This window comes from Chelmon rostratus, chromosome 5 (genome assembly GCF_017976325.1).
Source record: "Chelmon rostratus isolate fCheRos1 chromosome 5, fCheRos1.pri, whole genome shotgun sequence".
In the NCBI taxonomy this organism is placed as follows: domain Eukaryota; kingdom Metazoa; phylum Chordata; class Actinopteri; order Chaetodontiformes; family Chaetodontidae; genus Chelmon; species Chelmon rostratus.
In genome coordinates this window covers 12,704,533-12,847,616 of record NC_055662.1, presented here as the reverse complement: position 1 = coordinate 12,847,616, position 143,084 = coordinate 12,704,533, and the positions used below count along the sequence as shown (strand labels likewise).

Sequence of the window (143,084 nt, the reverse complement as noted above, 5' to 3'; positions counted from 1 at the left end):
ATGTGACAGGAAATGCTGTGAAGGAAGTTGAGCTCAATCTCTGTCATCTTCAACTCTTTCCTCAAATGGTTGCATTAACAAGATGTTCTCATTGATATGTAAAGCCTCAAAGCAAGTATTTGTCAAATAAAGCCCACTGCTCTGTGTTTTATCACATACACGACTGTCTGCTCAGAGGTACCTCAAATATCAAAGATCTGTGGGAGGGTCTCCCATGCAGACGACAGTAAGAGTGAAATATACAACATGGCGCATATTAATAACCAATAACCAACCACCAGTGATAATATTCTCAGCTACTTCTCAGAAGCATGCAAAGTCTTATTCCTGTTTGCTGAGAATTAAGATGCTCAGTGTTGATCATTGAGCGAAAAAGAGGACTCTCACAGTTCATTAAAATGACGTTGCCGTAACTGTTTTGTCTGTGTTGCAGATAGGTGGAGGCCAAAACTCTCATGAAATAGTGCTCAAAGTGGCAGAAATGGTCATCCGAGAGTCTCGAGCAACGCGTGTGCAGCCCTTTAATGAATACAGGAAGAAGTTCAACCTAAAACCATACACGTCTTTTTATGAATTTACTGGTAAGCAGAAATGATGCTGTGCCTATATCTTGCTTTTAAAATCCAAAATTAACGGCAGTCCATCCAGTATTTATTGCAACATTTCATTCTCAACCAAAGTGATTTATTGACTGACACTGCCATATAGAGCTCTGCTGCTAGTATGGATCGCCAAAGCCATGGTGACACATACAGTCTGTGGTGTAACATGGTGAGTTAGTAGCCTTTTAAGTTAATTAACAGCTGTTTTCTCTTTCCCGAACAGACGACTTAGAAATGGCCAGAGGTTTGGAAGAGCTCTACGGCGACATAGATGCTTTGGAGTTTTACCCCGGCATCGTGCTGGAGAAAACACGTGCTAACGGCATATTTGGGGAGAGCATGGTGGAGATGGGCGCTCCCTTCTCCCTGAAAGGCCTGCTAGGAAACCCCATCTGCTCCCCTGAGTACTGGAAGCCCAGCACCTTTGGGGGAGAGACAGGCTTCAGTATTGTCAAAACTGCTACTTTGAAGAAACTGGTATGTCTCAACACCAAGTGGTGTCCATACGTGGACTTCCATGTTCCACGAAATGAGGAGGAAGCAAAACCAAGGAAACCATCTACTGAACTTTAATCAGTGTTCACCTAATGACCTGTGGTCATCAGTTTATTACGATGCTGCCTGTAGGATATGACATACTATGGTTGTCAATGTCTTATAAGTTTTTGTTTTAATCCCGTTCAGATTGGATTTATTGCTCTGATTTTAATACTATATGTGCCTGTGAAGATTCTCATTCATCAAGGTCATTGTAAGCTATATGTGCTAATTCTGTGATTTTATCCTGCCTGCAGCAAATGACATGCTGCACACTGAAGCAGGTCTATGTTACACCACTCAAGCAACGACAGCATTAATAGTGTAGAAAAAGTGTTAATTTATCGCTTCAACATCAAGACTCTGCTAAATTTTCATGTATTAGCACAGCAGCAACGAGTCCGACTCTGTACTGAACACTTGAACTTCTCATGCCTTGCCTGTAGTACCATACCCTAAAACTGGTTTCTCTGCCACCTAGTGGTGAGTGTGGTACATGGAGCTTAATTGTTAACCAGAAATAAACATAATGTTGAACCAGTAGTCTCAGGCATAACTTGCAAAATAATATTATCCTTACAGGTGCCACATATACAGCTTCTCAGATCCACTGATTATGTCTCACTGGTCAGTCCTAATTCCAGGCTGAGGGCTTAAGTTCACGCCTTTAAATATCCCAGGAGATGTGACTGGATAATCACTTCTGAAAACCCATTTGTACAGCATGGCTCTTAACTAATCTTTTCTCATGTGTTTTTGGCACCATGTGGAAATTGTTCTAAAATGTCAAATGAAATTGTTTCCTTTAAGATCATCACAGATATCTCACTTATTTTTATTTCCTGTCCAGTAGTCATGATTAATCAAGTTTTTATTTTTATTTGTTTTTAGTAATGAAAGGTGCTGCATGAAAAAATAATGGTTTTAATTCAACATTATGGGGACTTGTGTTTTGTCCCCATAAGGAAGGTGAGTCCCCACAATTTGACTGTGTAAACTCAATGTCCCCACAACATGAGTTATACAAATGCACGCACGCACACACACACACGCACGCACACACACAAGTTCTATTAAAACACAGTTCTATATAAGCCACCAGTGTTCTGTATTCTCTCCTGACTTTATAAGTGGAGCCAAACAGAGAGATTTCTGCATTAAACCACAAAAACTTGCCTGGTAAACACACCACTTTAACAGACAAGGACAACAGCAAAGACAATGACAACACAATTAAACCCAGCTCATCTTAACAGCATCTGAAGACTGGTAAGAACTATATGTGTCTGAGAGACGACAGACACCGTAGGAGGGTACACCTCACCATTTACTAACTGTAAACAAACAGGAAAACAGCATTTTTCACATGTTTTTTTCTGATGGGATAACACAAACATTACATCAATAAAAATGAAAAAAAGTGAGTAATATGTTGAGAATTAATCTTGATAAAGTATGTTTACACAAAATTTCAGAGCCATACATACAAAAACACAAATATTGAAAACCCCACAACAAATGATCATCTGTATTGTTTCCAGCTTTAACAAATGGACACTAAAAGCACATGTTATAATTTACAATAATAGAGCGAACAAGCATACAAACAGTGAGGAGTTGTATCAAAAATGTCATTAAATCATAATAAACTTCATATATAGGTATGGATGTAGGTATATATATATATACATATGTATATATATGTGTGTGTGTGTATATATATATATATATATATATATATATATATGTATACATATATGTGTATATATCTATATATATATATATATATATATATATATATACATATCGTACATGTCGTACGTGTGTGAAAATTGCTCTCACACTGCTGTGGTTTTGCTGATGTACCAAAAGACAGGCAGCATTACTTCAGTGTCCTAAGACTGCTGTGTCATGGGGGCAGCCCTGCTGAACACGCTTTGCTGTTCATTCACTCTGCTTCAAACAGTAGAATGCAAAAACAAGGTACACATCTAGGATAAATATACTACTGAAGTAACCACATTTTATTATTCTAGATTCTAGATTCAATTCGCATGCAAGGTTAAAGTGTTAATTGCATGTCTAACTGAAACACTGCTGTCTGTAATGGAGGAGCGGGGTTGCACTGACCCCTGTGGGTTACTTTGTGAAGATTGTTGCAGTCAACCAGTTGGTTGCTGCACTTTTGGGGTATAAACATTTTAGCTGCTAGATAGCAGCAAAAACAAGAGTTTCTAGGTGTGTTTCATTAAAGACATTTTGACATGTCGCTGCATGAAAAGCACAGGTGTGCATAAAAAGAGCATTGACGGCTGAATTCTGTTGTTTCAGTTTCACAGTCCTGGTGTTGTGCATGCTGGCTCACTGTAACACTGTCATGGCTTACTGGGACACCTGCATACAGCTGAGCTATCCTTAATGTTATCAGTGACAGAGCTTTTCCTACTATGACAAGTCAACATATCTGCTGTGAAAAGGGGCAATTACTCTTCCAAGAGATATTAAAACTATTGAATCCACATGAAATACCTACTATTTGGAATCGACGTTCAAATGATGCAGCAGTTGCCATTTGAATTACACAGACCAGGAGAACTGAGACCTGATTGTCTACCTCTTCATGCTAAACAGTGATAGCAGTCATCATCTGCTCTTGTCACAGAGCAAGGCCAGAAATTTAATCTGTCTTGCAGGAAGATGAAAGAATGTCCTAAAACATCAGACACTACAGAACTCACTACAGTCAACAAGAGTGAGCTGCCAAGAGATCTTGGACTTTCGGAACCATCATGGCGTCAGCCTCTACTTAACTCAAGTTATCCAATTTTTTTTAATCACCATTCATCAAGTTTTCCCAGCACTAACAGCACTACTGTAGAAGTAGGTTAGATTAATTTACATCTTTTTATCCATATATGCCTCATTACCAGACAGGTATCAGCATGTTGATAGGGTGATGATTTTCTTTGTGTCGACCCAACAGGAAATCAAGACATACATGTGCAGCCATCCCTGGAAGAAAAGCTAACATGTCATGTGTCAAATGGGTCTTTATGATGTTCAAAGTGGGCCTGCCTTTGTGTCAAAGTGGAACCTTGCACAGCTTTTACTGAGGCGGTCCTGAATCTGTACAACCAAATATCTGTGAGATTGTCAGGAAAACAAGCCAAAGCACAACTATGGCCCTAAAATCCTAAGTTTAGGTTTAGGTCAGAGGTGTAAAGTGTATTTTGCTGTGCAGCAGGTTCACATGGTGTCACTTATTTTCCTTTAATTTGATTAAACAGATTATTTGAGAAACATGCAGTGCAACATTAAAGTGTCAAAAAGACTAGACTGTAGCACAAGGACGTTAAGTGTATTCTGTCATGCAAAAAAATGAAATAAAAATATAGAATAGGCAGTGAAATGGAAATTACTCAAGTAATTTATGCAAGTGGGTTGTATCCAGGTCTCCAGGATGCAGGGGGGTCTATTTGAATCTGGCTTTTGGGCTCCCCTTGAGGACAGTCATGATAGCCTGTGTACTTATGCAGTCAAATTAGGCATCAATAAGATCAGTAGTGAGAATCTACATTCTTATCCTTTAAAAATGTGTAAATTTTATGATAGTACACTATTTTTCAACGTGATATTGGAAAAGCTTCGCTCTGTTGGTCTTGAAGACCTCAGTTTGGAAACATGTGCTTACCTCCTTTTATTTCCTTTCTATGAAAAAGAAAAAGCTCTAATCATATAAACGGAATTCTGCATGATGGGAGAATGAAAGAAGAACATGAAGCTATAAATAGCCATATTGGTTTAGTAGCCCAGAAACACCCTTCATTTCTTCTGAGAGGCAGATGAAATGCTGAATGAGTGATTACACTGACTCACAGAAGCTATTGGAACAGAAGCTTGACATGATGTCACATCAATTTTCTATGCAGCAGCATGAGAGATGGCCTTAAGGCACTTTTCAGGGCAAAAAAGAGTGGCTCCTGTGCATTTTCTTGGGTTAAAAAAATACTCAATCTATTTATTCTTCCAAAAACATATAGCATACGTATAAAGGATATTACTACGTGGGCCAGGGAACCCTCGTAAAACTGCTGTTGGTGAACACAGTTAGTTTGCAAATGATTGCATTCTGTCTTTATCTACTTTTACACAGCATCCCAACTTTTTTGAATCCGGGTTGAACAACTAAAAGTCTTGTATTCCAACTTGAACTTCACTCAGAAATATTAGTCAAATTTATTCAATGTATTAAAAGGAAAAGTACTCATGAGACAGAAGGTTCCCTTTCAGAGTGAGAATGCAAACATATTCTGTTGTCATTAAGTTGAATTAATGATTCTGTGCAAATTTGATTTATAAACTATCAAAATTAGTTGCTGAAATTTTTGATTCACATGTGTGACGAACACAGTTGAACACAGTTCATTACAATGAAGGTAAATTTTTCATCATTTACTATGTAATTTCATCATTCGTGACATATATCAATATTAGAAACTTTAAGATATTTTCAATTATTGGAAAATCTAACATTGATTTCAAATATCAACTGGCCCCGACTTATGCAGTAACATGTATTACAGTGAAGGTAGTTATTTTATATTGCTGTGTGCTTTCATCTGACAATGCACACACACACACACACACACACACACACATATATAAATATACACACATATTTCATTAAACGTTTCTTTTTATCTTGATTGGAATAATATACATATTTTAGAGGCAGATATGTGTTTTGTGTTCAATATCTCCCTCTGAAACATAGCGGAGTAGAAGCATAAAGTATCATATGCAAGTGAAGTACAAATACCTCAAATCTATACAGTACTCGAGCAAATATACTTAGTTACTCTCTCTCACCACTACCGAACCTACATCCTAGATTGTGTTTAGGCTGAAAAATAATGTTGGGACTACCCTTGTCAGAAGTCATAAGACTAAATATGGAGCAAAAATGAATATCTGAATTGGGACCAGGGCTGCTGCACTAGACTACATGAGACTATTGACCTAAAAGCAACCTAATTGTTGTTGCAGCGTTTCTTTCAAGGAACAAAATCGTGCAGCGTTTCTGAGGCTGCTAGGCTAATTTGAATGTGGGAAACCTGATTAAAATCGGCAATTGTAAAATTTGCACCTCCCAGTTTTGATGTTACATAACCAAATGTCAGGCTATATTATGCAGAGAGTTCTCCTGTCTCAAACACTCCAAAACTATAATCTAAACCAGAGCACACCACACGCTGAGACCCAGGTGTTTGCTGGGGGCCATGAGAAGTGAGTTGCTCTTTTTAAAATATACAGCACCTGACGGTTTCATTGACAGATAGAACATCATCCTTGTCCTTATTCAGGCTTTGGCATTGTGTCCATCTGGGTGTTTGCCCTCCTGTTGCTGCTGAGGAGTTCAACATGCGCAGGTGACTTCAGTGTGGGTGAGCAGGTTCACTTCTTTGACTTTACGAGTACTTGGACTGCAACAGGTTCACCACAGTTTGTGGTGTTTGTCAGTGGTTTTTTTTTTTATGGAAAACTTTAAATGCTGCATAGAAACACTAACTTTTCATACGTGAAATGTAGGGTTTTTGGCATTTTATTTTTGGCATGTTTTATTTTTTAACACCTCGTGAATAGGCCACCATACATTAAGTGCAACATTTTCTTTTTCGATATAAACATTCTATTGATCAGTGAATTGTTAGTGACATGGAATGTGCAGTGAAGCTGGAGGTCATTCACATGATGATGTGGTTTTATTTTGGCTGATTTCCCTATTTTCCCAACTACTGATTTCCCAACTACAGAGTGTTGTGTGTGTTGTTGATATCAGAGTTATGGCTGTTTGTCACGGCAAGGAGACAAACTTTGTATCAGAAAAAGCAAAATACAACAATACAACAAGTCAAAGGAATGACAAAAACAGGAGTTTGATAAATGGACTCTGGTTGGTTGATGATTCTCTGTCCAATCAGTGGTCTGCAGTGTCTTCACTCCACCTTTTAGCATCGGCTCAGCTGACTTGGAACCTCCACCGAGGTGATACCAAACACAACCAGGCACCAGGTACTATCCACGGCTTCTGTCAATGGAAAATCAAAAAAGAGCAAGTCAAGCCGAGCCAAGCCGAGCCAAGCTGCAGCATGCAGTGGAAACACAGCAAGAGCTGAAAGAAACTCCAAGTTGTGACATCATGTTAACTGCTACCTTACATTTGCGTTTTTTACATTCATTTCAATAGCCAGGATAATTTCGATTTGGCGGTTATTCACAACATCTTACTGTGTCGATTTTAGCGTTCCCCTCCTCTCAGATCCATTTTCTTTGTATGCTAATATTTGAACACTGTCTGTGTTCCAATTTAACCACCTAGGTTAACTTAAAGGATAACTTTCGTTTTTTACAACCTGGACTATTTGTAGCATTAAATACGACCATTTACTCACCCAGACAACTTTGGTGGCATTTGGAGTCGTTTTGAAGAAATTAGCCCCAGAAGAGCGGCGCGTATATCCGTATAATGCGAGTAATTGGGGCACCCGTGCGTAGCCTCTATAAACGCATAATCTGCGGCGAAACTCGTTCATATTCCAATATTTTGTTATGATATGCTGGCGCTATTCCCCTCTGAGCCCGTGGTGGCATGTTATCAACATCCAGTGTCTCTAGACAACTACTTCTGACGTGGATGACGTCATTTTCGAGCGCCGCGCGCTGCGAGCAACCAGCCACAACACGGCTAACTCTGCGGCGGTCGGCTAGTTTAGCTGTAGTTTGCGACTGTTATTTTTCACAAAATGGATGAATATTTTTCTGAATCTTAGGTGGTGGACGATGACTTTGTTTACGATGGACGTCCTTACCGTTTTGAGCCGGAGTACACGGACGAGGAGCTCGTTGAAAGGAGGACGAGGAGGCAGAGAGAGGAACAGCCAAACAAGAACAAACGGCTGCGCGTCCACGAGTAGACGGTAACTGGTGGTGTTCTTGTGGACAATGTTCATCGATGACAACAGAGGAGGATATGTTCATCGATGACAACAGAGGAGGAATGCCTCTGTTGCTCAGAGTGGGACTTGCGGCCAGGAGATAGGCGTCTGGATGTGTCAATAAATGTCTGTGTCACAACACTGGAGGATTTCTGCGCAATGATAAACTTCTGGCAAACAAAACCAGGCAAATAAACAATCTATACGTGTGTAAGCTACTTACTCAATCGGAAGTTGCCCACTTGGTCCTGCAGGCTTTGGCTGGGTCTTCAAGTTCACTTCAGGGACACGAAAAAACGTCTCCACCACAGCCCGGTTTATCATTACGCGGAAATCCTCCAGGGTTGTGATACAGACGTTTATTGACACATCCTCCTCTGTTGTCATCGATGAACATTGTCCACAAGAACACCACCAGTTACCGTCTACTCGTGGACGCGCAGCCGTTTGTTGTTGTTTGGCCAGCTGTTCTTTTCTCTGCCTCCTCGTCCTCCTTTCAACGAGCTCCTCGTCCGTGTACTCAGGCTCAAAACGGTAAGGACGTCCATCGTAAACAAAGTCATCGTCCACCACCTCAGATTCGGAAAAATATTCATCCATTTTGTGAAAAATAACAGTCGCAAACTACAGCTAAACTAGCCCACTGCCGCAGAGTTAGCTGTGTTGTGGCTGGTTGCTCGCAGCCCACGGCGCTTGAAAATGACATCATCCACGTCAGAAGTAGTTGTCTAGAGACACTGGATGTTGATAACATGCCACCACGGGCTCAGAGGGGAATAGCGCCAGCATATCATAACAAAATATTGGAATATGAACGAGTTTCGCCGCAGATTATACGTTTATAGAGGCTACGCACGGGTGCCCCAATCACTCGCATTATACGGATATACGCGCCGCTCTTCTGGGGCTAATTTCTTCAAAACGACTCCAAATGCCACCAAAGTTGTCTGGGTGTCTATATGGTCGTATTTAATGCTACAAATAAAGTCCAGGTTGTAAAAAACGAAAGTTATCCTTTAAAGCTCCTTATATTCAGTCTTAAGGATCACAGGATGGGGCAAAGCGGAACTTTTCATGTTAAATTTCTCCATCACCATACACCATACATTTGGGTTGGAGTTGTAATGACTAGAACTACAAGAGACTCAGGTGCAAAGATCTCAAGTCCAAAAATTCAAAAATTTAATTAACTGAAGGTGAAAAGCAGATCAGCCAGGCAATAATCAAAACTCAAACACCAGGCAGAGCTGCAAAGCAACAACAGGCCTAACAAAGGCTGGAGCTCTAGTCTGCAGGAAGACAAAGACAATCTGGCAAACAGGAAGTGGATCGCTTGGACTATAAGTACTGGGGGGGCTGATTGGATAATTTAGAACAGGTGACGACTGAAACTGGTGGGAAACTGAACAATGACAGGAAGAAAAACACACTGGACTGCATAAGGAAAGTTATTACAATATAAAACAGAGAATGCAGTTAGCAAGAGTTCATATGTGTCGTCACAGGAGGTACGTGTATGAATGGGTGTCTGAGCTGCTCCCAGCTTTGCTATTGAGGCATGTAAATATTTAACCCATTCAACCACTGAGACAGATCCTTTTAAAAAACAGTACTAGGACAGACCTGTGCAGGGCAGACCTGCAAAGCTGGGAGCGGGGCTGCAAAGAAATAACAATTCATGTTAAAATGCATTGCCTGCACCAACATTTTAACACTTAACCTTTCATTTTCTGTTTTATCTTATTTTGAACTTCAGTCAGTGAGCACCATCACAACAAATGGGAAAATAATCTAATCATGTAGAAAGGCAACTTGTAGGAGGCAGAGTTATACGAAACATTTACGACAGACTTGCTATATAATTAATTAGATAAAATCCAAAAAGAATAATCAATCACAACACAAAATTGATCATAAGGATAATGTAGCATTGCAATGAGAGCTAATTTAGCAAAGTTTTAGTTCATCTGTCCCATGTTAGGAAGAGGTTTGCTGTGTTTCATATTTTAGTTTTTATTAACATTTTACAAGATTTGGGTCCCGTTCTATTCAGTGTTTGAATCTGGCACCTTTGCTTCCCTGAAGGTGAGTCATGCTGTGAGAGGAGCTGGTCTCTGTGTGTCAAATGATAGTTTAAACAAATTAAGCATCAATGACTCCAGTGACGGGAATTTTTTTCAAACAACAAGCCTCTGTTCATACACCTGTGGTGCAGGATAAACTTCAGTCTTTATATTATGATAAATAAGATGATCTTTTTCTTTGTTCGCAGTGAATCCCTGTTGCTACTACCCTTGTCAGAACTCAGGAGTCTGTGTGAGATTTGATGCAGATCGCTATGAATGTGACTGCACAGGCACTGGCTTCCATGGTGAAAACTGCTCTGTTCGTAAGTTCATTTACTTACTAACAGCTCAACTAATTCTTTACAGCAATAACTAAATCCAGCTTGAAGGCAAGTTTGTAGCTGGCTTGGACCACTACAGAGGGCCTCAAAGACCTTTTTCTTGAAATCAAACACACAATCTTTGCCCATAGCGGAGTTCTGGACCAGAGTTGGCCTCATGCTGAAACCCAACCCGAGCGTCGTTGACTTCTTCCTCACCCACTTCAACTGGTTCTGGGACTTTGTAAACAACTCTTTCCTGAGAGACATGCTGATGGAGGTGGTGCTCAAAGGTAGGCGAACGAGGGAAATAAGCTTTAAGTAAGACCCCAGAGATGTAAGAAGACTTTTTTTTTCTTTTGTTTTGAAGTTCTGAAGTTTATGGTGTGCTTATGCAGGATGACCACACTTCATCACTTCATCCAGTCAAAACGTTGGATAAAAATTTTATTTCAGAAAATTGATTAGGTGTCATGGCTTTAGACTCATGTCATGCTAAAGGATTTATTGATTAATTAATTTTTTATAAACTTTACAGTATTTATTTATCTTATATCTGGATGGAAGCATTCATAAATTGCTGGACTGTGCTTTTATCATTCAAAAGTCGGAACAAACCTTATTCCAAGTCCTCCGACCTATAACAGCAAGTATGGATATCTGAACTGGGAGTCCTTCTACAACCTGAGTTATTACACCAGGATCCTGCCTCCTGTACCTCAAGACTGTCCTTTGCCCATGGGAACTAAAGGTAGATCTTTGATCTACACAACAACTACACACTGCATACATGCCTTTCATACTAAAGGTCAGTGATATCCACTATAGCCCAGGGGGTAGTTCTGTATTTACCTCAGGGTAAGAAGACTACATGTGGTAAAGTGAAAGGCAAGTGGTGGATTAACAAAAACGACACTATATAGAATATAAACTAAAAATAACTGAAAAGAAAAGTGAAGAAAAGCTGTTAAACTGGCTAAAAGCATTGTCAGGTTGAAATGTTAACTAAAAACACAGATAACGGATATATGGTGTTAGCTAAAACTAATGAATAAATGGTTGAGATGTAGTGAGCTAAACGTAGATGGTTGAAATGACCAAATTCTGCCACCCCAGGTGGTTCTAGTATAAATACAAACCAGCCTAAACGTGGACAAATCACTTGCATGAATTTCAGTGTGGGTGTACAAAGAAGGGTTGTAAACCACTGCTGTATACCAATATATAACATGCGGTTCAATATCTGTCCACAGGCAAAGCAGTTCTTCCTGATCCCAAAGTGTTGGCTGAGCGTTTCTTTAAGAGGACCAAATTTCGTCCAGACCCTCAGGGAGCCAATCTGATGCTTGTGTTCATGGCCCAGCACTTCACGCACCAGTTTTTCAAGACAGACCATAAAACTGGCAGCAGCTTCACCAAGGCTTTGGGACATGGGGTGAGACACACTATGATTGTTCCAGAAACAATTCATACTGTTTGAGTGTTGATTGGATACGAGTGGCAGAGGAGCTCCAACGAGTGCACCAAAGCCTCAATATGAAAAAGGCGAAACAAACATTTTAGCCTGTAGCCTTGTACAATGAAAGGCTAATAGTGCTCCTGGGGCTTTTTGAACTTATCTTGCTCTTTCTTTTAGAGACCAGTACAAGCTGCAATGAGGTGATCTTTTTTTAATGACAGCAGAAAGACCCACAGCTTTCAGAGGAAAGGGGATTAGCTCCGTGTGGACTTTTCTGTGAGTTTTTAGGGTCTTTATCTGAACCAGCAGACAGCTTACTTTCACAGTGCGCAGAAGGAAAAATAACTTGATGGGTCAGAACAAACTCATCAGCGAGCACATGCTTTCTGTTCATTCAGATTTTCTCTGGAAGACATTTTTTAACTGTCCCAACAAAACTATAACACATTGCTTGCTGTGAGCCATTTGTTAAATAAGAGTTTTCTCTCCCACAAACTCAACATATTGTAGATTTGTCTTGCAGATTATTCACATGACCTGAATTTTTGGTGATATGTCTCAGGAGCTAGTTCATATGTATGCAAAACTGTGGCTTTATTGATAATCCAGATTGTCCTAAGTGGAGGAACTGCACGCTGCCTGGGCTTTTCACAACATTTTACACTGGAAGAGCAAGCGTCACACTTCTTCTGGCCACCCTTATAGCTGCTGAGGTGGATTTTTCAAGATGAAGCGCTCTTATGAGATCAACCTCATGGGTTTTGGTTTCCAGATCCACCTCTTTAAAGAGCAAGTTTCAGATCGTCAGTGTCTACCCCAGCCTGTGTTAGACTTACTGAATCTATGCTGACAGCCTGAGGCCTTGGTTTAATAACCACCTGCATTTCCATTGATTTCATTTACAAAATAATTTCTGCTTTTAGCGCATTCAATGAGACAGACGTTAAAGAAATTTGCAATCAGAAACAAATCAGCTTTTGAACACAGTCCAACGTTTTTACGGGTGGAACATTTTGTGAACCAGTATGGCGAGCACTAAAAAAAGAGTTTTTATAATAGTTTGTATAATAATGATTAATTGGCTGAGAAAATAAAATTCCAAAAACAACAAACAAAATATTGTAGCTCCTTAAACCCCAGCTCAAACAAACAGAAAGACGTTTACTGAACTCTCAGGAACAGCAAGCGGGAGAAAACAGTGCAAATGAAAATGTCAGCTCACCCAAACTTCAGTGCTATTTACAAAATGTGGATTATTATTCTATTAACAAAGCTTTCATAAACACAGATACTGAGGATCAAACAACCAGGACTCACAGATTTTACACAAAAAACAAATACAAAAGGGTTTGGAAGCAGAGGACAGAACCAAAGTGCCTCTGTCTGGACTGCTGGAAACACAGTATTTTGAAAGGCAGGAAGCTGAGAAAGGACCCCCAGACCAGATCTAGAAAGAGACACCTACCTTTCAGAAAAGGTCAAGAAAAACTGTGACACAGGTTGGGAAAAACCGGCGAGGAGATTTCTTGTCAGAAAAAGTAAACATGGGCCATTTTATGCTTTTGAACAAACAGCTAGTGCTGTTTCATCCTGCTGATTCCAGAAAGATTCTGATATTCGGCAACTTTGGCAGTTTATAATTGATGTACATGTAAGTGACGCTGTTGCATGCTTCTGTTTTTGTGTTAGCATTGTATATTTTCACATGATTATTGGGAAAGTGAATTGATTTGACCTCTCTTTTTCTTTCAGGTAGAGTCTGGAAATATCTATGGAGACAACCTCATGCGACAGCTTCAACTCCGACTTCACAAAGATGGAAAGCTAAAATATCAGGTCTCACTTTTTCTGCATAATCTCAGCATTCAGATGACATGGGCATCCATGACAAGAGCAGTGCAAGCATCAGTGTTGGAAGAGTGTGGTCCGATTATGCAGGACAATCTCCTGCTAATCTAACATCTAAGAATCAAACACAACATCAGAGCATCTGGGGAAGTGCAGTGAATGGTTCAAGAATGTACTTTCTGCCCTAATCTATAAGCAAAACCTTTAAAATCCTTTTCCTACACGTGTCTTTCCTGTTTGTTCACAGTTAGTAAATGGTGAGATGTACCCTCCTACGGTGTCTGAGGTCCCTGTGCACATGGTGTATCCTGAAGGTATCCCTCCAGAGCAGCGTCTGGCCATTGGTCAGGAGACGTTTGGCATCCTGCCGGGTCTCACCATGTACGCCACCATATGGCTGAGAGAGCATAACAGAGTCTGTGACATCCTGAAGGCAGAACATCCCACCTGGGATGATGAGCAGCTCTTCCAGACCACCAGGCTCATCATCATCGGTGAGTCGAGTTTGACATCAGCTGAAGAGATCGGTGGCCACAACCAGATGCAAAATACAAGCTTTTCTGTTTATTTTCTAACCTTCAGGGGAGACAATCCGCATCATAATAGAAGAGTATGTGCAGCAGCTGAGTGGTTACCTGCTGAAGCTGAAGTTTGATCCTCCTATGCTCTTCAACTCGCCTTTCCAGTACAGCAACCGCATAGCTCTGGAGTTCTGCCAGCTCTACCACTGGCACCCACTGATGCCTGACAGCTTCCTGATCGACGGAGATGAAATCCAGTACTCCCAGTTTTTTTACAACACCTCCCTCATCATGCACTATGGAATGGAGAAGCTTGTGGATGCCTTCTCTCGACAGCCTGCAGGACAGGTAGTGGAGTAAAACTCACTGACAGTGTACGAGTGTTAGGGGTACAACTGAATCTACTGTCTTTTGTCTGTAGCATATTACAGCTCTTTCATACAAATGACATGACCATGACATAACCATTTATGCCTTATTTTATCTTAAGATTTCAAACCATTTTCATAGAATCAAGACTTTTATTTTTCCCATATGGATTAACTTACTTTTAGAAGGGACGCTGAAAATTTAAGATCTTTAGCAGCAACGCTTTGTTCACAGAAATACTAAAAAATAAATATAGTACTATTAAAATAACAGAAATTACAAAAAAAACAGCATGCAGGCCTTACAGTATCATGACAATTTAGAATAATATTAAAATTCTCAGATATCTTTGCAGATCATTCTATTAAAGCTCACCCAGTGCGGGACAAGACGAGCGTAAAGGCAATCGTTTGTAAGTTTGTTCTAACACAGTTTCCCTGAATCATTGGCTTATTATTCTAGACATTTTCAAACTTTGACAACAGCGTGACACCATGAACATTTTATTTGAATTAAGCGCATGCAGATTCAAGCACAATAAAAGCATACTGCAGCACATTAAAGGAGAGTTTTTGATTTGTTCACTGGTTAATTGAATAAAATAACACAAATATGTGATAATATTTCTGTAAAAGGTATTTGGTAGACAGAGTCCCTGTGCATTCTACCACATGGTAGAACAGATACCATTTTGACTTAACAGTCATCAGAGTTATTTCAAAATGGCATTAAGAATTTAAATTAGCCATTTGCTGTTAATGTTGAAACGTGGAGATGAACTCCAGAGGTAGTTTTAAAGCGAAGTACTCCACTTTGTTTGAACCTGCTCCACCACATTTTTTTCAGGTAATCAAGTCACTGACAAAATGCCCCAAGTGTCTCACACAGGTAGTTTTCAGTAATTGCAGGGCATTGGCGTAATGTTTGTCTGGCTTTCAGATAGGTGGTGGCCGCAATTCTCATGAAGGCCTCCTGATAGTCTCAGAATTGGCAATCAACGAGTCCAGAGAACAACGTTTGCAATCCTTCAATCAATACAGGAAGAAGTTTAACCTCAAGCCATACGCCTCTTTCTATGAATTCACTGGTAAGATGGAATGATATTGTAATTATCCATCTGTTACTTATTCAGAGCAAGTTTGTGTTTTTGCTGCTAATGTTTAGCAAGTATTCTCAGAAGAACATTGATTTTTTTCAGTTCACTAAAAGTATAATTAGATAGGACATTAATCTAGTGTTATTTCTCTTTTTCAACCAGATGACTTAGAAATGGCCAGAGGTCTGCAGGAGCTCTACGGCGACATAGATGCTTTGGAGTTTTACCCCGGCCTTCTTCTTGAAAAGGTACGTCCAGGCGCCATATTTGGTGAGAGCATGATGGAGATTTGGGCACCTTTCTCCCTGAAAGGCCTGCTGGGAAACCCCATCTGCTCGCCTGAGTACTGGAAGCCCAGCACCTTTGGGGGAGAGACAGGCTTCAGTATTGTCAAAACGGCTACTTTGAAGAAACTGGTGTGCCTCAACACCAAGTGGTGTCCATACGTGGACTTCCACATTCCACGAAATGAGGAGGAAGCAAAACCAAGAGAACCGTCCACTGAACTTTGAACTACTAATTAGCCAAACGAGCTCTGATTTTATTTTTCTTCTATTGCCTTTCTTTGATGGACAGCAGACATTTCAAAAGCAACCCAAATTATTGTTGTAGTTCTGTAATTCTCTTGTTGGCTCTGTCTGTACGTAGTCACTTATGTCACTTCTGGATGCTTCACCAGTGGTGGACAACTTTGCTTCCACCACTGACAACCAAATTAATTTAGTACCTGTACCTGTTTTAACAGGATACTGAAATGAAAGTTCTCTCAGCTGCCAACAGGTGTTTTTCACCGAGCAGTTACTAAACAAAATGTTCAGAAATAATAGAATCCGTGAGAAACAGTCGCCTGTTTGAGTCCTACATGAACTGATTACTGAGCAGACACTGAGTGGAGTGATGATGTTTGGAGCACGTTATAATTATTAATTTATTAAGGTGCAGCAACTTACATTTTTGACATACAGTAAAGCATAAGGTTATCAAGCATGTCTGAGTTAAATGCCAAAATATCACTGAGGACATTGGTTGTATTGTCTAAATCTGTATCCATACAGCCCCTCTTACCCTCCTTTGGTTTCAAAAAAGGTGTTAACAGTCAAGTAGCTTAATATAATGAGCAGGTTACTGAAACAGTGTGTACAATCACAAAAACAAAATGCAATATTTTGTGACAAATTAAAGAATCCTTGGCTGTTTCTCTAAAGAAGTCAATACTGTACAACACAGTGGAGTCAAACTGTACTTGAACCCATAACCAATAACACAATATAAATCAGGGTGATACATGATGCCTAAAATAAGGAATAAGAAAATTACAATAATGCTACACATGTACATTTTCTCTTTCGTGTTTCAGAAAATAATGAAATGTCAAGTAAAATAAAGTCAAAAGCAATACAAGAAGTTGTATTCAGAAGTAGCGTGTTACTGTACTACAGTCAAATTGTGCCATGACAGTAACTAATGTGCTAAAAACTGAAGTGCTGTACTAAAGTTATGGAACACACATTTACAAGATATGGATGCTAATTAGCTAATTAGCCGGGAGTTAGATCAGATGAATTCCAGTCTTATGTCTGTGTTTAGTATATAGCTGAAGCCAGGAGGCAGTTCACCCAAATGAGCATAAAGACAGAAAGCAGGTGCAGCAAGTTAGAAAATATTCTATTCAATTATTAACATAAAGTTTTCATTCATTTAAATATGCTTGCTTGCAGTATCGCAGTTTATGAGGCATCGTAATCATGTAACTATAGTGGCATAGTTACAGTTGGAAATGGTTGCTTATGAGACTTGATGCCTTAATATGTAACTACTTACTCTGATGAAATCTGGCAGCTGATTGGTCATTCTCCTGTCTGTTAAGTAATGGGCTACCGAACAGAGGTGCAGCCACCGAGGTGGAATTCGAGACTGAATTGATATGAGTGCTAGTTCCTACTGCCATTGAAGCAGTGGTTGCTGGGTAAAAATGGACATCCACTGCAACCGTAGTGACGCCCAAGGAGACATGGTGAGAAAGAAGCAGAGGAGGGTTGCCATGTGAGATGCTGAGGCTATGGTGGATGGGTGCCACACATGCCTCGGCACTTTGCAGGGTTAACGAGGAGCGCAGGCCTTCCTCACGTCTGGATGGTGGAGAGGGGGAAGGTGAATGGGAGGGTAAGGATGATGGAGGAGGCAAGACATTCTGACACGGGCTGCGGTTGTCTCCTCTGCTACTGGTCCAATCCTCAGCGCACTGCAGCTGGATGCTGGGCTGGGACAAACTGCAGCCCTTCTCCTCCTCCAGAGAGGGATCAATCTGAAATAGTAAGGAATGCACTCCTTTATGATAACGTAATAATAACATAACCAATAATGTAAATGGTAACAAAGCCTTAAGCTCTATTGAATGTCGATGGCACTATGAGGGTTTTAATGTAATGGGAAGCAGGCTAAATAGGTCAGTTGGCTCTTTGATCTAAACCCCAGATTTTTTCTGATTTACAAACTTGTAGTCTTGCTGACTCAAATTTCATTTCGAGCCATGACAGGCCTTTTATAACTCGTAGTTTTTCACATATTCAGTAATGCCTGTAATCTGACTATGATGTCGAACATCTACACAGTTCCCCTTAAAGCAAATCATCTGCTTGTTATCAACCTCACCTGTACTCATGTTTAACTGTCATGTTACCACATTTGCATAGCAACATACATATGTGACATGACTTATTGTAGCATTTCAGCATGCTATATTAGCATTAAGTTCAAAGTGCAGCTGAAACTAATGAATCTGCATTTGTTCACAAGTTATCTTACCATAAATGACAATGCTGGACAAATGAAAATTTTGATCTGCAGGATAACCAAAATCATCATCATTAATTAAATGTTTGTTGCCTGTTCAGAAATGCTTGTTATGGGACTTAAAGTAAACAAGTTCAGCCTAATTATTATTATCAGCACAGATAGCTGAGATACTGTCAGGCAATACATTTTAGATGGTATGCAAAACAAATAACACTACAAGTGCACATCATGTCAATTATGCCTCACAGAGGTTTATCATAAGAAGAACGAAAGAGAAACCACATGGTTTTGTTTTTCTCTTTAGAGGTTCAGGGTTTTTTTTTCAATTAATCTATAGCAAAGACTGCAGTGTATGTTGTATGTTTGTTATATCTATTCTGAAACTGACTCACATTCTGCTAATACAGATAAAAATAAGTTATTACAGTATTAGTGATTATTACTTACTACTCTCACATGTTTAACCTTAACAAAGAGTGGCGAAAACTGCTCCACTCTTTTTTGTGCTAATCTGACCAAAATTCTACTAAAAGTCAGGCAGAAAAACATCTCTTGACAAATGTTTCCCCATGTCATGTTCATGTGTTCCTGCGTTATCAAACCTTTGTCTCAAGAATGGGCTCAGGATAAGTCTCTACAGTGACTGAGTGGTTGTCCAGAGCAGGTGGTGTGTCCTCTTGAAGATCCTCAAATGTGGGCTCCATCTGCACCGTGACCAGGCTGGGTCCTGGAGGTCGGGCTCGGGTGTCTGATGTGTTGGGGCTCTGCTCAATCACAGCCACACAGTCATCGTCTTCAAAAGCTCTGCACAAGAAACACAACACTTTGGTTCGCTGAATCTTTTACAAAGAGGCAAAAAGATGAAATGCGAGGCTTCATCTCATTCACTTTTTTGTCCTGTATAATAGTGTGTTTACCTGTTTTCATATGTTCGTCCTGCAGATCGACGTTCAGCATGTCTTATGGGGACGCCTAGATTCCTCTGAGCTGTCAAGGATATGTAAATTGGCTCTAAAGGAATGGTTCAACATTTTGGTAAATATACTTTATTCACTTTCTGGTGACGAGCAAATTGACACCACTATCATATTTGGCTATTAAATATGAAGCCACGGCAAGAAGCTGGTTAGTGTAGCTTAGCATACAGAATGGAAACAACGGGGAAACAGGATAACACAAATTAAATGAACAAGATGTAATGTGTTAATTAGTGAGGTTTAGAGATGCTAATAGGCAGAGTTTGCTACCTTAGAGAGCTGTTTCCTCCTGTCTCCAGTCTTTGTGCTAAGTTAAGCTAAAGGCTCAAAGCGAACAATCATGTTTTACAAAATGTCAAACTATTCCTTGAAGAATAAGGATTTTCGGAAGTTTTACGTGTGGCTGAGGATCTCTAACCTGCTCGGCTTGTTGGTGCAGGTTCATTCTTCTGGACCACTGAATAGAAGGTAACAGTAATGAAGATGAAGGCCAAAGATACACCCACTCCCACCACGATGGGGATGTCATGCTTTTCTAGAACAGGCAGCCATGATGGAGACTGCTGCGTTACTCTGGAGTGTGGCACAAACACAAATGAAAGTGAAATCTTGTTGTTTTGCTGTGCTGCTTTTCTTTTTATCGACACATGGCAGGAACTACATCTACACATTATCCATCACTCCACCATCTTATTATTTACCTACCTTGGGTCATTGCTGGTCATAGGTGATTGGGAGGTGTTTCTCTTTAGCCACTCTGTAAGCTCTGAGTCATTGGCTGATTTGGCTGACTGAACTGGGTCCCCTTGCTGGCTAGTATTTAGTTGTACCGGATTGGACATGTTGACCTGGTGGGCAACAGGAGTCTCAGGGTTCAGTGTTGAAGGATCGGAGGTCTGATCAGGAGGATGGATGGTTGAGACTGAAGGCTGGGTTTTAAGAGGATTTCTGTGTTGGAATGGAAAGGTTTCTGTCTGTGGTGGAGGAGCTGGTGAGTGGAGTAGTGGATGTTGTGTTGGAGATGATTGAGGTTGGGACTGAGGAGGTGTAGATATGGTTGAAGTTGGTTTAGGCAGTGTTTGCCAAAGGAACATTTGGGATTGTTGAGTGTTTGTGACTGAAGGAGGTGAAGGTTGTGTGGAAGGCAGATAGTGCTGTATTGTCGACAGCTCAAGGTGGAACTTCAGGGAAAGACTTTGAGTAAATGATTGTTGAGGATAAGCCTGAGATATTTGTGAGAGCTTCGGTGAAGGCTGTGTTTTCTGATGACCTGGGTCCTCGAGGTTGGTTTGAGAAACCTGTCTTGAAGTTGTTTTACGGTAGAATAGGTAAAGTTGACTTTCTGTAAGCAGCTGGTGAGGTTGAGTTTGGTGCAATTCAGCTTGTGAAGCAGAAGACAGGGTGACTGGACCAGAGTGGGTCCTCTTAGTTTGGGTCACAGGACTCAGTGTTGGAGTCTGCAAATACGAATCCTCGAGAAAGCCAAAGGATGTACCCACTGGAAGCTTTGATGGCAGTGGAGGCATGGACGTCTCAGTGAAGGACTCTGTGATTTCACTGGCTAGAGAAACAGCACTGATGTTAGAGCCCTGAGAATCAGGCTCTATCAACAATTCATCACTGACTTGATGCTGAAACGGTGTACGTGATGATGTTAAAGTCCATTGGGATTTACTTGCGGTGAGGAGATACTGAACGCTTGTACCCAACCCTTCACTGGTGACCACTGATGTCTGGCTGTATGTTATTGGTGGTTTGCTATTTGAAATTAAAAGAGGTTCACTAGTCAGTGGCAGGTGGGTATGGAGATCTACTGACTGGAAGTTCTGACGTGGAGGAGGTGGTGGCATGGGAGGCACCTGCGTGACTAATGGCAGGGCTGGATTGGTTGTTGGCTCATTCGGGTGGTGCTGTAAAAGACGGCCAAGTGACCCTGGTGGCATCTTTAGCTCAGTCACGACCCCCCTTAAATTTGTAGAATATGTGGTAGCTCTGTTTGTTGTAGCATCGCAGGGTGACAAGGAGCCTAGAAATAAAAAATAACAAAGAAAAAACAGTTAATTACTTACTTCTTTGATATACCCAATACAATTTCACCAAAGGTAACGCCTCATCATCATCAAACATGAGCACTTAGTGGTTAGTAATCAGGTATCATTTTTCTTGAAATACATACAGGCCTCGTTATGTTGTGCCTGCACATGTGGATGATGTGTTGTCTTTAGGTGCTGCTCAGCCACAGGGTCACTGGATTGGGAAACTGGCAGTTCTTTGCCAGGGTTGATGCTCTAGAAAATATGAAAACAAAGACTCTTAGTTACAGTGCAGGCACAATATTTGGCACAATCAGAAGCCACAAAACAAGTAGTAAGCAGTAATAAGTAATAAGCAATAGGCCACAAAGCAGTGATTTGACCCATTGCCAGCTGAGAGTCACCACGGATGAAGTTGCAAAGAGCATGCACAATCGAGAATAATTCACAGATTTTGGATGGAGACTGTACATGAAAATCGGATACAGCGTCTGTACACTTAATTTGAAAGCAAAACTGTGCCACCACACAAGCCACAGCAGAGATTATCACAACGTCATTACTCACAGCAGACAAAACCAGTCTTGTCTGCTTGCCTCTATCAGCTGGATGATGTTCAGCTTAGGACAGCATGAAAGACAATCAGCAAGGAAAAGAAACTTGTGCATGTGGGGTCAACGAAGCATCTTGTCATTGTAGTTTATTGTGGATCATTAGTGAGAGCACCACAAGGCCTCACAAGTGGGCTATTTGCAAAACTCAAACCTCAAAGTCCATAGTATTCCCCCATGTAATTACAGCTCTCCACACACACATGAACATAAACACAAATATCCATTCTGAATGTACTGTGACAATAAGATGATGCGCATATGTGTTAATAATATGACATATTTGTCACTCTACCAATGAAGAAGAAGTTACACTGTAGTCAACACACCTGTGACAGTGAGGATGATACGTCTCTGTTGGCGTCCTGCTCGGTTCTCAGCGGTACAGTAATACTCCCCTGCATCATTATACTGCACACTGGAAATATGCAGCGCTCCGTCTTCTACATCCACCATAAGATAACAAGTCATAAATCACAGAGAACTGAAACATATTCACATCCAGTTAAGAATGTGAAATTTTCATGTGTGTTTCCTCCTCTTGTGAGGATGCTACTCGTGTTTGCTGCTGAAAACAGCTTCACATGAGAACCTGATGAAAATAAATGCAAAATCCAATCACACTTTGGACTCACCATCAATGTGTCTTTCTTTAGAGGGGCTGATGGGGGGCTGTGTCTCTGCTCTGCCCCTGGTCCAGGTATATGTGATGGGCAGAATTCCTACGGCCCTGCAGGGCAGGACCACTGAATCCCCGATCCTGCAGCTGACCTGACCAATGAAGGTCACTATGATGGGACTCACTGTCAGGGGGAAAGAAGAAAATTAAATATATTCTGCATTTTTGTGTTTCGATCTGCAGTTTCCCTTCCTTTTCTCCTATTATGCCTTTGTTCCCTTCCCCTCTGTCTCCTGTCTGTCATTTACTTGTGTCTAACTGCAGGGCGTAGCTGGCAGGTCTGGTCCGGCCTCCTCCGCTCCTGAGCCCGCCTGCCTCTAATTATGCAATCATGTCAGAGTACAGCCAGAGTACAGAAGCACCAGCTTTCCACCCAGTGTTTGTCAAATCATCTGTTCATCTCATGCTCTAACAACTGAGACCCCCAGAGATCTTCTAACAAACTTGTTGATGTTTTTGCCCTGCCTGCCTTCCTGACTCCTGTTTTTGTGCTCAGGTGCAACCTTGTGCTCCAGTCCACACCCTGTCAGTCTCAGCATTTGGGTCTGTTTACTCCTGTTTTGCATTTATATTAACCTCTGTATAACTGATACACTTCTAGTCTCTTGGTAAATACTTAAAACATATGGAGTATTGACCACTGAAGGTAAAATCTGGGATTACTGAACATCTTTCTCCCCACAGTGTGGTTTGCAGCCACTTGCGTGTAGTTTGTATTTATATACGGACTATGTTGAGCAGCAATAAGCTCTATACATGAACTGTGTCTTAAACAGAGAATAGTCCGTACTCACAAGTGTTAACTGCACGATTTAAAGTGAGAACTATTATGGTTTCTCAGCAATTTGAACCCTACCCTGGATGGCTGATTTTTCTTAACCTTTATGCCACAAAAGTCAATTTCTTCGAATGGACATAATCATTATTTGAGAAGTAGTTAGGACACTACATCACATTTAAGTTAGTATAAAATTTACCAGCAACTCGCAGCATTGCTGTGCTGCCACTTTGGCCCAGTGTGTTGGAGGCCTCGCACACATACACTCCCTCGTCATAGCTCCTGGCTGACTGGATGTGGAGAGTGGCATTTCTCAGTCTGTGTGAGAAACATGTAAATGGTCATGTACAATAAGGTAGCTGTTGTAGTGCTTCATCTTATTTGCACGACAGGAAATATCATAATCCTTCTTTCCTTTTAAATAAAGTCGCAAAACATTAACTCACCCCAAAGCAATCCTGCCCCCGGTCTGCTTGGAGTGGCCTCTCTTCACCCAGCTGATGGAGGGAGGAGGGTGACCGGACACCTGACACTCCAGCACCACCCGAGCACCCACAGGCACCGTCAACACCTGGGGCCACAGTTTCACTGATGGAGGGGCTACCAGGAAGAGGAGAGAGCAAGAATGACTTATATACACGCAGATGATGCAGCAGTTTGCAGGTCTATTTTAGCGTCATACCCAGAACAATTAGGGTCACTCTTCTAGAGGTGAGAAATCTTTGAAGGTGGATGTTGGAGGCCCTGCAGAAGTAGTTCCCGCTGTCGTACTCCTGGACGCTGCAGAGAATAACGTCAAAGCACACAAGCTTGTAGAAACAGAGCATTTCAGAACACTAATGCTATATGTACACTTTTATTAGGAGTAAGTTTTGTAGTAGGTGACCCCGGTTGTTACACTAAACATACAGAATTAACCAAAGTCTGTGTAATATAATGTAGAGGTTAAATAATGTACACTCTTATTAATAGTTAACTGTTCATTAATGCATGTTTCTCTTATATCTCCATCTCCATTAACTATTGTTAATTTGTCTGCCCACTTCGTAATGTGTTGCCAACAATATAAACACAAACTGATTCAGACCACATAAACATCCACACTGTCATGCTCTTAGCTTCAGTGCACAAAAGTACAAAAACAAACCGAACCCACACACCTGTGAAAGAAGAGGTCTCCACCGGGCAGCACAGTGCTGTGAGCTGTGGGAGGGAGAAGCTGGTTGTTTTTGAACCAGGACACCTGGGCTGCTGGCCTGCTGTATGGAGGCCTGCAGGTGACTGTAACGTTTTCTCCTCTCTTCGCCGTCAGGTTTGTGGGCTGCTGGACGAAACTCCAGTCCATCTCTGGAAACACAACATGTGCGTCACTGAAATATACGTTTCCCACCGAGCTGCACGAGTCAAGAGTCATATATTTACAACATAGGTAGATTTCTTTTAATTGTTTAAGTTGTTTCTCTCATTGGCTTCTGGCAGTTGAATTGTCAGAAGCAGAAGTCAATAGAGGAAGTTTTTACAACATGTGGCACAGGTATGTTAAAGGTGGTCTGAAATAGAAACTACTTATTACATTGTTAATAATCTTATTTCCATACTTTGAAAATGATCCCCTCACAGCATCAAAATTCAGTGAGGTGCAGATGTGCAGTGTGAGCGTCAATGTAAGTCCATCAACGAAACATATGATTGATTGATTGTAATGTTATAGTTTCAGTTTATGAACTAAGGACAATCACATGGCATATCAATGTGCTGTATATAAGGGTACCAGACACAGCTGCAGAACCACCCTAATGAAGGCAAGATAGCTGCCAAAGTTTGGTGAATAAAGCAGAGTAGAGTTGTGTTACGTTGGCATACAGTACCGGCTGGAAGAAGGAAAGCTGGCTGCGACTTGATTGACTCTTTCTGGTTGGATGCTTCACAGTGATACAAGCCCTCATCCTCCTTGGTCACATTCCTGAAAACACAGCCAGAAATAAGTCTTTAAATTCTGTCTGACAAGAGTATGAAAGCTACTACAAAGACGGTGTGGATCACAACTTGTTAATTAAACATGGGCGGATATTACAGGAGGGACAGGAAAAAACATGACCTGTGCCCCTCGACATATTGTAAACATAACTATATAATTCTAAATGATATAATAATATGCATTGAAAGCTCTACTGCTAATTATAGATGGAAAACAAAGCTGTTTGAATTCCAGCCACTGACAGAAACACTAGCAATTATGCATTACATAGCCCATCTTTGGTGTCCCCTTCAGGAACAGCTCTTGAAAAATGTTTTTGTTTCTTGTCCTGCCCAACAGTGACATCAATTATCTGAAACTGATATTAAACATATATACAAACTCAAAGCAAAACAAGCATATTTTGATAATGCATAGTGCCTGGGTCATCATTACAACTTGGAAAGAAATAAAAAACACTGAAGAATTAATGTTCCTCTTGTTGGACCTGAATGTGAGGAGCTGTCCATTGTCCTGGAGGCTGAACGAGGCTGAGCAGTTTGTCAGCAGGCAGCCGTCTTTGAACCAATGCACCATGGGAACAGGGAAGCCACGAACAACGCAGTGCACGGAGACCTCTGCTCCCATAGCAACAGTGATGTTGTCAGGGCCCTGGATGATCTGCAGCCTTCTTGGGACCCCTACAAGGTGCCAGCACTTTAAGATATTAACCCCACTGCCAGAAAATGTATGTGAATAAGTCATTTAATGTAGCACTCGTTCTTGAAAAAAGTAGAATAAAAATATCTGAATGAAACAAAAGCAGGATGTTTGTGACCATGATGTGCCTGATGCTGCCCTCTTTCAATACTGAAAAAACAGCTAAAACTGCATTGAAGCAAGAAGAACCATCACATGAAACATGACAGTTTTCATTTCACTAAAGAATAACAGTCCTATAACTAATTCCACTTGTAAAATCAACCTTTTTGCTGACATCAGTGTTTATATTTAATAAACTATGACTCCTTAGTCAGACATAAACTGACAATTTGCTGGTCTGAACTGACGAGTGAGAGAATAAGCAACATAAACTCACCCTGCACACTTAGTTTAGCTGGCTTGCTCCTCTTGCTGATATTCAGTAAGGGATTGTGTGTGACACAGATGTACATCCCATCATCCTCTAATGTTATGTTAAAAAGATGTAGAGTGCCTGAGGTCTTCTTCTGGCTACCACCTCCATACGCACCCTGAACATGAAAAACAGAAGCATACAGTACAACATATTAAATTTTCATCTTGCCCTGATTTAAAAAAAAATAAAATAAAAATCAGTCTTGTGTCAAGTTTGAATCCACTGCTCTGTTTCACAGGTTTTGAGGCTTTTTAGTCCTGAAATTAAACTGCATTTATGTGCTCTACAGGCACATGAGGTTTCATCATTTGTCTTCCAAAGAGCTGCTTGACCGCGGCCATTCCCAGCTGCCAGACAACACTCAAACACTTCATTAATTCATTTTGTAAGTAATGAAGTACCCTCATCTCATCCATCAGGTTATTTCTCTCTGGGTGGAGCTGGAGTCTGCCTCAGTGTGACATGGGTCACGGAGACAGTGGGGATGGTTTCTTACACATGAGCAGTGGTAGAAGAAACAGTAAACGTATTTATTTTGCAGGAAAATGATCCCTGTCATATTTTTTATTATTACCACCATGATTCTAAAAAAGTTTGGACGCTGTGTAAAATGTAAATAAAAACCAAATGCAACCTTTGACAACTGAATTGTCTTTGCTGACGATGGTTTTACAAAGTGTTCCTGAGCCGATATAGTAATATCCTTTATACAATCATTGTTTTGACAGAGTGGTGAATCTCTATTGGTGAAAAGTGAACTTTTCATGAGCTCAGAAAAACAGCCCTGTTTTCAGCTTTGTGACGATGCACTTTCCAGCCAATCCAAAGCTTTTTAAATAGCTTACCCGGCTTGAGAAGAAGAAGAATTTTTCAACCGATAACTGACACAACTGAATCCTTCACTTTATCAGACACATTCAAGTTCAGAATCCCAAAATGTGGAGATAGGATAGCTAGATAGGAAGAAAATCTTGTACTCTGAAAAGAAACAAGTAGCTACTGCTGTCAGACAAATGTAATTGAGTAAAAATTACAATACTTGCCTCTGAGATGTGGTGGAGTGGAAGTGTAAAAATACAGAAAATGGAAATAAGTAAAGAACAAGCTTGAAATTGTACTTAAGTACAGTACGTATAGTACTAAAGTAAATGTACTTAGTTGCATTCAACCACTGCACATTAGTCACAAACAGAGGCTCTCGGCTGAGGCTGGAACAATGACTATCACTATTAGTAGCCATGAAAGGTCCAGGCTATTAGCTGGACTTCAAAGAAGTGCTGTGAAGACCACTGAGATGCATTCGAGGGGTTCTGTTGCACTGCATTGTTGCATCTCTTGTTGGTTCCTACAAGGGAGTTTGATAGCCCCTCTAATAAGCTGTTTAACGGGTCTAAAACCGCATTGGTGCTCACCTGAATCTGTCTACCTCTCGTGACCAGTGTGCCATCTTTGAGCCAGGTGATGCTTGCAGGAGGGAAACTTTCACCTGACACACACTGGAAGAAAACTCCCTCTCCTTCTCTGACTGTCTGGTTCTGGGGACTGAAGAAGACATCCTCCAAACCTGGAACACACAATATAAATAAGAAATGAATTATGAGATCATTATGTACTTATAAAAATAATTAAGTTTGTAAATAGCCCTAAACCTTTCAGGAGACCCCTACGAAATCACCCCCAAATAAATAAATAAATAAATAAATGAACAAATAAATCTTCCACCACAGGTCATTATTACTTTATGATGATTTCATTGGAATGTATGTTGGCATTTAGTAGATTTTGGCTTGGGTGTCAGATAACTAGAGACACATTGATTGCACTGCAGTGCATGTAAATGTTTACTCAACTTCCACGAATCATTCACAATGTCAACGGGACAACGAACATCTGGTGGTTAACAATAAGACTCACCCAGTTGGGATGAGACTGCCAAGCTGGACAGGATGAGTAAGCAGAGGTGGGAAGTCATCTGTGGGAGCGCCCAGATGGAGACACAGACATGCATCCTACTGCAGAGCTTCCTGGGAGCCATGAGGAAACCACCATGCAGCGTCCTCCATGGCGTCAGCTGGGAGAGTGTGCACAAAAAAAAGACAGGAATCGGAAATGCGGTTAATATCAACCTCAGCTGTTTTTTCACTTTGCTTAATATCATGCATATTGACAGCATTATGTGTAATGTCTAATTTTATGCAGGCCATTAACAGGCTAAGGATGAGTGCAAAGTTACATGTGCAAAGCTACTGCGTATGGTTATATGTTTGGCAAGGAGGAAGAGAAGTCTCACAGAGGAGTTTCAGCATGGTGAAAGGACATGTAACATTGTTTTGATGGGTTAAGCTTGTTCATCAGCCCTGTATTGCTTTATTGGATAATGACATAAGTACTTCTATTTTTGATTTGATTATAGCACTGATGCTGTATTAACAGTGCTGGGTGGTTTTGACACAGAGCTAGTGTTATAGTAAATAACTATAATTAAAGTTATTTTGTGCATATAGCACCCACAAACTGCAAAAGATACCTGTTAGCAACGATCAGTAACAAGAAGTGACATCTAAGTTTGCACACAAACCACACTTTATAGATAGAAGTAAATCGAAATAAAAATAACACTAAAACAAACCCTTGTCCTGGGTGGTGTTGGGTTTTTTGAGTGATTCTAAGTGTGCAGCATGATGAAAAAAGATGTGAAAATATTATAGAGATATCAATCAGTGACATGATTTGACTTCAACTTTCAGCTTCGTCACAAACCCTCACCGTACCATCACTACATCCTATACAACAGCTGTCATTTTAACACAACAAACAGCACTGAACCCGCCGTTTGCGTAGATTTACTTTTTATCCATTTCTAGCAAATGTATTCAGCAGATGAATTTACCATTACCCTCTTTCTCTGTCTCGTTCTGTCTCTTGCTCTTAATGCCTTCCCCTCCCTTTTCCCTTTGCTTCATTCCTATTGTGGTTGTGAGTCTGTGGCGCCACAGTGAGCTCAGCTTTGTCCTCTTTAGTCCCTTGAATGGGCCCAGCCACTTTATAGAGCTCGCACTATGGCCCTCCACTCAATGAAAGTGACATGAAAAGAGGTTGCGGAGCTTTGTACTATGAAGATCAGTTATTGGTCCTCTGCAAGGAAGGCTCCCCGTCTGATCACATAGGCTTTCATGATCCTCAATATGGCCATGTAAGGACTGGTCCTTTATTGTCCACATGTGACACAAATTTTGCGTACGCAGTGCTGAATTTGCACGAATAAATATCAGGGGAACATGCCAGAGACATAGTTTTGATCTCAAGTGGCTCATTTATGATTAAAAGGGTTAACACTGAATGTGTAATGATGAAGGTTAAAGGGATCGTCGTGCTTTGCAAGAATGCAAGAATTTAGGCAAAGACTGTTTTATCAAAATGAGACTGGACATGTATCAGTTTTTCATCTAAATGTAGCACAAATTTTAACCAAATTTCCAAGCAATCAGCAAAAGAAAATGCTAATTAATGTGAGTTCTCATCCTTAGCCTCATGCACACAGTGCCATCAAATTTGTGCAGAAGAGGAGGGCGCAACAAAACGGCGTAATTAGAAGAACCTCAAACAATGGAAAACCATGTAGAAAATGTAATGACAATTTAGCATTTATGTTTGTTTCATGAGTTAATTTGAGGAAAGTTGTAGTTGTAGTACTTGACTAGTCCTCACAGATCTGATGTCTGTACAGGTGCTGAAAATATGCACAAAAACAGATGCATACAAACGCACTTCATGTGTGGAAATTTGAATAAGAAAATCACAGTTAATAATTAAAGTGTGTAAAAAAATGGTGGAAATAGTGAAACCAGTGATGCTTGAATCAGTGGAATAAATAAATAAATAGCTTGATGTCAAACATTAGTACATTAGTAATCACTATGGAACTAAATGCATGAATGAATTGCTTGATTGGTTCAGCGGGGCTTGTGGCTGGTTACACTCGCATAAAGCTAAGAGCCCGTGGGTGTGTATTTGCTTGACTCATGGGGCTCCCCACAGATCATTTACACTGTTTAGCATGTCATTATGATGTTTTTAGCCCACACACTCATTTGTGTCTTTCAGAACAGATTGTTAAAGGGATAATAGTCAGTGTTTTAGATTTACTTAATCGAGGATGCTGAAGCCTACTGCATCGCACTGTACCACACATGTGACAGAACTTAATGCGCATATTGTTTCATTTCTCTTAAAACAAGGCAGAAATCATGACAAATAAAACTAAATGTGTGTGTGTATATATATATATATATATATATATATATATATATATATAGAGAGAGAGAGAGAGAGAGAGAGCGAGAGAGAGGGAGAGGTGGTACTTCATACTTCTACTCGGCTACATTTCAGAGAGAAATACGGGATTTTCACTTTACTAACTTCAGTACGAAGTTATTTTACAGCTTCAAATTAATAATAACAAATATAATCAACAAACAAATGATGGTGTATGATTATGGATTGGGATAATGAGCTGTCCAGCTATTTATATAGTAAAAAGAAACCTCATCTTCAACATTAAATTCATGTATGTGTTAATGCATCAGTAACTACAATACCTTTTTCTGAACAGACCATTCTGCATTATGGGTACTATTACTTTTAAGTTAAGTTAAATTTTGAATACAGGACTTTTCCTTCCATCAGAGCATTTCTACACTGTGGTGTTGATACTTTTACTTAAAGTAAATGATCTGAATATTGAATACAACTACTGTTTTTATTTTTATCACCTCTGCACCTTTTCTGGGTTTTTTTTATTGCCACAAAGTACAAAGGAACAACATTTGACACTAGATGAGGTCTGCATGAGCATATCTATAAACAGCATGCAGTGCTGAATGATCAGTGGGCTTCAAAGGTACAAAAAAAGCCTTGTAAAACTAAATACAAGACAACATGGATGCTATTTCAACAATATGTTGATGATGCAACATCAATTCCAGTAACAGTGAAAGACCATTCAGAGTAAATATACTTACTCTGCATGCATCCAAGGATTGTTTCCGTGTTGGTTTGTGATCAGCCCATTCGTCTTCCCTGTAGCCTGTGCAGAACCTCTGTTACCCTGCTGCATTTGCTGAGCTTCCACCTGGAAGAGAACAACGAACAACATCAATGTGCTTGACACCCTCCACCCCCCTTCATACACACACACACACACACACACACACACACGCCGTGCATTCTCATTCAAAGCCAACAGCTGTAATGAAGCACAAAACCCTTAATTGTGTACCCATTATTTAGACAGTAAACACATGCAAAAATGATAACACACTACACTCTCCTCACAAAACAATAAATTAAAATGTGAAGCCAAGTGTCCACAGATTGTAGTGAGTGTGAAGTATGATATTAGAAAATGTGGACAGTGTCAAGCTTATATCATTTGATTGTAGAATTGTTTGTCCACAGAAACAGCACTATACTGAATGTTCCTATTCATATTTCCACTTTCTCTTTCTCGACAGAAAAGAGAGAGTGTATATGCTCTGTATATACACTACATGGCAAAAAGTATGTGGACACACAAAGATCACATGCATAATATGATTGTTAGTGAATGAAGAACTGCCATGTTGCCTCAGAGCGATCAACAGAGCAGCAGATTTGTCAGTTTAAGGTGTAAGTGCTTTTTAAATGTAGGCTAATGGGGCTAATAATGACTGTTGCACCATCAGTCGATCTATGTCGAGCATTTGTGGACTAGCATTTAGGAAGGTGGCTCATTAGCATAACTGTAAAGATTTCACTTTAAAAGATGTCTATCCTTACAGTTTTGACTAGTTTTTATGAAACTCATATTAAACTCTATCCAAAAGGCTGATTCCATTTGCAACATTTGCAATTTTGAGTGAAATGTCTCACCAACCATCCGATGGATTGCCTTGAAAGTTGGTTCAGACATCCATGTCCCCATCAAGATGAACTTTAATCACTTTGTGATCCTCCTTTTCATTGTCAGGTCATAAATATCATTCACAATGCTTTTTTATACCTACAAAACTAACACTATTTGGTGATCTGAGTTTGGTGCTAATAAGCAAATTTTAGCATGCTAACACACTAATTAACACAGCAAACATTGTAAACATTATACCTGCTAAACATCAGTGTGTTAGCACTGTCATTATGAGCATGTTAGCAAGCTGGCAGTGTCAGCATGACATTAGCATTTAACTCAGTGTCCCTAAGTGCAACGTCACAGAGCTGCTAGCATGGCTGTAGTCAGTCTTGTTTCAGTCATAAAGTGACTCACCTAATGTTAAAAAAGGAGGAAGGTACATAAATAAACAGAGCCGTGCATGCAGTGGATTCTGTCTCCCTTAGTTACATGCAAGGCTGCAGCTAACATACTGTAGTCTTGCTCCCACATGTCTACTGGGAACCAGATGAAGTCCTTGCAAATGTAAATTGACCATCCATTCAGCATAATCAAATGGAAATTAAAGTACAAATGCACCGATTTATAATCTATGCAGGAAGGGTCACTTTAATTAAGCGGACAAAGACTGATTTAGCAGGCGAAATGTAACAATGTTGGATTCAGGACAACATCAAACACATAAATCCACCAAAGGAGGTGAAGCGTCCCAGTTCTACCAAATAATCTGTGTGAGAGCACCGTTAGATATTAAAAGGAGCGTCTTTGTGGCAAAGACTCATTGACTTTTCTCAGTGCTGAGAAAAGCTGTTTATATACTGAGATATATTGATTACTATGTATGTTCCAGTATTATTTTATCATACCATAAGGATGGAGAATTCCATATCCTGTATATCCTTAGCCTGGTTCAGCACGCTGCCTTCTTCTCCTTAGCTTTGCATATGGCTAATAAACCTCTGAATCACTGAATCATAGTAAATACAAGAGATTTCCAGATGTTCTTTATCTGTGATTGATAGTTGTTGCGCAGCACTAAACCTCCAAAGTCCCAAATAAATATGTAAGAAAAGAAAAAGAAACATTTTAAAATGCAATTTGCAGTTATTAGTAGCAATATTTTAACACATACGGCAGTGGAAGTAACAAAGCCAAAAGACAAGAGATTTACTGCTCACTTGAATTACATACAATACCTGGTCATTTCTAAAACATAATGTAGAAGAAAACATTTGCAGAACATATACTTTAATAGACTTTTTTAAAGGACTCAGGACAAAGGACAAGATTTACCAGATATTTTTTGTTGCTCGTCATAAAACATTGTACTCTTAACCTCTGTATATAGTCCTTTTTTTTACAAAACAAATTCTGGCCATGATCCTGCTTTTGAATGACTACATATGGGACAATAATTACATTTACAAACATCTTCCAGTCCTGTAATCGTGGGGACTGTAATATCATGTCACTTTGAGCTGAAAGATGTTGGCATTTTGGAGCTGAGTCATGACAGCAGCGGGAGAGTCACAGAGATAAAAGGTGAGAGGAGGAGGAAGCCCGGAGTGATGAAGATGGGCTGGGCTGCTCCGTGGAGCTTGCTTGAACAGAGGGCCTGCTCCAACATCTGGCGAGTCTCAGCACTGACACCTGGAAAACATAAGACAACAACTTATGCGCTGAAACATGACCCGTTTCAAAATGTCATACTTCATTTGGTGACCTTACCGTGTTGGGACCATTCCCTCCAAGCATGCAGGTATTCAGTGTCGTGTTCCCCCACAGAAACTGCTGAATGTGAAACAAATGTTTGTTCAGATCCACCATTCTGAAAATGTGCTCATTTACAGTCCAATGATGAGATAGATCTGCTCTTACCTTTGGAGTGCTCAGTCAGCAGATGCTTCAAATCTCTGAGAGCCCGGGTGAGGTTCTCCAGTCGGTGCTGCAGGTGGAGGTTTTCCTCTTTCAGAGTGTGGATGGTGTCCTGGAGCTCATAGGCTGAGCTGCAGGATGAAAGCAGAGAAAGCAACCACAAAGCTATGGTGACTTCCCAGATGGAGAACATTGTAGTAGCAATTGGAGATCCAGCTCCAGAATGTTTCAAACTCAGGTGGGAGGGTTAAAGCTATTCGAGAACTGGCCTATTTCTTTGTCAGCATTGATTCAGCGATGAGCAGCTAAATGCTCTGTCCGCTGACCACTCTGAAGGATCAATTGTTCTGTTTTGGATCCCAGAGCCCAAATTGGAGAGACACAGAGTTATTTTGGAGCACACTATTCGCTTCAGCCCAATGAATGAATTGTAAATGACAGAAACGTGATGAAGTCAAGGAGGATGAAAAGCACCTGCAGAACAGTGATCGGTGCACTGGAGTAAAACATGATTCTTACACAAACAACAATATAGGGTTAAAATACAAGTGAAGAAAACAATAGAAAAGATCTAGGTTATGTTTTAACCCCAGGCATCAAATTAACTTTTGTAGATCCTTGATTTATCCTATTATTAATTATTATAATTTTCTTTTATGCTGAACCCAGGAGTCTTCCACTCATCTTAAGATATTTTCTGTCCCTAATTATTATTTATTTTCTTTATTCTTATCTGTTGTTGTTGTTAGATTTGCTTTACCATGGTACAGTGCCACCAACTGACACCATGGAAAGTTTGGAATTTATGTCAAGTATGGATGTGATCTACAGACACTGCAAAATGATGTAGCATTTATGTGACCACATAAAAGATATTGTTTGTTTGTTTTTTAATTGTTTTCCTATGTTAATATAAAATAATAAAAATTGGCAATTGGCAAAGAAGTCAAGTTACTAGAGAATTGATCGTCTTTATTAAAAAAAACATCTATATATAAGAAAATGGAACAATAATACAGTAGAACAAGTTTTGCAGTGAAATAGCACACACACAAAAAGTTTGTCTAACGAAACACAGCAGTGATTTTATCAGGCGGGGGTATGTGGGACGTGTGGGTGTGTCCGCGGCGGAAGTGCTTCAGGAAACTTCATCATCATCCGGGTTCATTTCTGGTCGCACAGGATCCAAGATGGCGACGCACATGTCGAAGTGCAGAACCTGGAGTCGTGTTCAAAGGTAGTACATGTTTAAAACAAGTGCTCTTAAATTGTCACTAGACTGGATTTAAGTAGAAAAGACAACACCACCGGGTGATTTCAGTATCTTTTGTGTTGTGTCTCTGTCTGGCATCGGCAGCGTCGTTACTTTTCTACGTCCTCATCACTCAAGATTAGCTTACTCAGTTAGCATGATGCTAACTGTTAGCTGTCAAACAAGCTCCAGTCCTGCTGTCAGGTTGGCTTGGCTAATGTTACATCATGAGTAAATACATGGAGTAGCTGCACAGTCGTTAAAATGCTAATGAGCACATTTTAGAGGTTGGTTGTAGAGATCAAGCAGTTATATTAGAGAGTAGTGGGCATTTACTTGGTATTTTCCTGTTTGTTTAGCTCTGGTTGATACGCTAAACTGTAACGTGTAATGCTCGTTGATGGTTTAACATCTAAGTTTAGCAATACTAATTATGCGTTAATTAAACATTGGCTTTACATAGTCAGCAGATTAAGTAACTTTGGTGGAGTATTTTGGAGTGTAAGAATTAACCCAGGTGTACTGCACAGCTAAAACCAATGCACACTTTATTTTTGTTCACCCCATTTATGCCAGTGAATGTAAATTAAATATTAGAAACGTCCCTCATTATAGCACAGCGTAGTTCAACAGCGCCACAAACTGCAGCCATCATAATGACTGTACACCTAGAATAATAAGAAGAATAATAGTCATTATTGCCTTCATGAAGGCAGCTTTTATTGCAGGATTGTTGGATTAATCTTGCATTAGTTTTAGTTAGGTGAACCTAATAAACTGGCAATTGAGTGTAACTGCTACACTGTTTTGTTCTTTTGACATCACATTTTTGACTGCAGTACATAGTTCTACTTAACAATGCTTAACAATGTAGAAAATATAAATGGGTGGCAGGTTTAAGGAAAACCTAATTAAATGAGTGGAAAAACATCATAGAGGCTTCCACAAGGAGTCTCTGAATGGTTTGAAAATGATGTGAATCCGACAGTATGCTATGGCCTTAACAGTCGCTGGATCTCAAACTAATTTAACACCTTTGGGAGATTTTAGAGCAATGTGTTGGACAGTGTTCCCTACCACCACCATCAAAACACTAAATGAAAGAAAATCTTTGAGATTAATGGTGTTACATCCCTCCAGTTGAGTTCAGAGACCTGAATCTAGGTTTAGCTACTTTTGCTCAAGTGTCAACTTTGATTTTTGTTCTCACAGGTTTGGGATCGCAGCTTACAGAAATTACAGCAGTGGTGGCCAATACCCGAATATTTCCCTCGCTACACCGCTGCCCGGGATCCCCAAGCCAGTGTTTGCATCTGTGGATGGTCAGGAAAAATATGAGACCAAAATCACTACTCTAGAAAATGGCCTCAAAGTCGCGTCCCAGAACAAGTTTGGTCAATTCTGCACAGTTGGAAGTAAGATGCAGCAGTGAGATGCAAATCATAATATCCACTTGCTTTTAAGATCTGGCCAAAGTGGATAAAATGTGTTTCTTTTCTTCCTATTTGTAGTTTTAGTAAATTCTGGATCCAGACATGAAACAAAATACCCGAGTGGAATAGCACACTTCATAGAGAAACTTGCCTTTTCTGTAAGTTAAACCAAATAAAGACCACAATGAAATGTCAAGGAAGCTGAGGTGTATGTAGTAATAACAGCAGTCATTTCTATGTCTAGTCCACAGCTCAGTATGGGAGTAAGGATGAAATCCTCCTCACGCTGGAAAAACATGGAGGTATCTGTGACTGCCAGACATCAAGGTATAGTGACTTTTAGCACAGTGCATGTCTGTGTGTGTTACTACCTTCCATATGTGAACCAGGCCTTTCTTCTGTTGGAGAGTATGTAAACACAGCTGTTGAATGTGTGATGCATCTTTCATTTTGCTGTGCAGAGATACCACCATGTATGCAGTTTCTGCTGAAGTGAAGGGCCTGGACACAGTGGTCAGTCTGCTCTCTGATGCTGTTCTACAGCCTCGCCTGCTCGGTAAGTCCGTCTTTATTTGAAATGACAGATCCATGGGAACTGTGCCAAATGTCTGTCTGTCTGAGATGACCTCTGTTTGTTTACATGCAGATGAAGAGATCGAGATGACCAAAATGGCGGTGCGCTTTGAGTTAGAAGATCTCAACATGAGGCCAGACCCTGAACCCTTACTCACTGAGATGATCCACGCTGTGAGTGGTATCATTTGTTTTTAGACCCTCCAACACCCCCTCTGATTCAATGACTCCATCATCTTTAAGCACCAAGGCTGTTAACATGTAGCGCTGCTGTAGAAGACCAGTTCATTCATAAGTGCTCTTTTTGTTGTTGTTGTTTAATGATTTATAGTGTAAAAAGATTTATTGATTTCATGATTAAATGAAATGTTTTTTTTCCATATTTTTCCTTTAACATTACTGAACTGTTTCCAGGCCGCATATCGAGGCAACACAGTCGGACTGCCTCGCTTTTGTCCTGTAGACAATGTGGACAAGGTTGACAAGGGAGTGCTTCACAGCTACCTGCGTAACTACTACTGTCCTGAGCGGATGGTGCTGGCTGGAGTGGGCATCGAGCATGAGCAGCTGGTTGACTGTGCCAGAAAGTACCTGCTGGATGTGAAGCCCGTGTGGGGAACGAGTTCAGTAGCCAACGTGGATCTGTCCGTCGCACAGTACACTGGTGGCATCGTCAAGGTGATCTACTGGTTTTATTGTTTGTGGGTCATCTTTTGGCCCTGAACATTTCTTCAGGTGGCAGTTGTCTGGTGGATTTTCCAGTTGTAAAATGGTTAAAAAAAAAAAAAGGTTTAAATGTTTTAGCGAGAAATATTTGTGACATTTTCTTCTGTAGGTCAGCAAAGAGGAGGAACATCTTTTTTGGGTGCTGTTAATTTGATATTTGACAAAATGGAACAAACTGCTGACTGAGGAGTGATATTAGGTCTGAAACACTGGTTTAGGAAAAATGTGTTCATTGGGAGCATTTAAATTAGTCTCAAGGTAACATCTTCTTCTATTCTGTTAGATGGAGAAGGATATGTCAGATGTGAGCCTTGGCCCCACCCCGATCCCAGAGCTCACCCACATCATGATCGGCCTGGAGAGCTGCTCCTTCCTGGTGGGTGTTGCCCTGCCCACACTGTCTCAGAGAGCCCCCCATCAGGTGCCTGTTACATGTTAGCAGCAAGCTCCCAAATGAAAGTGTTTTTCCTTTTTACAGGAGGATGACTTCATCCCTTTTGCAGTGCTCAACATGATGATGGGTGGAGGTGGCTCGTTTTCTGCAGGAGGACCTGGGAAAGGCATGTTCACCCGCCTGTACCTGAACGTTCTGAACAGGTGAGCATCTCTCAAAACTCCATTCAGCATTGTTTCAGATGATCATAAGTCACTAATGTGACACCAGTCAAAAGGCCGCTTTACTAGCAATTTTTCTTGTCTGTTGTAGACATCATTGGATGTACAATGCCACATCCTACCACCATAGCTATGAGGACAGCGGTCTGCTGTGTATCCATGCCAGTGCAGACCCCAGACAGGTTTGTACAAGCTCAGGACACATGGTTCAAATGTCTCGGTGTGACTTGGTTGCGTAGTGATGTTCTGTTTTCACAGTTTGCATATGGCTTTCTTGTATGAGCAGCATGTCTTTGTTTATACAGAGTTCTTATTACTTTTATCTCCAGGTGCGGGAAATGGTGGAGATAATAACCAGAGAGTTCATTCAGATGGCTGGCAGCGCAGGAGAGGTAACAGCTGTGTTTCACATCAGGGAAACCCAATGACAACTGTTAAAGAAGCAAAGGTACTTAGAGCATTTTTCTAAATTTGGTCCCTGTATGTTTAGATGGAGCTGGAAAGGGCCAAGACTCAGCTCAAGTCCATGCTGATGATGAACCTCGAGTCGCGGCCGGTTATTTTTGAGGATGTTGGTCGCCAGGTTCTCTCCACAGGAAAGAGAAAGCTGCCACATGAACTCTGTGATCTAATAAGTGAGTATTCAACAAAATTTAGGTTGCATCTTATGACATTTTCAAGGCCATTTTCCCACAATTTAGGATGAATCGTGAAAGGAACACCACTAAGAAGAAGCTATTAAATAGCAATAGCCTTCTTTCACCCGCTTCATTTATTTATCGTTTGACTTGTCAACAAATAATTCCCAGGCAACGTGACGGCCAGTGACATTAAGAGAGTGACCACCAAGATGCTGCGTAGTAAGCCTGCAGTCGCAGCTCTGGGGGACCTGACGGAGCTGCCCTCGTACGAACACATCCAGGCTGCCCTCACCAGCAAAGACGGACGTCTGCCCCGCATGTATCGTCTCTTCCGATAGACCCCATGGTCATTGAGCCGGTCATCACCGGCGAGCATCACTGTAAATAAACTGGACTGGAAGATGAAACTAGTGTTCCCTCCCACCACCGAACTCGACATGGCTCACTGTGGGAGTGGACTAATACCCGGGCTCTCGACTGAACCTCTGAGAGTGGGGATTTTAAAGAAAAGTTCCATTTTACTCGACAGTAACCTTAGTCTACACACCGTTGGAGTATCTGTATTTATTGTTTGTGGTCAAGAAGCCATATTTCATTATTTACTGGGATGGTTTGCAGGAGTTTGGCTTTAAAGGGATGATTCACCCACAAAGCCAATAAAGTGTTGATTTCCCATTTAAAAACTGCAATACCAACCTGTTATGTTTAAGTTTGTGAATGAATGACGTTACAATGTGAAACCATCTTCAAAGTACATAAGCACATAGGCAAGAGAAGGGAGCAGCTAACCTCAGCAGCAGGTAGTTATTTTGTATGGATCTATTATTTTTCTGAGATGTATAAAATTCACCAAGCAAGACCTCGAGCTTTCTCGGATGGATCAAAAAACTTCGAAATGTTACCATGTACAAGAGCACTTCATAATCTGCCTTCACAGGTACAGCAGACACTATACACAGCGATGGTAAACTGAATAAAGAAATGCTTGGAAATTGTGGGCTAACTGTGAGAAACTCTCAGCTGTACCCAATTTGTCCACAAGACTGAAATCATGGTTTCTGTCATCATTATGTTTTGGATGTAAGATTGAAATCTTAAGTTCCTTTTTAACATTTTTGTAGTTGTATTGATGTCCTCACAAATTAAAAATATATGAAATTTAACCAGTCAAAGGAAAGGTTTGCCTTTGGGAAATATGCGTACTGGCTTTCTGGCAGAGAGCAGAGTGATACTGCTTTATATGAAAGTGGCATCAATCTTACCATCCATAAGACATTTCATAAAGTTTCAGTGAACACCCAAATACACCAGTGGCTTCTGCAGTGAATATGTTAACATCTGTGTACCAACAGGTAAATAAATTACTTCCAAAAATAAAATTATATGTTTAAAGGTCTTGCATTGCAGCATAATGGACAAATTTAAGATTACAAACAATTGTGTTTTAAAATATTTATTATATGATGTTAGGTGACATATAAAAAGACGCAGATAAAGACAGGTCCTGAATAAACAAAAACAAGACCCACAGGCACTTTGTTTTTGGAACAGACTGCTCTTCATGCTGGGATCACAAGTTCCTTAATGTGGTACAGACAGTATATGAGGTTACACAGCAGCAAGATGAGAGGTAAGGCATAAAGTTACAGTCTGTTGCACAGGGATCGTTTGGCCTAATGAGAGGAAAAGCAGTGACAGGCAATAGAAGAATAAGCAAAAATGCTCGATCTCTTTTACAGGAAGTGAGGTCCTTCAGAAATACACTTGAGCTCCCTGATATTCAACAGTAGCACGTACAAGGCAGTAACATCCTCCTGACTGTGGTGTTCATCAATGTCATGCTCTTAAAATTGCATCCTTGACCTCAGGCTCCCTTCTTCAGTAATATTGTATCTCTCAATTTTGCTCAGAATAAAATTCCAGTTAAAATCAACCAATGGCAGACACCTAAATTATATCAAACAGTGCCATGAAAATACAATTATATTTGGTAAGCTGTTGACAGATTCACAAGGCATTTGAACACTGTAGCATTCAGAAAAACAACATTGGGTTCATAATGCAAAAAATTAGAAAATGGACGAAGTTACACAGAGCCTCAAAGGTTAGATCAGTTCACACTGGAGGATGTGACTGAAGAGTAAGCCACGATGCCCCCCCCCCCCCCCCCCCCTTTTTCTGTCTCAGTTATGCTTGAGTAGAGGGGGCTGAATAAATAAAGGCCAGCCAGACTGCTGCTGTGTCTGTCTGACCTCAAGGTCCCTGCCCTCAAGTACAGCCAGCCACTTCAACCAGGGCACACACAAGCACACACACACACACAGTTCCCATTAATGCCCAACAGAGGGCACACTCTGCTCAGTTACCACGACCAGCACTGGGCTCCGTGTGGTTAAGACAGCTCTGGTTTCCTTTTGGTCCGCCTGGTTCTACATTCCAGTTTCTGGCACATTTTGATCCAGTCCACTCCGGTCCGGATGGTTTTTTCCAAGGGTTTAGGAGATGGCGCAGATGGTGCTGCTACTTTGGTTCTTCATGGCCTCCCTCCTCTTCAGCTCTCTGGTGATCCTCCTCCTGATGCCCTCTAAGTACAAGCCTCGGTCAAACTGTCCCGCTCCCAGGGGAATGCTAAACAACACAAACAAGCAAGCAAAAGACTATAAGGGCAAAATAAAGGACAAACAAGCAGTGAGTTCAGGATTTAAATACATGGCATTACGAATCCACTGTAAAGGGGCAGAAAGTTCGATTCTTGCTACACTACAATTTGAAAATGACCACAACATATTTGAAGAAGTTGATGAGTTACGAGAAGTCATTTATAACTTAACATCAGGCTCCAGGTGTTGAGACAATTCACTTTCTAGCAGTGGTGACAAGTCATATTTAGAAAGTGTGTTACTAGTAATGATTCTCATTATTTTTCATTGAACTGTGAACTGAAAAGGACGATGGAAGATGCGATTATCTATATACTGTTTTGCCTAGTCCTGCTGGTTGTTTACAGAAGTCAATTTATTGCTGAATGCTTCCTAAACATGAGGACAATATTTTAAGGTACGGTTCTGAATGGCTCTAGGACTCACTTGTCTCTGCCTGGCCTGAGTTTGACCTGGAAGACTCCAATGACGGGCCGATGGTCTGAGGTCTTGATGCTGGAGCAGCTGGTGTACTTGCCCACTTTTATGTCATCAGCCTGCCTGTTCCTGAACAGGATCCTGTCCTGTGAACACAAAGAGATTCAACCCTGCTGAAAGCCACAAACTTATTAAAAAGTGCCTTCTACCAAATATCTGGCTTAGTTTGGTGGCTGTATTAATATAGTATCTGATTATCTCATGAGGAGCTTGATTTTCTCTCTTTCTTACTGTGTATGAAGGGGTTCTCTGTTTAGAAGTAGTGTCGTAGATATCACAACCAATGTCAAACTTATATGTGGGGAGAAAGTTTATCGGTGCCTCTTGGAAGCCTTTAAAGATTGAACCTGGAGGGAGATAGCAGCACATTGCAGGGTGAGAATCAATTGAACACAACAACCTACTTCAGTGAAAACTTTTCCAAGTTTTCACAGAAATTTAGCCTCCTACATGCAAGCATACCATCATTCATTTCCTTGGAGAGCTGGTCGTGCTCCAACAGGGGGCCCATATCGCCGCTGACTGTGCGGTTCATGATGGTCTCCACGTCAACTCGGTCTTTACTCAGCCGAAAGTTAAAATCTCCAAACCAGAAGACCTGGTCGAATCTCGTAGTGACGTCAGCTACAATCAAAAATGACATTGATTCTAAAATCTTGCTAGCAAGAAGGATAAATGTTATTCTGCACAGGCAGGACCAAAGCTGGAGCAACGACAGGCTGCAGTGATGGTTATAGACACAAAACCAAAAATGGATTCTAAACGACAAGCTGAAAACTTTCCTGCGAATAAAGGGGAGCAATTTGTTGCAGTCTGTTACAAATAATACTGTGTATGAACATGTTCTAATGTCTTACAGTTCCAAATGAATCATCTGTTTTATTAAAAAAAACTGCAAAAATGTGCAAAAATTAGGAGGTTGAAACATAGCTTGTGAATTGCCATGAATCCAGTGAAGAAATACATTCCTTTAAGATGCAATTGTCTTTAAAAAATTGCTTAAAATGTGTAAAATATTATTGATCACATTGCTAAAATGTTACATGTTTGATAAAGATATATTAACACAGAGCATGAGACTGATTGCAGCAGGTTGATCTTTCTGGATGCAGAGGTATCACCATCCTACTTGTTTTGATTTGTCTGATCTTTCACACCAGGTAACCTAAAAGAGTCTCACATGGTGTGGAGCGGTAAGGGTTGGTGTCTGGAAGGCCTTTTGGAAGGGCTAGAGCCTCGATGATCTTGTTGTAATCCAGTATTCTCTCATAAACTTTGCTATCTCCAGCTGGAAGAACAGAATAACACATAGGAAACACATAAGACTGCCTGGTTGTGGCTGTTGCAACGTTTAAATGCAAATATATGACACAGCCTCCCTGTCGTTGGGGAAACCTCACACTCACAGGTAAAATGGGATGTGATGAAGAGGAAGGAAGTGCCAAAAAAGGTAAAGGCAATTCCCACAGCCCCTTTGGTCTTGATCTGAGAGATGATCCTGGTTGTGACTGTGGCATGCTCCACTTCTATGTGGGGCAACAGAACAAATGTTGTGGTCAGTGTATTTAAGACCAGATGTATAACCATGAAAAATAAAATATCCTCCTCCAACAATCTGCACTACACAAACGTTATAAAATCATGGAGTGAGTTGATTCTCTCCCAAGCTGATGTTTATTTCCTGTATTACGTGAAGAACTGACCTGAGCAGAACCAGATGAGGTCTCGTCTGACAAATACGGTGAGATACAAAACACCATGTGATGCTGCATACAGCATGACATAGTAAGGTCCCAGAGTCTCCTGAAGACGGGTCTCCCACTCCCTCCTGCACACACACAGTTGTGTAACAGCTCTACAGCCCTGATAGAGTAATCGATCATAATAACTTACTTTTATTCAGAGATCATGATAAAAACATAACATACCTGTCAGGACAGCCCTCCTGGACCCCAACAATATAAAAGTCTTGTGCAAATTCAGAGTCTGTTGGAAGGAGGAGATCATCTAAGTTGGCTGGAAGGCCCTGAAAATGATAAAAGCTCAGTTACGACTCAGTTGGTGCCTGAACTTGCAGGCAGTGATAAGACTTTAGATGGTTCCTGGTCTGTGAGCTGCTGCAGAGTCATAATTTCCTCCTACCTTCTCTCCCTGCATGTTCCACGTGGCTATGAAGATGCCCACTCTCCTGTCAGGGAAGTAGCGGTCCAGCTCCTCAGCCCCAAGCAGGGCACCGCTTCCCAGCACGCTGCCCTCCAGAAAGCTCCTAGAAAATATACAGGAAAGTCAGCTGTTCTACTGCAGCCTACTTGCCTTGCAGAATGCAGTCAGCGCAGGGGAAAAAGCCAGACTCTTCTCTCAGATGTTACGTCAACAATTTAAAAGTAAAAATTAGACTAGAATTTCCCTACTGGGAACTGACTGTGTATTGAGACCATAGACTAAGACCCATTTTTTGCACCTAATCCTGTCAAAAACTGTTCTGAACAACCATCTCCTCTGATCTCATTTAATCTCCCCACCACTCAGCCACCTTTCCCCATTTCTCTTTAAGATGTGAGCACTGCAATGTCAAAATGTCTAGAGTCTGCATTTCAGGACAAATTAACATTCTGTCAGTGTTGCTTAAGAACTCAGTCCTGATCGTAAACCAAGCTCCAGATGCGCTATGTTAATGAGCTTCAAGCAGAGGGCACAATCAATACCAAAAGGCTAGTAGTGGATATAAGATACTGTACCTCATTGTTGTGCAGCACGTGGTAACTTTCTTTTGAGCCTTTTTTTTTTTTTTTGGCATAAGTAGTTAAAGCCTTGCAAGAGATCACACTGACATATCATTGGCAAAGTAAGCAATATGTGCTATAGCTAAATAAGGACCTTAAAAGAGACCAGCTTCTAATAGCCCTCACACATCAGAAGAAGTAAGCCTTTCACAAGAGCCTTCACGTCCAGCCTGAGGATGACTCCAGGTACATCATCTACATGGTGTGCTGTGCCTACTGTACCTGTTCCTCACATCCTGGGGTCTGATAGGGCTAAGCACGCTGTAGGTGGACCTCATGGAGTTGACAGAGGCACTATCCGAGCCCATGTTCTCTAGAAGCCGGCTGTCGCTCAGGTTCCTGTGGAGTCTCTCCCCGAGCTTCTCTCTGGCCAGCACAGCATAATCCAAACAATCCCTGTCAATCCTATTAGCCGCCCTTAAAGTGGCTGACGCAAAGCTCTTCTCCAGAGCAGGCAGGGGCCCGGTGGGTTGCACCGGAGACAAACGCACCTTAGTGGACCTCGCCCAGTGGTCTGCGGGGTCGCTCTGCTGGCTGGGGGGCCTCCTTTCATACTCAGACAGACTACTGCCTCTGTCCCGGAAGACTGGGGATCCTCTAGTAACGGCAGAGAGGGGTCTCACATTGGAATCCTGGTCGTTCCTGATGGTGGCAGCACTGCTGAGAACAAGGCCACCTGGAGCTGGAACTGTTTGGTCCTCTTTAAGCGAGTCTGTGGAGGAGCCAGTCTCAGCCAGATCACTCAGACTCTCCTGGCTGTTCCTCAGCCTCCGGGTTCTCACAGTCTCCTCCACTGAGCCACTTTTGCTGGACTTCGACAGCCTGGGTAGTGACGGTGGCCGAGGCTGGTATGGGCTGATATCTCCATCTGCATTTCTAGCAGTGAGTTTAAGGGCAATGTTTTCCTTGCAGACTTTAGCATCTTCTAAGGAGGTCTTGGGTGGCGTGTTGTCACTGACAACCGAAACTCCTCTGCCAGGAGCTTCACAGGACTGGTGGAGGGGGCTGTCCTCTCCATCCTCAGTCATCCTCTCGTCATGTCTGAGCCCAGCTATGGTCAGGTGGATGGAGCTTTATCATTGCTAACTGACATATACCTGAACATAAAGGGCAGAAAATGATTCCGTGAAATCCTGGTCTTTGTTAAGCCACCTTAACCATACAGAGGTTAATCACTTAACCCATTAGCGTTACCTAACGTGAGCTGCTCTAACACGCGTAATTAAAGATAGTGGTAACTTTGGCATCAGCAACAACCGCTAAAGAGCTGTTAGCTTGGGACTGCATTGTTATCTCTGACAAGCTAGCAGTTAACTACTTAGCTAAATGAATATAGCCGCGGGGGCTAATTAATGTTAGCCTTAGCGGTCTAAATCAGCTAGAATCTAAGATTGAAAGTTTTGCAATTTCATCGCTGAACAACAGCGTCGTGATTTCTGCTGACCTATCATCCAGTCACGTTTACATATACCTGCTAATAATAGCTAACCCTATAAGTTAAATTAGCTAATGACCCTAAAGTAGTTAGCAAAGCTATCAAATATAGCATAACAGTAGCGACACAGAGGCGAGCTGAGCTAACCTTTGGAGCAAACGTATATGAGATCACGTATAAACGGGAACGTTGGTGGTTTCCGTCTTATGTAGTTATTTAACTGTTACCACGCTGTAGTAAAGTTACCTCTCGTTTACCGTTCTTTGGTTTCAGAGTGGCTAATTTTCAAGTAGATCGATGACTTCCTTAGCAACGTTTGACAACAGATTTTGTTACTAAGACAAGAGAGGCATTACAGAGAGCAGAGCATGTGTCACAGCGCCCCCCAGTGCCGAGCAGTCAACGTTACACGCAATTCACACCTCGAAAATGATTGTCCTCTACCTGTACTCTGCACTGTCTTGCGACTTCCTTATAAAGCAAGCCAACACGTCTCATAATGTTACATGTATTCTAATTAATTTTAATTATGTTGTGTCCAATAAACTACTGTCCTAGATTTGCAAATACAACTGGGTTGCAATTCTCTTATTCTGTGTGGTTATAATTGTTGTTATGTACAGTAGTGGAATTTCTGAGCAAATTATTACACTTTTTTACTTCAGTACAATTATCTAACAGCTTTGGAGACTAGTTATTTTTTCAATTGTTTTTGCATACGAAACATCAAAACATCTTATAAAACATAATGTTTTGTAGAACTACCCAACAGTTTTTACAAATAGAGCTGAAACAATTAATTTATCAATGAATTTATTGATTTACAGTACAATGTACAATGTTTGTAATCAAAGTTGTTTTTCATGCAAGCTTCACAAATGCAACAGTTTCAGCTTTATCTTTTCAATATCAAATTTATTTTTGATAATACTGAGGTTTGGATAGCAAAAACATTGTGAAGATCACTTTACGCTCTGGGTAACTGATGGCACTTCTCACAATTTTCTCTACATGATAAAACAATCAATCAATTAATTGAGAAATAATCAGCAGATTAATCAGTAAAGAAAATAGTCATTAGTTGCAGTCCTGTACAAAATAGTTCAACATGAGCTTCATCTCAACCAGTTACAATAGTGAAATCTTGCTTTACAGGATATGGTATGCTATAATATATAATAACAGTTAGAGCAGCCATTGCTCTGCACTGAGTACTTTTACTTACAATATTCCTCATTATACTTAATTTTACTTGTATGAGAGTATTTTTATATTGTGCCTTTAGTTCTTCTGTTGAGACATCGTTTGTCCCAGTGGGACAGCATTCATGAAATTGTCATCCACACAAGCTTATAGCCAACCTATCATAGAGAACATCTGTCTTTAACCATGCTTCTTGCATCCAAGTCACGGTCAGGTATCTTTATAGATCAACATATCATCTGTCATTGTCTACAATAATCTGCCATCCAAAACATGTAGCCCACCATTCAATTACAAAAGCCAAAATTAAAAATTAAAGAAAAAAAAACAGAAAAAAGAAAGCAAAACCTTTGAGCAATGAAGATTCCTACACCAGAAACAAGAGGTGTGGAAGCTATAAAAAAGCATTTGAAAAGGCTCTGAGATACTCATTGTGCATTAAAAACACAGAGAAACTAAGGCAGTATACTGCTATCCCACTGAATAAGTAGATGTAGAGTTCAGTTCCACAAAATAAAAAGCTACAAACATTTTTCACTTGACTTTTTCCTAATAACTATTTTCTCATTAAATGTCTCTTAAAGTGGCAAAAGTTTAACCTTTAATCAAAAATATATTTAAGGATAGCCTTTGAAAGTCATGTTAAGGGATTTAAGCAATGTGATAAGATTATGATTATGTTTTCATATATTTAAATGTAAACTCATTAGACTTCTGCGTAATTATTGCTGTGCTTTTACATGTCACCGGGTGTTTTCATGAAACAGACAGTATATAAAAAAATTGAACATGCAACACTACATGCAAAAGTCAATGACTTTACAGATGACGCATTGCATGTCAGAAACAAAAAACAGCTGAAAAAAATGGTGTTGCTGACAAACCAGTGTATGTCACAATGAGCAAACAATGTCAAGGTGTGACCTCCAATTGTTAACCCTTTCACCCTGTCCGTGACCCCCCTGTGCTGTGCGAGAAACGGCTGCTGAAAGGATTTCTGAGCCCGCCGGCCCCTGGAAATGCGAACAATCCCTCCATATTCTGTGCATTTCTATGGCATCGCTGCTGGCTCAGGGCTTTTTGACAAAAGGCCAGTCTGTGGCTCAGATATAAAAGGAAAGGGTTAAACCAGGTAGGGTACAGTTTGGTGCAAGAGCAAGAACAGCAGCAGCTCCAGTAGCAGCAGCCCACTGACCAGCAAAATGACTTCCACTGGAATGAACATGATGAGCAAGGTAAGCTCCCTCTCATGCTTTTCATTTCTATAATGTTACTGCAACTAAACAGGAAATCATCCGTGAAGCCTTTCAGCACATCAGGAATACTTTAAAGGTGCACTTATGAATATTTCTATCCAAGCATTATCGCTTTTTACAGCTTTCCCCTAAATAAGTAAACACGTGGAGCTTTAATCTTGAACACGTGACGTCTGATGTATGATCACATGTGCTCACCGAAGCCTCTCCCCCCGTCTCCCTCAGATCATCTTCTACGAGGAGAGGAACTTCCAGGGTCGTTCCTATGAGTGCATGAGCGACTGCCCAGACATGTCCTCCTACCTGAGCAGGTGCCACTCCTGCAGGGTGGAGAGAGGTTGCTTCATGGTGTACGACCGCACCAACTACATGGGCAACCAGTACTTCATGAGGAGGGGCGAGTACGCCGACTACATGAGCATGATGGGCATGAGCGACTGCATCAGGTCTTGCCGTATGATCCCCATGGTATGTTCTTGCACCTGGTTAGATTTACTATAGATGACATCTCTAGAGCCCGTGCTGAGAATGTGAAATGAGTTAAACCTGCTCCTCCTCTGCTCCACAGCACAGAGGATCCTACAGGATGAGGATCTACGAGAGGGAGAACTTCGGAGGTCAGATGTTTGAGCTGATGGACGACTGTGACAACATCATGGACCGCTACCGCATGTCCAACTGCATGTCCTGCAACGTGATGGAGGGCCACTGGCTGATGTACGAGCAGCCCCACTACAGAGGCAGGATGATGTACATGAGGCCTGGCGAGTACAGGAACTTCATGAACATGGGCGGAAGCGGCATGAGGTTCATGAGCATGAGGCGCATCACCGACTCCTGCTATTAGACTCTTTGCACTGAATAAAGCTGTCGTAACCTGAACTGCTGCTGTGTGCAAATCATTTTTTTTAATTGTGAGTATCTGTAGTCTTTTCTCACATTCACTGTTAACAGCAGTCAGAGCCCAGACTTGAATTGTTGGCTGCATCTGCATTCAAAAGCAAGTGTCTGTCAGTGTTTAGTCTTGTATTCTATCTGTTAAAATCTCATGTCACTGCTGTATAAACTTCATTATAAAGCACACTGAGTTTACTTCAAATTAAATGTGCTGTATAAATAACATTAAAAGTCGGCTGAGCATAAGGTAATTATTCAGCTAATTTCTAATTGAGGCCATTTGGGCAAGATATTGATAGAAAAAGAGGATTTCAATACAGTTGTATTCACAAAATATATGTAATTCAATCAAAAAGTGTGGTAATAACTCTTGTCTTGGGTAGGAACATCCTCTGTGGGAATGGCGGTGCACATACACAAACAGGTTGTGTGTGTGAGTGGAGCAATGAGTGCTTGTACACAGTGAATGTGCAGCAAGAAGTAGGACTTTACATTTTGAGGTTCACAGGTATGAAGGTAGACTTCCTTCTGTTTTGAGCAAGCCTTTTGATTTGTAGCTGCGAGGCAGTGACGCTTACTGCTGGAACTGCCGCTCTTTGGCTCTAAAATAAGGATTGTGTCAGCTGAAATCGTAGCACTGAGCTGGAGGAAGTTTAGTCTAATTCTGAGTGGAATTTAAACGGTTGTGTCTAGTGTCTTACATAGTAAACTTGGACACCGTCACATAAATACTGGAATAGCTGAGATTCTCTGATTTTATCAGCACCGCTCCAGTTTGGCTTCAGTCTCGTTCAGTTTATAAGGTGTAAATATTGTCTTTGGAGCATCTGGGTTTGTTTCTGCTCAACTGCGTGTTTCCTTCAGTCCTGTTTTCATTAGGAGTATAATAGAGCTGTCACACAGGTAAATGCACAACCAGACTCTGAAATTACATCTCACTCATAAGCGATGTAAAGGAAAGGAAAATAAAATTTCTGTCTTATGATTTAATAGGCAGCCTGTGAAAGTAATGGCATTCCCATCAGCTTCATCTGCCCTCAACATCAATATCAAGATGATAATAATAGATACTTTATTTGTAGCCATGGGGAAATTTATTTTGGACTGGAGTTCCAGTTTGTGCTAATAAGCAAATATTTGCTTGTTAAACTAATGATGAACATGGTAAACAATCTTTGTTAGCGTTGTCATTCTCAGCATATTAGCATGCTTGGATTAGCATTTAGCTCTTGTATTGAACAGAAATACTGGCTGCAGGTATTATGACGATCAGCCTTCAGTGTTCAGGACGATGTTTGCTATGTATTCCACTGGTTGCATATGTTTTCCTCTGTGACTATAATGAATATTTTCATAATTACTGGACTTACATTTACCTGGTGGCCAGAAACACGACTTCAGAAAAGATAACGTTGCTCTGTAACTTTGGCCACCACCTACAAGTTGATATAAAAATGTATATAAAAATAAAAATTCCAAAATAAACATACTATCATACATGAAATATATGTATAAATCCCTGCATATCTCCAACAAGCTAGGTGCACACTGAAAGTTACATGCCTCAGAGGAGGATTATAGAGGCACATGTCTCTCTATCTTTCTTTCTCTCTCTTTCTTTCTCTTCTTCCTCCAGAGAATGGCCTATCCAGCAAGTGAGTGCGGATTCGATGCCCTGATACGAGATTCAGCCTAATGAGGATCAGAAACATCTTAATAAAGACCCATAATCCACCACTTAATCCCTCATTACAGAATCATCTGCATTCAGTGGTCCTGCTCCATGCCGCCACAGTGACGACACATTCTGGTCCATTGTTCTAATTCGCCTCATCTCTCACCCAGGGCTACGTCTCCCTTTGTCTCAGCTTGGTGTCAGTTATATTTGATCCGCTCTCATTAGACTTTCAGACGAGATGAGCAGAAGGGCCTGAAAATAGTGCTTTTGTGTGCACTTCTGCGCTATCTCCTGTCTGAAATGGAAAATGAGACATATGCTTAATGAGGAGGAGATGGACTGGGACCTGGCGTCCAACAGAGAGATAGGAAGCATATTGTGTGGAGAAAGTGCAGTGAACCACACTGCGAAAGGACACGCTTTCCAGGCAACGTCCTTGTCAGTGATTATGACTTCTGAGAGTGTGAAAATGACCTGAAGTGGGACAGATGGATTAAACTTTTATGCTGAGTCCCGGAGAGATTCTGAGTCTGTGTTGACAAAAGTTAGGGAAGTTTGAACCACGTAAAAAAAAAGCAGCCTTGTGAGTATTGCTGCGTCTTTTTTGATATGACCGCTTTAAGGGTGAGAAAGATGTGAATTTTCAAGCTCTACACATAAATGCTAAAAGGCCCAGCACACCCACACAGGTGTTTTTAATAACACTGGATAATTAGACCTCCACTCAGGCCGAAGTTGGCTGGAACAATGCTAGTAATTATGTGAACAGTGGAAATTGCCCCAACCTGTGTAACCTGTGTGTGTAACAAAGCTTACGGGAGAGTGAAGGAGTTGCACAGTGTACCTGTAACAATAGAACCATGAATATTTTCACCTTGTTATAAATGCCTGAGCAGCTCATTATTACAGCAAAAACAACAGGAAAAATCAGTATGGAAGGAATAGCACTGTACTTACAGCCAATTAAAGGTCCAGTGTGTAAGATTTAGAGGGATCTATTGGCAGAAATGGAACATCAAATTTGTGAGTATGTTTCAATAGTGTATAATCATGTGAAAATAAGAATTGTGTTTTTGTTACCTTAGAATGAGCGTGTTGAATCTACAGTAGCCCAGAAAGGACAAACCAAACACTGACTAGTGAGCACCTTTTTCATTTTTAGCAGCCACCTTAGAGGCGAGGGGGTATTCAGTTCAGTCCTCCATACTGGACCTTGACACGACCGTTTCTGATCATTTTCATGTCGAATGAAGTGACTCGCCCTGCTGATCCCGCCGGGAAGCATCAACTAGGTCAGATCTGGCAACCGGCTTTTAGGTTAACTGTCGTGGTTCACTTCATTCATTCATCAATACCCCATAAAAAACTGTCGTCAGCCGCTTCCAGCACATGATTCAGACAGTGGGAGACCAGTGGTTGGTCTCCCTTTAAAAAGAAATCCTGATCTCAGTCAGACTACCTGATGACATAAAGGCAGAGAGTTAACAGAAACGTAACGAAAAGTAAACAGGAAAGCCAAGCGAAAGTCTTGTTTGACTGTGAGATAATTTTTGAGAAGTGCATGGCAATGAGAAGACCACTAACCAGCAAAAAGATTCCTAAATAAATTAGCATGTATGTTTAATTTCTTGAGCTTCTACTTTGCGTTGGTTCTTATCAATCAGTAAAGCATGTTGGCCCAGTGGACGCGAGTAGCTGGTATCAAAATGCCAAGTGAAATTATTTTAGCCCCATTAGCCCCATCCAGACACACTCCAATTTAGACTAACGAAGGAGGTTAATATAGAATTATGTGTTGCGAGAAGAGAATTGTCTTTTCCTTTATGTGAAGCTGTGAGATGATCCTCGTGAGGTTTAGATAATTAGCCCCATGTAGGTGTGGAGAGGGCTGATTGTTAACCCGCTCCACCCCTCCCTCTTCATTACTCTGTGTACTGAGGTGAGCAGGAGGTGGAGGGGGATAAAACAAAACAAATAAAACTCATTAAAGGTACCCATGTGGCTACAAATCCCCCTCTGCAGTATGCTAACACACCACAGACATCATTAGCACCGGTCAAAGGAGCTATCGTTATTCTGCCTGGATATGAACGCAGATCAAAGCCTGCTAGAGTACATTGTATTTTAACCCAAGGCAGGATTCGCAAAATCACAGCTCCCCTTTTGGCAGATTTCCATTTTCCCCTCCCTGATCTCGGGCTGGTGGAAACTCTACGTGGCGAGAGCAAATCTTGAGATGAAAAAATCTTAATGATTTCTCCAGTGATGCACCCATGGCAGTTTCTTGTTGTGAAGGAAGGTTAATGGTTGATGCTGCAAAATAGATGAGGATTCTTTGTAGTTCTGCATAATCAGTTGGTTAAAACCAAAAGGAAAGTCGTGTCCAATGACAGCTTCAGCATCAAGAGACCCAAATTTTCCCACGTTTTTTTTTTTTTTCAGCCATGCTAGCAGCACGGATCTAAGTATTGCATTTGTTGGTTGGTGAAATCTCAGCAACTACTGCATTGCCATGAAACATTTCAAACAAACTTTCAGACATTTTTGACTGCCAGGATCCTACTAATGGTAATGGCTTTGGTAATCCCTTTTCCTGTAGCACCATCATCAGATCACAATTTTTATTTGTCCCAGACAAATTTGTTCAAACCAAACCAAATGTTAGCATGCTAACACGCTAAACTAACATGACAAACATCACTAAGCTAAGTTCTGCCTCATAGAGATGCTAACATGGCTGTAGACTCTTAGCCTTGTTTATACGACCAATGACGACCATAATTCAACCAATTCGAAACCTGAATATGACACTTGAAATCTTAAACTTTTTGGCAGTTTTGGCATCGTTGGGAATATTTTATTCAGGATGGCATTGCCTGCTGCCAAGCATTACTGAAATGTAAAAATTTATTTCTTCTTCTTTTACCAAAAACTTGTCCACAATATTAAGAGCTCAAAAACTGTGGACCCCATTCAAACCGCTGGACTGGAGAAGCATTTGCCAACAGTTTTATCAGTTTAACAAGTGAACCAGTAAGTGAAATAGGCTGAATCCACCCTAGAGGTGATGTTTTGCTCCAACATGCTGGGTGTAATCCACACCAATCTCCTGCCTCATTTCACACACATTTGCATCTGTGATCCTCCGGGCCCCAGTGCGACTCCACTGATCCCACATGTCTCATAAGGGCAGTGTGATTTGTCTCCTCAGGTATGATGGCCTCAACACGTCCTGACAACTTGATCTCATCTGTGCAAATGAGTCCATTTACATCCCACATTTCCCTCCTGCTCACACACAGACATAGATTTTTTTTGCATTAGGCACAAACAGAGGCAGGTGCAGGGGTTTTCTCCTCCGGGCAGCTTACAGCTGTGATGAGTGCAACTGCTATCAGACAGAGGGAGGGCATGTGCCGACAAACACACAGTACTTATCACACATGATAGCATCTGCAACTGTCCAACAGACAACAGGCACACGTTACAGGCCTCAGGCACTGGAGCAGCAGGCTAAATGAATGACTGCAGCCAGCGGTGCACACTCACATAAAAACACACAAATCAGCACAGGAGTGAATCTAAGCAAAAATGGGAATAAACGTGCAGACATACCACACGCCCCTGTCTGCCGCTTAGAATAAGGTGGCTCCATTTCTTATGAAGACGAGATTACACATCATGTCTGCATTTACTGTGCTCCGCCTTAAGTACACTCGCACATTTGGCAGCAGTTGAGGAAGTGCTCAGATTAGCACCGGATTTGATTTGATGGTTTGACTGGGTTCGTCTGTTCTGTACACATGATATTTATTGCATGTCCTGGGGGAGAGATGCCTCCTCTGTTGCTCCTCCTGTGGTTTCTTCCATTTTCTCGAATGTGGAAAAACCCTTTGGTTTTTCCACATTCGAGAGTCTCACCGACTGTGAAGCCCCTTTAGATAAATATGTGATAGTGGGCTATATAAAAAAAACTGACTTGACTTAGCAGTAGCACTGCCACGATCGAAAAACACTCCTCCACATGCAAGTCAAGCACAGAAAAATGTCTTTAAGTTTAAAGTAACTCCTTATTGCGGAATGGCCCTCACAACCATATCTGAGTGCATTAATTTGAATTGTTTGCTGCACTGCTGGTTAATTTCATCCATGAAATTGTAGCTTGATTAAAAACAAATATTTACTGACAGCTTATTGTCCTGGAGGATTGGTCGGGAAAAGCTGAAAGATTGTTCCAAGGTCAAGAATAAACTTTCACACAATGCATATTTTGTGAAACTGCCACATTGGAAGTCATTTTGGACAAAAGCGTGTAATATGATGCAATGATCATATTCCCTATATGGCCAGAGTATGTGGACAGTGCAGCCAGGGGAAATACAGTACAGACATAGATCTGAACATAAAATACATAAAACATGTAAAACAAATACTAAAACCAAGCAAGCAAGCTCACAAGCTCTGGATCTGGAGCTGTTTTTCATCATTTTGGCTAAGACGCCTTACTTCCAATTATGGCTAATCTTATTGCAACAGTACACCTGAAGATAGCAGTGTGCACTTCCAACTTTGCGGCAACAGTTTGGGGTAGACTCTCTCGCGTTTCAACATGACAATGTCTCTATGTGGGTCCATAAAAACATTGGCCTTCAGTGTGGTGTGAAAGAATTTGATCAGTGGCTGAGCTCGCCAACGTTTTTGTGGCTGAATGGGGGCAAATCAATTTAGTGGGGTTTCAAAATCCTGTGGAAAACCTCCCAATGGAGACTGTTATAGTTGTAGTTATAGTTTTTGACAGAGACATTTAAAAGTCACACATGAGTCTAATGTTCAGGGTCACAAACCTTTGGCCAATGGCTGTTGTGAGTCTGAAATCTTAATCTGGAGAGCAATAACTTGCTGTTGAGAACAACCCTGGTTCCAAAAAGTTGGTTATGTAAAACATAAATGAAACCCAATGTGATCATTTGCTAATCCTTTATGACATGTACTCAGTTGAAGCAGTACAAAGACAATATTGTTAAGAAGCCTCCTCCCTCCTCCCTCTCCTTGTGTTTCCCTGTGTTTGCACTGTCCCTTTGTGCCATGTTAGTCTCTCCTTGTGTTTGTCCTGTGTGTGAGTGTGTGTGTGTGTGTGTGTGTGTGTGTGTGTGTGTGTGTGTGTGTGTGTGTGTGTGTGTGGACTGGGTGGTTCCCTGCAATCATGGCTCACCTACACCTGCTCCCTGTGCCGCCACAGCTGCAGCCAATCCACACTCATCAGCCAGAGGATAAAAACCCCACTCTTCAACAGATTGTTGTTGTCTTCAGCCTGGTGAAATGTTTTTGAGTGATTATTCGAGTGTCCTTGTATCTTAAACCTGTAATGTGTGCCCAGCTCCAGTCCACCACCTGAAGATCCTGTTGACCCATCTACCTGCCTGCTCTTTTTCTAGATCTACAAGGAACATCTCCCATTGGTCATTATTTTTTGTGACAATAAATCCTTTTCTAATTCAAACCTCCATTGTCTGTGTTCTGCACTTGGAATTCAGCCATTTCTTCAGCCCTTAACAAATATATTGAATTTTTGACCTCATCAGCTTCATTGATTTTTGGAAATATCTGCTTATTCTGATTTTGATGCAGCAGCATGTTTCAAACAAGTTGGGACAGGAGCAACAAAAGACTGGGAAAGTTGTGGAATGCTCCAAAAACACCCGTTTGGATCATTCCACAGGTAAACAGGTTGATAACAGGTGATAGTATCATGATTGGGTATGAAAGGAGCATCCTGGAAAGGCTCAGTCAAGCACAAGCGAGGATGGAGCGAGGTTCAACACTTTGTGAACACATGACTGGATAAAGAATGTTACTACATGGACTCAGGAAAACTTTGTAAAACTGTTGTCAATAAACACAGTTTGTTTGCAAATGATTGCATTCTGCTTTTAACCATATCATTCATCTTTACTATCAACCAATTAATCATTCGGTCGACGAAATATCAGAAAATAGTAAATAAAATCACAATTTTCTTAAATCTAATGATATCTTCAGATGTTTTGTCAGTCAAAACACAAAGATATTGACTTTACTGAAAGATAAGCAGCAAAGTCTACTTAAGAAGTGACATAAATGATTAATCAAAACAGTTTCTTTTTACTGATCTAATGGATTAATCCAGTAATTGTTTAATCTGTAGACATATACATATACTAGAGTAAAAAGTTCTATATTCTCCTCTGAATGGCAGTCGAATAAAAGTACAGGTATCTATCGAAGTACAGCATTTAAAAGGAATAAATGTACTTTGCTACTTCCCATCACTGGAGTTTAGATCATGTTTTTGCTCTTTTCTTGGATTTGATATCAGTCAAACCTCCAACAATGACTCTACTCAGACTAATCTAAAGTTTTCGCCATAATCGCACCCCAACACCAAACGTCTGTTTTTTCTCCCCCTGCTGCTTCCTGTGCTTTGCTGAATTATCTCCTCCTCTGCTCCCAGCCATCTCTGATAATAACACAGCTCAGAAGGAGGAATGTGGGGCTCTGGTGTGTTTGTCCTCGCCGGTTTCTTCCCTGTGTTTGTTGCAGTTGGAAGCGTTGGGAAAGAAACAAACACTGGAATTCAGTCAGCGCGTAACACCAGATACCCAGGAAGTGGTGAATGGAGAGTGGATGTGGCAGTAATGGGAGATAGTCGGCCCTATTGTGTCCTGTTGTGCACGATCCCCCTCCCCAACTCACGCACACATTGCACTCACCCTGCACTGGTCAGCGGCCTCTGACCTTGTTATGGAGCGTCAGGTCGAGTGTGGTTATCGGCACTAGCATGGATAACAGAGCACCACTGGCTGTGACAACAAATGAGAAGGAGAATAGAGCTGCTGTCGCTCAAAATGATGACTTCAGTGTTTTTAAGGGGTTGATTTCTCATGAATGAAGTGGGTTCTGTCTCCTTTCAGCTCTGTTTTTGGTCTCCACCAATCCCTGGCTGCTAAATGCTAGTGTGTTCACCAGCTCGTCGCTAATGTTTGATGATAACTGATAATGATGTCTGTCTGCTGTTTGGTGCTGGCAGGTAGCAAAAAGTGGGTTTGGTGATATTTTCTGTGCTTTTATTGCCATGAGTGAACCTTCTCACTATGCTCACTATACTATAGCAGCAATAAATATTAATGCATATTCGTTGCCCCAGATGGATAACACATTTTAAGAAGATGAGTAAAGGCTCAGTGTAACACTCATGAATGCATTTCTGCCAATTTTTGACTCTACCTCTGCTATATTTATTGTTCTGTCTATCATCTTTCTACCAGTGAACTTCATCACCTTTTGCCCAGGACTTATCAGTGCTCAATCTGCAATGCTCAAATAAGGAACTGTGGTAGTTGAGGGAACTCTTTATGGCCTGAGAGTCTCCTTCATTGGATTAGCCTCTGGCCTTTGTCACATTATCCACTTAGCAAGTCGAGAAGGTAAACACGTTGAACACCAGTAGCTGAGTTCACTCGCTGATAAACTGTCTCAGCTTTAAAGACATTTATCCACAGCGGAACCAGAAATGTTCTTTAATTTCCATTAATGCTGCATCTTTTCCGCAATGATGAGCTCAAATAAAGAGCAGGTTCCCTTTATTCCCTTTAAGAACACCATGAAGTTACACTTTGGTAGCACACTTAGATATGGCAGGCATTTGGCTGTGGCCAGGCTTTTAATTTTTGTGTGAAAAGGTCCTCCTCAACCAATAAATCTACAACTGAGCTCTATGTCAGAGGCCGCAGATTCAACCTCAGGCTGTTGTGGTGTGAAGACACTGGTTATGACCCACAGTGACCTCTGACCTCTGTCCTTGGCCCAGGGGTTTTACTATGGCCTCAGCAGATCAGCTCCATATGGTGATTCAGAGAGGAGAGCCTGGTGGGGGCCACTTAAGAGTGATTTGATTAGAACTCCTACGTCTGGATCAGTGGAACATGTCAAACTTTATAAAGATGATGATCAAAGGAGTTGTAGCGTTCTGTAAATTATACAGTTTTTGTGCAACAGTAATAATACAGTCCTTTCCTTCTTTGAAGCTTGGTTAAGGTTTGAGTCACTCTTTGGGTTAAAGCACAGTAATCGTTTAGGAAGATTAAAACTGTGTGTCTTATAATACTGGATGAGAATTTAATAACCTCCCTGACAACAAATACATCTCAGCCACCAAAGGTTCACAGTGAGAGTCTGCTCCCATTAAAACCTTGTTATTCACTTTATCTCTGCCCTCAGTAATACACTGACAGATTATCAGTATCTGCAGAGTCTGTGGCGTGGGCCATGTTGTTGACACAGCTGCAGTCTGGGTGTAAACTGATGTGCTCAGGATGCACCTCGCTGCTGCCTGCCGGCCCAACAGCTTCACGAAAACACAAAGACTGGAAAGATCTTCTCCCGCCCAGTGCGTGGAACCAGTCCGAGAAATGTTCTTTGACCTGATGAGGAAAATGTCTTTATGACGGATGACAATCACAGCTTGTTAGATGGGAAAAACAACTTTTTTTCTATGCTGATAAATCATTATGTTTTCTCACACTTTCTTTGTAGGATAAAACTACTTCCTCAGTTTTTAAGTTAGCAGAATAGTGCTGTGAAGTGCAGTTCTTGAGTACAATTGTAACATTCTTGTACTTTGATTAAAATTTTCATTTTATGCTACTTTATACTACATCTCAGTAAAATATTGTACCTTTTACTCCATTATATTTATCTCAGATCTATAGTTACACACTAAAGATCACAAAACTCATCCATTTGTGGGTCAATAAAGCACACTAATAATGGGTTTAACTTTGCCCTGCACCCACATGTTGAATACCTCTGGACTTTTATTTAACTTGGGTTTTGAATGCATGTTTTTTTATGTGTAGTGAAGTATTTCTACATTGCAGTATTGGTATTTTCAGTTGAGTAAAGCATGTGAGTACTTTTTCCACCACTGCAACAGCTGATGCAACCACAGATGCATACATGAAGTAATTAAAGAGAGCAACACATTTGTTTCTGGTCAATTCAGTACCTGTTGTTGCCAGAAGGGGGCAGTGGTGCTGTTACTCTCACAGTTGCTAAAATGGGATTCTCCAATTCTACAGAGCACATTCACCAGACCTCTTTCACAAAGGCCTGGGATAAAACCTGACAAGGAAGCCAAACTCTGACCCTTTGTCACCCACAGATCTGAGACGCTGCTGAAATCTTTCTCTCTGCTCTGCTATCATAGTTTCAGTGACAGGGAAGCCCTGCCCTGTGGGCACACAGGGAGAGGGGAAGGCACTGTGGCGCAGAAACTATCCTTTGTTTAGCCCCTTACCTTGTCCTCAAACTGTGCTCAGAGGGTCAGCTTTGTGTGGGTGTAGGTGTTAATGTACCCAGGGACAATGGTATCAGATGGGCGCTCCACAGGGACAAATGTTCTGAGATCTATATTTAACACAGTATATCCCCGTGTTTTTGTTTAGGACATGTATAGGTTTTCTGTATTGTTGTGTGTATGTCGGGGGCTGATGGGTGAGAGGACATCCTCTCTGTGAAGTGTAACAGGTGCTGCAGGGCCGGAGATTCCCCACGGACCAATAGGGAAGAGATCTTTGTGTATGGAGCACAGTTTACATGCCTGAGAATAGAAAACCTGAGAGAGGATGTGTCATGACAATACAGTCTATGCAATGAGGCGGTGCAGCAGCAAAAACTAGATTACTGTCTAAGATTGCTTGAAGAAATTTTGAAAACCAGCACACTATTGAGTCTTTCAATGTGTATTGTTACAAAATAGCACAAAACAATTCATGGATTGGACTGAGTGAAAAATTACTGGTTCTAAATTCGGTTTTCTCTCTTTTATGTAATTTCAAAATGGCTATCTTAAAATAAGGAATTTCAAGACCTTACCTGGGACTCTTGTTATTGTCTGACATTTTGCAGACTAAATTGTAAAATAATCAACAGATTAATTGCTAAAACTGAACCTAAGATTTTGAATCTCTGAAACACACAATGAAGTTTTACCACTGAGGTATTAAACAGCTTTAAGTTTTGCTAATGTAGATAAATATAAAGTAGAGTTTCCAAAAATGTCATGGGGCAAGCAGTCATTTCCTCTTGCCCCCTTTTGTTTTGTCCATTTCAAAGAGGTTTCATCCCATCCACTGATTAATTTACCCCATTAATCAGTACTGGCACTGCTGATTGATGCATCCATCACTGAAACATTAACCTGCAGGTCAAAGCAGAAGACAACTGAACAGCCACTGACGAGACTTTCCCTCAAGGCTGCATTTATGTGTGAGGCCTGACTCGAGAGGACAAGAGACCTTTAGATACATGTGCTGTCATCGTATCCTCTGGATATTAAATCTATTTGCAGTCTTCACTTGCTCTGGATCTTTCTTCATAAACAGGTGATTTATATCAGTTGTCATGGAGATGTTCAGACTTTGCACTACAGTGAGCACTTGTAGGACCTTTCTGAAACATCTAGCTTGGTTGTTTTTGTCATGGTGAAGACCATGTGACGTGATCAAAAACTCCAGAACAAGTGCAACCCTGATTGATTATTTTGCATACTGCTTTTACAAAGGTCAAAACTAAATGAGTTTATTCCATCTTGGAGTAGAAAAAAATGGCCCAAAATACATTCATATCCTAGAAGGAGGACGTCTCCTGGAAGCATCCGTTTTACAGTAACTCCTTTGACATTTTTCACAGAGGATCTGAGGTCATTTCCTGTTTGTTATTCCTGATATAATCATCCTGAATGACACAGCAGCTGTTTTCCAACCATCCAGGAAGTCCTTTCTTAATTTGTTATGCCTAAATCACCTCCTCTCCTTTCTTTCTAATTCCCAAAGAAAAGCCGGCACAAAGCAAGCGGCCACTTATCAGTCAGGGACTTGAAACATGTTTATTTACAGATCATCAGAGAGCTGGAGAGGAGGTCTCAATGAAAGCTGCCTGACGGTCTACAAACCCAGAGCAGCGCTCCCTCGGCGCAGCGTCAGAGGTCGCGCTCTTGTTGCCAGGTTTGATGGTATCGACAGCCACTCGCGGGGCTTCAAAGAGTAACGAGGCGGCTGAAGATGTGTGACTGCTCACAGGGTCCTAATCTGTTCAGAGGAGGGAGGGGGATCCAATCCGGATCTTTTTCATCCAGCCGCACAGAGACAGGGCTTTTTCCAAGAGGCCAGCTGTAATACAGTGCATTAGCGAGATAAAGGCCTCTCCTCACAGCTGCCTCATGCTGACAGACTCTTGGAAAAACTGGCTCGGGTGGATCTGGGAGGATCCTTTCCTTCTCCATTGCTCTGTCTCATCCACCAGTGTCTTTCTTTGCAGCCTCACACATCCTGTCAAACCCTTGAGCTTGGCCTTCATCTCTGTTATCACTGTTATGATAAGGTCTCCTCATGGTTCATAACACTGTGCACTTCACTGCAAAGCCTCAGCCATTTCACCGCTTTTTCTCAGACTCTCTCTGAAACCTCACTCCCTTCAAACATGCCAAACACCTTTATCTAAAATATGAGCTTTTAAGCAACATTCCCTTGATTTACACATTAATTAGAAATATTTGACATATCCCTCCCTTAATTTACCTAAATCCCTTGAAAACACTTTAATTTCAACAGCTTTTCATTTAAAAATTAAGCAGATTTAAAGGATTTAAAACTGAACCCCTTAAAAAACTTAATTTCAAAAGCTCTAAATTTCTTAGATTTTAAGAGATCCATAACATTCCCCTTCATCTCCACCTTTATTTGAAATATGCGACAAATCCTTTAATTATGAGTTCAGGATGTTGTTAGGCTGTTTAACAGGTTCTCTAAACACCAAAGCATTTGAAAACATTATTCCAAAAGTCTCAAATTGATAAATTAAGTAGATTACACGACTTCATCCTTAATTATTTATTATTCATTAATTATGAAGTTTGTCTTGGTCAGTAAATAACAGGTATTTCAAGGTAGAAACAAAGGGATTCAGTGTTGAAACAGTGAAACAGAATAGGAAAAATCTAAATGAATGGAAGACTGCTTTACACTTTTGCAGCATCAGTTCCTCGGAGACGAGGATCTCCTCTGATTGGACGTGTCATGTGGGTAACAGTTGCTCCTGTCCAACGAGAGTCAGTGTTGTCTCTGTTGTGTTTGTATTTATAGAGTAAGGAAGGCAAAGTGATGGATGGGAGTCTTCCCCTCCTCGGTAGACCGGCAGCAGACAAGCCAGGACACCGAGAGGAGGACACGGGACCAGGGAGGAAGGGAAGTAGTGGAGATGAAGGGAGGGAGGGAGGCCGTCCCCCAGACGTCACATCTGCCACCGCTACTCCCCAGGGGCCTCCGGGGCATGGGAACTTCGCTCGTCTCCACCCAGCACTCCCTCCCTCCATGCTCCGGCCTGTCCCTCCACCGGTCTGGGACCTGCTCTGTCTGGCTGGGACCCCAGCTCTCCCACTCATTTCCCTGACTCTGTCACACTACTGTTTTTAGATTCTTTGTCTCCTAATCTTTGTCTCCTCTTTTTCTTTCTCGGTCTGTCTTTGTCTCAATGTACCTTTGACTTTTTAAGCCTTACAGTACCAACCACACTGATCCACCACACTGACTCAGTAGCATTCGTGTCTGGTTCTGGTCCTATGCATGCCAACAACTTATTCTGCCTCTGGACTCCAGTTTACTGGTTTATTAAATGAAACAATAGCAAAAAAGTTAAAGTGACTCTCTGCTTTAATTTGAGGATGTTTTCATTCACATCATGAACTGGCTAAGAACTGCAGCCCACCTCCCAAGGGTCAAAAAGACTTCAAGCACCAGTTTGTCAAAAAAAAAAAAACAGAAACTCTTTTGGTCATTGATTAGTTGTGTACCTTATGTTTTAAAGCAAGCATACCATAAATTTACAGCTACAAGTTCCTGTGAACATTTACTGGTTTTCTCAGCCAACTGTACTGTTGGTTAGACAGAATGAGTGATTAATGCTTCAAATATATATATATATGCCATTTCCCGACATATGATTGGCTGAAAGGTTAATCAATATTGAAAATAAGCGTTTGTTGCAGGCCAAAAAAACCAAGGTCCTCTTTTTTTCTGTGCTTTCAATCGCACATCAACTCTCCCCAGGGAAAGTGCCGATTTTCAGCTTTAGGTTGGGGGTGTTATATCTACATCTGTCCTGTGAAGAACCAATCCGCTGAGGAAGACTAGGGCTTTAAGATGTAGACCATGTAATCACAATGTCCACAGTTCAAGTCCGTCTATAGGGCCCTTTGTTTATTTCACCTGCCCCTCACCCCCATCATTTCCTGTCATCTCTCTACTGAACTCTTTATAATAATATAATAACGCCTCTTCACCTTGTCATATTAGTGTTTTCAGGGCCAAGAATGAACTTTAAGACCCCCTTTAAGATGAGAGTCAGCACCTGAAAAATCCATTAAAATAGCCCCATGGTCCCTGTGCAGAGCCAAGAACTGAAGAAGAACTGTAAAACTAACTAAAAGTAAAATCAAACTAATACTCGTAAGGAGCTTTATATGTTTAAGAGACTGAAGCAGAACTTCTCACTGGGAGCTGCTGGCTGACTCTGAGTCAGATCCGCTCACTCTGCAGAGAGCCAGGCAGCGATGTTGTGCTTTTTAAGAGAGTGAACTCACACCTACAGCTCAGTTTCTTCGGTCCAAACCACAGTGGAAAAGTTTGTTCTTGCATTTTTGAGACACAAGTAACATCTTAAGCTGCTTGTTTTCTAGACAGAGTTCTGGTGGGCTGCCACCCTGAAAGGCAGAGCGGAGTTAGAAAAGGTTCCTGTAGCTTCTGCTGTGGACGACAGACTCGTATAGTCTTTCTTGGAATTTACAGTATATTCCTGGAGTTTATAGAGGTAAAATAACGGTAGAAACAGTTGAATATAACCTGAGTACAACCATAAAACCCCCACTTATCTCGACTTAAAGTTTGCTCTCACTACATTTGGTTACGCAATGTTTTTGTAACTTTCCTTACTGTGGCTATCAGATGCCTGCATTGTGCGATTTACCTTAGACACATAAAAACATCTTTTCAAGACTGTTTTCTGTACATTGTTGTGTACGTTCACATCACTAACAAGCTGCAAAGTACTGGCTTCCGTCCAATTCAACTAAACAAATGAATAAATGCTCTCGACTTTCAAACACTGCCACAAACATGCTTGGTGTGAATGTGCTGCAACATTCTGTCACAGTTACACAGGGATTACACAGTCACACAAGATTTATACGTATCAGTTGCAAACACAACGGCTATTTGTGTCTCATTGTTGCATTTACATCCCAGTTTTGACAGTCAAGGTTACCATGGCACATTATCTCCTCTCCCTTTGCGTGTCTAGAGTAATGCAGCAGTAAAACCCCCGCCAGCTGTTAACAATGGCACGCTGTGTGTGTAAGGACCTCTGTGAAGGCTGTGTGTGTGAGCGTGTGCGCACATACATGTGCAGCAGCTGTCAGCAGCACGTACCCCTTCCAGCCAGTGGCCAAAACACAGTGGCCGGCTGCTCCCAAAGCCCATAGCAGTGCAGCCGCCTTCGCACGTTTACGGCCAGCTGCTGCCGTCCCGTGTCAATGTTATTACTGCAATACAAGTTCCAGACGGGCCAAAAATATCTCTGAATATAACGTGGGCAGGACACTGACTGCACATGCAACACATTTCACTTGTTTTGTATCTTTCCGAGGGTCATCGTGGAAAAGAAAAGGAGGAGGGTGTTAAAGTTGAATCAAATACAACGCAGACAAACCCTGTGTGGAAATCAGTGAAAACAAAACTACAGCCATGCAAGCGGCTTGGGGCTAAATAGTGATGTTAGCATGCTAGCATGCTCCCAATGGCAGCGCTAACATGCTGATGTGGAGCAGGTATAATGCTTACCATGTTCACTGTGTTAGCTTAGCATGTTAGCATGCTAACAGTTGCTCATTAGCACTCAACACAAGAGTGGAGGATGAAGGGAACAAGTTAGGGGATCCCCAGAGTTATTACATTTCATCCTGAGGGGAACGTGGTCCTTGACATGCCATCCGTTATGCCGCTAGCATAGCTAAAAACAGAAGGCAATTAAAATGTTGATCTTAAAATGCAAAAGTAAAAGCACAGAGCTCACTGGATTTGTCTCGTCTTTTTTTGTTGTTTTTCTTGGGGGGGGGATGAACGATAAGGTCACCACATCTGAGGTAGCGCCCCTCCTTCTCCCCATGGCTGCTTGGCAACAACTGCTGATATTTCATAAAAGGATCACGTTACCTCATGAATCCACAACAAATTAACATCAAACAGACAGCACATACTTGCCTCTGCTCAGGTTCCACAAAGCCGGCCTGTGTCACCGTCAGGGGAGTAAACAAGCAGCGCCTCACATGCCAAAGTGTGGTTTGTCACGGTCAGTCAGCACTCGTCGCGGTGCAGTACCGGCTCCCCTGACTTGCTGTCAAACTTAAATCAGTTTCACATAAAGCTGAGTGTTTGTTTTGACCTGCATGTGGTCTCAGATTCGTGGAGTTTACAGCCCATGACAAAGTGGGCTAAATTAACCAACAGACAAATATTTCTGTTTTTTTTTTCTGGCTCATGTTAACCTGTCCCACCCATCTGGCACAGAACTTGGATACAGTAAACCAGGGGCCTGAGGGCGATCTTCATGGAGTAAATATGGTTGACAGAATGCAGCGTGGACTTTTCACACAAATGGTTGTAAAAAGCTTTAGGTATCCCCGGTGTAGTGCGTTCTTCTTAATCCACTTAGCTCAGACGAACGATCGCTGTATGAAAATCAAGTAGACTCTTGAAACTAGCTGATAACTTAAAGGTGTAATAGAGGCCAGTCAGTTGCTGGTTGTGAACAGTTTTTTGGCGTTGTGTCCCCCATTTTTGTAGCTTTCTCCTTAGATGTGTGCTTGTTACAGTCTGGTACCTGGTTGCTTCCTTTTCATAAAGTCCTGACCTCACCTGTGCATTGTTATTGGTCACATACCCAATGCCCAATGGCTGCAGCCCAGGAACATCCTGACCACAGCAAAATCACAAGAAAGTAAGAAAATACAGGTAAAAACACTACCACACACTTTTAGTGGGACATAAGGGATGACTTTTGTGTTAGTTTTATTTTGTATTATTAAAAACAAACTTTAAAAACTTTATTGCCAAAGTATTTTCTCCCTCCTTAACAAAATCCAACCCAAAATGTCCAAACATGCAAGTTCATATTGAAACCTTTATGTGCACCTCCTTCGTTCCAATCCATCACAATAGCTCACTGGGATGCTCCACTGACAGATCTAACTGGTGAGGAAAAAGCAGAGGGCCGGTGTCCATTAGTGGGCTGACATGTGGTCTCTGCCCCCCCTTTTATGTCTGTCATGGCAGCCACTCGTGGCATCCAGTCCGAGACAGACAGATGATGTGTTGAAAGAGATATTAAGCCGAGTCTTAGCGCTCCTGACAGATCTGACACATCTGACCTGACATCAGTTATCAGGGGTTCGTGTTTGGCAAACCGTAGTACCAGAACACACGCTGTCAACCCCAGGCTGAAGCTACAACATTCAGGCCATGTCGCGTTTTTGTTAAACTTTGTTGCTTTGATTTTACTTATGTATCAGGTGTGTTTCTGTGTCTGTTGAATTGACCACATATCAAAAACTGAAGAACAAAACAACAGCAACATCTCACAATTTGGCACTGATTATGGCCAAAATAGAGACAAACTGCTGACAGTTCTTTGGGTGTAAGTGTGTTGAATTCATCCGCATTTCTTGGTTTAAAGATTGTTGAAAGATCTGCTCCTTTTGAATAAAACTCACAAATAAATGTAACTAGAACAGCTGAAAAGTTTTATTATAAATCAAAGTAATTAAAACATTTTAGAAAATGTCTTTAGGCACCTCCGCTTTTTAAAATCCTGGTTATGGCTTCGTGGAAAACTTCAGATACTATATAATCCAGCTCATACTCCTAGAGTAAATCACAAACTGGTAGCTCACCAGAACTCATGCAGACGCCTTAACGTAGCTGTTTGCCCTCAGTGTTATTTCTCCGTCGTCCGCCGTTCTGCAGTGAAATCAACTTTAACTTCCTCCTGACAGGCGGGAACTGAATGGAGGGAACAAACTATACGCTTTCCGGAGATTCTTGCCCTCGTACACAATCAAGCCTGAATTACACCTTATCACCACAGGAACAATGTCCTCATTCAGGTCCCCGGCACACAAGGAACTGGTCCAGCAACAACAAGCAGGCACAGACACACACACACACACACACAAAGCTGCTCGAATACAGTTGTGGAGACATCGGATTGACTTGTGCTGAATTCCTTAGAGGTCTATCTTAACTTTAACCATCACACTTAAAAGTGTAACTCTAATAATGGCTTCCATCAAATAAATTGTGATTAATACATATGACACACACACACACACACACACACACACACACACACACACACATACACACAGACAGGTAAATAAGTCTATCAACTATTATGGTGGTATTGGGATCTAACTAGCACTTGGTGCATGTCATTTCTTTATTGTAAAACACTTTGAGCCAAATTTCCTGTTTAAAACATGCTATACAAATACATTTTATCATTATCTTCATCCGTGAGACGTATGAAACATCAGTGAACCATCGTGATGCACTGGCGGAGCTCTTCGCTTTTTTCCTGGATCACTGGTGTCTAACCTCCTGGCTCAATAGGCTACTACTCACGTAGCATTTAGAAATTGCATTTTTATACAATTTGGATTTGTCAGTTTTGTTTTTAAACAAACATAATTGCTGCCTTGATTGTGTTTATTGGCAGCATCGTAGGAGAGGTACGTTTTTGTGCCACACAGAATTTGTTTGGAGGACTGTTACACCAGAGACTCTCTGATTCCTGTGTGTGTTTAGGTTCAGGCAACAAAAACCCTTTGGTGGAGGTTAGAGAGGGATCATGGTCGCTGTTTAATTTTAATGAAGTAAACACGACATGCCTCGAACTTCAAATAATATTTGACTTTTTCAACATCAAACCAGGCCAATGATTTTTTCCCAACCTGAACCAAGTGCCACAACATTACCATCATGCTTTAGTTGCTCTGAGCATTGTGTTGCGAGAGCGGATATTGTCCGGAAACAAGTGAAATTCATTGCTAGATGACATTTTGCAGATTTGTTCTTTGCCATTTTGTGACCTGGCAGAAACGAGACTGTTGCAAATCAGTCGAATATAAATTAAATGTGCAAGTGTCCAAGTGCAAGCTGTGAGCTATTTTGATAAAAGTACAGTATGAGCACCTTTTTTAAAGACTCTTGACTCTTGCAAATCTGGAAACCAGGTGTGAGTAGCATCATCACATCATCGTCACGCTGGCCCCCTACCATTACAAACCTACTCCTCACCCGCTGCTTCTCTCCATCTGTCACCACCTGTCCTCTGGGGACCTGTGGCTTTTAGCAACCCGCCACATTAAACGGTATTATGCCTCTCATTCGCCACAAAATGTATCCAGCCAGTTGAAGTCTGGTACTTTCCTGAGCTTTCATGGGAGAGACAGCAGCTGTACCACATTTCCCATGCAGTCCGATCAAACCTGCTGGGAAACCATAACAACCACGGGGAGCTGAACATTGACTGAAGGCCCCTTTCAAGACGCAGCATGGTTATTTGGCATGATGCTGCAGATGGGCCTCATGTTGATATCAGTGATGACTGAAGGGGACTGTGCTGACCTCAGCCGCATGCACTCTCCCGTTCTTTGCCCACACACAGGAGGCAGGGTGATGCTAATTAATAAAAGGAATAAAAAAACACAACAGGGGGCATCAACCCTGAAAAGTCGGGAGAGACGGTGAAAAGAGATTCACAGAAAGAATCTGAGGATGAGAGACTGCAAGGCAGATAAAAATCCAGGCGAAGAATAAAGAAAACAGCAAGGATGAAACAGAGGTAGGAAGATGAGGAGAGGCTGGTAGAGAGAGTGAATCACAGCGGTGCATATTCTCTGTTTCTGCCTCCTCAGTAATCCCTGTGTTGAGCAGAGGCAGCTGGGAGATTGGCAGCTGTTCAATCCCTAATGAGCGACCATCTCCCTGACCCTTCCCCGTCCCTCTCTTCCTCTCTCCATCTCTCAGTTCAATAAACGCCCTCAGTCTGAACCTCCAGCCTCTCCTCGCCTCACTCCAGCCAGCTCTCCGCAATTAGGAGAAGGACCAAACATAATTGCGATGAAAGGACAAGAGCCTGTGTGGCCCGAGTCGCCGTCGGCTCTACTGTGTCAGAGCCAGACGCCTTGTTGTTCTCCACGTTGTCCGTCCGCGCACAGTAAAAGCCTTTGTTCCCAGACGAGACCAGACAGAGAGAGGCGATGACCAGCGCACCCGGACCAAGGGGAGGCCTGCCATGCAGAAGCCTGCAACGTTATTCAGGGCCTGTAGTTGGCGACGTTGAGGATTGTGGCTGACAGTTCCACCACACAACAACGCACTGGTCAAACCTTCACTCTAAAATCTACAGTCTACAAAAACAACTTTTTAAGATGCAAGAACATGTTAATGGAAAATCTTCATCTTATAAATGAATAAGATGAGCTGCCAGGCAGCTAATGCTTAGTCCAGCATTCCACATCATCAAGTGATACAGCTGCAAACAGAGACTGCTTAATGAAGCTCTTCAAGGAAAGTGTGACTGAAAGGCATCTCGTTGTTGTACAAACGCCTTGAAAATGTGACAAACTACAAAACTCAGACTGTTCTTTTCACTGTTCACCTCCCAGATTGGGTATTCCAACAAGTACCTTGACGCTTTTCTGCACCTGTCATATATCATTATCAGAGGTTTCTTATGCAGGCTGCCCAGAACTGCATTACCACGTGACAATACTTTGATACCTCCTTTCAAACGAGTTTGAAGTCTTTGCATACTCATAATGTCATAATGACATCAAAGGCTGAGTGGAAGATCAGAAATGTATCTGAACTCTTAGGCTGCCTTATGACTGACTTTTGAATGAGGCCAGTCCTTTGGGGCCGATGCACAGCACATTCCTATTGTTTTACTTTGTAATCTGAATGCTGTTTCTGCTGTTCTACTGTATTAATGCTGATTTGATCTTCACTATGATGGTTTAAAGTACTTCTTATACAGAAAGCAACTGGTGAAACAGTGGAATGTAATGCATTCAGATCGGCTTGGTGTACTGAACGGTTAGCTCTGATGCAAAGTGTATGTGATTAGTACTTAATGGCAGTAGTAGAGGAAGTATTGAGATCATTAACTGAAGTAAAAGTACTAATAAAAAACTATAAAAAACTGCATTACAAGTAAAAGTCCTGCATTTAAAAACGTTTATAACTTAAAATATAGAATCCAGAAAATGTACTTATGCAGAAAAATGGCTGCTATGACTCATATACCGTTATAGATTGTATCATTATGCTATTATTACTCATGTACTAATTGGGATTTTCTAAGTGAATCATTGTAGATTAATATGCTGATTAATCCATGAAGAAAAGTGGATTATTATTTATTTTACACTCTTTACAATCTTACTGTTTTATTATCCAGATGGACTCAAACTCGTCATCACTGTGCAAAGCTGTTTGGCTGGCTGTTGTCCGACTCATTTTAACTTCATCTTTAGTGGAATTATCAGTATTGGTATCAGTCTTCAACAGCTCAGAAAGCCTGGAGAGATGATTTGAGCTTGTTGGACATTCCAGCTCCAGCTCAGTGATTGTGAATGGACGGACAGATGCCACAGAGAGGCTGCGGGGACGCTCAGCAGAGGGCTCATTACAAGTAAAAATAACCCTCTTTGTTTATGAATGTGTTTGCCTGCACTTGCAGGGCTGACTGCATCTGAAAAGCAGAGATATGAAAGAGTGGGACTGACTTTTATCTGTGTTGCTACACAAACACAACAATGAAAACGTTCACATAAACACCTGAATGTTTTTATGAAAGTCTGTTATGCAAAGTGTCACAGTGTGCAGTTAAAAGGATAAACATGTTCATGCAAAATTATAGCGGTTGCTTGATGAGATTGTCAACTGCCTCTTGTCCTTACCACCGTCAAATGCAAACAGTAGTGAACCTGATATGATCATTTTAAGTCCCCTCGAGACATATTACTGCTTAATATCTGTTTATTATTATGCATAATAATAACAATGCAAATGGATTTCTGGACTAGAAGAGTTGGACTCAAAACACAGAGTAACCTAAACCTCTACAGGCAGCAGGGAAACCACTGTGTGAAAGCAAATGTCAATATTATTTCCTCATTAAGGAGTTTTTTCCCAGGCTCGGAGGAATTTTTTTCCGGCTTAAAAAACAAAGAAAATCCCACCAATGATTGTGTGCAGGGAGAGAAAAAGATGAGGTGAGGTGTGGTTGGTAAACAATAGCCAGTAACCCTCAGGCTTTTTCCTTTGTGCTGCGGGAGTAGAGAGGCGGGAAACAAACTGTTGGCTGAGATGAAACAGGATGACAGGTGTCAGATGAACGAAGCGGGTGTCTGATGGTCTCACAGGTTCTCGATGGCAGCAGGGTACCTGGGCGGGGAGACAGGATTACACACCTCATGCAGGCTCCTAAAAACTCCATCACACGGCGTCAGCATTTACAAAACAATCACAACCAGACAGGGAGCATCGTGTGCAGCAGACGCAGTGTGGGAAACTGATGGCAAGTTTGATAAAGGTTTGTGAGACGGCTGTAAGTGTGAATCTCACGATCAGCTTTTCCTGGACCAGGAAGTTGAGGGTTTCGATGTTAGAAGACAGCACTTATTTTGGGGTTTGAGGGGGGAGGTTGGTTCATGGCAATAATACACTGAATAATACACATTATTAATAGCTACATTATTTTTTCATTGTAATAAAAGTGTGAAATAAATTACTTTAAATATCCTTAATGAGATGATACCAATTAAATACTGCTAACTGCTAACTTTGTGTCTCTTTGTAGTTGTTTTGCGTCACTCTGATGTCATTTTGCATCACTTTTTGGTCATTTTGAGTCATTTTTGTCTCTTTGCAGTCATTTTTTGTGGTTGGTCCAGTGAGTCACTTTCCTCAGAGGTTCCGATACTAACAAGCCAACTACCTGTGACGTTCTTGCTCGAGTAGGGGGTGACCAATTGGATTCCGAGAAGGCCACACCCCCAGCCACCAGTCTGGGCCTGCCTCTGCTTTTCACTCTAAATTGTATGAATATTAGTAAAAATACTAATAATTAGCACACTTAACATCGGCTGAACTCTCTTTACACTGCTGTATTGTCCTGTACTGATCTCAGTTTAGTGCTGGGAACAACAGGCCATTTCCCTTCGTGCAGTGCACATGTGACGTGTGATTTCCACCTCCAGCCTTCTGCAGATGTTAAGCAGCAACGTGCAGCAAATCATCCAGGGACTTGAGGCAACGTGTCTTCATGCATGCCAACATTTTAGAACCATTTAACAAAGACCAACCATGGGTACATTTTAATAGAGGGAGATTATCCAGATCATCAAAATGTGACTCATTGTTTGATCTGCTTACAGTGCACTCAGCAGCAGAGCCGGGAGTATAACACAGTTATTTCAGTCACAGTCGATCCTGTATTTTCTTTTTGTCCCATCAAAACATTGGAAAGATCACAGAGGACAAGGATTGTAGAGAAGAAGACTGAAAGACTGCCTCACCCTTCTTAATATTGTATGTACTTGACCTTAAATTAACCAGGAGATTTTTTCTTTTTTAAGAAAGCCCTGGTGAAAATGACAGCATACTAACTTAAGTTATATAAGTACAGTATTTCATTTCAATGTCATTTAAAGACAAAGGAGCCCAGAGGATGTGAAGTATAAAGAGCAAGAAAGTCTGCATATGGAGGAAGGTGAGGTGGACGGATGGTTCAAACAAACACAGGACTTTGAGCCAGGAGACAGCTGTTTGTGACCTGTGTGAAAATGAAAGTCAACGCTAACTTATTTTAACTTACATAATGTACTTAAGTTATATCGTGTACAGTAGCGAACTAAAACTAACCCATGAGCTTTCCCTAAACCTGACCAAGTAGTTCTGGTGGTTAAACCTCGTGTCCCAGTGCCCTCCAACAGTGCTATATGTCCTTTATGGAGTCACTGGCAATCAGCCTACTCGTTCATTTCGGATGTGTTGGATGCCAGGTGGTTGCTTTCTGCAGTCTCTGAGGTGAGCTCTGAACATCAGAGAGTCTCAGCGCACGTTGAAGTAATCACTCAGTCACATCTCTTAAAGCCTCGTCATAGCATTTTATATTCTTGTATTAAAAATCTTATTTATTGCATCTTTAACTACACTGAGGGCTGAGAGTGTTCAGTCAACAAAAGTGCCTCTGACTTGGTGTTGGGAAAATACTCATTTCTTTTCAATGATGCCTTGTTTTGTTTTCACTGCTCCTTCTTTGGTTGAAAGTGATAAGCGATTCACAGTCATTTGCGGTCAAAAGGTGTAATAAAACTTTTATTTCCCCAGAACTTTCTCACAGCTGCTGTTTGGGGATTAATGCCACTCCATTATGAAGCCCAGCTGCATTAGAAATTTCCCACCGTTGTAAGACTATCTTATCATGAGAGCCAACCAGGGACAAACAAGTCTATATGCAGACTGCTGTATTTGTCTCTGTTTAGACAGAGGGGATATTCAAGTACCCTGTGAACTGCATGGGAGCTGGATCCTCAAATAGCTGTTTTCTTTTAAGAACAGGATTAAGTACATAAGCAAATAGTTACCGGGTCTATAATTCATGTAAGTTCGTCTAAATGTTTAGAAGTGAAAGGGGAATTCTGAACAAAAGTCAGAGCTATCTTTGATCCTGCAGGCCTATAGGTGAGACCTGGAACAGAGAGCCGTCTTTTACAACAAGAAGCTAAGGACCTAAATTGCAGAAAACAAAACATTTACTTCCTGTACTGTGTACGTGCTGCTGGGAAAAGCAGCACAGTAGGTGATTCTGTCGGCTGGGTACCGCTGAGGAGGAAGTATGCTCTCCATGTTCATGCACGCTGCTGCTTATCAACCATTTTGTCACAAGAGCCATTGTTGTGATTTAAGGTTCTCATGCTGTGTCCATGTTTCCATCAGTCAGCTGCACTCAGGACACTGTGTGTGTCATATTTTACAGTCTATAGAATTTTGTGGAAAATCACTGATGTAGTGCGGTTCATTAATCTGTGTTTACGGGGTCCTTTTTCATCAAACAGGTACAAACAATCAAGTTAATGATGGCTGAATTCAATTTAGCTGCTTCTGCTGGAACACTTATTTGACTGGGACACTTGAATCGAACAGAGCCATTGTTAGTGTTACTAATAACCCCTGGGCTGTCCGTACTGTAGCAAGTCAAAATGCCTGCTGTGAGAAAATGTCTCTAAAACTAACCTGCAGGTGAGTCACTCATTACAAATTCATGCTGTATAGCCAAGCTTTGTTCAAACACACAGAAGTTTAGAATTAGGCAGAAATACAGTATATCAGGCTGAATTTTAAGGAAATGCGTACAAAATTATGTACAATACAAGTAAGATGAATATTTCTTCAAGCAGCCATTTTGGGTTTGAATATTTGCCCAAATGTCAACATTATAAAGCTTAAATGAAGTGCTGGTTCCTGAACAATGTGACGTATGAAACCCTGACTGAATCTGTGTTTCTGAGACCATCAGTAGTACAATGCTGTTGCTCATGATTAGCACATAAAACACCATATTAACAAGTTCAAGGTGAAAAGTTTATTATATGATTTAAAATGTATGGTGCAAATATTGCATTAAAGACGGGGTGACCTGTGTTTGTACCCAAAAAGGTGGATGCAGTCAGGGCCTGATGAACCTGCCAGGAGGCCCTGGGGCAAAGATTAGCTGCTAGGCTCGCCGTGCCTTCCACTTCCTGTTGGTTATCCATGTATATAAAGGTATAAAAAACTGATATGTTACATTTGCACTCTTTCCTACTTTGCAACTGCTGCTGAACAGTTTCCCTCAGGATTATGTTCTATCTTATCTTATTTAATTCAAGTCAAATGTTGTTTGTGCAATAGTTTTAGTTTTTTCTTTAATTTCCTTAAGTTTCTATTATTATACTTTTATTGACAGAGTCTACACTGTTATTGCATCACTTTTCACCTACAAAGAAAAGAGAAAAAGTCAATTTGGGGAGCTATAAAAAGTTGATCTTTTCCATAAGAAAAACAAACCTCACCCTTCCTGTATCTCAGGAGTAACTAACCTGCTATAAGATAAGAAAATCTGAAGACACTTTGAATGAATGAAACATGATATTAATCAACATAAAGGATGAGTCTTGGTGTTTACAGTAAACCACATAAAAAAACATTTGCACCTACACACATTCACATTAAATGAGATCAAGTCTAATCATACCTCATGACGCCGCCCCCTCAGGCCCCCCACTCGGCTAAAAAGTGAAATCTCATAGGTGTAAATGGGAGAGAGGCGTGTGATTTTCTTCTTTCCATCTCATCCCCTGCAGTGTCGAGCGTCGAGCTGAAGCCCTCAGGTGCTCCGCTGTCCCGCGGAACTCCCGGTTTGCTCGCTCTCTGTGTGGCACCATGTCACGAGCTCCCACGCTGCTCCCATTCAGACATTACACACATTAACAAACAGAGGAGCTCTAATCCTTACCCTTCCTTCCCTCGCCCAAACTACAATTATGAGATTACCCTCACAAACAAGCCACACACTCACACACACATTATTGGGGCTTGCAGTCATATTGTCCAAACTTGGAGGACTTGAAGAGACTTTAAATCTTAGAGTAATAAACCAGTGAGCATCAAAGGCTCGGGTAAACAGTCATTTTCCAGCAAATATTTTTCTTACAGAGATATACAGTGGGAAAAGGAGTGAAGGGAAGACAGCGAGAGTGTTTTACAGAGACAGAAAAAGAAACAGGAGGACGAGTCCCTTATGAGAGAGAGGCAGAAAGTCCCTCTCGGTCCGAGCAGTGACCTTGCACCGGTTAAATCCATATCAGTAACCCCCGGCTCACAGACTTGACATGGAGCTATTTCATTCCCATGACTGGGCTGCAGATATTTACCCACAATCCCACTGGGTCATGGAGCCAGTCTGTCCCAGCTGCGCAGTGCTACTTTGGCCTTTCACATCATGTCTAACTGATCGCTGCTACATCAGAGGAGAGCAGATATCACGTTGGGCATCTTGCTGTGTGTGGACTGCAGGTATTCACTGTCAGGGACCAGGCTGTGTCAAATGGGACAGGCCAGAATGTAAAAAAGTGCACTTAAGCTTTTTTGTGATATATTTTCAGTATTTGTGTAATATAGAATATATGTAATATATATTTATTGTATAGTACACCGCAATAGGGGGAATTTTTCAATCCAAAAGAGGATTAAACAGTTTTTTTCAACAAGCCCAATTAGCAATTTAAGACATTTGTCCCCTTAAAACATTCAACATTTGGGAGTAAAATATGCTAAGCTAGGCTAACCAAGTTCCACATAAGATAGATGAAAGCTATTTAATCATTTCTTTTGTGTCTTTTTTAAGTTACTACATTATTTACTATTTTATGTACTGACCAATGCCATTGAGGTTGTAAATTGCTTGTCCTGTTAATAAAGTTCTTTGAAAAATCTAAAAAACAAAAGCCATTTTAGCTCGCAAACATTAGCGCTGGTGCCCACAAGACTGTAGCTTTTGTTCAGGTTATTTTATAACTCTGTCTCTGGCAGATTACAGACACAGGTACTAATTGCATTTTGTGGGGGAACATAATTACTGTCTGGTTTATGTATTGTGGCAAAGTACTAAATTAGTACAACATTCCTGGCGAGGTGTTCAGGGTGAGACCAGGATCTCTTAGTCCTGCATAAGGTTGGGTTTGGGCAACAGCAAAACTTTGGCTGAAGTTCAGGAAACATTACTGTTTTTGTCAAATATAAAACATCTTGTGCTTCTTGTCACTGACTTGACTTTTTCAGTGTTTAACCAAGAGCCCCATCTTCCCCGAACATTAACCAAGCGCTGAGGAGGCCTACACCTAACTGTAACCAAGATTAAACATGCTTTAGTTTCTAAAAATTGTTATTTTAACAAGAGCAGACGCTGAATGAAAATGACGTGTTGTTATTGTCATATAATGTTGCTTTTCATATAAACAACTTGCAACTTGTCAGATACATTAATTAACAATATTTCCCAATTATGTTAATAAAAATGTAATTCAAGCATCCTAAACATCTGCTGGTGCAAATTAGTAGTACACAAACACAAGTTCTAGGTGCTACCACACACTGTAACAGTGATGTTACAAGCTATCTTTAGTGCCAACCACAAATATATTGCACTGAAACTGCCACTACTCGCATTGATTAGTCTGTATGAATTCACATCCTCTATCAAGCACTGGTGGCACTGCAGGAAAATAAACACAACTTAAATTGCTTCTTCTGGTGCAATTTTGACCAAATCAGTACACAAGTTAACAAAAAAATACCTGAAAACCAAACGGATTTTAAAGGCAGGCTGTCACATCAGATTTGTCCTCAAGCTACAGTAATGAACCACACCCTCACTTCCCAGCAGACAGGTTTCAATGGCAGCTTGATTTTCACTTTTACCTCTCTTCGCTCCATTTCCTGTCTCTGTCCACAGTGTAATGTCTCAGAAAATGTGCGCAAAAGAGTCTCTGGGATCTGTAACTGCTCAAAAAGAAAATGCCAAAATTGGAGCAAAATGGGCTGTGACTGGGAAAAGGTGACGCACCTAACTATAATGTTAGGTGGTGGCCCTTATTCTGCAGGAAGTGATTCAGTGCTGGAGAATATGGTGCCCTTTGGTGACATCACCGGGCAACATTTGGCATCTCTGAATGTGCTTTTGTGCAGCCGACTTGTTCATCAAAACTACAATGACATTAATCAAGGTTATCTTGTTGGAGTCTTACGCTTGAATTAGTCTATATTTGAAGCAGCACACAAGGTCTTTCATGGCATGTGAATCAACTTTTTATATTTGACTGGAAGGCAATTTAAAACTGCGGGAAAAAGAGGATTAAAGTTGCTAAAATGGCCTCTGGGAATTAAACAAGCCTGGACCTCTGACACATGGCACAGCCACTGGGTGTGTGGGAGTGAAGCACTCCTGACTGGCAGCTGAAACACTGGAGAGAAAACGGAGAGAGAGAGAGGAACGGCCGCATGGCAGCGGACAGTCAATGACATCAATATGGCAGAAACAGACGCAAAGGTTAAAAGAGGCTATTAGTGAGAAGAAGAAACCCAGTATGAGAGATGGAAGGTGAACGATGGACGGAGGAGAAGTGGAATAACAGAGTCCCATGAGAAATCCTAATAAGGGCAAGGCCACATAGTTCCCAAACACACTCAAACGCAGCCTTTTTTTCCTGGCTGCGCCTCAGGCAAGTAGCCTCAGTGTAACGTTGAGAAGCTAACGTTTTAAAGTAACACATAATCCCCCAGAGAAGCTTTTGCATCCTCAAAACACAGCCTCTGATATGACTTTTTCCCCCCATTTCCATGAAACTACATGTTCTGACAAAAATAGCTTTTTGCATAACGGCCGAGACTTCACACGATGCAAGGAGTGGAATATTTTTCACAGCAGATGGAGCACGTAAAGGGTGGTATGCAGAGGCAGTAAGAGCTCTCTCTGCAGTAATTATCAAATATTTAAGGAACAAAGGATTGGTGTTCTCTGCCTGCCTGGGAACGGTGGCTCGGAGGTGTGTCACACCACGTCTTAAGCCACAATACACTAAATGCATTCCTTTGAAAGGGAAATCTGCGCTGTGGTGGTTATTCACCAGTGAGCTGTGTTGTGTATCATTATGTTTCTGCAGTTTCTGGAGTGACTGAGCCATCTTTGATCATGTGTGGAAGAAACCTGCAAAACCAGCTTGTCAGTTTTAGCCATTTCAACTATTGATGCAAGACAGCTCCTTTCAAAAAAACAAAACAAAAAAACATTGCAAAACACAGCAAGTGGAACAATACAAGACACAGCAAGCCGGATAATACTACTTACTGGCCCAAAAGAAGAACGCCAGCTGGCGCCTGTCTTGCAGCCTTTCGGTTCCCGGTCGCTCTCTCTTTTCTCTCTTCTTAGCTTCCTCTCTCATCGTCCTGTTGGGTCTCTCATGATGTTCATACTGAGAATACCGAGCCAGCATCTTCTCGGACTGCAGCTAGCATGAGTCACATGATGAGTCGCTTGGGCTGACCATGAAACATGCACCGTTCTGCTTACTGAAAGTCAGTGTAGCATCCAAATGGTTTTGAAGCTGTTGTTTTTGATAGTTGCATAATGTTGCTTTAAGGTCGGAAATATCGTTGACTCATTCACACTCCCAGAGTTTCACTTTGCGTGGACTTCGTGGCTCCACCACGTCGCCAAATCAATCGCTCGTTTGCTCGTTTCTACGCCCGCTAAATGTGATGTAAGCTGTACATATGGATGCTTATCAGGACCCCCTGGCGTTACTTAGAGACACTGGGTGCCCCTTTAGAATCATTTTTTCAATGTGCAGATTTCTGAAGTGTAAAATATGAGTTACCACTAGTTTCATTTTTCACTCATTGGTTTCTTTAAACGCACATCATTCAACAGTGATATACAAAAAAAAAAAAAAAAAAATCATGGTAAAAGTGGCAGGAACAGCTCATTTTCAATTTTATCTTCAACGAGGACTTGGAACGGGTGAAGAAACATCATGAAAGAAGATTCACTCACATTCAATGAGGAACAGAAACAGCCGCAGTAAGGGGGGCAAAATGGATGCTGGAGCAGCAAACATTGGTACAACTTTGTCTTTGGGAGTTTAATTCAGCTCCCCCCCTGTAAACAAAAGGAGGAAGTGGCCCTGTGTGACTGGCTTGCAGGGACTTCCTGTTTGTGATTATATGTCCAAAAACAGAACCAGGGTCTCTGGACCTCCCACGACTCCGTTTCACTCGGGGCCGGAGAACCACTGACCCGCTGCGTCTGGCTGTCCGCACATTGTGCTTACGTAGCCAGGCCGCCACAATACTGGGAAGCAGCTGCAGTAGACATAAAAGTGACAAATGTAGGTTGTTAATGGAATGAAACTCACGAGCTATCATTAGTGTAATTAGCTTAATGGATAGTAGCACAGGAAACAGTCCTAATGGCATTTTAACTTGCTGGGTCAGGAGTTTTGACAGGTTGGTAACGTGACATTATTCCCATTGGGTAGAAAAAAAACTGTGAGTGTGACTGTTTTTTCTTCTGCTAGTGTCTAAAAATTAAGATTTCTCCAATTTTAGGTTGTGGGATGCAGGAATTCAAATTTGCTTCAGTAATGCCACACTGTAGTGTGGAAGTAGAAGTCCCGGATACAAAATCTGAAAGTGTTATCAACAAAATATTGTGTCAAAAGTGAAAGTAGACCTCTTATGATGCACCAGAATTATTGCTAAAACGTTGACACATAAGATGCACTAATGTTGTAGCTGATGGAGCTGGTGGCAAGCTTAACTTAATATAAAAGTTGATCTAGAACAATGCATCATATTTCCTCAGTAGATCTTATGTGTATCTGCAGCCAGTGGTGAAAATTTTGTACGTTTAGTCCAGTATTGCTCAATTTTAAGGTACTTGTACTTCTTCTTATTTCTACTTCTCCTCCACAACAATCTGGAAGCAAATATTGTATTTTTTTACTCCACCTTGACAACACTGATTACTACTTTGCTGATTTAGATTGTTGATATGAAATGTAAATGATGAAAAATGCACCATGTGAGGCTACTCAATTCAACTGAAGTTGCAGGTTTTATGTAAATGCTCCCAAACGCAGAGGGAAACCATTTATAAATTGCAAAGATACTGTGCTTTGACAGTATAACAGTATATTTTACCCAGAATCAGTGTTTGACTTTAATTACACTGAACCATGGACTTTGGCAATGAGGCATATGTGTTTTCTTCATCTTCAGGCACGTCCGTATTATGAAGCACCAAGTCAGATATAAGAAAGCTTTCCCAGCCGTGAATGTGACTTTAATATTGATGTGAGCACTATTTACACGAAACTTGAAATTTTGATAACTCGGCTCAAGAATGACCGTAGTTTTACCAGTTCTAAGCTTTATTTTTACATGTACTGGTTCCCCATGAAAAAGGTTTTCCGCAGATTAAGACTGCACTTCAGAGCAAAACTAACCCAACAATACAGCTGCTACCAAGACTCTCAGCAGCCACCTCCTTCCCTTAACCTTGCTACTGCAGGAAAGCAGGAGCCAAAGACCCTCGCCTGCATTTCCTCACACTGGGCAAGATAATCTACAATTTAACAATCAAGTCAGTAAACCCTCCTCCCTGATACAGAACAATACAGCAACACCAGGATACATTAATACGTGTTTGAAACACTAAGGAAATAATACGACCGCAATACAATGGCCTATTTTCCTTCCCTCAGGTATGCTTTGTATTGAAGTGGACACTGTGCTTGTATGAAATGTCTCAGAGGTGGATGTGATGTATATTTTAACAATAAATCAAATGGCTGGTGTTAAAGGTGTTGTCCCTGTACAAGTCAGTTCTGTTCACTGGGAAAAGGAAATACAGACAAAAGGGCTGACTGAGCGTTTGTGCAGGATTGTTCCATCATAATGGGGTCTATTTATCGGAAACAAGAAGAAGAGAGAATAAGAAGAGAGGTGAGGCAATTGATTATGTGGCTTGAACAAATATTTCAAGCGAAAATTGAAATGATCCCAGTGTAACATTTCTTCCCAAAAGCAAATTCAGAAAAAGCCCATTTCTTGCTGAATGCCGCCTTTCAGGAAGATGCATTTGCTCAACTCTAAAAGGAAGTGAGTGTTAAAAGTTTTTCAGTTATATTTATAACTATTTTAGGTACACATATGACAATGTAGTTGGAAACATAACGCATATTGGTTTTACCTCCGTTATGTTCCAGCTCTCCTCACCTTTCACTGGGTAAAGCTTTATTTTCCAGGTCTGTAGTGTCCTAATAATTTCCATCGAAGTAGATCTGAAATTATCAATCAATTAATCAGTTGATTAAGATAAATTTAATCAGCAACTGTTTCAATCATTTGTAAAGCAATAACAGCAAAGATTTTCTTGGTCAAGGTTCTCAGATGTGAGGATTTGATGCTCTCAGTCATATGTAATAATAAACTGAATATCTTTGGGTTTTGGACTGTTGGCTGGATAACATAAATGTAGGTGAGTCACATTGCACTCTGGGAAAATCTAATGGGATTTTTTATGATTGTCCAACATTTTATAGACAAAACAATTAATTGAGAAAGTAGCAAGTAGATCGATCAATCAATCATGAAAATATTCCCTTTTTTTTTTTTTGCATATTCAGCTGAGCTGCTGCATTGAGTAAAGGACTCTACAAGGACTTATATGGAACTGATTAATAGGAAGTCTTTCTCTCTTTCTCCTATAAGTAGAGCCAGATTGCACAGCTCTTTCCAGGAAAATTCTGGGAAATTATATGGAAATTATTCAGAAATTATGGACCAAACAAAACTTTACCTTTGTTGGTTGCACAGTTAAAACGTCATAGTGACAAAGAACATAGATGTGTGGATGGGAGGTGGAAATTTAAGGGCTTTATTAAGCTCCTTGCCAAGAATGATTTATGTAAAATATGAGACACATCATTTTAATTACACAGTGTAGATCACACAGACCTTCAGCTAAACCAGGCTCGACCAATCTTGTCCAACTAATGAGAGTCCCACAGGGGACGAGAGGGTACGAGGGTCAATTCTCTCTCCATCCATGAAGGCCTGTGAATTTGTAAGTAGTAAACAAGAGTATATAATTAGAAATGGCTTGGTGAAGGAAGGGGCTACTTCTTTGGTACTGCTTGGATCCTTCGGGGCCCCTGAAGATGCTCAGTGAACATGTTTGAGAGAGTTTGAGTTTCAGACATTTGGAGACGTCAACACAGCAGTTGTAGTGAAGGAGTCGGGGCCTAACAGTGGAGGCTGGTGTACTGATGGGTGAGGGGATTAGAGCGGCTCAGTTTTCAGGGGTCTTTTACTGTAAGTGTCTGCGGGAAACCCGTCTCGCCCTTTCAAGAGGAAGCACATAAACAATAAACACTCTCACTGTGTGTGTCATGTGAAGCACGACTGTTGAAGAGGACAGTTGTTCACACTTCTGCTAATGGTTATGTGATCTGCTTCAGTCACTTGTAGTCACAGTGGTCTTGTCTGATAATCCTTAGGAGAGCGTTTGACAGAAACTGACATTTCAAAAGGTTGTTTTTATTCCTGTTGAAAATATGTGGAAGTTTCAAGTCAAAAACACTGTTTGAAACAGCTTATAGAGATCTGCGTCACATTTGTGGGTGCAGTTTGGTGGTTTTTCAGTTTGTTTTTGTTCTTCCTAACCAGGCAGACATAATATCATCACTGAAAATTAACCATTTTCACTCATCCATACAGCTTTTAGTGTCAACGCATAAGCCTTTATCTCTAGTTTTAATGCAGCGGTTCCCAGCATTTGTGGCTTGTGACCCCTGAAAACCCCCTTGTCACAGGCTACAGTGTTCCTGTGGACACAACTTGAGAACAGCTCAACCAGAGCTTTGCATTTGTTCAACAAATTCATGTTTTTTCTTGTGGCACCTTGTTGATTAATCCCAGCAACCCTTGGGAGGGTCCAGACCTCTAGGCTGGGAACAACTCGCTAAAAAGTCAAAGCTGGCAATATTTTCTATTTCACTTATTGACAAAACAAACAGTGACACATCTGTTGTGCCAGATGACATGTTCGTACATTCTGAGGAACATGACTGCTGTAGTTTATCTGAATCAATCCCACATACGCTGTCCTGCTGTACGCCAAATGTGTATGTAATCAATGCCAGACTTAGAATAGTCCCCTACATATGCACATTCTACTCCTGTTGGAGTGATGCTTTCCATAAACTACAGTTCCCAGCGTTTACACCTTTTTTTAAAGATGTGCAGTTGTTAGAAATTTAGCTTTTGAGAAAAGAACTGGCTCCAACTGCTGCCATAACTCTCATTATATGTATAGCAACACTGGATGTGGCTCTGATGACTGTCAACAGGTGTTCTGGAAAACGTCAAAAATCATAAACTAGCATATAGAAGCTGCACAAAAAGTAATTTTCTTGTAATAAAATGAACAATTTAACCTCACAAATCTGCAACTTTCTTAAGAGAAAAATCTGTAAATTCACTGACAGCATAGTTCTTTCTACATTTTTTTACATTTTTCTTTTTGCATAACTTCACAAACAGTTGTGACAAAACATTAATAATCTCTGAGATGACAGTTATCCACAATCGTTTCTCCAGTCCTGTCATAGCAGACAGACAGATGCAAGTCCACTTCTTTGCATGATAGTGGGTTACGTGTCCTGACTCGTCCCTTACACACCACATCTGCCGCTGCAGGCTCCCCGACGCCCACCCACGCTCTTTCTCGAAGGCGTGAGGGAAGATCTTTCATGCAAAGTGATGTTAACATTACACTCTCTGCAGAGAGTTCATTCATGAAGAACAGTGAGTGCAGCAGCTGAACAAGTTTACATTAGATCACTACCATGAGTCGGGAGTTTAACAGTCATGAAAATGGATGCATTCATGATTACACTGTATATGTATGTATGTATGTAATCCTGTGACCATTTATTAACATCTGGGGACGGGGGACTACAGATGAGTATCATCATCATCACTTATGGTCAATGTGAGCATTTTCTTGACAAATAAACTACTGCTAAACCCAAAGCAGCAGGTAGTTAGCACCAAACCTGCCGAATGGACAGCTTTGATACAGGCTGAATGTACGGATAAGACATTTTTTAAGACGTGCAGCTGGCCAGCTAGTATGCATCCATGCCAAAGATATTGTGATGTCTCAAAATCCTGCTCATACAAACACTCAGACTTAAGGTGAATATAGAAAAAACATGACAATAATGGCAAATAAAATAACTATCCGTGTGATGAGGGCTCGTGGATTTACAGGTTGTACTGTAGTTCTCTGATTTCATCCAACCCGGAGCAGCTGTCTCTGTTTTTGAGGCTGATAAAATGAAGCAGGTTTCTCCATCTGTGCTGCGCCAGTGGAGGGGTCAGACCCCAACCCCCAGGTCAACACAATGAGAAGGAAATCAGCACAAATCCTGTTTACTCTCCACCTCACGATGTGATACAATAAACACATTTCCCCCCTTTCCCCAACAATGAAAAACAGAACAATAGGGTATTTAAATGAAATACAGCTTTTGTAGGCATATGTTTGAAGGAGGGGGGGTGACTTTTATGGTTTGTTTGTATCTGTTAGTTTACCACAACCAATGAAAACCAAAGTGTTGGTGCCGTCGTCATCTGTGGTGCAGCAGCAGGTGAGTCCCACTCACCTGGGAGATGAATGACGGTGTGAAATAGTCAGTGAGTGTAAATCGATACCAGCGAACAACACCAATAAAGATCAGGGTCGAGACTCAGGTCAAACTCGGCATCAGAGTGCAGTGTTTAATATGTCGAGTGAGGCCACGCACCATCTGTTCATTTTTCCAACTGGAAAAACAAAGTCGGTGTTTGCAGGTGGAGAATGATAGAAGCAGCATTTACAGAAAGGTTCAATGTTGGAAATAAATCCTCTCATTAGCCACTTCATCATGTCCTGTTGGCTTTTTTTTCTGCTTCAGCAGGCCAGCGCTGCACCGGACGTGCCTCTTATGAGAAGTGGTGAGAGAAGTATTCAGATGCTTTATGTAAGTAAAAGTACGAATGCCACATTGTGAAAATACTCCTCTCGACTCTTATCAGCAGATGGAGTATGCTCTGTTAGCATGAAAACTGCACATGCTCAAATTTCCTTTATTTCTGGGCTGTTTATAGACAGCTACTGTTAAAACAGTAGCTGTCTATAAACAGCCTCAGCTCAAAGTCCATTTAGTGGCTGTTCCAGGGCTTTCGATCACAAAGTATCATCTCATTTTCCACCATCTGTTATTATATAGAAAACTATGTAGATTCAAAACACCAGATGTAGGCTTCATCCTTTAAATGCTTAAATTAATTGACTGATTGAGCTCAAATCTAGGTGGGTTAATAGCCAAACAGCCAAAGCTGATTAGGAGATAACCAGACTGATACATTTCATGACAATAACCATATAGTATGGCCTTAATCGGACTATAATCATGTTATTAGTGTGCATGTAGACGGGCTGATTCACATGTATATTCCACACAGTTAGAAACCATCTTTTCATTGCAGCCTTTGCCTCCTCGTTTAACATTTTCTCTCCGTCGTGGCCTCTTCCAGCACTCCTACGCTCTGTCTGCCCTCAGGGTTTAAACGTCTGCTTGATGTTTTCCCTCTCGCTCTCTGGCAGCTGTTTTACCTGTAACGTTGGCAGAGTCTGGATGTGTCAGCCTGCGGTTTCTGAAAAAAAAGAGGGCCTGTCTGTGTTGACAGAGACAGTTACCACCTATATGTGGTTCAAAGTGTGGTTCACAAGCCAGAATAACTGCATCAGAAATGCTTAATGGGTTTGTCAGTTATCCTACAACTCATCTTAATGTATTAGGAAGATGTGGTTTACTATCTACTGTCTATAATTACAGTGTCTGTAAAAACTACAAAGCTTGGCCTCACTTCATTGGCTTCCTAACCTGCAAATGGTCTCGCCCCTTCATATCTTTCTGATCTCATTATATCTTATATATATATGTATGCACTCTCACTGCGCAGTGCTCCTATGTGATCCCAGACAGGTCAGCTGGGTGCAAACCCTTTTCCTATCATTCCTATCATATCAGACAAATCTGTACAAAGTCATTAAAATTTAATACAATATAATACACAAAATACATTTATATAATTAGTCACCTTCTACCCGGATATTGCATGTATTTGTGTGTGTGTGTGTGTGTGTGTGTGTGTGTGTGTGCACTACTTTTACATACTTTGTTTTATGCTACTGGCCATTTTATTGTCTTTTCTATCTTAATTTGAATATCTGCTTATACATTTTCTATGTGTGCAGTGTGGAGGGGGCTACTAGTGCATATCATGTACCACGTCTGAAAAGTCAAACTTTTAGTATATTAGAGGAACACTCTGCAAAAAGGTCTTTTTCTGTTGACTAATAATAATAATAATCAACTTCCTTATTCCCAAGTTTTGAACCATATCACATGTTCCTCATGAGCAGATGAAGCTTGTTCAGTTGCTATTTCACTGTAAATGTTCAAGCTCGACATTATTCTGAGCTCTTTTAGGACTTGGCTTAAAAGGTGCTCAGAATAATGACAAGTAAAGCAGAGGTTAACCTCTATCGAAATCGTAAACTGCTGATCTGACTGCTGATGTTGGAAAAGGCAGAACTACATCATGGTGTTGGCGGCCTGTCTTGTTGACCTGACTTGACTTGACAGCAGTTACCTGTGTGAAGCTGCTCAGAGCGCGTTCACAGATCACCTGATAAGAATCTACTCCTGCTTCTGCTGACTCTTCAGGCCGGCTGAGTGAAAACGTACATGTTTGTCAGCATTTATTTATCAGTGTAGGAGATCCTAACCGCAAACAGGCCGGTTCCCAGGCTTTGTTAGTCTGTGATGCCTGCATTGCCCTGATGCAGGACGGACTGATGTATCGGTTTCTCTGTCTTTGTGCTGGAATTGTGACTCTTTTCATGCATAGAATAGAGTGTTTCCCCCACAACTCTTTTCTTGAAAACCCTCTCAAACAACAATTAGACGAATGTTACTGCATCATTTACAGTGCTTTACAGAGAGGCCAGGATAGGACCTGCAGCCAAAATAAAAGCTACGTTTAACTTGAAGCAGTAGGCGCCAAAACAAGTAAATGTTTTCAAATGTCAACAGAAAAACCCAGCTGGTGCATGGTGGTACTGCATGCAATGAAAACTACCGGTGTCAGAATCAACTGAAGTATTAAAATATGTAAAACTATGAAAGTGACAATTTTGGGCTTAATATGTGACTGTTTCAAGGCAGCAGAATGTGATTACAAAATGTGATAAATGTATATTTACTAAAACATTAGAGCAGTAATTTTAACTTCTAACATTCTCCTTGCTTACTTCAAAATGCGTTGTTTTGCTTCTTGGGGCTCCTTGTTTAAAAAACCTTCTTTTTTCTATTCTACGCAAAGACACGCTCACCTGACCTGTAGAGAAAGTACCTGCTGCCTCATACAGTTTAAATAAATAGATAAATAAAGTCTAAACAAACTGCTCCAGAGTTTTCAAAAGCTGATATAATGAACACGTCACTGCGTGGGAAAATGCCTGCAAAAAACAAACAAACAAAAAACACTTACTTTCGCACTATCTCTTCATCAAGTTGTAGAGTCTGTGCCTGCTCCAACCTCCAGCTGTGTGTGTGTGTGTGTGTGTGTGTGTGTGTGCGCGCGTGTGTGAATAACGCCCCTCGGCGCGGAGCAGTGGATGGAGAAGCGCGTCCCTCAAGTCATTTCCAGCCCGGGATCTGAAGTGACAACATCCCACGCTCGGAGTCCGCAGGCGCGCTTCACTTTCTCTGCGTGGACCCACTCGAGGATGAACTGAAAGTTGTTCTTGTTTTGGGGTTTGTTTGTTTTTTTTTACCTGACGGAAAGGAAGACACAATATCGGATCTATGAGAAAACCCACGTGGATTTGTACAACCATTTTAAACCAGGAGGAATGCATATGTTCTTCGCCAAACTAACTTTGTTGTTGTCGCTGGTAGCACTAACACGAGGTGAGTGGTTCCCTCTGACTGCTTTCTGCCTCGGGAAAATGTTACTTTCACACTTGTTTGCTCTTTAGAGCTCAGAGTAAAGTTTGATCTGAACTTGTTGCGTTCACGTGGTTTGTAAAACTGATGCACTGAAGTAGAGCAGTTTCCCCCTCAGCTGTCCGGACTCATCCTGCAGGCTTCCAAAGTTTACTGTTCATTTGCAATCATCCAGTTTATGTCTATGACTTCAAGCACCTGTAAACGTGTCTGCTCACCAGCCTTCTGCAATTTATGCTTTGCTTAGGCGGTGATTGCGCACTTGTCCAGCAAACTTTTTCCTCACTAGTATGTTAACGCATGCCTTTGCAGCTCAGATTCAGCATCTTTTTTTTTTTTTACATTATTGCAAAGCTGTGTCTCTCCCCAAATGGCACAATCTTTTTAGGACAGCTGCAGAGAGGAGCATGCAAATGCCAAACCGGTGTCAAGTCCCTTTTCGCCACAAAAAAGTGCAGTTTGAGGTGGCAAGAGTCACACCTAGACCTCACATTTCTGGGGTATTACCTGTGCTAGTCTTCATTCTCCTGAGGGAAAGCGCTGCCTCGCCTTGAATGAGTGTTATACTGCAATAACTGCTGGTGCCAGAAGTTGTTAAAAAAGTTTTAGCCAAGTGCAGGTGTATTAAAACTTTCCATTCACAGGTCTAAGATGCTCCATGCCCACGGAGTCGTGTTTGAACCAGGGGAGGTGTGAAGCTAGCCCGGATGGAAATGGAGAGTGCAAGTAAGTCCTAAAGTGTCTGTTTTGAGGAGCACCTGCAGAGGAGATTTGTGAAACATGTGAGATCGCAGAGTTTGGGATGACTCAGATGTTTGGTCGACGGGTGAGCGCTCACGCCAGCGTTGCTATTTCTGGGAGGCAAATGGTCAGAGAGCTGAGACAGAAATGAGTGGACATTGATGAGGACAGGGGTCACTGTGTGAGAGAGAGAGAGAGTGTGTGTGTGTGCGTGTGTGTGTGACTGCCACCACACTCTGCAGCCAAACTCTCGCAGCCCTAAATCTTGCTTTTCTTTTCTTTCACGGAGCGACAGCTGGGGTTGCCAGAAGCCCGGCGACCATTGTTCTCCGCTGCGATTAATTCTGTGTGACTAATCTGGGTGAGGCTTCCCAGAGAGACCCTCAGACCCCGTCCTCCTCCCACCCCCTCCTCTCTCCTGGGATTTCTGTCCCCTCCTCAATGGCCTCCAGTGCTCTCTCTCTCATTCCCCTGGACAGATGGCATAGGGTAGATGTTTTTTAACCTGCTGAAAAAATGGAGACAAGGACTTGCATTTTGTCTTCAGAGTTTGGTATTTGGAGATTGTTTTCAGTCCTCGTGTAAACCAGTAAGCTTCAGCTCTGCCCAGAACTCGTTTTTTTACGACAATAGATCTACTTTGCGCTCGGCTCTATTTCCATCCTGGCATGAGCAGCAGCAGCCAGTGTCATCTTACCGCCACAGGGCTCTGCGACCGGGCCGGCGATTGGGCCGACCGGGTCAAAGCTTCGGGACCCAGGCAGCCACTCTGGCCTCCCGCCCCATCTTAATTTGGTCTGGTTGTGTTATTCACCCCTCAATCACACATTAACCCCACCCCACCCCACCCTCCCCACCTCCTCATTGGGCCACAAAGCCATCATTGTGCCCCTGTACTGTCCTCCTCCTCAGACGTCTCCAATTAAAAATGGAGATGGACATCCTTGCAGGTTTAGAAAGGTTTGAGCGGGCACAAGGCTCAGTTTGTGACTGTGTGTGTGACTGTGTGTGTGTGTGTGTGTGTGTGTGTGTGTGTGTGTGTGTGTGTGTGTTTCAAACATTGTTCTCTTATTGTGTCACTGTGCCACCAGAGGGCTGTGAACTCTTGAGAAAAAGTTCAGGTTCATCAAGTTGGGCCAGCAACATATTCATAGCAGAAACTTGATAACTGATTAATCACTTTGGTCATTTTGAAAGCAAATGTAGTGATAACACACTCAAATATTCTCTGGTTCCTGCTCTGCAAATGTAAAGATTTGCTGCTTTTCTTTCTCATATATAATTGCAGAATCAATATTTGTAGGGTTTGAATTTTTGGGTGAACTAAAAAAGACATTTCAAGACATCACTCTGGGCTCTGAGAAGTTGAGGTGGGCATTTTTTCACCATTCTTTGGCATTTTTAAGATCAGGCCATTCATTGATTAGTGAACGAAAGTAGAAATTTGGTGTCTGAAACTGATGAATTTGACTTAGTTGATGTGGACGTGGTTAATTCCTTCCTCCTGCATTTTACCATGTTGCTGTACAGTAAGTTATCAACAAGCAGGCCGATCTTTATTCACATGAACCTGATGTCTTCTGATACTTTAGAGTTTACTCTCAAAGCGTCACAATTAGTCAAAGTGAACCAAATTTACAGATGTAAGAACACGGTAAAGATGTTTTCCTGGTCTAATCTACTTATTTCGGTTTCCTGGTTTCTATACATTCTTGGAAAAAAAGGCTGAACACCAGGGTTGCTCACATCACCCCTTTTACAGGAACTTCCTGCGAGCTTTCTCCAAGATCGATGCTCTTGTGAGGCAGCACAGTCGGAAGTACCAGGGACAGAAGGCTGAACGGAGCCGAACAGAGAGAAATCATTTCAATCAGGTGGATGCTGTTTTTAAGCGTAGAGGCTTTTCATGTTGCAGTAACTCCTTATAGAAAGGTCTGACAGTGTCGAGTGTATTATTTATTATTATTACAGAGTGACAGAATTACGATTTGGTTGCACCTCCGTCAAACAGCTGCCGCTCTTGAACTCAAGTGTTGTGTTCGAGGTCAAGTAAGTGGCTTCGGCGGCTTTGGATGCTTCAGTTTTATATAGTCTGACAGAGATGCCTACTTGACATGCCATACCATAAATACCATCTCCTCCTCATATCTGCCTGCCTGGCCCAGTGAGGTCCTGCTGAAGTTTATCTCCAAGAGCTTCGAGGAGGCCTCTCATTTACTGCGGAGGTTTGGCAGCAGGAGAGGGCAGCGTCAGAGCCGAGCCAATCCAAACTAGGAAAAATAACTCCCAAATTCCAGTGGCACAATGACCAGAATCAAAGCAGAGCTTGTCTCTGCCTGGAGAGCTGAGAGATGTTGAGCCAGCTCGAGTGGGGGGGGGGGGGGGCGAGGATGGACACTGCAGAGAGATCACATACCTTCATCATCAGCCAGTCAGTGTGATGAAAAAATACAACTGATTTCTGACAGCCTGTTGATTGCAGGGAGTCACGTGATGAGGTTTTAGGATGGAGTTTGACTAAATGAGGCCAATCTGGAAGGATGCGAGCATACCACAGAATTTCCTCTAATTCGTCGATAGAGAGAGATAATTTCTTTCTTGTCCTGTATGATACAAAGGCCTGAGCTGCTTGTGCTTCAGGTAATCAGTCAGTTGTATTCTGTTGGACAATAAGCTGGTGTTTCCCACCAGAAAACAGAACTGTTCAGACAATGATCTCAACACTGATAAAACTTTACATTACCTGTGGCTCTCTCTGTGAGTGCTTATTATTTGTGGCCGATTGCTCATCACAGGTGCTTTCCCTGATGACGTGCAGCAACTGCTACAGTATTCATCCACTTCGGTGAAAGTAAGCCCTTGTGTCTCCGGTTTGGTGGATTCCTTAATGGCACCTCTGTTTGCGCCGGTCAGATGAGTCTATCTTAACCTCCCCCGCTCACACTACGCTCCCCCTTCCCCTTCCCCTCCACACCTCCATTCAGACTCAGGAAACAGCCTCGGAGTGGCCCAAGGGAAGAAAAGGTGCCGTATCTGATCATATCATCACACAACGAGAAACAGACAACGCGAGGCTTTTATATGGCCGCTGCCGCCGGTGTTGGGTTCCCTTTGGCAAGAGTCCGGCTGGTGAGAGGGCTGATCGTCAGAGTGTTCTGGCTGAATGTAGTGACTTGGTGGTGGAGAACCCCAGCGCAGAGGATTAGTGATATTTGAGCCACCCTCGTTGGCATATGCCAAGACAAATCACGTAAACTTTGATCGCAGACTGAGGGGACTGACAGTCAGTATGTGCGTGTGCGTTTCAGACAAAGACGCTGGGCATACTCCAAACCACACTTCTTCATTTCTTTTTTTTTCTTTCAGCCAGACCACCTGTCTGTGGGTTATAGTATAACAACTCAGAGGGACGTGCACTCACACAGCAGCGTGCTCCATAATACCCATGATTACTTGTGGTTTTGCCCATTCAGCTCCACACAGGAACAGATCGACTTTGTCTGCCAGGTGTGCTTTTAGTTCTCAGCCTGCCTGGTACGCACTCACTCACAGGACGTTTAGGAGAATGGAGTGTGATGCCTTTGTCGTGAAACAGAGCAGTTTGTTGAGTTCAGCAGCAGAGGAGATTCTACAACTGATACCAGTCACGGCATCTGTTAGGCAAGGAAAAAATGACACTTTCCTCAAGGCTTATAAGAGAGTCCACACATGGCAGGTCACAGTATTTGAGCCAGGATTGTCTGGGAGGGCACATGGTACTTCTTTAAGGGGTCCCTGCTCTATTGAAGAGGGAAAAAAAAAAAAATAAATATATATATATATATAATTGTATATATATGTTATATAGCAAGTATTGTTTTTGATTAAGCTAAAGCACAGGGAGAGGCATGAGGCAAAGATACTGCGTTGTCCTCCTTCTCAGAGTCATAACTCTTTTGTCAAATCATTTACACATTAATATGATACACATATTTTAAGTTTAGATAGTGTGACTTACACTTCCCAAGGATATCATTACCTGTGCAAATATAATAAGTTCGTTGAATCCGCTAAGAAATAATAGAAAAAGACGCTCCTTATAGGGTTACTCCAGAACTTGCCTGAGAATCATCACGCTTTGACTTTTCACAGTAGTAGAGTAATCCAGTGATAGTTGTCTGTGTATCGATAGGTACATTGCACAAAAGAAGTTTAAATAGTTGGTTTGGCCTGCTTTTAATTATGACAATTGGTATAGGCTAGATAACTTAACTGTGCAATATTTTTACAGTATTTTACCCAACACCAGCCTTAACGTTGCTACATTACTGTGATACCAGAAATGACTTTACTATAATCAGAAGTGGAATTATATTTAGTGATGACACTGCTGTGCTCTGAACCAATCCTGTTGATTCTCTTTAGCACTTTAGCTGCTAAGCTAACGCTACGTTAGCTTAAGTGAGCTGCTAGCATTAGCTGTCAAGGAGTACTCGACTGGCATCTATGCAGCTACAAGGCTGAACATGACTTGCACAGGCAGCTCGCACTAGATGGTTTACTGCCTAAAAGACTTGTGGTATTTCCCTGCTAAAAACCAACAGAAACAGGCCTTTAAGGCACATTTATCTGTCAACATATGAAAATTTATATCCAGCATATGAAACTGTGTGCAGTGTTTTCCTGGTCTTGATTAGTGGGGGACAGGTGGACGATTGGACGATGCAGTGATGGGACATCCTGCCTCAAACCTTGAAGTCACTGTGTACAGTAATAACCATAGTGTCCAGTTTCAACTACACCTTCAGACACCCGTAAAGCCTTAAAGTGGTTCCCATGCCTCGTAAAGTAGGCAATGGTAGAAGTCATTAGTGCTGCTATGACTCTCAAGACACACACACACACACAGGGTTGGTCCCTGGGGGAGCTGGCTCTTTCCCATGGGCTGTGTCCATAATAATAATGCTCCCAAATAAACAGGGTCTCTAATGAAGTCTGCCAGATGTGGGCTGGCCAGGTCAGCTCTCCTGTACGATTAGAGAGGAAGGAAAGAAGGAAGGATCTAAGGAGAGGGAAAGAGGGGCCGTGTTTCCCCTGTAATTTCTGTTGCCAGTGGGGATTTGGTGGTAACTTTGGTTCCAGTTCCACAACAAACAACAACCCTGTTTTTTTGTGCCAGCCTCGGTTTTAGTGGAAGAGCTATTTTTATTTCAGTGCACCCGATTTGTGTGATGGAAGTTGAATTCATGCGCGCTTCTGAGAGTGTTGATTTTCTGTACCAGTGGCGGCACAGTTGTCACCGTGGCGAGCCGCTATGTGCTGCTGGGAAAACACAAGAGGGGGCACAAAAAAAAGAGAGGGAAGTGTGGAGAGAGGCCCGCCTTGGGCAATGCTTTTAAAACAGATCAGACAAGACTAAAGGGGACTTAGCCCAGGCACAGAACCAAACAGCCAGGAAATGAGAACGGGTGGTGGGAGACAGGAGGGGTGAGGGGAGGGGGGCCAGAGGTACAAACATGCTCCACTAGCACAGTTTGACTCCTGGCCGGAAGCTCTTTCTCACTGAAAGAGACACCTGACAGAGAGAGAGAGGGAGAGAAGGATTTTTAAACACCAGCCTTGAAGCATAGCTCTGGTTTATAACAAAGAGTAAGCTACTTTAACCTGGTCAAACTCTCTGGTGGTCTCATGGCTCGTGTTTGTTGCCATATCAGATTTAATTGCAGAGACTCCACCTAGTCCCACTTTCCCAGACCTTAGCAATTACTTTGGCAAGTACAGTATTATCATAAACGATAGAAATGATGATGATTCCAATTATGAAAATATGTTCCAGGTTGCAATTTGTCCTCAACTAACAGCCTAAACCTTGTGTTATTTTTTTAGTCTATAAAAAGATGGATAAACAAAAGAATTAGCCTGAAATAATCCGAATTATTATCTCATTTACAGAGTTGGAATAAGACACTGATTCTGTCTCTCACAGAGCTTTGCGGGGCTTTAACTGAATAAATGCACAACCTAATTCACTAAGCTTCTTAAAATGGGTACAGACCGGGGCCCGTACAGCTGCCAAAATCTGTGCGCTCGTTCTAGGCTTTCATTTGTGTACAGTGCACATGTGTAGCCTACATATTACGTTCAAAGCCTCCGTCCCCATCTGTGTGTGACCTCAGAAAGATGGCAGATGGCAGATTGGCTCGACACTGAGGAAAGCCCCTTCAGAGTGACGCCTGGCCAAGGGTCAGATGTCACCACAACATCTGCTGCAGGCTCGAGCCGCCGCCCGGTCCTGTTATGCATCCCATCAGTGTCGCAGACCTGTTGCCACAGGCTACTGCGGCGGCAATAGAAGGAGAGGAGGCCTAGAAGCGAGCGCAGAGGGAACAATGAGGGCTACTGGGCAGGGATGACAGAAAAGATAATAACAGTATCGGCCTTACCGCAGAGATAATTCCACTGCTGTCCTGCAGTTACACGATACCTCCTAAACACCTGATATTTGCTCAGCTTCTGATTTGTGCCCCTCTTTTCATGTCTTCTTTATTTACCTTTCCTGCAGCCCAGTTTACCTGCTGCTGTGGAGATTATCCCGCTCGCCAGGCCGGCAGATTTCTCTTGTTGAAGCAGCTGCGTTGCTCTGTTTGTTTTGAATACAGCCAAGACTCCATAAAAGAGTCGTTGAATATCTTTTGTCTTAGACCCCTACTTTAGGCGTTTGCGCTCTCATTGAGGCAGTTAAGCTATATGCCTGTAAAAGCTGTTTTGTGCTGAGCGTGTATTTGACAGGCCGCTGCCAAGTTAAAGAGCAAACTGTTGCCCTTCTTTGCCGAGCGTGTGCTACAGTTGACTTACTGCTAGCACCTCAGAAAGAGCGTGTTTGGATAGTGCGTCCACGTGCACCGGGGTAGAGGCGCAGGGGCTCGATCTGTTTGCCTTTTAGGCCTCGGTGTGAGACGCTGGGCTGCTTTGCCAGGTTTCAAAGCTGGTGCGAATTTTTTCAAGGGACCATAAAGTGAGGCTGCCAGCGAGTGTCGGGTTAAAAATCAGGACAGGAGACTCTTTAGAGTAAACACCGAAATTCCTTCTGAACTGGCAACCCCTTTCTGTCTTTCTCCCTTCAAAAAACCCAACCAAACCAGTTCCAATTTCCTTTCTTTCAGACGCCTTTGTTTGTTCCGCTGCTTGTGTGTGTTTTGGATTTTAAGCCTTTCTCTTGCCTGACGCTTGGCCTCAAACATCGCAGACCGATGAAAAGTTGCGGATCAGCCTGGAGTGTAACTTGGATGAAGGTTTTGGGGGAGTGAGCAGTTGTCAGTTGAGACTTATAAATTCTAATGTGGTGTCTTACAAATGAAAAGGAGTGGGGGTGCAGAGGAGGAGGAGCGGCGAAGGGGGTTTGGAGGGAAAGAAGGTGCACGGAGGGGAGCGAGTGGATGCCAGCAACCATACGGCTTTGAACAGAGGAACTGAAACCGATAATGAGGAAAAAAGGGGAAATTTTTTAGGGATGAGCCATATATAATGAAAGAAGATTTTCGAGGCAGAGAGGGAGAAAGAGGAGGGGAGGGAGAGGGAAGAGGAGGTGCAACAGCTGAATACGCCCCGGCCTGTGGTCAGCTCTGAATGGGGAGGAAAAACAATGGGCCCACTCATCCTTCGCTCTCTTTCCCTCTCTTTTCTCCTCCTCTCTCGCTCTTCAGTTCTCTGCTAAGTAGTGTGGGGACATTCACATACCAACACTGTAAAAAAAAAAGATGTCCTTTCAGGAAGTGTTGATTCTATAGTGAAAGACATTCTTGAAAGAAATTCAGACTCTAAATAATTGTATTAGTGTTTAAATGGATTTTATATATTAATTAAATGTCCCTTTATAAATTGATCCTGTTGGAAAAATATTCTCCACCGCAAGCCAACTCAATACCATTAATAAAAAAACAACCCTCTTCTTAAGGTAGTGAGCTTATTTTTTTTTTGCAGTTCATGGCCCCTGTCTGTGGACAGTAGTAGGATGGGGTGCCATGGAGAGGAAGGAGGCAGAGTGGTGGGATAAGGGATGTGGGAGGAGGGGGTGAATGGCCGGGGCAGCAGCTGCTGTCGCCTCATTAACATGCGCACCTGCTCCCTGCGGCCTTTTTCCAGCGAGCTCGTGTGGCGCCTCACGACCTCAGCACCCGCCACCGCCGGGACTTAACTGGACTGGCCTTCTAGCAGCCAGATCTGCTGCTTCTCTCCACTGACCCCCCCCCCCCCCCGCACACTCGCACACTGTAAAGGACTGGATACGGATGCTCAGAAATTACGCAGAAGAATTTCCAGCTATACCACTAGTTACATCAGATTAAATCAGAAAGTCAAACTGCAGCAGAGAGGAAGCACGTGTGAATGAGCACTACTTGAAAAACACATTAGATATAGATTCATCCCGTTTGGCCGAGTGAAATTCTGATGGCATTTGCATCAGAATATCAAGTGTTGGGTCAAAGTTTTTAGAGCGGTTTCCTTTACAGATCATCACAGATCAGCTGGGTTTGTCAACATGAGCATTTCTGATGCAGTGTGGATGCAAAGATCTTTTCCTTTCACCAAGAAATAAGACAAAAAGTTTTATTGAATCAGGACTGTATGCAAAGACAGCCTCGCAATTAACACTTAGTATTCTTGTCCTTTCTGTATCTATATTACTGTTGTTAAAATGTTTTGGGGGAATCATAGAGGGTGCCATATGTAGTGTGTGAGTGTAAAGCCCTTTGAGGCAAATTAGTTGTTTTTTTATTTGACTGTGATATTGTCAAGGAAACATGCCTGAGACTTTTCAGCCTCTGACTCCACTGCTTGTTTGACCTTAATGCTACAGTGCTAACCAGGCTAAATGACTCTCAGCCAAGGTAGCACTCTCTGCTCTCTATGTAGCGACATGCCACCACTCACTACTACTGTTTATGCAGCGGGCAGCCTAGCATGTGATGTTTTCTTTCCCTTACCACAGTCCGAAGGCTGCCTAATCCCCTGAGAGGGAGACCCTGTCTAAACACACGCCTGTCCCTACAGAGGGGCCGCGGCTCGGTCCCCATTTACACACACACTGGACCCCCTGGGAATGTTTGGGGACATGGTCCTGCCAGCCCCTCAGGGCTAACAGACTTGCTGGCTCTGGTCAGGTATTTGAGAGTGACGGCGGGTTTTAATGTCCTGGAAAGGCTGCTTTGATGTCTGCGGGATGTTTTATGCGCAATATTGTTTCTGCGCGAGACTGAAACACAACAGTATTCAAACAGACCTGCTGTTTGTCAAGCTTGTGCCGGGAAAAAACAACAAAGCCCGAGAAATTTTGGTTTCCACACACTCCCCGCGTAATTTTCCTCTGCTCAGGAATTCGCAGAGGTTGCGCCGCACTGTCTTCCGTTTCATCCTCTTCCCATCCCTTGTCTGATGCTGGAGCAAATCCTCTCTGGGGAGGGAAGAATAACGAGCATTGAGGTGGTGGCACGGTGCTTTGAAGTTCCCATAATGTTGGCTTGCAGCTCAAACACTGTGGCATAGATGCTGCCTTGTCCTCAGGATGAATGAGTGCTGACAAAAGGGTCAAAGCGAGCACATTTCAGCCCTGAGAGTTGCTGAAGGGTGCCATGATGGCTGCTTTTCTTGTGTCTCGACTTTTGGAAAGGGCGGATTAGGAACAAGAATTCCAAACACTGCAGATTTTTGTCGCGCTCGTCTCCTGTGCTAGTAGAGTAGATGCTTTGTTTTTGTAATGACCAAGCCTCCCTGGCCACCCAGGGTCTAATGTTCTGTAGTGGGTTTGAGGTGGATGGTTTTGGTGTCAAATAGAGCTCGAAAAGGGGCATGTACGGGACCTCAACACCTGGTCAAACTCACGCTTCACATCATAGCGAGTTGGACAAAATCAGCACGTCCTCATATTAAAAGAATAGTTCAACTTCCTGTTGTCACCACAATGTTGCCAGGCAACCTGCAGAGAAGAATTCACTGCATCCAGCCAAGAAATACTCCCACACATAACCACAGTTTGTCTTTTTTACTGTTAGAGGTGCTGGGAGGTGGACCTTCTTACCTTTTGAAAAAGCCAGACTAACTCTTCCCCCTGTTTCCAGTCTTTATGCTAAGCTAATGTAACTGGCTGCTGCCTGTAGCTTCATATTTCATGTATTTTAGGAAATTTAATGACATGAGAGTGGCATCAAACTTTCAATTCTTGGCATTTCTGAAGATGTTGAACTACTACTTTAATCAGATATTCGCAGATTTAAAATATATTTTGTAGATACTGGACTGTTTTAGGCAAAGTTCTTGTATAAAAAAGGTCTTGTGGAACAAGTTATCAAAAAAAGTTTAAATTTGAAGTTGATAAGGAAACTTGAACAGTAACATGTGCTCTCCCAAAATTTACAGATAAAAAAACAAAATAAAAAACAAATTATCATGTAAACAAGGAAACAAGGAAATGCTTGGTGTTTTTGTAGTAATAGTAATAAATGAGATAGATATTAAAATTGTTGGTGGTAAAATTTCAGCTGCAGTTTTACTTGACCGACAGTATTGTGTGTGGGAATATAATCAATCGTGAATGTGAACATGCAAGATCCTGTGCGTAATCTTCCTCTGTGTGTGTAAAAGACTGCACACTGTGTCGGTATGAGTGTGTGCGCGCCCTGTGTGTGTGGCCCTTTGTTGGGTCGTGCGTATCCTCAGGGGACACTCCTCAACACGTCTCATTGTAATTGTAAATGTGTGAATGTGTCCCTCTGATGTGCAGCAGCTCTCTCTCTCTCTCTCTCTCTCTCTCTGGGAACTTGTTCGCTGGGGTCCGAGCGGCGTTTATGACTCAGACACAACCTGTGAGAAACATCACAGGAGTTTGTCCACCTCCGCCCTCGGTTCAGACCACTCTGTTTTACAGCCTGAAACACATTGTTCGCGGGAGGGGGAGCGGGGGTGACGGTAGAAAGACGAATGCCGTGTTGTAAAAACAGCAGGACAGGCCCATCCTTTAAGAGAAATGGACAGTTAGTCCTATTGGTGAAGGCTGTTTCCCAAGCAGCTGATTTATAAGCACAGTAGAGAACAAAGGGATGACCCTTGCTACTCTGAAACGTTGCCTTGCCCCTGTGAACTCTTCAATCAGTGCTGAGCTGAAAAAGATTTGGTGACTGAAAACAGTGTTTGAGAATTCCCTTTGACTGATTCCACTCTTTGTAATGCTAATTTTAATTGAGGAAAATATATAAAGAATAGACATTTATTAGTGGACCAATATATCTTGTATAAAGAATGTTTTTGTTAGCTCATTAGTAACTTCTGTTCTATTGATTATATGAATATGGGTCTTCATAATTTTGTTTGATAAGTAATTACTTAAAGTATGATTTTCAGCAAATTTCCCACCCACCCGGACAATAAGTTGAGTTTATGTTACTGACAACGTGATTCTGTTTCTGATCTAAACTTACTCTCACTGCTGTCGACATGTAACTAGACATAACTTTAGTTCAAACAGTCATACTTTATTTAATCCAGACCAAAATAAGGTATCTCTGTATATCTGTAAATTAGGAACAAAGGTAAGATAAAAATGAATACCACAGTCTGCAGAAGTCCTTTATCTTCCTCATAGATGCAGCCTTTTCATTCCTCATATGTCAAAAATGTTACTGACCCGTTCGCTTGTGTTTTCTCAGGTGCCGGGATGGATACGTAGGAAGCAGGTGCCAGTTTCGTGACCCATGCGCCTCCTCGCCATGCATGAATGGCGCCGTGTGCCGCGCCGTGTCCGAGGGGGGTACGGTTGACTTCAGCTGCACCTGCAGACTGGGCTACACTGACCGCCGCTGCCTTACACCCATTAACAATGCCTGCATCAGCTCGCCGTGTCATAACGGAGGCACCTGTGAGCTTGAGAGTCTCCAGACGTACAAGTGCCACTGCCCGCCTGGATGGTCAGGTAACACACGGCAGGATTAGACAGTAGAGAGGTTCTTTCTAACTCAGGCATCAGTTGTAGATAGATAGAGGAGAATGGATGGAGAATGGAGAAATTTACTAAGACATATCTGAAGGGTCGCAAGATGATCAAAAGGAGAGGAAAACATAGAAAAAGAATCTTGCATCTTGATTGGGTTTTTAGAAATAACCCCAGTAATCAGAACTTTGCAAAAACACTGAATTCTCACAATTAGAGCTCAACTTGTCTTTTTAATCTTCAAATTTTGTTTTAGTTAAACAGTACCGTAATTCGTTAAGAGACTGCACCAAAAAGTACAGTCTCAGTGACATTTTCTGAGAGTTTTGAATTGAAAGGATTGGGAAGGCTACCAAACAGCCCAGGCTGAGCTACAACATTATTTCTCTGTGTCCTCAGGTAAACTGTGCCAACAAGCCGACCCCTGCGCCTCAAACCCGTGCGCCAATGACGGCCAGTGCTCTGCCATCGTCTCCCACTACATCTGTACATGCACGCCCTTCTTCTCCGGAAAGACCTGCAAACAGGACGTCAACGAGTGCGATGCGAACCCGTCGCCCTGCAAGAATGGGGGTGTGTGCATCAATGTCGTTGGCGGCTACCAATGCAAATGCCCACTGGAGTACACGGGCAAGCACTGCGAGGTCCGGTACCTGCCATGCAACCCGTCGCCCTGCCAGAATGGAGGCACCTGCATCCAGAAGGGAGAGACTAGCTACGAATGCTCCTGTGTTCCAGGTAAGGTCATTACACTTAATGCATGGTTAGGGAGCTAGATCACAGGAGGTTTCCAAGTGTTTATTGGTGTGATGATCTGATGTGATGATCTTTTTTGTCTGATTGATTAATTTTTTGTTGTTGTTGTGTTAATGAGGACTCCAGGAAAAGTAGCAACCACTTTGTGGAAGCTAATGGGAATCCATCAGAGAATAAAAAATAAAGTTTTAGGAAAGCGTTAAGATGAAATATCGATCAAGACCAGTCATTTGCAAGCTGACATGAATCATGCGATCCTCTTGAAGGTCAGGTTATTCATTGCTCAGTGCAGTGTTCCTAAAGCCTGAGTGAATTTACATGCCCGCTAGTTGCTGGTTAAGCGATGATGTCATTTAAGGTAGGGCCGTTCCTGCTTATGTTATGTCCTGTATGTGTGTGTTTGTGTACATGTGTGTTTCTGCTCTGGTGTGTACAGTGTGTGAACAAGGCAGAGCAGGAAGGCATCGGCGCTTATCATAAGGAAATGGTCAAAGGACAACATCCTTTTCACTTAACACAGTGAAGCGAGGCTTGCTGGGACTGCAGTCCTGCCCACCAACCCCATCACCTTCACACAGACTACTTGTGCCTTGTGTTTGTCTGTTACAAATGAGAGCAGGAATGTAATGCATTTGTGTGGTGGCTTTCCATCCCAGCTCTGTTCTGTGTGACATAATAAACTGTTCCTTGAAAAGGAAAAAAAATCATACTTTACACTTAATACTTCAGGTAGCAACCCCCAAAATAAAATAATTAAAAAAAAGAATTTGGGATGTACGTAATCCCACCATCCCTGATTCAAGTCAAGGTAGAGGAACTTGTTGCTTTTATGTCACATGCCTCTGTCACTATGTGGGTTTATAATACACCTCAGGGTACACATGGATAAAAACAATATATTTGTGTTTACAGTATGAGCAACAGTGCTGATTCACATTTTATCTGGCATAAATGTCTGAAATTCACTTAAAACCTGTGCAACATTTTATTAGACACCAATATCATTCATCTTTATTAGCTGTATGTGTAGAAGTCAGAAGTAAAGCAACAGTTGTTTAGAAATCACCATGAAGTTTGTCATGACGATGAAGAAAAAGGCAGTGGCAGTGATGACTTGTACTGGGTTGGATTTTTATTTTCTGTTGCCCATCGTGCCACATGTGCAGTCCTGTGGTTGCCTCTTGTGTAACTGAGTGCAACTCGCCGTGTAATAACATCCATGGCAGAGTGGATGTTATTACACGGCGAGGTTGCCACAGACGTCAAGAGGGTACAGCTGCCTCCTTTCTTGGGAGGAAAAAGACAGTTGACCACATTTAACTGTAGAGAAGTTTCACTCGTTGTAAATGGGGCCTTGTTGTTTTTGAACCAAGAGAGATGAGGAACTGAAAATCTGAAGCCTCCACCTGTAGAAATTACACAGTGAGAGCAATGCAAACCCACACTGAAACAAATACATTGGAGTCTCTTACTTATATTTTCTCTCTTTGTTTCAGGTTTTACAGGAAAAAACTGCAACCACAACATTGATGACTGTCCAGGTCACGAGTGCCAGAATGGAGGGACATGTGTAGATGGAGTCAACACCTACAACTGCCAGTGTAAACCAGAATTTACAGGTTTGTGTAGCGATGTTCCACTGCATGTGTCGGTGCTCTTAGTTAAGAAACTGACGTTATTATCACTTGAGCACTTGGGATAAAAACTGACTTTCGTCTGACCCCTGGTTTCTCGCACAGGTCAGCTCTGCACAGAGGATGTTGATGAGTGCCAGCTAATGCCCAACGCCTGTCAGAATGGCGGCACGTGCCACAACACCTACGGCAGCTACCAGTGTGTGTGTGTGAACGGCTGGACTGGGGACGACTGCAGCGATAACATCGATGACTGTGCCAGCGCTGCGTGCCACCACGGGTCCACCTGTCATGACCGCGTAGCCTCTTTCTACTGCGAGTGCCCACACGGACGCACAGGTATCTGCGCGTTTGCTTTCATTTATGGGAATTCGGCTCATTGCATGACAGGAAACAGCTTTATTTGAAAATGCCAAAGCCATATACACCGATTAATTAGCTCTGGCAGAATGACATTTTATTGTGGAGTGTGAAGGATATGGGGTGTAGCAAATAACAGCTGAATTAATGGCTGTACATAAGGGACTGAGTGTTGCATCCAGAGAAAGTGATGTTCATAGACAGTTTAAAAACCAGGATCAGAATAGATTCAAGATTCAGAATTCAAGATTAGATAGATGCGATAGATAGAGATATTGTCTCTTTTATTGAAGACATTCTTCCTTCTTGTCATAATCTGGCACCTACATTACCCACAATCCAACTCAGTGTTGAGAGGTCTGGTAAACTCACTTTCTAACTCCACTCCCCCAGATTTTTTCCAGTGTCAAACGTGTAGTCTGGTCCCAACAGCTAGTGACTCAAGTGACATCACTTGAGGCAGCTTCTTTAATCTTTGCATAGCCACCCGTGGAGCCGCAAAAGGATTTAAACCATTTTTTGCACACATACAATAGTCCTCCTCAAGGCCTATAAACAGACACTGATGTGTTCCCCTTTTAGCTGATAGAAGTGATCCGAGGATGTTCAGTCCAGCATTAAAAAGTCTGTCTTCTGTATTGTTTACCAGGACTCCTGTGCCAGTTGGATGACGCCTGCATCAGCAACCCCTGTCAGAAAGGCTCCAACTGTGATACCAACCCCGTCAGCGGAAATCACTTCTGTACCTGCCCTTCAGGATACATCGGAGCTTCCTGCGATCAGGATGTTAACGAGTGCTCACTGGGTAAAACCCGCACTACCTGACCTGCAAACCCTCTGTCTGTTTTCTAGTGTCAGCCCAGAAATCTGAATGATTGAGGACACATTTCAGCTTCTGCTATGTCAGGGAGCTGAAATGTGTCCTCAATCACTCAACTACTGTCAAAAAAGCATTTCAACCAGTTTCAACCATCACAAATAACTGTTTTATACAAGCCACAATAGGAGCTCATTCTTTCCTGATATTATGGGTACTTTGGTACCCATAATTGTGCCCATAATCGCAGTAAATAGCAACCTCAGGGGTGTTATTGCTGTAATCACACACAGTCAAAGCTTTGGTTTGGCTTCGCCAAACAACACTAAACCTTCCAGATCATCTCATTGTCATGTCTTAACAGTCAAATTGCTCCTTGTTCGGTCTTGTACGTACACGGCGGCCCGTTAAAGTGAAGTTAAAGTAAGTATCTGTTTAAACAGGTTCCAACCCATGTGAGCATGCAGGGAAGTGTATAAACACCAAGGGCTCGTTCCAGTGTAAGTGTCTGCGGGGTTACGTGGGGCCGCGCTGCGAGCTGGACATCAACGAGTGCATGTCCAACCCGTGTATGAATGAGGCCACCTGTCTGGACCAAATAGGAGACTTCCACTGTATCTGCATGCCAGGTAAGACAATTACTTAATTAATCATCCCAAATGGGAGACTTTGTGATTTTATGACACTGTATCGACGAAATGAATAATAATTTAATCTTAAAAAGTGAGCTGAAATAATTTTATCAATTAGTCGATAGGAAGAAATTAAACGGCAACTTTTTCCCCAATCGAGACATTGTCAAAGTCCTTTTTTAAGCATAAATGCCAAATGTCTTACTTTCAGCTCCTCGGTTTTGCTTTTCTGGGTCTTATGTGACAGTAAACCGAATCTCTTGAGGTTAAACTTGAACATAAATCTTGACGGCCATTTTTTTTAGCAATTAATCAGTTAAGAAAATAATTGCTATTTGCAGGTTTACTCCTATTTAAATAGCCACTGTGTCTGATTTAAAGCTGTTACAGGAGAGCAAAACAGCAGTGTGAAAATGCTTCTCGCTGTGTCTCTTTCTAACCAATCCATCTCCCTCCTGGTCCTCCCTTGCTAATTGGCCAGGTTACGAGGGGGAGTTCTGCGAGATCGATACGGACGAGTGCGCCAACAGCCCCTGCCTGAACAACGGCAAGTGTATCGACGAGATCAACGCCTTCCGCTGCCAGTGCCCCACAGGTGAGGCTGCCGTACTCCTGCAGAGGAGGAGGAGGAGGGGGAGGAAGGAAGGAAGGGAGGGGGAGGAGGCTTGGGGCCATGGGGCACAGAGGTCGATCTCGCTCTCTCTCTCTCCCTCTCTGTCTCTGCACCTCGCTCACTCTCTCTGTTTCACTTAAACACAAACACACACACACAGACGCGCACACACAAACACCTTTCTGGACGGGCACTAATCCCAGCCCTGAGGCAGGCTTAAGCAGGGCTGGGTAGCCCAGAACGAACGCAGCAGTCGAGGAGGAGAGGGAGAATAAAATCTATAGGGAAAGGCTTGAGGAAGTTTAAACAAGTTTCTTATCCCTTTCTCAAAGTCTGATGAGTGAGCAGAAACTTGTGGATATAAACAAGACATTTGAATGACTGGGAACAAGGGAGAGCTAATAATAGCATGCTGAGCTACATCTACACTCCATAAAAATGACATTTTCTGTGTTGTGGTGGCCAGTGAGGTAGTGGTTTGGTCTATTTTTGAGAGCAGCAAGATGTTTTGCTGTAGCCTTTTTATTTTCCAGAAATGCCATTTGAGTTACACTATTTGGAGATGATGTATTGATGTTTTGTTCAGGAAGGAAGGAACGTAACTGTTGAATCTTGAATAGAGAGGAAAAGAGAGAAAAGAGGAAAGCAAAGGAACGATCTTCAAACTCACCAAATGTGTTTTTTTTTTTGTTTTGAATTCTTTCAGAGGGATCATTGAGGTGGAAGTGATTTTTTTTTTTCTTTCTTTTCGGGTAGGAAAATAGCGAAGCTCTGAGTTGGGTGGATCAAAGGCAGCCTGGGTGGAGGGAGGCAGGATTCCTCCTGTTGAGAGGAAAAAGAAAGGAAGAAGGAAAAACGGAAAGAAAGAGAGAAAGAAAGACACCCCTACAAGGAAGCTTTAGAATTAATAGAGAGGGGGTACAAGAGTGAACACAAGAGCTTAACGCCGAAGAAAACCTCGTGTGTGACAGTGAGAGCGGGTTATGTGAGGAAGCGGCGCAAAGTGGTCGTGGTGAAAGTGTTTTTTTTCTTTTTTTTTCAGGAGGGTAGATGGAGGTTTTTTTTTTTTTTTTTTTTGGGGGGGGGTCTTAACCGCCCTGCTTGAGATGTAAATTTGTCCTCATTGCGAGCCAGGCCCGAGGGGAGGGTCCCCTCTTATTATTTCTGTACATGGAATAGCCATGGAAACCCCACTGAGAGACATTGAAATGTCTGATTCCAGCAGTCTGGGGATAAATTCCGCTTTGGCTGAGATGCATGGTGTGTGTGTGTGTGTGTGTGTGTGTGTGTGTGTGTGTGTGTGTGTGTGTGTGTGTGTCCCTTTTCATTCTTGAGCTTCGGCTTCACCTCTCGTGTGTGTGTGCATATGTGTGCATCTGGGTAAGAAATGCTTTTACACAGTGTTTTTTTTCCAGCCTCTTTGATTTCAATCAGGAGTGCGTTTTGGAGCACTGTAACTGAACTGTGAAGAAACTTAACTTTTGCTTCACATCTTGGCAAAAAAACACTCACTTTGTACCGCTGAGGTTTGTTCCGGCTGCTTTCCCACTGCTGGAAAACGGCAACATTGCTTACAAAAGAGAGCGGTGTTGTTTTCCCCTCTCTGTCTGCAAAAGGCTAATCATTCACTTTTGGATTATTGCATTAAGTTTTTCTTCTTTATTATATTGACTGTTTTGTTTGCTGGCGATTCAGAAGTTTATGTGTGGTTAGCATTTCATCTCTAGGCCTGCGCTGGTCATGTAGTGCCAAAATCTAATGCTGTCTCTGGCTGCAGTCTTCATAGTGAGCCTGAAGCTCAACTATGGCAACCTGTGCTCCTACAAGTCACATAAAACATATGGGAAGGAAAGCAATATGGCTGTTACTGGCAAAATACGACTTTTTGGTACCACTCCCTAATAAGACAGTCAAGGTCAAACAAACTGTGTTCACCAGCAACGAGTTCAGCGATGAGTTCCTGAACTCATGTAGTAACATCCTTTATCCAATCATGTGTTCACAAAGTGGTGAACCTCGCTCCATCCTCGCTTGTAAACAAGCCTTTTGAGGATGCTCCTTTCATACCCAATCATGATACTATCACCTGTTACCAATGAGCCTGTTTACCTGTGGGACGTTCCAAACAGGTGTTTTTGGAGCAGTCCACATCTTTCCCAGTCTTCAGTTGCTCCTGTCGCAACTTGTTCGAAATGTGTTGCCGCATCAAATTCAGAATTAGCAAATATTCACAAAAATCAATGAAGCTGATGAGGTCAACACTCAATATATTGTCTCTGTACTGTTTTCAATTGAGTATATGTCAAAAAAGATTAGCGAGTTATCACATTCTGTTTTATCTATGTTTTGCACAGCATCCCAACAATTTTGGAATTTGCAAATGGCTTTTTAAAGTACATATATGCTTATTCAGGCTCATAGTAACGCTTTTAATACATACTTTACTAATGCTTCATAGGTCAGTTTGAAGCCATTGATAACAACAACTTGGGATTGAGGGTTTGTGAAAGATGCCTTTGACTGATTGGATCATTCGAACCCCTAACTGTCTGAAAGAGGGCTGCAAGACCAGGATCCATTTATTAATAGCCTACTAAGCATGTATTAATAATTACCAACATTTCTAGTGTTCTATGAAGCAGAAGTAAATGATTTATCAACCATTAATGAAGCTGCTATTTTATAACCGCAGTCTGTATGTATGTGTATGTGTACACACATGTATGCATGTCTCCACCATGTCCACGCTGCAGTCCTCACATCACGCCAGACACAGTGAATGGTTTTAGTCCACAGGGAGAAATCAGCTCACCGCCAGCCGCACAAATACTTCCTCACCGGATTAGCTGCGACTGAGTCTTTGTAGCTTAACCCACCTGTGCGTTCCTGCGGCGGTGTGGTGGCGAAGGGGTGGTGGATGGGGGGTGGAGTAGAATTTTATCTCTTCATCAGCAACAACATCCCACAAGCCCTTGGACTGTACCACTGTGTGACAGAGGGGAAACAAGAAGAAAATATCTTGAGATGAGAATAACTCCAGGAAAAAATAGGAAGCCTGCTGGTTGATTTTGAATGACAAGGAGTTTGAATAGTGGGGGGGTCAAAGGTCAAGCTGGTTCTTTTAGAGGCGGGAAGGGAGTGGGGGGGTTAGTGGAGAAGGGGTGAAAGCAAGACAGGAGAATGCGCATTGTGATGGAAAGGTTTTAGGGGACAAAGGAGGCAACGGGCTCAGTTTGGCGTTGCGTTGAGCAGACAGGCCCTCCTTTGTCTCTCACCCCTTGGTCAGGAGGCCTCACAACTTCCATTCTTCCCTCATTTCTTCCCCCCCGTCCCCCCCTCTTTACACGAATTGGTTCCCCCACTCTCCCTTCTCCCTTTGGAGTTGTGCTGAAAAGAAGTGAAAGGGAAAATAGAGAGTTTGTAGTGTTGCACAGTTGTTAATTAACATGCAGATTTCTGATTCGTTGAGAGCTCTTATAGTACGGGCTCAGGATTACGAGAGGCACTGGTCTGAAATGGTGAGAACACAGTAGTAGACACGTCTGCACACACACACACACACACTCCTTCATGCTCACATGCACACAGTAACACCCTCTTGTTGTTTCCAGGCTTCACCGGGAACCTTTGCCAGATAGACATCGACGAGTGTGCCAGCACACCGTGCAAAAATGGCGCCAAGTGCACAGACGGACCCAACAAGTACACTTGCGAGTGCACTGAAGGTATACAAGTCTTAACAAAAGCTGAAACTATGGAGTAGAACGTTTTAAGAGAGTGAAAAGTTTAAAACTGTAGAAAGAGAACAAACCAGTGTAATACACCCTATAAATACACCCACATCAGCTCAAAGGAAAACAACTGTTTTGCCAGGTTACTCTGGAAGGCACTGTGAGACGGACATCAATGAGTGTTACTCAGACCCGTGCCACTACGGTACCTGTATCGACGGCCTGGCCTCCTTCAGCTGCCACTGCAACCCCGGGTACACCGGCCGGCTGTGTGAGACCAACATCAACGAGTGTCTGAGCCAGCCGTGCAGGAATGGAGGCACCTGCCAGGACCGAGAGAACGCCTACATCTGCAGCTGCCCCAAGGGCACCACAGGTAGCCACCACGCACATACAAATAGAGAGGCGCAAACATACCTTTTTTCTGATATTCGATTTTACTGAAAGCGGTTTTCTGACAGGAACCAACTGTGAAATTAACATCGATGACTGCAAGAGCAATCCCTGTGACTATGGGACCTGCATCGACAAGATCAATGGCTACGAGTGTGCCTGTGAACCCGGCTACACGGGTAAGCAACTGCACGGAGAGCTGGTCATATCGAAACATGTGGCTGTTATATGGCAGAGGGTTCAGCTCAACCTCTTTGCCATCTTCTCTCTATAAAAGCAAAAATTAAAGAGGATAATTTTTACTCTCCAAGACGAGGGAGCGGGGAAGTTGGGAAGAGAGAACAAACACAAACCGTGTACATATATATATTAACATATACCAAAGGTGTATACATAACCTTGACCAACCAGAACAGCCAATCACACACAAGCACTTACCTACAGATAACATCAGGTACAACCACAGATACCCCTGAACAGGTCCAAATACAAGTGAATGTATGCAAATGGTGATAGAAGTGAGACTATCAATCAGAAAGACACCAACAAATGTATTTTCCCATTTTTTGGCTCCGAATGACAAGAACCTTCAGTACTATCCTTTAGAACGTATATATATACACAAAACGATAGAATAAAGTAATGTAAAACATGTTGAACGTGGCTGGTGTCTCAGGTGACCAGCAGACAAAATGAGTGTTTAAGGTGCAGGATTGGAGGATCCAACGTATGGACAGAGGAGTGTGGGTCCTGAAGGGGAGGGTGACAGATGGCGAGCGAGCGAGCACGCTCCTCTGAGGCTCGACCGGTGTCGCTTTTCCAGCTCCACCCTGTCCCCAACCTGCTGCTGTTAGGACACGCAAGCTGCCCTCCCACACAAAGAGAGGACACACACACACACTGCGGCGCTCACAGTCACCTGGGATTTGAGCAGGAGAAAAGATTCCCTGAAAGATTCCTGAAAGTTGAGCTTTTAAAAGCTTGGAGGCCTGCCCCTGCTTTAAAGCTAAATGGGCTGCCTTTATGTTAATGCGTGGCACCAGGCTGAATGGCGTCAACGTTTCAAGTGGCCGACAAAGAGGGACTTAAAACCCCTCATGTTTCTGAAAATTGATACATTCGCTGCACTGAAATATAGACTTCATTGTGTGGCAGCTTTGGCTTTAAATACGGCGAAAAATCGCACCGTTGACGGGTGTTTAAGACGTTATTGTAGTTCTTTCAAAGCCACTTCTTTGTCTGTACAACAGTAGTTTAATGGAATAGTTTGACATTTTGGGGTCTACGGTTATTCATTCCTTGCAGTGATTTGATGAGAAGATCAATACCACTTTCATGTCCATTAAATATGAGGTTATAGTCAGGAGGTGATTAGCTTAGCTTAATTTGCTGGGAGCAGTAACTTCCTACCTCGCAACCTCACGGTGAAGACAAGACTCCAGGAAGTCACTGCACCCGGCCAAGAAATAGTCCGGCACATATCCCACCATAGAACCACACCTTGTTGGTTTTACACTTTTTTGTGTGGATTTAACAAACAAAATGCAACATGTTGATAAGTATTCAGTGCTGGTATGTGGAGTTTGCCTTAAGAGCTACTTCACCTAGCTACAGAATGGTAGCAATCTTGTCTGACTCTGGGCAAGAAAGCAAATGAGTGTATTTTCCAATGCGGATAACCATCATTTTAAGGCGTTCAGACTGTAAGACTTTGTGTGCATCATTTCAGGTACCATGTGCAACATCAACATCGACGAGTGTGCCATCAACCCCTGCCACAATGGGGGCACGTGCATCGATGGCATCAACGGATTCACCTGCGTGTGTCCAGAGGGTTACCATGATGCCACCTGCTTCTCCCAGGTGAACGAGTGCCTCAGCAATCCCTGCATCCACGGTCACTGTGAGGACAAGATCAATGGGTGAGACAGCCTACGAACTGGTTCCAGTAAAGGCTAAAAGCAAAATGTTGTCTTAACACAAGTAGACATGCTTTGAAGAAGTTGAAATGAATGTATCTACAGATTCATCACAGTTTCCAATGTTGTCTCCCCGTCAGCTATAAATGCCTGTGTGACTCTGGCTGGAGTGGCAAAAACTGCGACATCAACAACAATGAGTGTGAATCCAACCCCTGTATGAATGGAGGCACCTGCAAGGACATGACCAGCGGATACGTTTGCACCTGTCGCATGGGCTTCACTGGTTAGTGTTTGCGTTGTGCACTTGAGTGTGTGTCGATATTCTCGCAAATTGTGCTTGTCATCCGCACCACTTGACTGTTGACCTTCAACTTAAACTGAAGTGTGTGTAATACGTTCTCTGCTGCAACCGCAGGCCCAAACTGTCAGACCAACATCAATGAATGTGCCTCAAACCCCTGCCTCAACCAGGGGACGTGCATTGACGACGTCGCAGGCTACAAGTGCAACTGTATCCTGCCTTACACGGGTATGAAAATATTATTGAAAATATGTGATGAGCCCATGTGATGGCCTGGTGTTCTTGCATTTCAATGCTGGGAGGGGACACTTTCCACAGCCTGTGTACTTTAAGTTATAAGGCAAAGAGGAAAAACGTGCAGAGGATGAAATGACTGTCGAGTAAAGTTCAACCGCAAGACTTCCTCTGGGCTCAAAGACACCAAGCCCATGACTCACCCTTGCTCCTCTGTGATATACAAGCATCCCTGATAAGAGAGCTGGAAAATATTTTCATGTCATCTCACTTATTATTTGACAAAACAGATAATGATGGAAAGACTAAGGGCAAATTTTCTTGTATTTGTCGAGTCGTCTTTTCGGAAAAATCCACAGGAGTTTGAATAATAAAAGGCTTTTGCTTGTGCCGGGGTGGGAACGGGGTGCTTGACACATTTCCTGTTTGCCTGCTTCCTGTCTCACAGAACAGCAAATGGCTTCACAATGGCCGGAAACTGGAGCCGGCTTCCTGTAAGAGCCATGTGTTGTGGAAACAGATAGGGAAATGTCTCGGCATGCCTCTAACACTTGACAGAACCTGGCTAAAATCTTCTGATAGCACTGATTGAAAGATGATTCTGTGTCCATTTGGGTTGGGTTATCTCCAAGTTCATGACTCCTACAAGATATCAGGCAGTGAGAGCTAATGTTAAACGCAGTCTGTAATTTATTTTCATTAAATGTGTGCTTTAATAGAAATGTCTGTGTGTTCCAGGAGAGAACTGTGAGACCTTGATGGCCCCCTGCAGCTCCAAACCCTGCAAGCATGGAGGAGTGTGTCAGGAGTTGGCGGACTATCAGAGCTTCTCCTGCGTCTGCCCTGAAGGATGGCAAGGTAAACGTTAACGTCTGCATGCCTGTGTGTCCGACTGGAACTATTTATTTCTAACTGTCAGCGGAGAGGGTGGTCAGTTCTGCTGTGTACTCCCAACAGAGAACAGTCAATTTGAGAGTACAGCACTTGTGTGTAGAGCTGAGTTATGGTGTGCAACACACCCTCTCTTTCTCTTTTTAAATACTTGGATACCTGACTGATACCTACCTGTTAGCTTGACACAACTCCCTGCCTCTACTTAGTTTTCCCACTTATGATGTTTACTTATTCTCACTCTTGGGAACCACTGACCTGTTGTCTTCGTTTCTCCTATTAACCATATGTACGCGTTTTGCGCCACCATTCAAAGAGGAGGTGAAATTTACTTTATCTCCTCCTTCCATCCCTCCAAGGACAAACATGTGAGTTCGACATCAAAGAGTGTGTGAAGAATCCCTGCCACAATGGAGCAACCTGCCAGAACACTTTGGGCAGTTACCGCTGTGTCTGCAAACCGGGCTTCACAGGACGCAACTGCGAAACAAACATTGATGACTGCAAGCCCAGTATGTTCTCAAGACTCTCTCCCTTCGCCTCTTTTGCCTGATTAAAATATTGCACTTCTAGCGAAAGGCCTCACAGCACAAGCTGAGTGGAATGCTTTGTCCCTCCTTCCGCAGACCCCTGCAGCAACGGAGGCCTCTGTAAGGACGAGGTGCACAGCTTCCTGTGTACCTGCCTGCCCGGCTTTCGGGGCACAAAGTGCGAGGAGGACATCAACGAGTGTGAGAGCAACCCATGCAAGAACGGAGCCAACTGCACCGACTGTGTCAACAGCTACATCTGTACCTGCCCGCCAGGCTTCAGTGGAATTCACTGTGAAAATAACACTCCGGACTGCACTGAGAGGTACAGAGCTCCCAGTTCACCAAGTGCAGTACTATTATCACAGACAGCTCAGAGTATCATACTCAACCCTCACAGCCCTAATATTCAGAGATAAGACAGACAGGTGAATACCGGGCAGTGTATGGGTGGGTGTATTTACACAGATTGATGAGTAAGGGCATCTGTTCAGATCAACAGGTTCCCTTGTTAATGTAGACCTCATTTTCTTGTCCACCACTGCCCCCTCTGGTGGAGTATTGATCTACAACAGCTGACCTCAGCTTACCTTATATTGCAGCTGTCTCAGTAAGTTAAGTAGTCTGTACCCAAATGAGCTTTTAACTGTAAAGTTGTTTTCTTAAAATGCTGAGACTGGTTTCCCTCAACATCATCAGTGCAGCTCCCAGGTTGGAAAACATGTAAAGCTCTGTATGAAGTAGGTCACTGTTTAAAAAACTGTTTGTACTATCTTTCTGCGGACAAATGAGATGTGAATTTGCCTGCAACTCAGGCAATGAGAGTTTCATTGATTTGCTCTCCTCCTCTCATCTTCCTAAAAAGCAGCAGAACACTTGCACTAAGTTTTGTGAATTTCTTACAATTTTCTTTCTCTGCAGCTCCTGCTTCAATGGCGGAACCTGTGTGGACGGCATCAACACCTTCACGTGTTTATGTCCGCCGGGCTTCACTGGGAGCTACTGCCAGCATGACATCAACGAGTGTGACTCCAAACCCTGTCTGAATGGTGGCACCTGCCAGGACAGCTATGGCACCTACAAGTGCACCTGCCCACATGGATACACCGGACTCAACTGTCAGGTAGGAGGACGGAGAGGGGATTTACTTACTGTATAGCTGTTGTTTCTAGAGCTTTTAGTGTATTTTAGTGTATTTCACTGCGATGTTCAGCTCAGTTTTAACCTCTGCTTTTATACTTCTTTTGACCTGCAAGTCACCACATCAAAGCTCACTGGGACATTTAAATTGGCAAAAGTGAACTCAGGCTGATACCGTGTGTTTGCGCCTCGCAGAACTTGGTTCGCTGGTGCGACTCGTCGCCCTGTAAGAACGGGGGAACTTGCTGGCAGAGGGGAACCACCTACAGCTGCGAGTGTGAGACTGGCTGGACGGGACTTTACTGTGATGTCCCAAGTGTGTCCTGTGAGGTGGCAGCCAAACAGAGAGGTAAGATGGGAGCTGCCTGGATTTAAAATCCCTCTGTGTTCCTGTGTGTTTCTTTATATGTGTATGCATGTCAGTCTGCCTTTAAAAGGTTCTTTATATATCATCTGTTGAGTGTGAAAATGTATGCAGGCTGAGTAAGTGTCAAGTTAAATGGTCAAAAAACAACCCGCTGTTTCTCTGCACAGGAGTCGATGTTGCCTATCTGTGTCGTAACTCGGGTCAGTGTCTGGACGCAGGAAACGTTCACTACTGCCACTGCCAGGTCGGATATACTGGAAGTTACTGTGAAGAGCAGGTGGACGAATGCACCCCAAACCCCTGCCAGAACGGAGCCACCTGTACTAACTTTTTAGGTGGATACACCTGCAAGGTAACTGCACTGAAGAAAAACTATGCATCCTGTGTTTTTACCTTTTATAGTAACTCGTAGAGTTTTGATGAAAGATAGAATTGAGCTGTGACATTTTTCCAGTGAAAATCAGCCCAATCACGCAGTTTATTTAAATTTGAGGTTGCAAATTGAGTCTAAGATGCCACTCTACTTGGCATCTTAAAGATCTTATTACATTATCTAACTTCATCAAACTTGTTCACCTCGTTTTATCTTTTTTAAAATCTCAAACCTCAATTTTGTATCATGAATTAGTTCAAATCTCTGGGTGCACAGCAGGCATCCACAGCAGCTCAAACAACACTAGGCTCCTAATGAAGAGGCCTGATTATAAATAGAAGACAAACAGGTTATGTTAATCTCCCCTGGAATAAAGGATCTGCTGGCCTTGGCAGGATGGAGGCCAGAAAACAGCCAGGTAAACAAAAACCATCTTTGTTTCATGTCAGACATTGATTAAACTTTACCCTCTCTTCTCCCACTGCCTTCCTCTCCTCCCTCCTTCTTGGCTTCTTCTTCTTCTTCTTCTCTCTCTTGTTCCGTCGCTCTCTCAGTGCATGCCAGGATACGTGGGGACCAACTGCTCTGACGAGATCAATGAATGCTTCTCCCAGCCGTGCCAGAACGGGGGCACCTGCATTGACCTGATCAATACCTACAAATGCTCCTGTCCCCGGGGAACCCAAGGTCAGCAGACCCCACGCACACTCCTCCACACCACTCTGCCTCTCCATCCTCTCCACGCTTCATTAATTGGGGCTTCACAGCAGCCGGAGCATGTCTGAAAGCTCCTCCTCCCGTCTTGCCTTCCTCTACTTGTCAAATACTCCATCGATTTTTCTCGCAGACATGAAGGGAAGTGTGCGTTGTAGGTCAGCCCAAAGTTCCAGCGGAGTTGGGCGTATCCCAAAAAAGCCAACATGTAGTTGGAGGTATTTTGATCGAGAAACTAAAAAATGTCAAGGGAAAGTTCATGCTTTTTTAAGCTCATTGTTTTCACCTTCTCCGTGTCACATCCTGCTTCTCTTTTAACATCTTTTAAAACATGTTACATGATGGAAGCAGGACACTATTAAATTATTTATTTGTGACTGTTTAAGTGTATTTCTGTGCTTCATTTCTGGACAACTCAACCTTTTCTATCTTTGTTAAACTTCAGGCCATATACAGTAATTGTACTTGATGCAACAACGATGCAATCTCTTCTTTTTTTTTTAACCAATTTGTACTGAAATAAATCCAGATCTTTAGACGGAGCAGATGCATTTAAACCAAATTCCACCCAGATTTTATATCCTGAGTATATCAAAAAGTTGGCCCTGCAAGAGGACACTGATCACTGCAGTTCACAGTAAAATAGGTCCTCTTACAATGAATATGAACAGAAAAATGAGGAGAAAATGCAAATGTAAGTTTGCAACTTTCACCTTGATAACTGCTTGATATATTTATTATAATCTAATATGTACAATATTTGAATAAGCAAAACACAGATGCTTTTGTTTTTTGAAATTTAACAGCAAAAATTGTGAGCACTTACCATGTCACACCATCAAACTACAGTAACGCAGGGACAAATCAATTGGCAATCGATACAAGAGGCTGATATATTCATTTAACCTTGATGGACCATAATGCAATGCAGCCATGAGATGTTTGCATTTGGGTGGAGTGATGAGGGTGTTTTTCCCTAAACTATTGTCTTAATCTGTGGCAACAGATCTCTCACGTTTATGCATAGAGTTGTTTGCTTAATCTTAAAAGTTGAAACCAGTTAAGACCACCAAGGAGTAAAATCGATCCTTTTTCTAAACTATTGAAAGCCGACTTCAGTCCCTCTTCCCCTGCCATACCTCACTCAGGTGTGCACTGCGAGATCAACATCGACGACTGCAACCCGTTCACCGACCCAGTCACCAAAGAGCCCAAGTGTTTCAACAAAGGGAAGTGTGTGGATCGAGTCGGAGGCTACCACTGCATCTGCCCCGCGGGATACGTCGGGGAGCGCTGTGAGGGAGATGTCAATGAGTGTCTTTCCAACCCCTGTGACCCGCGGGGCACGCACAGCTGCATCCAGCTCACCAACAACTACCGCTGCGAGTGTCGCACGGGATACACAGGTGAGCAGCCCATCGGCGGAGGGGAAACTGTCCAGCCATTTTGAGTTCAGCTTGGAGACCGAGGGAGACATTTGATAACGTGTGCTGATGTCGGTCCAGTAAACTAATGGATAATAATCTAATGATGGACATTGCCTGTGTATGACTCCTCTGTAGGTCAACGCTGTGACACAGTGTTTGATGGATGTAAAGGAAAGCCATGTCGCAACGGAGGGACCTGTGCCGTCGCCAGCAACACCCCACATGGCTTCATCTGCAAATGCCCTCCTGTGAGTACCTACACACTCCTGCACACACACACATCTTTATCAACTGCAAGAACAATGCATTAAATCACATTAATTCTCTGGAGGGTTGCCCAAACCTAAACTGTAATGCTATTATTATTATTATTTATGTTATTATTAATGTAGCTGTGAGGTGATAATGCTAACCACTGGTTTATTGCCACCCTGACATTCACCTACAGCTTGTATAAATGATTATTTTTAATAGTCAGAACAAACAGATAAATTCAGAGATTTTCACTTAGATGGAAAATAAAAATAACTAGTTTTTCAATATTCAGGGTTTTTTTGTATTTGCTGTTCTTAAAGGGCTTTACCGGCTCCACATGTGAATATGACGCTCAGGCCTGTGGCAGCCTCCAATGCCGCAATGGAGGCACCTGCATCTCCGGCCACAAGAATCCCAAGTGTCTGTGCACGCCGTCCTTTACTGGGCCTGAGTGCCAGTATCCAACCGACAGCCCCTGTAATTCCAACCCCTGCTACAACGGTGGCACGTGCGAATACACGTCTGAGGCCCCCTTCTACCACTGCGTCTGCCCCACGAACTTCAACGGCCTCCGATGCCACATCCTGGATTACAGCTTCCACGGAGGGTTCGGCCACGACATCCTGCCGCCACCGGAGGTGGAGGTCACCTGCGACATCCCGCAGTGCGAGGAAGCTAAGCACAACAAGTTCTGCGACGTGCGCTGCAACAACCACGCGTGCGGCTGGGACAACGGCGACTGCTCGCTCAACTTCAACGACCCATGGAAGAATTGCTCCGCCTCGCTGCAGTGCTGGCGATACTTCAACGATGGAAAGTGCGATTCGCAGTGCGACAACGCTGGCTGTCTCTACGACGGGTTTGACTGCCAGAATCTGGAGGGACAGTGCAAGTGAGTGGTGTTTGTATTTAGAAATTAGAATATGTGTCCTGCTTCTGTTTCAGCCTGAATCATGTTGGTAGCATATATAAGTGGTCATGGCACCCAACATTATAACTAATGTAACCTTTCTTCTTCAGTCCTCTGTATGACCAGTACTGCAAGGACCACTACGCCGACGGCCACTGCGATCAGGGCTGCAACAATGCAGAGTGCGAGTGGGACGGCTTGGACTGTGCCAGTAGCATGCCCGAGAAGCTCGCCCTGGGCCAGTTGGTCCTCGTGGTCCACATCACCCCCGAGCAGCTCCTCAACAACTCCTTTGGCTTCCTGCGCGAGCTGAGCCGCGTCCTCCGCACCAACGTGATATTCAGGAAGGACGCCAAGGGCGAGATGATGGTATACCCGTACTACGGGAATGAGCACGAGCTCAAGAAGTACAACGTCAAGCGCTCAGTGGATACGTGGTCAGAGGTTCCCGGTAAGGTGCTGAACGTGGTGAAGAGGAGCCTGTATGATGTGGCAGGAGAGAACAGGAGAATGAGGAGGGAGCTGGATCACTTACAGATCAAAGGGTGAGCGAGAATATCCAAAACTGAAAATCCCAAAACTCATGACCTATGGTGCAGATTTTAAGGATTCGGGGTACACAGTAGGTTTTATCATGGACAGCACCCTGACCTCTGTATGTGCTTCCTCTTCCCTCTACAGCTCAGTTGTCCACTTGGAGGTGGACAACCGTCAGTGCTTCCAGCAGTCCACCGAGTGTTTCCAGAGCACCAATGACGCCGCAGCTTTCCTCGGAGCTTTGGCCTCCAGTGGCAAGCTGGATGTTCCCTACACCATCGAAGCTGTTTTTAGTGAGTACATTTCATGAAAATCTGCATAAATCAAAGAAAATGTCATGTTTTTGGCATGTTCGTGCTGTACAAAGTGCTCAGTATTATTATTTCTAGAGAAGAAAAAATAATACTGAGCACCTTTTTCAACATGAACATGAACACTAGTGTGTTTGCAGGTTGTTTGCAGGTTTTAAGTCTTGTATTTATTTTCCCTACTATCCCAGGCATGATTATGATGAACCTGGGCTCTGTAGTTTATTTGTAGTCAATACCACATACACCATCCTGCTGCCTGAATTACTCACTAGAACTCTAAATGTGTATTAGTCTGCTGCTTAAGCTAGTGCCCAATTTTACTTGTTTGAGTAGATTGGCTGGTCATTTGCAGTGCCTTGCAAACAAATGCCATAATTACCTTTCTCTCACTGTTTTGTCTATTCATATTTACTGAAATGTTATCATAAATAATTAAATTTTGCTGAAAAAATAGTTATTTTCTTTTTTTTTTGGCTGCCAGGCCAGTCGAAAATATACAAGGGGCTAGTTAAAGTGTGATCCACCGGGCCAAGTGGGAGTGGGGATAAAATGCTATGTTTGACACTGTGTTCATACGTGTTCTTAAAGATGGATGGGTTAGAGGCTGCCACTATTGCTAACTATTGAGAATCGGAGTATGCACCGTTGTTTTTGGTCTTCATGGGATCTGATATGTATCGCCTGCCTCATCCTTTAAGCTGCATCACCACACAACAATAGTGTAACTTAGATTCAAATTTGATGTTCTCTGTGACAGGTTCACTAACTGAAAGGTTTGCTTTATGATTTTTGTGGTGCAAAATATATGCAATTTGGAGTAAGTAGGCTAAAACATGCAAAACCACTGGTGTGATCCTTTAAAGGCTTTGTGTCCACACATGCATACTCTTACACAAGCGGATGAGACACGTGCGCTTCCACACACAGCTCAACCTGAGGCGCCCTCTGGTCGGGTCCTAACCCGAGCACTCCTTTATTGTATATTTGTTATGCAGCAGTGAACAAATGCAATTGTGAATCTCATGGCCTAAACAATCAATCCTTCCCTCAGTGTGTAAATCCACTGGCTTCAGGCTCCAAAATGGTTAATTGCCGCAAATCAACTCATTCAGCCCCCTACTCACACAGTATAGCACTCCATCGCCGTCTCCCTCCCTCTCACAAACATGTAGACATATATGTCTCCAGATAACACACTCGCACAGACACACTCATGCACACACACGCACTTCATCCCACAGTGTGAGGGGCTGCTGCAACCTTCACCTCGCTGAATGTAATACCAGGACTTAATGCATCTCTAAGGGTTTAGGTTGGGGGAGTTTATCATTTCAAAATCGTTAGTGGAAAAAAAAGAGAAGGGGAAAAATTGATCGGGAGTGTGCTAGAAGTTGGGAGTCTTTGTTATCTTGAAAATCCTAATAAATCCTTCGTCTTTACAGCTTAAAGCGCGTGCAGTAATTTGAAGTTCATTAATCCCCCTCCTTTTTTTCTCTTAAAGAAGAAATGGTAAAGTTGTCTCTTGGTACCCTGGGTTGAAAAGGGAGAGAGGAGGTGGTGGTGTTCTTTTTTTCCCCTTTTCTTTTTTTTTTTATCACGCCCCATCCCTTTTTTTTTTCCTTTTTTGATGAAAAGTGGTTAGCAATTCTGATTATTACTGAATAGATAGTAGAAGCTAGCTTTACGAACGGTGAGGATCGTCAGTCAGTTTCTGGAGCTTGCCGCTGGTTGTGGTGGTTTTGGAGTGGGAACGGTGGGGCGAAGCAGAGCCGGACTAGCGCAGCTCGAACACTCACGCCAATCTGGGGCGTCCTGGTCTATCTTCTGCCAGTCCAGTTCTGCTCCTCGGCCCATCTTGACCATGCTGTCCCTTTTCCCGTCAGGCGGTGTGGACCCCCAGCCTTCTCAGGACCTCTACCCAATCTACTTGGTCCTGGGTGGCGTAGGGATACTGGCCTTCCTCGGAGTGGGAATGGTGGCTGCCCGAAAGCGCCGCCATGAGCACGGGCGCCTCTGGCTCCCCGAGGGCTTCAAGACCACAGAGACCAGCAAGAAGAAGAGACGCGAGCCTGTCGGAGAGGATTCGGTGGGATTAAAGTAAGTTTCCGTTTATTCACCGGTGGCGCTCGTTGTCATTGGTGTACCCGTTTCTTTGCGGGTCAGGTGAGGGGCTAGTTCTGAGGGACAAAATGGGTGTAACTGGTGATCAGTCAAATTTGGGAAAGGGGGGTTTTGCTTGGATCATTAATGATAATGAGATAGCAGGTTTAGGTGCGCATTAATTGACTTGGGGCAGAGGGGTGGGGTATGGATTTAATCAATGCTTTTATTTTTCGGCATTGCTGCACCATTAATGGTGAGTTGCTCGGATGAGATGGAAGCAGTAGAGGACGAGGATTTTTACCGGGTCTCTGCATCCTTACAGGCCAATGAAAAACACCTCGGACATTTCACTCATGGATGTCACCCAGAACGATTGGGAAGAAGACGAACCTTCGGATGCGAAACGCTTCAAGGTAAGGAAGCAGAAATATTATACACCGACTGATCTTTTAAAGATTTATTTATTTATTCATTTCTTACAATTTAAACAACAATTTCCTACAGAAATCTTAATATGTGATTTGAAAATGACTTTATTGTGCAGTGCCAATTTTGCCGAAGGCAATGATTTTATAATTTATTTCATATTAAGTTACATATATTTTTTCATATTCTGATTTTATTTCATTCATGTGTTCTTTCAGTCGTCTAACCTTTTGCTGTCCCTATTTTAGCAGTTTGATGAGCAGGCTATACTAGAGGCGGACGACCAGACGGACCACCGCCAGTGGACACAGCAGCACCTGGACGCCGCTGACCTGCGCATCCCCTCCATTGCTCCCACTCCACCTCAGGGCGAGATTGAGAATGACTGCATGGATGTCAATGTCCGGGGACCAGGTGGGTGACTGATCACTTCCTTATTCACTTACTATTAATCAAATCATAGGAAGCTCTGAGCCAACATATGCGGGCCGAATTAGTAGATGTGAACCTAATTTTGGTTCGTTTTTGTTCTGCATGACTTGCTTGTATTTATTAAGAACAAAACATGCCAAGATTTATTTAAAGCTCTGATTGTGAGGGAATATATGTATGGGATCAGTTTTTTGAAGAAACAGTGACTTGTGCAAAATTAGCTCTATTATTTTTGACCACCCTCTAATAGTTTCCTCTCTCCAGACCTCTAAAAATATTTCACATGAAATAATTTGGAAAGAAGTACGCTTGCAACTTCTGTGCACAGCAAGGCCATAACTTGAAAGGGTCGTAAGAAGACAGTGATTTGATTTAAGGGGTCAGATTCTTATCGAGTTAGGGAACTAAAGATTTAGCAGAAATCTCACTCATAACTTTTTGAGCATACAATTCTAATAGTGTGTGTGTGTGTTGGCGTATAGGTATGCATGTGTGTGCCTGAATGCATGTGTGTGTCTGGATTGGTTCATGAACATTTCTTGTGTGTGCATGTGTGTGTGAGAGCACACGTCCTTGTGTGTGTTTTGTTTTGGGACCTTTTCCAGTAAAAACACAGACCTTGTTTGGACCAGTAGTCCTCATGGGAACCAGAGTCAAAACTTGAAATGACACAAAACGTCATTCCTGTGGTCCTGGTTAAGGTTAGGGGGAAGGTGTGAATTGAGGTTAGGTTAAGGTTAGGGTTAGGTATTGGTTATGGTTAAGGCTAGTGTCAGGGTTTGGGTTAGGCTGTTCACAATGAATGGAAGTCAATGCAATGTCCTAACAAGGATAGCTTTGCAGGCTTGATTTGTGTGTGTGTGCGTTTGTGTGTGCATGTGTGTGTGTGTAATCACGCTTGTAGGAGTTGCTAAAGCCCCATGTCCTCAGGGTAAAGGATCTTCTTCAAAGCAGCCAGCTGGAAGCCAGGCGCCTGGGGGGAAACACTGATTCCTGATCAGATTAATCATTTGACCAGTAATGGGCCTCTGTTTTTTTTCCCTATTTGACATTATAAAAACCAATGAAGGCATCAAATGCAAAAACCCAATTTTGTAGTAAGTGCTAAGTTCCCTGAAGAAAAGCTATGAAAAATCAAAGTAACAGGGTTAACAACTTGAGAGCGCACTTTTTTCCCCGTCGTGGATCGATGCACTTGAATCGACCAAATCTGCGAGATCTGGGGCTTGCTATCCTTTTGAAGAGGAGAAAACCTATTCAAGTCGACGGACTGAGCTGCCTCTCACAGTTAGATATTAATGCTCCGTTTTTGCAGCAGCCTAGCTTTAGCAAGCCCCGGCCTCTATCCCCCCAGCTTCGCTTTCCTTCTGAAGCTTCTCCTGCGCCGGGGCCTTGATCAGAATCTGTTATTGGAAGGAGAGGGCTGTAATGATTCAACCCAGGCAAAAGTGTCAAATCCACATTCGATTTGTTTGTTGCTTTGTTTTGATCTGCCTGCTGCTTTGAAGTGCGGCCTTCTGTCTTTTTGCGGCAGTTACTGGGCCTGTGCTGTGCTGACCATGCAGTCTGCTGCTACCTCCTTTCATAAACCCCTCTCCTTCTCCCTGCTCTGTCCAGATGGATTCACGCCACTCATGATTGCATCCTGCAGTGGGGGAGGTTTAGAAACGGGCAACAGCGAAGAAGAGGAGGATGCCTCTGCCAACGTGATCAGCGATTTCATCTACCAGGGCGCTAACCTTCACAACCAGACTGACCGTACAGGTGAAACCGCTCTACACCTGGCTGCCCGCTACGCTCGTTCTGACGCGGCTAAACGGCTGCTGGAGGCCAGCGCTGATGCCAACATCCAGGACAACATGGGCAGGACGCCACTGCATGCTGCTGTGGCAGCTGATGCCCAGGGGGTGTTCCAGGTGGGTTCTCCCATGCCAAATGTATTTCCTAAGTCATGTAATTAAAATATAATAATACATAATAATACATTTATCGGTCGATCACAGTTGTTTAAGTCTATATCAAGGCAAAAAGCCAGATTCTATCATTTCTATTTCTGAGTTGAATATCTTTTGGTTTAAGATTGTTAGTCAGACAAAACTATTTTCTGACATTTTATGGACTAAACAATAAATGGTAAATTGTGCATGAGTTAACCTTTTAAGCATGAAATGTAATCATGTTTCGGTTGAAAGGAGTAACCTGTTGTATTTCTCTGCAGATTCTGATCAGGAACCGTGCCACAGACTTGGATGCCCGCATGCATGATGGCACTACACCCCTGATCTTGGCTGCCAGGCTGGCAGTGGAGGGCATGGTGGAGGAGCTCATTAACTGTCACGCTGACGTCAATGCAATCGATGATTTCGGTAAAGTTTCTCTGTTTTATGTTGTCAGTACGAGCCTTGAAATCACTACGATTTAGTGCGGTATGTAGTCAATTTGAAGTCACCAAAAAAAAGACTTGCCATCTAATCACGCTGTTTTTGTCTCTTCAGGTAAATCAGCTCTACATTGGGCTGCAGCAGTAAATAACGTGGAGGCTGCTATTGTGCTTCTCAAGAACGGTGCCAACAAGGACATGCAAAACAACAAGGTAAAACAAACAATCTGTCTCCTCCTCTTAGTTCTGTAAAACAATAGTGAAACATCTTTTAACATGTTGTCTCCTTTCTGTCTGCCTCAGGAGGAAACCCCTCTTTTCTTGGCTGCCAGGGAAGGAAGCTACGAGACTGCCAAGGTCTTACTGGACCACTTCGCTAACAGAGAAATTACCGACCACATGGACCGGCTACCCAGAGACATTGCACAGGAGAGAATGCATCATGATATTGTGCGGCTGATGGACGAGTACAACCTGGTACGGAGTCCTCACATGCATGGAGGGTCACTCAGCACCACGTTGTCACCTCCTCTTTGCTCGCCCAATGGCTACCTCGGCGGCATGAAGCAGCCCCAGCCTCAAGGTCAAGGTCAGGGCAAAAAGGCACGCAAGCCCAGCGCCAAGGGCATCGGCTGCAAGGAGGGCAAAGACATGAAGGTGAAGAAGAAGAATTCACAGGATGGGAAGTCTGGGAACCTCCTGGATAGCTCAGCTGTTCTGTCACCAGTTGACTCTTTGGAGTCTCCACATGGCTACGTCTCTGATGTGGCCTCACCGCCCATGATGACCTCGCCTTTTCAGCAGTCGCCGTCTGTATCCCTGAACCATCTGCAGGGCATGTCTGACCCACACCTAGCTGTGAACCACATGGTGATGCCAAACAAGCAGGAGCTGGCTCGAATGCAGTTTGACCCGCTGCCTCCCCGTCTTACCCATCTGCCTGTGTCTGGCTCCAGTGGCCAGGGCGCCATGAACGGCCAGTGTGATTGGCTGTCCAGGATGCATGGCAACATGAGCCAGCCGGGCCAGTTCAACCCCATGAGAGGAGCTCCCGGTGGTCAGGGAGGCCTGCACCAGGGAGGGCAACACGGGTTGATGACCTCTCTCCACAATGGCCACCCCTCCACCAGCCTGTCTCAGATGATGAACTACCAGGGGATCCAGAGCGCCAGAATGGGTCCACAGTCCCACATCATGCAGCAGCAGGCTCAGCAGATGCAGCAGATGCAGAACCTGCAGCAGCTTCAACAGCAGCAGCAGCAACAACAGAGCATCCAGCTGCAGCACCAGAACTCAAACACAGCCAACAGCCAGAACTTCATCGGCGGGGAGCTCAGTTCCCCGGAGCTCCAGCAGGGCACAGGTAACTCCAGCATGCCCATCCACACCATCCTGCCGCAGGAGACCCAGATTATGACCTCCTCCATCAACCAGTCTATGCCCAGCACTCAGTTCCTCACCCCACCCTCCCAGCACAGCTATTCAGGCCCCATGGACAACACCCCAAGCCATCAGGTCCAGGTGCCTGACCACCCCTTTCTGACCCCCTCCCCGGGCTCACCCGATCAGTGGTCAAGCTCATCTCCTCATTCCAACATGTCCGACTGGTCAGAGGGCATTTCAAGTCCACCGACGAGCATGCAGTCTCAGATTGGACACATACCTGAACAGTTCAAATGAAAAGCTTGTATCTTTACGCCCAGATGAGCTGCTGTATATTTTTTAATAAAAAAGGCACTCATGTGGAAAAAAAAAGAAAAAGGGCAAAGCTGTAAACACACTTTTTTATAGACCTTTATACTAACAGCAACACCTGTGTTTCATCCATTCTTTTTATTTATTAATGCCTTATTTATACGCATTGCCTGCTTACAGAAATTTGGGGGATCCATGGTGCTGGGTCATACGCAGGACAGAGAAAGTCCTTTAGAGAGACTCTTTTCTTTTAGTATTTCTTTTCTGCAGTGAAGCCTCAGCAAACACACTGGGTATTTATTTCTTTAAGGACTTGTAGTATTTGCCTTTTTTTCATATGATTTCTCAATCTTTGTTTATATTTTGTTATGTTTTTTTGTATAATCTTGTTTATAAATAAACTTGTGATTAAGGGGCATTTTATAGTGCACATTTTAAGTTTCAGTGTTATTTCAATTTGTTGTAAATGTGGGAAATATTCTAGTCAGTCAATGATAAGCAGGTTGTGAATGTTAACAGAACACATTTCATGCACAGGTCCTGTATGATGTAGAGCTGTTTTCTACAATTTCCCCTTTTTAAATATCATGCCATTCTTAGTTACACCCTAGAGTTGTGTACATGTCTTGAATCCACGGAACGACTTTATGTTGTACCTCTTGATTTGATTGCCTTCATATGTCGAGATTTGGTGGAGGTGTGATATGTTGTACAGTGTACAGCCATCTTGGAGATTGGCAGTTAAGACAGGCTTGAGTATCTGTTAGTCCTGTGGTGTTGGAGAACTGGCCTGTCGGCCACGGTGTATGTTGTTGTCCAGAGGGAAAAGGAAACTTCATTTCCCCTCTCCCTCCTATTAGTTTGAGCCTATGGCTGTGTGCTTCTTTTTGTAAATAAGTTATGCATTTCCCTCGTAAGCAAGATTTTGTTTAAGAAATCTGATGTCTTAAGCATGCAATTTTGATAGGTCTCGTACCAGTCAACAGCCTCTAAAATGTCAAACAGAACAGAATATATATTTTGTATTTTACTGTCCCTTACGCATAGATAAATTTGAACTATATACAAATAAATACATTATATTGTTAGGAGAGTTTTTTTTCTCATAAAAAGGGAAAATACATAAATATTGAGGTTTTATAAAATCATATTTATTTGCTGTTCTGTAACACAAAAATCCACTGAGGCAACCATTTGTGCATAATATGAAATGTTTTGTTACATTTTGGTAGAAAAAAACTAAAAAAAAAAAACAACTGTTGGCTAAGTTCTCAGTTCTGCCCACTTCAATGCTTTGTGAGACGCTCCCTGGTATAGTTTGCAAAATGTTATAATTTTAAAAAAATATATTAGGTTGTAGTGAAATCGTAATATCTGCAATATGTTTTGTTCCTCTTATAAAGTTATAATTTGCAAGAAATGTATTTCCCCTTTTCATTTTCAATCTGTAAAAATGTTTCTTGTCATAATAAAGGACACTTGTGTGTCTTGAACTTATGAGAACTGTCTTTTATTACTTTGAATTACTGTAAAAGATCTCTCCAGTTAATAATGTCTGGAAACATGCTTGTGAAAAAAGTGATTAGCTAAATAATTATAGGTCTAGTACAATAACCTCATCATGAGCACATGCTCTGATAGTTCTGCATAACAATTATGAATATGTTATTATATAAAAACTAAACGTGACTTTCCTCTTCATACACTTTAGCACTTTATTTGAACTTTTTTTATTTGCTGAATGGGCCATGCACATATATTTTATTTAGTCTGTCTCCCTCTAGTGGTTGTAATTATTAGCTTTGTTTTAGTTTTGAACACAGTTCACTCACCTGAATGAAAGATCCACCTGCAACGTCGCTGCAGCTCTGTATATTGTGGAAACAGGTAAAAGCCAAAACTGAATAAAGCAATATGTGCATGATTTATTGCTATGGTCAAATAGGGAGAAAATTAGGTACAATGTAGTCCCATGTTCCTAACTGTGCAATGGGTTTTCTAAGATAGGATACTACCAGGCCCCATGTTTATTGTGTGGTAAACTATGCAACACAAAAGCACAAAACTTAGATAATATAGATATATAGATAATAATGATACTTTGACAGAGGGGCCCTCTTCAACATATGGCCTCAAGATCAGGTAATAAAGATGGACCCACCTTAAAGCCCTTATTTTGCTGTGTTTTCATGCAAAAGATCCAAAAACTCAGTGTTATGTTTCTCTTTTATATCACTACAAACCGAAGGTCTTTGGGTCTGAGAGGCATTTTTCCACTGTTTTCTAACATTAGACCAAATTATTATTCAAGTAACTGAGAAAATAATTTTCAAAACCGTGTTTGCTGACATTGTACATTGTTGTTTTTAGAAGCTTTGTTAGTGTGTTTTTAAAACCGAATGAGTTTTCTGAACCGATTTGGCCGATTTTTAACCAAGGAATATTCTGTGACTCAAACGAACTACGACTCCCATGATTCACTCGTAGTCGCATCGTTGAAGTTCAAAGTTCAGACATTACAGTAAAAATAGGGTAGTCGCTGGCTGGCAGGCTGTGTGTTCGCTGGGAATAATAAACATCTTGGTGGTCACACAACTACTTGCTTGACACCGCTACGAAAACAGGCAGAGGAATCTGAAAATGGCCCTCAGCTAATCGGCGCCTGCCGTTGCCCTGTTGTCGGCGGATTTACAGAACGACGGCTAGCAGGGTGCTAACGTTAGCACGCTAGCTTGCCAGGAGCACATAGCAACTGCTGCTAGCTAACGTCACTGGACTGGTACTCTTTACTCGCAAGGCTGCAGCTATGTTCGTCCAGGAGGAGAAGATATTCGCCGGGAAAGTGTTGAAAATACACATCTGCACCATGGACGGCACGGAGTGGTTGGAGGAGGTCACGGAAGACACCACTGTCGAGAAACTGAAGGAGAAGTGCTTGAAACATGTAGGTTTTGGTGCTGTTTGTGTCTCCCTTGTTGCATTTTTTTGTCCCGTCACTCCTCTGCCTGGGGTGTTTGCAGTCTACCATGCCCTCTGTGTAAACTGTCAGTGTCAGTGTCAGTGGCTTTGTATTTATAGCAACTGGGTAGACTTTGCTATTTATAATTTAGCAGGTTGGCTGCCCCTCTCAAGCTAGCTAACAGTCCGACTCTGCCCCTTTTCTGCTCCCCAGTGGCTAGCCGTGGAGGCATTCTGCTTTACTGGCCGTCTATTATTACACAGCCCATCTCCTTTCTCCTTCTATGGCCTATAGCATAAACTCAACGTAAAGTGTAATGTTCAATGACGTATTTTGTGCAACATCAACACAGGGGCACAGGTATCGTGATCAAAGTGAAAATGTAACATCACATTTCAGGCTGCTAGTTACAATTGTATTACTTTTTATGGCTCTCGTACCTAGTTGATTAATTACCTTTTAAATTAAAAGCGCATAAAACATCAGAAAATGATGATAAAAATAAAAAGTCCCAGGTTATTTTTTCAGGTCCTAGTTTGTCTGATCAAGACATAGTAATTTACATGTGTATGAGGGAAAAAAAGCAGCATTTAGTGCCAGTGATTTTAGCTCGATCCGAAACAAAGAACTCTGTTTGAAGACATCACTTTTGTTTCTGGACTTAATAATTATTTTAAAAAATAATTTGCGGATTTCATGGTCATGTAAATAATCAATAATTGTGTCTCTTCATTCCGCTGTGTATTTCTGAGATACTGTGCTTGGTTTACAGTATGTACATGGAAGTCTAGAAGACCCCAAAACACTTACCCACCATAAGCTCATACATGCTGCTACAGAGAGAGTCCTCACCGACACTAAAACAGTCGCTGATGAAAACCTCAAAGATAAAGGTAAGTAACACCCTAACTTATACCTTTGGGGATTCTGACAGTCCTTCTCGGTCTTCCGTGAGCTGACCGTGTTTCATATATGTTGTAGATGTTTTGCTGCTCATAAAGAAAAGACCACCGCCAACCCCTCCAAAGATGGCAGACGTCAGTTCAGATGAAAAGGTAAGCTTGATCAACTTTTGGTTTCATTAAAACAGAGCTGAAAGCATTTCTTAATTTCTTTGTTTTGTTTTGTTTTGTTTTTTTGATTGTGCTCAGCCTGCTTCAGAAATGCAGTGTATTTATTTTGCCTGTCTTTAATTATCTCTCTCTGTCCATTGTCCTGGTCATCACAGAAGAAACAAGATAACAAGGCTCCAGACAAAGATGCAATTCTGAAAGCCACCGCCAGCCTGTCCACACGCCACACTGACCGCACTGTTACACAACATAATATCAGAGATGTAAGGTTCTTGGTGGAATGGGTTTAGCTTACAGGGTGTATAAAAATGTAATCTAAAGTGCAGATTCTGTGATTAAGAATCATTCTACCAGTTTAGACCATTCAGAATTTGGTAGTGTCACAAAGATGTTTTTTATTATTGTTGCGTGTACGTGTTTGTGTTGTAGTTTCAGACGGAGCTAAGAAAAATCCTGGTTTCTCTCATTGAAGTCGCCCAGAAGCTTCTTGCCTTGAACCCTGATGCTGTTGAACTCTTTAAAAAAGCCAATGGTAAAGCTTACAATCCTTTAAGACAATTTTCAAGTCTGTATCAACAATCCTAGAGTCAGGAAAGTAAGAGTAGAAAAAAAGTGTCTGCAGCTTGTCTAAATTGACAAAGTCTATTTGATTGTATAACTGACTAAATGAGGTATGAGATATTTTATGTTATGTCTTTATGCACTGTTTTAGTTGTTGCCATCAAGCTCAATGCAGTGAATGTCATTCAGAGTGTTTGTCTTACATATCAGGTATTTCGATATGTGTGTGATTATTCTTGTAGACATTTCAGTTTCGGTTCTCTGGCGTCTTTGTGTTTCTGTGCAGCAATGTTGGATGAAGATGAAGAGGATCGGGTGGATGAAACAGCCCTTCACCAGCTAACTGAGATGGGTTTCCCTGAGAGCAGAGCTATCAAAGCTCTTAGATTGAACCAGTAAGTCTGAGTTGGTTTAACAGCAGCTCACGCACAGCATGAGCAAAACTATGTGGAGTTCGTCTGTGGCATTTATCCATTATCAAATCATCTCTGGAACAGAGTTTGTTCAAACGAATCACCTTCATGCTGTTAGATCAACATATCAGGATTTAACTATTAGCAGAATATATGTGTGCAATCAAACTTATCAAAGTATAGGAATATGACCCAAATATCTGTCAGTGTGAGTTCTGTTCTGAGTTGTTGCAATCACGGTTCAGTCATCCAAAAAACTCTTTCTCTCATCTCATTCGTCCTTTCTGCAGTATGTCAGTGACCCAGGCAATGGAGTGGCTTATCGAGCATGTAGATGACCCCTCTGTGGATGCGCCGCTGCCTGGCCAGGACTCTTCTGGGGCAGCGGGGGCCACGGCTGCCGCCACACCGGGCCCCTCAGCCTCGGGCCCTAACCTTCTCCGCAGCCTCTCCAGCCAGTCGAGCACAGATGAGAGCAGCAGGCAAGATGAGCTCACTGAGATCTTCAAGAGGATCCGCAGGAAACGGGAGTTCAGACCAGACTCAAGAGTGGGTGGCTTTATCCAGTCGCAGCTTTCAAACAGTACTCCGGCTATTACTTGCTTTTATAAAACTCTTTCTCTGCATTTACACCTGCACAGCTGAAAGCAGGCCGACACCTACATTTACCTTATTTGGCCTCAGTATATATTGGATTGTTTTTTTAATTTTAATCTCATTTTCAAATTTATTTTCAATTACGATTTGCCCATACAGTCTACTTACCATTACTCAGTATTGTGGAGGAAGATGCTGTTTAACTCCCCAAATCCTACAGATGACGCAGATGCAAGACCAACTCATTTCAGTTCCAAGATCTCAAATTCTTTTCAGATAGAACTGTGATAACTGTGAAGTTGATTTTTGATGTTTATTTTTGTGTACTACTGCTCAGCCTGTGCAGCAGCTAATATAAAGTGTCTAGGACTGCAATTGATGAATGGAGGCAGCCTATTATATACTGAGAATATTAACCCATACCTGTAACAGATAATCACCTGCTTGTCATGGCTGATGCCAATATGATAACCGATAACTTCACATTGTTGTATTTTAAGAGGTTAATAACCTGTAGTTTATACACACCTTAGGGTAAGATGTTGTGAGCAAAGACGGATGATTTCATACTCTGATACTCTGACCTAACCAAAACCAACTGATATCACTATATAAGGTGTGGTGTATTAAAACTTGCAGTATAACTTGTGGTATAATTCACTGCAGCTGCGATTGCGTTGTCTTCCTCTGAAACTGTAGAAAACGCCCACATCAGTGATGACACGTTCTTTAGTCTACACTGCGTGGCTCTACCAAGGTGTAGCAGTTTGAGGTCATGAGTGCGACAATGGCCTGTTGTGCTTGTTCTTATTCTTCGCCTTCTCTTCAGTGTTTATTGGCGGATCCCAAGTCAACTTTAAAAGCACGTATCGCCACCTACCGTATTGGAGTTTGTAGACGCTGGGCTTGTTGAGTCAATGAAAGTAATTAGGCTCTGTATTATCAGCTCAGTTTAGCAGCTATAATTTCATTATCAGAATACAAATAGCAATCTCCCATTATCAGCCTGATATATATCATCCAACCCTAAAACATGCACTCATGGACATAAAGTGTAAGTGGCTCTCGTTGTAGAGTTTTAATACAGTATCACTCTGCTTGTGTTCACAATTCGCTCACTTTCCTTATTGTAGATATTAATGTACCTCAGTTTCCTGAACGCTGCAGCTCCCCAGTATCTCCAAAAATAGAAAAGTGATTAAAACTCCATCTTCCAACAGTACACTTCTACTGCGGCTCATTTTTCTAGCATTGTGCCATTTGAGTAGTTGCAATATGCTCCCAGCAACTTCTTCCACTCAATAAATTATTTTTTCCCCAAGACACTTGCCTGGCTCTGTAGAACGGTGACTGTGTATGTTGTTGTATGACTGAGAAGTTCTCCAACTAATCACAATGTATATTTCTTTTTTTCTGCAGGCTGTCATTGCATTGATGGAGATGGGGTTTGATGAAAAGGAGGTGGTTGACGCTCTGAGAGTGAATAACAACCAACAGGATGCTGCAGTAGGTTTACACATTCACAACTAGTACTGACAAAATACAGCTGTTGTTCTACTGATGCGATAGATGATGGCTAAACATCATACATCATATGACTTAATAATTTCACTGTCCCCTGTCCTGCAGTGCGAGTGGCTGCTAGGAGACAGGAAACCTTCTCCAGAAGATATGGACAAAGGCATCGACACCAACAGCCCGCTATTCCAAGCCATTCTGGAGAATCCAGTGGTCCAGTTGGGTCTAACCAATCCCAAGACCCTGCTAGGTACAGCCTATTCTTACTCACAGGAAGTAGGCTGTTGGTATAAGCCTGCCTTTGCCGACATTCTCCTCCCCTTCCACTATCTGCATGTTACCGTCATTACGTGAAACAACAATTGAAAATGACAAGTTACTGTAACCCTAACCTGGTTGCTAATGGTACGAGCATAAACAAGCTAGCAGCTGTTACTTTTTCTTTTGCAGGGATTTTATCATTTTAATGCCAGGGCCTGCCTCCACACATTTGCATCCAAGACAAATTCCCCCGACCCTATTCTGCAAGGGTATCTGCTGTATCCTGGGCTTAGTGCCACCAAAGATGATTGCGATTTGTATAAAGAAATACAAACAAGCTAGTCCTTTTATTTCCCCCCCCATACCAAAATGACAGTGGGTGAAGCCAGACCTTTCATAAGCACTGACACAGCGCTAAAACAAAGCGTGGAGATAGGTCTAGCTATGGAAGACTAGGTACAGTCTAGTCCTTTTCCGATGCCAGAATTTTAAACTTTGATACAATGCTAGTATAAAAAAACATCACGTGATACTCTTTTGATATCACGGCAAAAAACGAAAATCGTAGCCCAAATAATATCAAAAACTATCTTTCACATTTTTGTCTGTTTTGTTGTGTCCTTGTGTTTGTAAAAACTGGAGCACAGTCTCACTCTGTAAAAGAAATAACAAGCTGAAGCAGACCTGTCTGAGGCAGACTGAGGGAACACACAGAACCAAAAAAAGAAATCAATGCAGTAAATGCTAATGCACCATGGTCTGTTTGAACTGAAATAAACAGGTTAGGTGGGAAAGTAAATGGGTGCATTTACATAGCGCGTTTCTAGTCTTGGCAACCATTCACAGCACTTTACAACTTTGACTGCACATCATGGAGCTACAAAACACCCTGAGTTGGGCCCAGAGTACTGCAAATGTAAACAAAATTACTCTTTAACAAAAAAAGAGTGTACTCAGTATAGGGCAGATCTCTGCCAGGTGTGTCTGGAGGCATGTGGGAGAAGCAGTTGTTGACCACTTGCTACCTAGGGGTCCACAGTCAATGTCAATATAAAACGGAGCAGTCAATAAGGAGGGTTTTTGAAAAATTGTGAATCGCCACAGCATACAGTCATAGATGTGCACAAAAGTATTAGACAAACAGGTCTACAACGCTGATTCCAAATAAGTCAGGACTGTGTAAAACGGAATTTAAAAAAGAATGGCGTAATTTGTCAATGAAGTGTGTTTACTGACAGCAGTTTTATAAAGTGTCCCCGGGCTCATGTAGTAACATCCTTTATCCAATCATGTGTTCACAAAGCGGTGAACCTCGCTCCATCCTCGCTTGTGAACGACTGAGCCTTTCCAGGATGCTCCTTGTCATATCCAATTATGATACTATCACCTGTTACCAATCAACCTGTTTACCTCTGGAATTATCCAAACAGGTGTTTTTGGAGCATTCCACAATTTTCCCAGTCTTTTGTTGCTCCAGTCCCATTATGAAATGTGTTGCTGCATCAAATTCAGAATAAGCAGATATTTACAAACATCAGTGAAGTTGATGAGGTCATATTAAATATGAGGTCATATTAAATATATTGTCTTTGTGCTGTTTTCAGATGAGTATATGTCAAAAAGGATTAGCAGGCGATCATATTCTCTTTTGTGTTTTAGACAGTGTCCCAACTTGCAGTTGGGGTCGTAGTAGTATGAAAGATTCGCTGTGAACAGACACAGACACACGCACACACACACACACACAGGACACACAATCTCCACAAGGTTTGTGCCTGGCAGAGATGAAAAGTATCTTGACAGGGAGAGCAGACATTTTTTTTTTTTAGGGATGCTGGCTTTGTTAAATATATTTCTCACCAGTGTGCCCTGTGTTTGTGTGCAGCGTTTGAAGACATGCTGGAGAATCCTCTAAACAGCACCCAGTGGATGAACGACCCAGAGACTGGCCCTGTCATGCTCCAAATATCCAGAATCTTCCAGACCCTCAATCGCACATAGAGCCTCCTGGTGACCCCCTGTGTGACTGTGGCAGCTTGTGTGGATGTTAGACACATATTGGGATGTGTGTGTGTATGTATGGATGTGTGTGTGTCTGAATGTGGCAGAGACACAAGTATTGTTTTTGCCTTGTAAAGACAAAGCCAGATGAGTCAAATTATGAATTAAGATGCTCTACATATAACTATTTATAACAGTACAGTAAAAACACTTATACAAAACAAATGTTAACATAATACAATATTATTACAGTAATAATAAAAAGATTGAGATTTAGTATGTTGTTTTTACATTTTAATGAGAACAATTTATAGTTATGACAGATCAGATTATTTTATATAATTTCTCCATGTGCAAAAATTACATCAAACATCAATTTAATGTTTACAAAGAAAACTGTTTTTGTATGTTTCGCAATATTTAAATATCAGTTATAGTTTTGTCATCATTGGCGAGTGTGTGGAAGACTTCTGTCAGTATCATATTTTATTTTTCTTCCCCATTCATCTCGTTTTCATCAAAGTAACTGCTCGTAATCGAGAGGCTGGCGGTCAAAGTCGAGCGTTTGTTTAGCTAATTGAAAATAGGCTTTGACTACTACACAACCTCTCTCTCCATTCATGCCTGTGAGGTCACTGTAAGTCAACCGCCTCTCAGTTTAAAGAGGAGAACGTTTGTCCTGGAGCCTGGTAAAGAAAGTGCATTTGACTTTCTTGCCTTTTTAGACAAAAGCTGTACACTAAACTGTTTGTGTCTTAGTCATGTTTTTACAAGAAAGTTATATATTAGGCCTGTGCGTTTGTTGTCAATGTGCTCTTGAATGTCATATTGTCATGTTGTGCTCATTTAGCACTTCACCTCTATGGATATCATTCACTGCAGCACTGAGGAGGTGAAATGAAGGGTTTGTGGGGGGTTTTTTTTGTCTCAAAAGGCTGTAGTGGGATGTTTAATGAAGCTGAGCCTAATGAAAAGGGGTTTGCCTTTTTAACCTTTTAATTTGAATGATAAACATGCGTGCTCTCTTCACACACACAAAGAAATAATAGAATTTGAGACGCAACGCAATGAAGGTCTTTTGGCTGACTTTTTTCTTTTGAGAGCAATGAACATTTATGCTGTCAAACCAAACCAAAATGCCACTATATAACCTGCCTTGTCATTAGTTGTACCCATTGAAAAATACCCTGTATTTCTGTGCAATAGCAAGGACTTCTGTTGACCTGTAAAGAAATATATTTGATTTGAGTGTTAAAGATGTGTGAACTGCAATGGGTAGTGTGTTGCACAATATTAGCCTTTGCATTGAGTACTTAAAATCTCCAGCTACAAGAAGGTGAGCGTAGCCTCTCCTGGTTGTACTGAGAGTTTAAATCCATATGGAGGGTGGTGTGTTTTGCCAAGCTTTTGAGTGTTTTTATTCAATATTTAAAAATGTGGTATTGATGTGACTTTTTGCTCAGGGAGGCTGAGATTGTTTCTCTAAACCTGTCGTCATGGCAAACCTCTGCTCACCCCCTTCTCGTTTGGCGTTTGAAAATGGCTTTAACTAATCTGTCTAGAACTTAGGAACAAGAGCACCACAAGACATGGTTTCGTAAATGCAATATTTGAAAATATTTCAATGTTTTTAGAGAGAAGTGTCTGTTTGAACTATGTATTATTACATTATTTATATCAAAGCCAAACTAGTGACTTGTTCTTATTTATAACATTTTTAGCAAACCTCAAAGCTAATCTACAAATGTGAAAAAAAATTAAATGATTCAGATGTTGTTTTTACAAACCATTATTGAAAAAAAATGTGCTTAATGGACTGGTAGGTCACAGTGTGGTTTAAAGTTGTGCAACATGTTTGAATGAAGGAGGATTTCTGCATACTTTCTGCGCTGAAGCGGACCTTCATCACGGCCACCGTGACCAGCTGTCTCACCACCTCCAGGCTTTTCACCCGCATGCATACAAAACTGTCCCGTGACATCTTGAAACAAACATTGGGAGATTGAACGTCTGAAGAAAAAAAGGTCCACAGAACATGCAGATATCTTGTCTTTGCAAATGGTCATCAAACGGAACCGAAAAGAGCAAAATGAACTTTCTGGCTGAGGGACACTGAAGAATTGTTGGAGTCGCAGGTTCTTTTCACTCAGCTTTCATGCAGGACTGTCCCAGATTAACAACCTATGCAATATACTCTCACAGTCTGTTCATTCAAACAGCCTCATGGCAACTGGCATCTAAATCACTATTGCATTAAAGTTATTTTTTGTGGCTGTAATTTTTGGATTCTTTGTTGTTCTTTGAGCAAATTACAGGTCAGCGAAATCGAGGCAGTAAAAATCTGCTCTTAGACAGCTGCCATGTTTAGTGGGAGGTTGTTGAGCCCACAAAGGCAAGTCTGACAATGTAAATAACCAAATGAACAATGGCTGAATTCCTTACAGCTGCCTCAGTTTCACGGTGCTTTCGTTTATGTTATTAGTCACACCTGTTCATTTGTGTGCTGTGAAAAGACATATTGTACATTATGTGTTTGTATATACACATCTTGGTCAGTGTCCATGTTTGGAGTGCAGAACACAGACCAGATTTCAATGAATTGTCTCAGGCAGTGTTTTAAAAAAAGCATCGGAGGTGAAGCATGTGAAATGATAAAAAGAGGAAGTGTCACTGAGACTGCAGGTTTGCATTTCATATTGTTTTGTCTGGTGGCCTTCAGGAGTCAAACACACTAAATATGAGAGGTAAACATCTACACAACAGCCTACAAATAAAGTGTTCAGTGTACTTTTAATAATATATATTTAGCTATTTTTTGTTCTCGAGTACCTGAGATCAGCTCACTGAAAGATATTCTCAACAATATTTTAATGAAATGTCTATTATGGATATTCATTCAAGTTTCTTCAAAATGGGAAATGGGAAATGGGAATAATAAAGCATAACCAACCTACTTTTGAGAAACAATTTCACCCCAAGGTCCATTTAGTGTACTCAGATGTTATTATCTGGTCCATGTTGGATTAAAGGCTGGAGTTCAAAGTTTATTCTTGACATTGCAAACAGCACTTGAGATATATTTTATAGGTTATGTGGTCTGAGTTAAAGCTCCAAAAAAGCTACAAAAGGGACCTTGTGGTGAGATTGTCCTCTTAACTACACCTTTCTTGCTTTTACAGTTTTCTGACTGCACTTTGATATGGAACTCATGTCCAATAAAAAGAGACATTTTTCCTTTATGCTGCTTTTGTTTTATTTTTGTTTTATTTTTTATGTTGTTTTTAGTCATGCACTTTTAAGACACAGCTTACAATGTTGTACTACATACACAGAAACTTCGAAATAGCACATTCAAAGGATCATGTATTTGCCAATGATGGAGCAGCTCACGATAATCAGAATTAACGTTACTGTGCCTCCTCTTCGGATCAGTGTATTCTTTTTGCAGGTGGTGCAGAGCCTTGTGGTCTCATCCAGGGCAGTTTTCTGCTGGTTGAGCCTGAGCTCAGTGTCACTGATGTGTCTTGACTCTACTCTGCTGTTGTTCCTGGAGCCTGGAGTAGCTGTCGTGAGTCTTCTGCAGAGCCGAAGCCAATTTCTGATTTGCCTCCAGAGTTCTTATCTGCTTGGTCAGAGTCTCCTTGACCTCGACAATGTACTTCTCACACTTGGCCTTTTCGTTTAAAAGAACAGAGCTCCAAAAAAGCTACAAAAGGGACCTTGTGGTGAGATTGTGTCTGAACTGAAAGTTTGACTCTACCTGCTTTTGTTCCTGGAGCCTGGAGTAGCTGTCGTGAGTCTTCTGCAGAGCCGAAGCCAATTTCTGATTTGCCTCCAGAGTTCTTATCTGCTTAGTCAAAGTCTCCTTGACCTCGACGATGTACTTCTCACACTTGGCCTTTTCGTTTAAAAGAGCAGAGGAAATTTGATCCACTCTGTGCTGCAACACGGAGTTTCTTGTCTTTTCATATTTTAGTTCGTCTTCAAGTTGTGCCTCTCTTGTCTGGCTTTCTGATCGTAGTGT

At 42.2% G+C, this 143,084-nt stretch overlaps 7 protein-coding genes across 12 annotated transcripts in view; 6 read left to right on the top strand and 1 right to left on the bottom strand.

The window, feature by feature from the left end:
* Positions 1–1,362, top strand: part of LOC121606335 (prostaglandin G/H synthase 1-like) — an 8,768-nt gene extending 7,406 nt beyond the window's left edge. The window contains exons 9-10 of one of the 2 annotated variants that reach the window (XM_041936579.1): positions 431–581; positions 826–1,362. In XM_041936579.1, the coding sequence (XP_041792513.1) occupies positions 431–581; positions 826–1,175 (501 nt within the window). In that variant the 3' untranslated portion in view covers positions 1,176–1,362. The remainder of the gene's footprint in view (positions 1–430; positions 582–825) is intronic. The other variant, XM_041936580.1, reaches the window with a different exon arrangement.
* A 5,160-nt stretch (positions 1,363–6,522) lies between these two features.
* On the top strand, positions 6,523–16,325 carry LOC121606358 (prostaglandin G/H synthase 1-like). Of its 2 annotated transcripts, none has more exons than XM_041936615.1 (10): positions 6,523–6,583; positions 10,407–10,523; positions 10,673–10,813; positions 11,128–11,271; positions 11,774–11,955; positions 13,732–13,815; positions 14,075–14,321; positions 14,410–14,696; positions 15,657–15,804; positions 15,976–16,325. In XM_041936615.1, the coding sequence occupies exons 3-10, from the start codon at positions 10,699–10,701 to the stop codon at positions 16,323–16,325; spliced, it is 1,557 nt and encodes a 518-aa protein (XP_041792549.1). In that variant the 5' UTR covers positions 6,523–6,583; positions 10,407–10,523; positions 10,673–10,698. The 2 variants fall into 2 exon arrangements, with proteins under 2 accessions (XP_041792549.1, XP_041792550.1); XM_041936616.1 differs by lacking the exon at positions 6,523–6,583 and adding an exon at positions 9,516–9,528.
* Positions 16,326–35,765: 19,440 nt separating this feature from the next.
* pmpca (peptidase, mitochondrial processing subunit alpha) lies at positions 35,766–41,190 on the top strand. The gene is made up of 13 exons (XM_041937467.1): positions 35,766–35,820; positions 37,048–37,250; positions 37,347–37,426; positions 37,513–37,595; positions 37,730–37,824; positions 37,915–38,015; positions 38,256–38,519; positions 38,851–38,943; positions 39,046–39,164; positions 39,274–39,364; positions 39,512–39,574; positions 39,673–39,817; positions 39,992–41,190. The coding sequence occupies exons 1-13, from the start codon at positions 35,774–35,776 to the stop codon at positions 40,159–40,161; spliced, it is 1,554 nt and encodes a 517-aa protein (XP_041793401.1). The 5' UTR covers positions 35,766–35,773; the 3' UTR covers positions 40,162–41,190.
* An 809-nt stretch (positions 41,191–41,999) lies between these two features.
* inpp5e (inositol polyphosphate-5-phosphatase E) lies at positions 42,000–47,496 on the bottom strand. Of its 3 annotated transcripts, none has more exons than XM_041937260.1 (11): positions 47,425–47,496; positions 45,966–46,840; positions 45,103–45,226; positions 44,889–44,986; positions 44,664–44,788; positions 44,367–44,486; positions 44,141–44,248; positions 43,423–43,584; positions 43,192–43,307; positions 42,910–43,046; positions 42,000–42,451 (listed from the first exon to the last, which is right to left on the bottom strand). In XM_041937260.1, the coding sequence occupies exons 2-11, from the start codon at positions 46,769–46,771 to the stop codon at positions 42,319–42,321; spliced, it is 1,929 nt and encodes a 642-aa protein (XP_041793194.1). In that variant the 5' UTR covers positions 46,772–46,840; positions 47,425–47,496; the 3' UTR covers positions 42,000–42,318. The 3 variants fall into 3 exon arrangements, with proteins under 3 accessions (XP_041793194.1, XP_041793195.1, XP_041793193.1); XM_041937261.1 differs by having other exon boundaries at positions 47,436–47,496; XM_041937259.1 differs by having other exon boundaries at positions 47,326–47,487.
* A 2,087-nt stretch (positions 47,497–49,583) lies between these two features.
* On the top strand, positions 49,584–50,484 carry LOC121606295 (gamma-crystallin M2-like). Its single transcript, XM_041936517.1, has 3 exons — positions 49,584–49,616; positions 49,863–50,105; positions 50,206–50,484. The coding sequence occupies exons 1-3, from the start codon at positions 49,584–49,586 to the stop codon at positions 50,482–50,484; spliced, it is 555 nt and encodes a 184-aa protein (XP_041792451.1).
* A 40,341-nt stretch (positions 50,485–90,825) lies between these two features.
* LOC121606139 (neurogenic locus notch homolog protein 1-like) lies at positions 90,826–130,109 on the top strand. Of its 2 annotated transcripts, none has more exons than XM_041936311.1 (34): positions 90,826–91,057; positions 91,738–91,819; positions 103,513–103,775; positions 104,193–104,531; positions 106,046–106,168; positions 106,289–106,522; positions 107,193–107,348; positions 107,804–107,989; positions 108,474–108,587; positions 112,217–112,330; positions 112,479–112,712; positions 112,798–112,908; positions 114,459–114,651; positions 114,789–114,934; positions 115,067–115,180; positions 115,925–116,044; positions 116,437–116,589; positions 116,704–116,932; positions 117,529–117,730; positions 117,943–118,096; positions 118,282–118,466; positions 119,042–119,174; positions 120,350–120,607; positions 120,764–120,876; positions 121,204–121,775; positions 121,904–122,338; positions 122,475–122,623; positions 124,525–124,738; positions 125,067–125,157; positions 125,422–125,584; positions 127,220–127,518; positions 127,821–127,968; positions 128,098–128,195; positions 128,286–130,109. In XM_041936311.1, the coding sequence occupies exons 1-34, from the start codon at positions 91,000–91,002 to the stop codon at positions 129,660–129,662; spliced, it is 7,560 nt and encodes a 2,519-aa protein (XP_041792245.1). In that variant the 5' UTR covers positions 90,826–90,999; the 3' UTR covers positions 129,663–130,109. The 2 variants fall into 2 exon arrangements, with proteins under 2 accessions (XP_041792245.1, XP_041792244.1); XM_041936310.1 differs by having other exon boundaries at positions 90,827–91,057; positions 125,419–125,584.
* Positions 130,110–132,204: 2,095 nt separating this feature from the next.
* ubac1 (UBA domain containing 1) lies at positions 132,205–142,203 on the top strand. The gene is made up of 10 exons (XM_041937258.1): positions 132,205–132,621; positions 133,409–133,529; positions 133,618–133,691; positions 133,865–133,972; positions 134,139–134,241; positions 134,557–134,665; positions 134,974–135,232; positions 136,700–136,786; positions 136,910–137,048; positions 138,945–142,203. Exons 1-10 carry the CDS (start codon positions 132,484–132,486, stop codon positions 139,058–139,060), a joined length of 1,254 nt encoding a protein of 417 aa, XP_041793192.1. The 5' UTR covers positions 132,205–132,483; the 3' UTR covers positions 139,061–142,203.
* The last annotated feature ends 881 nt before the right edge of the window (positions 142,204–143,084 follow it).

What these genes read in the sequence shown, in the direction of transcription:
- LOC121606358 (XM_041936615.1), top strand. Translation starts at nt 10,699, where the DNA reads ATGCTGAAACCCAACCCGAGCGTCGTTGACTTCTTCCTCACCCACTTC. An exon ending in GATGGAGGTGGTGCTCAAAG is followed by an intron (nt 10,814 to 11,127) that starts GTAGGCGAACGA and finishes ATCATTCAAAAG; the next exon opens with TCGGAACAAACCTTATTCCA. An exon ending in CCAAGGCTTTGGGACATGGG is followed by an intron (nt 11,956 to 13,731) that starts GTGAGACACACT and finishes TTTTTCTTTCAG; the next exon opens with GTAGAGTCTGGAAATATCTA.
- pmpca (XM_041937467.1), top strand. Translation starts at nt 35,774, where the DNA reads ATGGCGACGCACATGTCGAAGTGCAGAACCTGGAGTCGTGTTCAAAG. An exon ending in TCACTGAGATGATCCACGCT is followed by an intron (nt 38,016 to 38,255) that starts GTGAGTGGTATC and finishes AACTGTTTCCAG; the next exon opens with GCCGCATATCGAGGCAACAC. An exon ending in TACCTGAACGTTCTGAACAG is followed by an intron (nt 39,165 to 39,273) that starts GTGAGCATCTCT and finishes TGTCTGTTGTAG; the next exon opens with ACATCATTGGATGTACAATG.
- inpp5e (XM_041937260.1), bottom strand. Translation starts at nt 46,771, where the DNA reads ATGACTGAGGATGGAGAGGACAGCCCCCTCCACCAGTCCTGTGAAGCT. An exon ending in GGAACATGCAGGGAGAGAAG is followed by an intron (nt 44,987 to 45,102) that starts GTAGGAGGAAAT and finishes TATCATTTTCAG; the next exon opens with GGCCTTCCAGCCAACTTAGA. An exon ending in AGAGAACCCCTTCATACACA is followed by an intron (nt 43,047 to 43,191) that starts GTAAGAAAGAGA and finishes TTGTGTTCACAG; the next exon opens with GACAGGATCCTGTTCAGGAA.
- LOC121606295 (XM_041936517.1), top strand. Translation starts at nt 49,584, where the DNA reads ATGACTTCCACTGGAATGAACATGATGAGCAAG. An exon ending in GAATGAACATGATGAGCAAG is followed by an intron (nt 49,617 to 49,862) that starts GTAAGCTCCCTC and finishes CGTCTCCCTCAG; the next exon opens with ATCATCTTCTACGAGGAGAG. An exon ending in CTTGCCGTATGATCCCCATG is followed by an intron (nt 50,106 to 50,205) that starts GTATGTTCTTGC and finishes TCTGCTCCACAG; the next exon opens with CACAGAGGATCCTACAGGAT.
- LOC121606139 (XM_041936310.1), top strand. Translation starts at nt 91,000, where the DNA reads ATGCATATGTTCTTCGCCAAACTAACTTTGTTGTTGTCGCTGGTAGCA. An exon ending in CTGTATCCTGCCTTACACGG is followed by an intron (nt 115,181 to 115,924) that starts GTATGAAAATAT and finishes TGTGTGTTCCAG; the next exon opens with GAGAGAACTGTGAGACCTTG. An exon ending in AATCTGGAGGGACAGTGCAA is followed by an intron (nt 121,776 to 121,903) that starts GTGAGTGGTGTT and finishes TTTCTTCTTCAG; the next exon opens with TCCTCTGTATGACCAGTACT.
- ubac1 (XM_041937258.1), top strand. Translation starts at nt 132,484, where the DNA reads ATGTTCGTCCAGGAGGAGAAGATATTCGCCGGGAAAGTGTTGAAAATA. An exon ending in TGAAAACCTCAAAGATAAAG is followed by an intron (nt 133,530 to 133,617) that starts GTAAGTAACACC and finishes TATATGTTGTAG; the next exon opens with ATGTTTTGCTGCTCATAAAG. An exon ending in ACGTCAGTTCAGATGAAAAG is followed by an intron (nt 133,692 to 133,864) that starts GTAAGCTTGATC and finishes TGGTCATCACAG; the next exon opens with AAGAAACAAGATAACAAGGC.